This window comes from Anastrepha ludens, chromosome 6, assembly GCF_028408465.1.
Source record: "Anastrepha ludens isolate Willacy chromosome 6, idAnaLude1.1, whole genome shotgun sequence".
Taxonomy (NCBI): Eukaryota; Metazoa; Arthropoda; class Insecta; order Diptera; family Tephritidae; genus Anastrepha; species Anastrepha ludens.
The window spans coordinates 59,302,743-59,446,921 of record NC_071502.1 but is presented as its reverse complement, the minus strand read 5'-3'; the positions used below and the strand labels follow the sequence as shown (position 1 = coordinate 59,446,921).

Below are 144,179 nucleotides of genomic sequence, written 5' to 3'. Positions count from 1 at the left end.
AATTAGAAGCAAAGTAATTGGGTGAAGCAGCTAAATGTGTATGTGTAAGCAGTAAAAGTGTACGAAAAGTGATCTAACTAGAAATTTTAATATCCACTGCCAAACATTTTGAGAAACTGTAGGATTTTCTTTCTACTACCACCACGAAATTATTGCTTATAATGTCTAAATTTGTGGACCTAATTTAAAAATTATTAGACACCAATGTAGTCAATATATCTTTTGATTTAAAGTCAGTCTTTTGATTTTAAAAATTATCGTTAAGAATTAATACGGGCATTTAACGATAAAAATACTTATCTCTTTACAAAAGTCTGCAAAAATTCTCTATAACACACGCTTATTTTATTTAAATACAACCACCAACATTAAAACGTTAAAAAGGCAGTCAACCAAAGGCAAAATTTTTTATAATATTTACTATTTAATTTGGAAAATGTATAAATCGCGTTAGAGAAAAGAGAGTTCTATTGAATGCGGGTTATGATCTTGAGCGTGTTCGTGGGCCGGAGGGCATGCACAAAGAAGGACTCGTGTCGCTGGGTGTAAACAAATGTCGAAGCAATTCAGCTGCAGTGTATCAGAGCACGTCTATGATATCCTAGCAGACGACGACTCTTGGATATATGCATATGAGCCGGGAACAAAACAACAATTAACAGTATGGATGTTCCAAGACGAGCTAATTCCAACCAAAATTGTTTGTGGAAAGAACACCTCAAAACAAATGGTCCTTATTTTTTCGGGAAATCTGGTCATGTCACAACTGAACCACTAAAGAAACCTAAAACAGTCAATTCTGAGTAGTAAACAACCATTTGTGTGACACAAGTTTTCGGAGAATTAAGAAAAACGCACAGCCGATTACGAATCATCCTACACCAAGGCAATGTAAGATCTCACGTATTGGCTCCCACAAGCACTCAAAAGCTCAAATGAATGCGTCAGCGGCCTTACAACCATGATTTGGCACCTAATTATTTCTCTTTGTGCCTGAACATCAAAAATAAAATGCGAGTTCAACGTTTTGCAACGCCCAAAGAAGCTGTTGAATAGCGCGTTTTGGAGCTATCCAATTCTGAGTGGCAAAAGTGCTATGAAAGCGTTCAAGCGAATGCAAAAGAGTATTGATTTCCAAAGAGAATATTTTGAAAAACAATAAAGTATTTTTCATTACTATTTTGTTGTGTTTACATATTTGGGCGCAAATTATGAAAGGCGAACCTCGTGAATGTAGTCGAAAACTCAAAATTTACTTTGGCAAAATTGTTTCATTATGATTTGGTCTCTAACTATTGATTCCAAAATAAGTAACCAAACATTAGCTTAATTTTTTTATATCACATATAACGTTTTTTTTTTATTTTTTTATTTTATTGTATTTATTTTTTTCTTTGTGAATGCTCAGCTTGAAGGTGCTGCATCAAATGGCTAACATAAAATGTATATAGAATGCACAATGACCACTTACTATAAGTCGTTAACGATGATCGCCTTTAACTAATGGACTGTGAAGTATTGTGGGCAATAATGAATTGACTTTTATGTATCAACACAATAAATAGAATGCGATCATGTAAAAGGAAAAATAGGACAATGATGAAAATGGCTTCCATTTTCCACATTTATGTGGTGAGAAAAGCTTTACAAGTATTTGTAGCAGTATGCCGACTTATCTAATATTTTTTCAATTCGAAAAAAGTGGTAGACGTAAGAAATATTCAGAATTTTTTTCTTCAATAGCTTTATTGAACAAACCAGTCGCTTACATGTGAATAAATAATAAAGAACGTTAACTTGCATGTAATCAATAAGAATTGTTTGTTGTATCTAGAAGGAAGTAGGGACGAATCAGATTATACGAAGGTTGCCTTTTATATTTTGCGCCTATTAATGAAAATACAGTAAAATAATAATAAAAATGGCTTTAAGTTTCTATACTTTTACATTCGGTTGAAGCAATTTTGAAAGCACTTTTGCCATGCAGAAGTGGATACCACCAAAACGAATTGTTTAAAAGCTTCAACAGTTTCTTCAGGCGTTCATTTTGATGAATTTTATTTTTGATGTTCGAGAACAACAAGAAAACAGAGGTGTAAGTTGGATGACCCATTTATTCGATCTTTTGAGTGCTCAAAAACTTTTGAGTGCTTGTGTAAACCGTTACGTTAGAGCTCGTATTGCCTTGGTGAAGGATGACTTGTCTTCGGCGGTTAGTGTTTAGTTAGTGTTAATTGTCCGAAAACTTTTGTCAACCAAATGGTTGTTTATCACTCAGAATTGACTGCTTTATGTTTCTCTAGTGGTACAGTTGCGAAATGACCAGTCGTTCCCACGACAGTCGGTTCTACGTTACCGGAAACACCCGGATTTATATCCGGCCAAGGACTGTCACTTCAGCAGCATCCCCCATATATGTATAGGGAATGATTATGCTGCTACAACAACAACAACAACCATTTGATTTGAGCTGCTTCTTTCGCAAACAACTTTTGTTGGATTAAGGACGCCTTGGAACACCCTTGTCTATTGTTATTTTGTTTCCGGCGCATACACATAGAACCAAGGTTCGTCCCCCGCGTGCTTTGAACTACCGCGGCAGAATTGCTTCAATATTTCATTACACCACTTGACTCGAGTCCTTTTTAAGGCAATTGTCAAATTATGCAGCAACTAACGAGAACAAATTTTCTTGACTACCAAATTTTCTTGCAATTTTGAATGTATGCCAGTTTCACTAATGACCAAGGATACCTCTATGGATGTCTCTGTCTCTATATGTCGCATGACGATCGTTTTGGACGGTCTTCAGGAAATTCGTCGTCCACGGATAGGAACTGGTTGTACGAAAAAAGTCGAAGTAAGTTCATTAAAGCTCTCCTGTCGAATAAATCATCGCACGAAAATTTTATCGAGATCATTTCATCCTTTGGGTAATCTGAAAAAAGAACAAATAAAGCTCGTAAGTGAAAACATTATAAGCAGGCTTATGCCAGAGAACACCTAACTGTAAGAAAACTCAGTAGGCCATTTCTTTAAGGCCGGAGAAGATTTAATTATTTGAAATTGTCACTGAAAATATTTTAGTTTTTAAATGTCGAAGAGCTGAATAAAACGTTTATGAAATAAAGAAAATTCGTAAGGCCATTTCCTTTCAGGTCAGAAGTGGGATATTGACTCCTATTTTTTTGTATGAATGCGCATAAATTCGTGCTTTGTTATGCGCGTTGGCAAGATGCATATATGGCGTAGTGTATAAAATACATGCGACGGTCGTGGGAAAAAAACTATGAGCAGATTAATACGTGCGTGTTAATGTGTGGAAAGCGAGAGTTGAAAGGGAGCAAGGAACAAGCAGATATACAAAAAAACGAGTGGTGCAAGCGTGTACGAATGTACATATTGTGCGGGGAAAATGCCGAAAATAGTGAATTTAAGAGTGGAACAACTTAAAACGCTGCTGCGTGAACGGGAAAAACCTACGACTGGTTCTAAGGCAGAACTAGTCCAGCGGTTATGCGATTTTGAAAACAGTGACGAAATAAATATGGACGAAAGGTGTACAATGCAAGAGCAAATTAACGAGTTGCGGGAAATGATGCAAGGCATCACTACTTTGTTGCAACAACAAAGCCGTGAGCAACGACCAAGTGTAGAACAAACGGCCGCGAGTGTAGAAACTGCAACTACCCCGGTATCAATGGTAGATTCTTCGAGTGCAAGGTGTTCGGTGAAAGAGATTGCTGAAACTTTACCTACCTTTGATCCAACGAATGAACTTTCTTTGCCGGTTGAAAAATTTGTAGAACGTGTTAATCAAGCGCATAGTGCCTATCAGTGGAACGAAAGAAGTTTAATGCTAGCAGTTTTTAGCAAGTTGAAAGGTGTTGCCAAACTATGGTTAGATGCTTCACCAGAGTGTTACTCGAATTGGACAATTTTCGCGGAAAGGTTAATAGAAGAATTCGGTACTAAGCCAAACGAGGCAGAGATACATTACAAAATGAACAGTTCGGTGCGTAAATTTGATGAAAAAGTCATGGAATATTGTTTTCGTATGAGTGCCATTGGGCAGCGATATAATTTGAGTGAATCAGCGATTATAAAATATACGCGGAACGGATTACGAAATCGGGAACTGCAAACGGCAATTGCTCCAATGCGATTTGATTCGATGAGACACTTGCGCGAAACGCTTGACGAGTATGATAAAAATCGTAATAGTACTCCGGGTTTGAAGTTTGAACAAAACAAAAATAGAAACACGAATAATGACGGGAATAAAGGTAGCGCTGAGAATAAAAGTAAAATAAAGTGTTATAATTGTTTTGAAGAAGGTCATATAGCGACCAGATGTTCTAAGCCACTACGAAAAGCGCAGTATGGTGATGGTCAGAAAGTTGACCCGAAGGTTGAGGTTGTGCAGCGTAATAAGAGAAATGCTACAATGACAAACCGTAAAGTCGAGTGCGATGAGGAATTTTGTATTAAACTGGTGTATGTTAAAAATCAAGCAATAAAAGCATTCGTGGACACAGGAAGTGAATGCAGCATGATACGGAAATCATGTGCTGATAAATTCGAAATTGAAACAGAGCCTTGCGTGTTAAAAATAAAGGGCATATGTGGAGGTGCGCGGTATGCAAGTGAGTTGATGAAAACTGAAATAAAAATTGACAGCGTAAAAGTAAATGTAATACTATATATAGTGGATGACGAGTTGTTAACGTCAGATGTATTGCTTGGAAAAGAGATTTTTAATCGGAATATTGTCGCGCACATAAACAGTGGACAATTGAAATTCGAATATCTACCGATCGCGGAAAATCGAGAAACGACGGTATCTGAACGCAAAGTTATAAATGAAAATCAAATAATATGTGGAGAACTTGAAAGTGCGCAGGCGGGAAAGCTATTCAGACTGTTGAACGAGTACAATGATATATTTGCAAATAATATCAGTGAGATAGGACAGACAAATGCATTATCCATGAAAATTAAGTTAGATACTAATGTACCTATTGCACAAAACCCATACCGTATACCAGAGCCGAAGAAAGTGTTGGTTCAACAGATGATTAGAGAGTTATTAGTTAGCGATATAATAGAAACGTCAGAATCTGAATATGCGAGTCCAATTGTACTCGTGAAAAAGAAAAATGGAGAATCGAGATTATGCGTAGATTATCGTAAGGTGAATCAACATACCCGAAAAGAAATTTATCCAATGCCGCATATTGAAGAACAGCTTCACGAAGCAAAACGTTATAAATATTTCACAGTATTAGATATGAATAGTGGGTATTATCAGATACCGATACATCCAGATAGTCGTAGATATACTGCGTTCGTAACCACAGAGGGGTTGTATCAATTTAAACGAATGCCGTTTGGGCTAAAGAATGCCCCAGTAGTCTTCCAACGCTTGATGGCAAAGGTAAAAGAACAAACACAGAATGGAGATATGGTGAACTACATGGATGACATTATGATAGGGGGTTCAACTGTCGATGAAATGTTGGCCAAATTGAGGCGTGTACTTGATGCATTACGGGGGCTTAATTTGACTTTGAATTTGAAGAAATGCGAGTTTGCAAAAGAAACAATTGAATTCTTGGGCCATACATTAACTCCAAGCGGAATTAGTCCAGGTACAGCAAAAACAATAGCTATTACAAATTTTTCAATACCTAAGAATGTAACTGAAGTACGACAATTTCTGGGGTTGAGTGGATACTTTAGAAAGTTTGTGGCAGGGTATGCCATTAAATCAGAGCCACTGCGACGTTTACTTTGTAAGGAACAAAATTTTCGATGGGGCGAAGAACAGCAAAGGGCTTTCGATGAGCTGAGGTTGGCGCTGGTGTCCAAACCGGTGATGACGTCATATAGAATTGAAGCCAGGCATGAGATCCATACCGATGCAAGTTCCATTGGATTAGCTGGCGTGTTATTGCAACTTGAAGAAGACGATTGGAAGCCGGTAGTATATTTTAGTCGATCCACGAGCGAAAATGAGAAAAAGTATCATAGTTACGAGTTGGAGACTCTTGCAGTAGTGGAAACATTAGAGCGGTTTAAATATTATGTCTACGGGAAAGAGGTTACTGTAATAACCGACTGCAATGCAATCAGAACAGCAATGGACAAGAAAGAGCTCATCCCGCGCATAGCGCGCTGGTGGCTCAAAGTGCAAGAGTACGACATAAAAATAGAGCATCGTTCCGGTAAGCGGATGGAACATGTCGACGCGTTGAGTAGGTCCCCAGTAGAAGCATCGCGTGAAGTGGACGAAGCGTCCTTGTGTGTTTTGAAAACAGGTATAGACGAGCAGGACTGGTTATTTAGTATGCAGATACAGGATGTTGATGTCAAGCAAATAGTCGATAAAGAGAAGTCAAAAGATATTAAAACGTTAGATGAATATATACTTGAGAATGGTCGATTGTACAAGAAATATGAAGGTGCGAAATTGTGGGTTGTAACAAAGGCACTTCGATCAAAAGTTCTGTATGATTGTCATAATAATGCAGGTCACTTAGGTGTTGAGAAAACTATCCAGCGACTACTGAGTTATTTATGGTTTCCAAGGATGAGAAATTATGTCAAATCGTACATCAAGTCGTGTGTAGAATGCGCCTATAACAAAGATCGAGGAGGGCGAAGAGAAGGGGAATACCATTTCGACGATATAGAACCAATTCCGTTCAAGACAGTGCACTTAGATCATTTAGGTCCATTCCCTAAAAGTAAACAGAGAAACGAGCATCTGCTGGTCTTAGTTGATGCCTTTACAAAATTCACAGTCATACGAGCGGTCAAGAGTACCAAGACCAAACCTGTACTAGAAATAATAAACGAAGTTAGTAGTTACGTCGGTATGCCAGCACGAATTGAGACAGACAGAGGTACCGCTTTCACTTCGAAAGAATTCACGAAATATTGCAACGACAACTGTATAAAACACATCAAGAATGCTGTGCGTACTCCCAGAGCAAACGGACACGCAGAACGAGCAAACAGAACAATTTTGTCAATGCTGTTGCCAATTACCACCGAAGATAGATGTTGGGACGAAAGGTTACGAGAAATACAGTGGGCAATAAACTCAATGAAAAACAAAACTACTACTAAGACACCTCAAGAGCTACTGTTGGGTTACGCCCCCCGAGATGTCCTACAAAACAAAATATTATTAGCAATACAAGACGAACACTGTGCAGTTAACGATACTGATTTGGAAGAGGTCCGACGTACGGCAGCAGTCAAAATCAACGAGGCAAGACAAAAAGCCAAACTCAAATATGACAATCAGCACAATAAACCAACAGTATACAATGTAGATGATTTGGTGCTCGTCGACAATGAACCAATGAGTACCGGGCATTCACGAAAATTAGAGCCACATTACAAAGGACCATTCATAATCACGGCGTCTCTTGGTAATGATCGGTATGTGGTTGAGGACTTGCCAGGTTCACACAGGAAGCAGAGACATTATTCATCGGTGTACGCATCTGATAAGCTGAAATTGTGGTGTAACCTACCACCATGCGACGATATCGAAACAGACGAAGATGAGACTACAGGAGAATCTACGGAACCTGAGCGGGGTCGCACCAGTATGTCAGGAGAGGCCGAGTGTAAGAAAACTCAGTAGGCCATTTCTTTAAGGCCGGAGAAGATTTAATTATTTGAAATTGTCACTGAAAATATTTTAGTTTTTAAATGTCGAAGAGCTGAATAAAACGTTTATGAAATAAAGAAAATTCGTAAGGCCATTTCCTTTCATAACTGTTTAATAAAAATATCTATTTACAGCTCATCATAGTAGTGTTGCAAAGGCAACCCTCGTATACAGGTGATGTCACTATAAATTTTGACCATAAGAATTAGTATGAATCGTTGGCTCACTTTCAAAGATACTTCCTTTGGTAGCATCCTACTAACTTTCTTTACAAACGATATGAAATGAGAATTTTTTTTTGTCTTATTTCGAATACTTCTTAAGCGAACACAAAGTTGGCATTTTTCTTAAAAAATTTATTAAATACTCTGTTTGAAATTTGTTTTTTAATGTAGTTAAGAAAAGAGAAATTACATTTTTTTTCCTCACCCAGTTTTATATTTATTTATTAAAGAAACTGGACGGCTGCTTTGTTGCCTTCGTTTCGCTAATTCGTTGTTCTACAACACTCCTAGCGATTACTCCCTTCATCCACTATCAGTGTCATTATAAAGCTCATGCAGTTCAACAATCCATTCAGAGTTAGAAAGCATTCATTCATGCTTCTTCCGAGACTGTGCCGAAGGCGCTGAAAACTTTAACAGCACATAATTGATCCAGTGACCTTAATTCTCGTGGATATCATGATTTTTTAAGAGCCTGAGACCAGATTTGTGCGCTGTATAGATGGAGCCTAGGAGTCTACATTGTTATTTAGGTCCTCCCACTTCCAGCATCACCATTCGCAGTGCATGTGCAACTTTGCAACTTCACATATGACGTCTAGCTACTTTATCTCCAAATTCGAAATTATTTCATGACAGCCAACATTGATAGAAACCACTTCTCTACTTATCAGGACAGCCTCGGTCTTGTGATGCGTCAGTTCGAAGCCCGCCATTGCACAGTGGCAGATTTGAAGAAAATAGCGGCATAAACTCAAAAAAAAAATTTTAGCATTGCTATTAAATTAATATTATTTTCACTAAATAAGTGTGTTATCTATTTGAAAATAAAAAAATTTTAATTATTCATGCAGCCCCGGCCTTCTGGCAGCCCTGCAAAAGCAGCTGTTTGTGGCACGTGGCTTTTGTGTTGATTTTGCTCAAAAGCTTGTTTAACTTTTAATGCTCCATAATTCGCTTAATAAAATAGCTAGAGGTATTGCTAAATATGGAAAACATAGTTCAAGGTATGTTGATCATTAGGTTAATGTCAAAGAATTTGTACTTGTGTGTTTTGTCTTTCGTTTCGTTTGTTATTGTTGGTATTGTTTGTAGAAGAAACCTAACCTCAACGTTCTGTGATTTGTGAACTAAATGTTACCTACTTCTCGTTGCTACTTGCAAGTAAGAATGCAATTATTTTCCGTTAAATGTTCTTAAGATGACGCCAATAATTTTGCTTGTGCTTTTTGCGCTTTTTTAAAATATTTGCTGATATTGCAGACAAGGTAGAGTTCAGTCACAAGGAGTTGCTTCAAATTTGGATTGATAATGGGTGCACAAGTAAAGCGCTTTCTGAGTGGGTGTTTGAAAAGATTAATGAAAATCTTAAGGCAGCTAATAAACTTGAAATAAACAAAAAAATTTCGAACTTTGTCGCTTAAATATGCAAGTACATGCCAAAATGCCAAAGAAAAATAGAAAAATTCAAAGAGAAACACCAACAGTTCCTTGATTCAAAAATGACAATACATATTGAAAGAGCTGCTGTGAAAGAGTGTTCCGTTGGTCGTCCACGGCTGACTTACGATGAAGGCAGTAGTCGTTTAAAACGAAAGATAGCTTCAGATATCGCGACTAGTCAAGGGCACAATACAGCAATGCTTTTTCATGCAGCTACCATATGCGCCAAAAAATCAAAATGTAATGAATGTACTGACTGTATTGATTGTTCTTTAAAAGAAAATATTATCAATGTCAAGAGGAAAAGCGATTGCAATCAAAAACCAGTTCAGATGACTGCAGATGAAACATTAGCATTTTTACTTGAAAATTCTTTCTCCAAAAATCAGTATAACGCCATTCGAGCCATAAACCAGAAGCATGGTTGCGACATATTCCCATGCTACGACAACGTTTTTAAAGCTAAATCTGAATGTAGACCCGTCGGAATACAAGCAACAGAAACTTCATCACAAGTTTCGTTACAAAATATGCTGAACCATACTGCAAAAAGAATAATTATTTTTCAAAAAGAAGTTTTTGCTCAATTTGAAAGCATAACCGATGTGAAGTTAATCGTCACCTATGGCTTTGATGGATCGACTGGACACAGTTTATACAAGCAACAATTTGAAGAAAAGGTGCAGGACACGCTTGACCAATCTCTATTTGTCACATCAATAATCCCTATAAAGTTATTAGATTCTTTGGGGAGAGTTCTATGGATGAATTCTAAAACTCAATCAGTGCGATTTTGTAGACCACTGAAAATCGAATTCATTAAGGAGAGCAAAGAACATATTTTAGCAGAAAACAATAGATTGAAGGACGAAATTGAAAACTTGAAACCGTACTTATTCAATAATTGGTCTGGGAGAACTGTCTCTGTTTCGTTTGATCTAAATATGACACTTATCGATGGAAAAGTTTTAAATGCTTTAACAGGAACGAACTCGACCCAATCATGTCCAATATGTGGTGCTACTCCTAAAACCATTTTGATGACAACGGATACAAATGCTGAAGTATTTAAGCCAAAGCCTTTTGCTCTGCAATATGGTGTAAGCCCATTACACGCATGGATAAGGTTTCTTGAATTTGCTCTGCATATTTCGTATCGGAGAGGAATAAATAAGTGGCAAATCAGAGATCCAAATGATAGGGCTTTTATGGCATCTCGAAAAAAAAATATTCAAGAAAAGCTATGGAAACAAATGGGACTACACGTAGATAGACCAAAACAAAACGGAAGCGGCAATACAAATGATGGGAATACTGCTAGAAGGGCTTTTTCAAATGTTCACTTATTCTCATCTATTTTGAACTTTGATGAGGATATTCTTGAATGCTTTGGGACACTTTTGATTGCAATCTCCTGTGAATATGAAATATGTCCACAAAAGTTCCAGAATTTCTGTACGAAAGCTTCAGACTTATACATGGCAAAATATCCTTGGTATCCAATGTCGCCGACGGTTCACAAAATATTGGTTCATGGATCCCAAATTATTGCTGCTTCTTCAGTTCCAGTTGGATGCTTAGGAGAAAATGCTTCGGAGAGCCGAAACAGGTTTTACAAACGGGATAGACTGTCGCCTTCTCGAAAAAACAGTCGCATTAATAATTTAGTAGATGTGTTTCACCGAGCAATTGATTCATCAGATCCCCTACTTTCAAGTAAATATTTTTTGGATAAATACAACAACCACAATTATAAAAAATTGCCGTCAAAAGTACTCGAACTTCTCGCTAAACCCAATGTGAAAACTGACGACGAAAATCTCGCCTTAGTAGATATCGAATATGAATCAGATTCAGATTCGGATTATAAACCCTTAGATGCATATTCATATGAGCTCGAAGCAGAAGAATATTATATAAAAGCGATATTTTAAGTAAAAAATTAAATTTTTTTATATGAGTTATATGGGCGGTATGAGTGGGCGTGGCCTGATACGTTTGAAACTTTTTCCAATTTTCTATATACAAATACAATCACGTGTACCAAATTTCAAGTCCTTACGGACAGTATTTTAATTTATGCCGCTATTTTCTTCAAATCTGCCACTGTGCATTGGGCACAAGATTCCAGAGTTTGAGCAAGTGTGTTAGAGATTGCATTATGTTGGCAATGTGCTTTCGCATAGAGGTATTCATTCCGAATTCGGTATTCTAGAGCTTTCCAAGTATTTTGTTTTTAAAAATTTGTTAAATTCTTTTAGGCTTGTCCGTTGTATGATCCCTCTCGTCGAGCGAGCAGTCAAGATTGCCATATTATTCAAATAGCCAAACAATCGTTCCTCCTAAGGTTCCAAAGCCTCTGAACGGTAACCAACCATACGGAACGGGTTCTTTTTAAAACGATGACGATCCGTTGGGTTCAAGTCTATCAAATCGACATCCATGGGGATTGTCTAGGCGAAGCCTTATGTTAATGTGACTGTGAGCCACAAGACTCAATAAATGCATTCCAAAAAGAGCTCGTCCCGAAGCTCAAATAATGTCATCCAACTCAATGCAATATCAAGACTCATTTCAAGGATCCCCACCGCTCTTGAGGCTATATAAATTTACCAAAAAGTGTTTAGCCGCACCACACGAACTCACCCAGAACCTTACGTAATAGTCATTATATTCTTGCTCTGAATAAAATGGAGTATCATCATATAAGTCGAATCTTTTTCAACAATGCTGTTGAGATGTCACTCAAGGGAATGAATTATGAGACATAAATTATTTTAGACATAATGTAACTCTGCCAGGGGTCTAAGCGTGTCTATGACAAACGTTCCTAGATTAGAGCCTTGCGCTGGCTGAGCTGAATCTCTCAGCCAGTTGCATGTCTTTGCACCTACATATCTAAGTCCAACGAAATTACGCCAAGCTCTATCAACCTGTATACTTATATTGCCTCGCCCAAAGTCTTCGAATTTACCCAAGCAGTCAAACGGGCCTTGATAGCTGCCTCCTTTAAAGCAGCCGCAGCTATGGCGAAAACTTCTTAAAAGAAGATAGTATTACCACCTATGGGGGATGATACTTTCCATCTGTCAGAGGATCCTTGTTTTTGAGCCGTAGCTCATTAGAGACTCGCCCGTCTACACAACAACAAATGGAAACACGTATCAACTATCAGAATGCCACTCTGTGCAGTGAGGGATGATGCAACGAACAAGTCTCTGCAACATTAGAAATATTCATACTTTGTTTGAGCAGAAAATATTCTCAGTATTTTACATATGCTTTTTGAATCAGCGATGAGAATTTGTTAAGCATTTGACTCTCGGTACAAATGTAGACGCCAAGAGAATCGTATTCGTATATGTATTTAATATACCGTGCTTAAATATTTTATAATTCAAATGTGCGATTTTTACACCTTTCGATCCAACCCAAGCTGCTACAAATATTCTTTGCAATAATTTCAACTCTGCAGCTGCAATTCATGACACTCACCAAACGTCACAGCAGCATTAACACCTTTCAGCGGTTTCGAATTACCAACAATCTTTTCGAATGTGTCTGCAAAAAATCACTCCGCGTGCCGGTAATCGAGAATCTCATAAACTGATTGTTACCAGTTTCAGCTATCAGCTGCTTTAGGCAGAGCAACAACACAAGCATGCCACCAGGCGCGCCACGGTGAAACAAAAAAGTTACTCGTGTGCATGTACGCACAAGAAAAGATTCACACCTTCATACACATAAATACAAGCATCCGCTATAGATATATGTACATACATACGTATACATTTTCTGGCTTCCTCACTTGAAAACCATTTTTAAATATTTTTCTATACCACGCTTCTGCCACGCGTGCCACCTCTTCCGCTCAACATTGCCATCTTCCGCCAGAGACCGACCGCGGCTGATAAATTTGATTTTGTGCGCGCCCCGCATTGATAATCGCACTGTTAATGATTTCAATATCTAATGTTTCTTTTGCTCTTCTTGTTTCATTAATGGTATTTTGGCTTTTATTTCTTTTGATTATACTTCCGCTTGGCCTAATCTACCATAACCGTAGCACCGACAAAAAGTCTACTATGTGGGGCTGTGGAAATGAGAGCAGCTGGAGGTGGGGATTATGGAGCCGGTCTTGGATACATCCATTGATGAGCGCTGATGATGCCGCAATTTTACGCTTGAAGAATTATCTTGCTTTTCTAATTAAAAATCAATCAGAAACATACGAGGGCACACCATTTTTCATCTTTTTTATCTTTCTTTCTGATTCAAAGAACATTAATAATTTGCGAGTTAATTGAATTTTGACAAATAACAAAAAGCATATGCACTTTTAATGATTAAAAGTCGCGGGTGATTGTAAAAAAATAAAGAAACATAAATATTGGCCATAGTATTTCGAAAAAATTATTTCAATATTACTAAAAATAAGTAAGGATGGCGCGAAAATGCAAGCCAGTCCGCTGAAATTGTGAATGATGTTTATGTTGTCGATACTGTAACAGTGCAATTTTGGTTTCGTCGATTGCGTTGCATCACCCAGAAGCTAAAGATCGACCATAAAACAATTTTAGGCCATTTGCGCAAAAATAATGGATTTCTTTTTCCCCAAACTGATACATACATTTTGGTAAATTAATTATAAAATTATAAATAATAAAATACTAAGTGTAGGATCTTTCATAACTAGGGGCAGAGTATAACTTTTGTAGAGCCCAGTCCGAAATAATTTTGGCCCTTCACATGATGAGCTGCCACTTTTTGGATTCACTTTAACTTTGCAAAGAAACGACCAAAAAATTATTGTTTGACCGCCGGGAAACCGACGGATTTGACTCCGCACAGAAACATGCAATGGTGAATTTTTTGAAACAGATGAATCCACTATAACAAGTTTGGTGGGACGTTAGCGATGACCACTTTAATAGAGTTCACGTAGCAATCACAGACAGAGAGTTTCGATGGTAATTTTTCTATAAAAAAGTATGAAAGTTTATTTACAGTTTGTACATTTCTAAATAGTTCATCTATGAATTTTTGTAAACTAGGTAGTGTGGCTGGTAATGCTTACGAGTGTGTTTGACCCGGAGGGATCTGAGATGTAGACATTCAAAAATTAGGAGCGCTAATCCAGTACAACTACACGAGGTAGACAACCTCACTTAACTTTTCGTTTTTCTAAAACAAGCACTCCATAAGAATCTCCAAGAGGGATGAATTGGAAAGTCCTATGGATACAGATCGAAGATCAGCGACCGTCACCACCGATGGAAACTGGACAATAAGGTTGATCTACTATAACGAGATATCACTGAACCTGTGCTTATGGTTCCCGTTGTAGCCTATGGCGGACCATTGTAACGTATTCAGGCTGAGTTAATAAAAGAAAGAGAGGCACCTCTCTGGTTCGGTAGTGCCCACTTCTCAACACAGTTGATCGCAAATTAATCTGAGAACCAAGCTTCAGGATCCTACATTGCAATATCACCAAATGGAAAGTAGCTAGACGGGAGAATTAGTTCCTTGAATGAGATGGATGTAAAGTATGTTGCAAATATAGTATAAGTCCAAGGTGACAAGGAATGGAATGGCCATATTATTTGTGATAGCGAATATTCGTGTTGATTTAAACTTCAGTTTAGGCCGGCTTTTATTGTTTTGGCAAAATCGAGAAAGGCTAGGCGACAGAACAGATCTGGACTAGGTTCGACGAAAGAAGTAGAGAGCGTCGAGCAATATCCGTGCCACCACTTCACTCCGGGTGTGCACTTTCATATAAAAAAGTGTCGTCCAATCGATATAGGAAGAAAATGCGCAATATCGTTAGAGAAAAATATTATAAAAAATCTATAGTTATTTAGAGCTACTTCAAACTTGCACTTTATTGTACTAAAAGGGGCTGTAAAATTGCGTACACAGTTTTAATTTTTTTCCATTCGGATTAAAGAGTTTGAAGATATCATGAAAATTTGTCGAAATGTTATCAATCTTTTACAAAGTTTGAAACATGGTTTAATATAGTTTTGGTTTAAAAAATTAACCCAATTTTTACAAAAAAATGTTGATATTAAAACATAAATAATTAAATAGTAAACTCTTGTCAATATGCGTATTCTACAATTTTGCAACGGGGTATGTTTTGTTTTTAATATTTAGTAGACTTTGAGTCAAAACTTTGATTGTGAAAACAATGGACCGAAAACAATATCTACCATAAAATATTATCTAACATATTGTACGAATAGCTGCGCCATTTGCTGATCAAGAACCTGCACTATAGACCAAAGTTTTACTTTAAAACAAATCCGTGAAAAACCCCAAGAAAGCCACGTCACCATATTTCACTTATTTATTGACTTCAAAGCTGCATATAATAGTATTACATGAACCCATTTCGGCGCTGTTATGAACGAATTTGGAATCCCACACAAACTTATTCGCCTAAATTAACACAAGCAAATATTAGAAACGTCGTCAAATTGGAAACTCGCTGTCACCAGAATTCATATCGAGAAATGTCCTCAGACAACGTGATGTTCTTTCATACCTGCTATTTAATCTCGCCCTTAAAAAAGCTATAAGGGAAGCTAGCGTAACCATAGACGGATCTATATTCTTCAAATCGGTACAAATCCAAGCTTATGCAGATGAGTTTGACATTATAGCAACAATCCTTGATGACCTTAAAGAAGCCTTTATAAAAATTTATAAAGTGGCAAGAATAATGGGACTATCACTTAAGAATGGGATTATCACGAAGGCAACGGTGTCATCACCATAAGGACAAGTAGTCCAGAACATGGGCCAAAGCCTTGAAATAGGTATCTAAATAGGTCTCTACTTGCCGGGTACCGATACCATTTTTCGTTACAAAGACACCTAAAATATCGCATTCCTGGAATACCAGCGAAAATATCAATTTATCGTACTCTTAACGTACCAGTGCTTATACACGCTAGTGAAACTTGGACGCTAAACAAGACCGATGAGCACAAATTCCTATGAAAAATATTTGGTGCTGCTTTTGAAAAGGGCATTTGGAGAATATTATTAATTCTCGAGCTTCGAAAACTGTATAACCACCCAGATATTGTCACGAAAACAAAGCTTAACCGTTTACAATGGACTGGTCACATTATAAGGGCAGGCGAAGTATACCCACCGAACAAAATCCTACTGCGGACGTACGAAAGAAATAGAGACAAATGAAGACCTAAACTCCGGTGGTTGGATGAGATAGATCCGGACCCGGAACTATTTGATATATGTTGTTGGAAAACTGTAGCGAGGGAGAAATCGAACTGAAGACAATTGTTACAGCAAGCCAACCCCGGACCAGGTTGTTGAGCTATGATGAGTCAATAGAGATTCATCAAATAAAATAATTAGTCATACGATACTACGTGGGAAATCTGAAGAGGCAAACTTAAAGTCTGCTCACTTAGTATCATAAACGTCTACGAGTGGTGCTCCGTACTTCGTGGAGCAGCAGTAACCTAGACTAACCATAATAGAGCCCCTACATTTTAAAGTGGCGCTATGTCATCCACTATAAAAATTTCTCTGCATAGAACCGTGCCATCGACGCTTAAATTTTCATTGGAAAAACCCACGGACAGAAATAAATCGTAAAACAGACTCTAACGCTACATTTTTTAAAAGAGCGAAAATTGGACTTAAGAGCTTGGTACTACGACGTTTTTCCATAGCATTCTACAAATGTTTTTTATAAGAATTTGCACTTTTCAGAAAATCCATTTTTTCTAATTTTCTTTGATACTAACCTTGTAAATACTGGAGTTGAACTACAGAAACAAGCGCAAGCGCTTAGCGTCAAAAATAAACAAATAAATTTACATATTTGTATCTATGTATGCGCACATGCATTTTGAAAAGTTAATACATCTGTACATAAAGTATCAATGGCCTACTCGTATTACAAACCTCTGCCCTGCCTTGTCAGCTTTGCCTACTCTTAACAACAAAAAGTTGTGTTTTCGAATATTTTTTTTAAACGACCATTAAAGAATTGATTAATTGGAATGTTTTCCTAAAACGGCACAAAACATAGAATATAAATATGCGCACATACACACTAGGGATGTATTTTTTTTAATGTTTATGATCTCGGGCTTTTCAGAGCTAGTCCCGAATTTGCAATATTCGTTATTTTGTAACAACTTAATTCAATAAAATGTCATCAATATTGTTAAAGAAGCCTCCTGTCCTGTATGGCACAGCTGACTATTTTTTTTTATTCTACTAAATGTCAACAATACACAAAAAAAATTTCAGCCGGTATTAAATGAGTTGTTAAAAATTTTTTTTCGACACGTTTCTCAGCATCCCACGCACGTACCCACCGCTACTGGACCAGCTGATGGTTGGTTTCGTCATCTATTGGATGGCGTCTGCCTTCAGTATCAAAATCAGTCGGCATGAAATGATGAGGTCAAAATGACCCCTGGCTCCCGGACTATTACAAAAATTATGTATATTCCGATAGGGTGATTAATTTTGCGCCACATAATATGTATGTATTGCTTATTTGACATTAAAAAGAAGACAAACACAAAACATTCAAGCATATCCATATTTGCTAAAAACTTAAAGTCAGTGTAGCCCCTTCACTATAAAAGAGGATTTTTCTGCCTCCATTTCCTATTCTTAGTAAGAAATTACATCACACCAAAATCACGAAAAATACCGTAATCCCGGGCTCCGGGCATCCGAGACTAGCATACTTGATTCATTTATACCTATGCACGCCTTGACACTTAAAAGGCAAAAAAATTCAGCCGAAACAGAGGCGCCTAACTAAAGAGGCTATTAAATTGCTAAATAGAATTCAATTAACGGAGATTTACATAAAATGTCGGTGAGTAGGTTGAAGGAAAACATTAAAAACACAATAAGAGTGACATTTAAAAACAAAAGGCAACAAAGATATAGCAGCAGCAACACACCATTAACGGCAGAATTAAATTGAAGGTCAAATGGCATTAAAAATTCTATTACGAAAGAAAAAAAAATGTTGTAGTTACGCCCACACAATGCATTTTCAGACGACCCATAAATGAGAAATTTGAGGGCTGAATTACACTCGTAAAAAGGCAGGTAGCCATTAGCACGGCCATTAAAATATATTTACATTTATTATTGAGTGTCAGAAGAAAAAAAAGAAAATGTTTTAACAGAAAAAACCGGTACTTTGCAAGTTAGCAACTTAGTGCAGTTAGCTGTTAGGTGTAAAAGTGAATTAGCAATCATTTTACTTTCAGTTGCCTCATTTTTATTTGCTTTTCGTCTTTTATACTAGTCCATTAGCACTCATTTGCACACATACATGCAAACAATCGAAACAGCCAAAGTGTATAAACATCCGTCCAGCTCACAAGTGTTCCTCTTTCTTGCGCAATGCGGCTTGGAGTCATTTGATGCACTCAATTCCCTTATATCTTTAATTTTTATCTTCCATGTTTTGAATTTCTCGCGTGTATGCGCGTATGTGATCTATCGACAGAGTGTAAAAATCGTTTGAAAGTAACGTCGGCATCAACAAATGAAATGAAATTGGTTGTCTATCAAAGACCCGTCACTGTTTGTTTATTATTCTGGCAGCTAGTGGTAGCGCAAAACATAACAAAAAGGAAAATAAAAATTAAAAAAATACAAAACAAAAAAAGAACAAAGAGTAAAATTAAAACAGGCAAGAATTGTAATAAAACACATTGTTTACTTATTTATTTAATTTTCCTAAGACGCGAGTGACTTGCTGGATATCTATGTGTGGAAGGCTCTAATAAATTTTCTCTCAAAAACCAAAATAGTTCAAAACAAAAATAAGATAAATTTTTATTTTAAAAATAAAATAAAATAAATAAAATTAATGTATTTTTATTTAAGAAGTTTGTTTTTAATTATTTTCACATAAAATAATTTTTTTAATTAAATGTTGATTGTAATACAATTTCTCCAAAAATTAATACAATTAGTGAAATATAAATATAAATATAAATATAAATATAGATATAGATATAAATATAAATATAAATATAAATATAAATATAAATATAAATCTAAATATAAATATAAATATAAATATAAATATAAATATAAATATAAATATAAATATAAATATAAATATAAATATAAATATAAATATAAATATAAATATAAATATAAATATAAATATAAATATAAATATAAATATAAATATAAATATAAATATAAATATAAATATAAATATAAATATAAATATAAATATAAATATAAATATAAATTATAAAAAATAATTAAACATACAAAATTTAAACAATTTTTTTTAACCTTTTTATTCATAATAAAAGCTTATCCTTTATATATGAAATATTTTTGTAGGTTTGTGTAAGGAAAATCTGGATTGTTGTACACTTTTCTCTACAATTAAAAAAAAGTGCATGTAGCACTTAACAGAAGTTAAACTTTCACGGCAGACAGAAAAAGAGGCAGGGACCCGAGAGAGAGACAAAGAGAGAAAGAATAGATATCTAAATAAATTCACAACATTTGCAGAGAATACAAGTAGACAAGATTTGCAAAATACGACCCTTCTGGTCGACCGGTGGAGGTAAACGCCGGACACAAACCGTGTCAACAACGCGCACTACTCCGAGCGTTTATCACCCGCACAAGCGCAGCGATTCCAGGACCACAGCAACGGCACAAATTACCGTAAGGCAATACCAATAAATCCGTCGCCGGAATGTTTAGCACTTTATATATTATACACAAGCACTAGCCAAGAAACCGAAATAAGCACCAAAAAGTAGGCATCAAAAAACATCCCAAACAGTAGGCACCAAGGAAATATAACGCCAAAAAGTAAGCACCAAAAATATATTTCCACCAACAAAAATGCGCCAAAAAGTAGGCAGTGTTATTTCTCACTAGAAATTAGTAACCATAAAGAAAAACTCAGGAAAAATAGCCTAAAGTGTATCTATCTCTCCTCTTCCTCTACGTTATATCTTTTTTCTCCCTCGCGGAACGAAAATGCACAAAACGTTGCATGGCCTTGCAATTTTTCTCTCCATTCTCGCTCGTTCATAGACGCCTAAGAAGTTTCACTTCAAAAAAAAATTATAGCCAAGAACTTTTTTTAACATTTTTGTTCCCAGTATACGCTTTTCCCGACAATTTTCCCTTTTTTTTATTTAAATTACCAAACTCCTTAGCAAACTCATGATTGGGTATTTCTTTCGCAAAAGTTACAAAACAAATTTTGTTAAATATTTGGTTTTAACCTTTTTATTAACAATATACTGCACATGAAAAAAATATACCACCTCATTATTTTTACACGTTTTTACTATTTTAATTATTTTTTTCGATAAAAATATAGCTCATTATATGTAGTACTATATATACAATAATAAAATAGTCATCTAAGTTTCAAACTTTGTACAAGATTTATAAAATTCGAATAAACTTTCATAAAAATTTAAAAATGTTCAATCCGAATTAAAAAAAACAAAAACATTGGGGATGCAATTTTAAAGTAAATTCAATTTTAATATAATAAAGTTGAAGTTTAAAATAGCTAAAAATTCTGGTATAACTTTCGTAACTTTTTTCCTTAATTATGTTCCTCTTTTTTCCATTTCAAACAATGGGAAAAATACGTAACATTTGAGAAAAAAAAACTATAAAAAATCAATGTTATTTTCTAGCAACTTCAAACTTGCACTGGCTATAAAACTGCGTACCTTTTTAATTCTGATTAAAAATTTCGATATTTTGATGGAAATCTGTCAAATTTTCAAAGTTTTGAAATTTCGGTCAAAGAAATCTGTACTGCATGAAAAAGTACCTACTATAAACTAATCTACCTATAATACAAATATTATTTTAAATATTCCAAAGGAGAATTTTACGTAGATCATTTTGGTTTAAAATTTTTATCTCTCAGTTTCTCTTTTTGCGGGTCAAATTGACCCCTTTTAGAGATTCTTTTTACATTTGAGGACTAAAATGTTCTGCGAAAATATTTGTCAAAAAAGTTTAGTGGATGTTGCCGAAGACACGAAAGTCGGAAATATGAGTGTTTATACGTAATGAAAAAAATACTCGCAGTGTTATTAGGAATTGATAGGCAATTTTGATTACCTAACTGTTTTTAATTTTAAATACATCAAGCTTATGGGGTAATTCTATTTTAACCTTCATCTGCTCCTCAAACTAACATACGTTTTCTACTCTCATCGCTTTCTTCGCATACGGCATGTCAAAGTAGTTTCACTATAATAAAAAGTGGAAATTTGAGCAAAAGTTAAACCAAATAGTTAGAACAAATAAGAATGACCATTTTCTTTAGTAGCTTTACGATCCTAAATGAATTTATTACATTGTATCCAATACAGTTATTACATACATTTCCATTGTATACATTTCTACCCTCCAACAAAAGCAAAAAATATTGTATTATTTTTTAATCGAAATATCTTTTAAAACACATCTCACATCTTTTCTACTGTTAGTGAAGGTACTCTTTTTGGCCATTTCGATGCAGATGGTGAAACCTCATGATATGAAACATCAAGCAAAACTACCGATAAAATTCATCTTTTGAAAATAAATTTAGAAAACAGTTAACTGTATTATTCGCAATCACAGTATTAATGAGGAAAAGCCTTGATGAGGAAAGTAAGAACATTCAGCAAAAACAAGAGATTGATGCCTGCCAGACTTCGTTTGTTTTAATATCTTATAACAGGTGATTTTTAAACTATTATCTTTTTAAACAGTTGGTCAGGTCGTCAGCTGTTTAACGCACGTTTCGTGTTTTGTTTTACTGTCAAACATCTTAAGTTTGATCCATAATTTAACCATGAATCGTCGTACAAACGAACAGCGCTTGCAAAGCATCGAATTTTATTATAAAAATGCGTGTTCTGTTAAGAAAGTTTAAAGTCGAAAAATTGTGTTCAGCGACAAAGCTAATTTTTGGATCAATGGGTACGTAAATAAGCAAAATTGTCGATTTTGGAGTGGAGATCAGCCAGAAGAATTGCAAGAGCTACCAATGTATCCAGAAAAGGTCACAGTTTGGTGCGGTGTATGGGCTGGAGGTATCATTGGACCGAACTTCTTCAAAGATGCTGCGAATCGTAACGTAACTGTGAATGGTGAGCGCTACCGTGAAATGATACCCAACTTTTTTTTGCCCAAAATGCAAGAGCTTGACTTGCATGACATGTGGTTTTAGCAAGACGGTGCCACATGCCACACAGCACGCGTAACAAAGGACTTGTTGAGAGGTGAGTTCGGTGAAAATTTCATTTCACGTTCGGGACCTGTCAATTGGCCACCCATATCGTGCGATATAACGCCTTTAGATTATTTTTGTGGGGCTATGTTAAAGCTCATGTCTATTCAGTCTGCAAGCATTTATATGTGAGACACCGGCCGAAAGAGTATGCCAAAATTGGACTAAGCGGATGGACCATTTGAAGCGCAGTCGTGGTCAACATTTGCATGAAATAATCTTCAAACATTAAATTATATGGACTGCACTATCGATTTAAATAAAGATTTCATGCATTTTTCTAAATTGTACGTATGTTTTCTTGAAAAACTTTCTTATAACTCTTAAAAACTCACCCTTTATATAAAGATATTTTGATATTTTGTATTACATAAGTTTTTACATACATATACAATTTCTTCCCGCAGGATAATCAGAAATGTTGCGAACAAGAATTGTTATTTTCCACTAGGGATATGGTCATATCTTTTAAGGCCATATACACAAATTGTAACCTTGTTGAAGGCAACACCAATTTTGAGAGACGCAACATAATCAATTTCAGAATACGTAAAGGGAGGCAAAATTAGTTGAACAGCAAACTTGCTTCTTGTCTCCTTGAAAATAATTAAATCATTCAAACACTAAATGTCGATAAAATTGGCAAATGTTTGCATTAAAGGAGCACTGATAGTATGTCTCTTATTTGTCCTCATAGCTTCCACTATATGTAGAGATATCTTCTGACCGAGAACGTATGAAGAAAAAAAGTCACACTGTGACCTTTTAAGATGCCAATCAGTCGTCACTCAGCCGTCCCTTACTGTTCTATTGCAAACTAGCACCAACTGGTTGAATTTTTTTTATGGGAAACGTGATCTCTAAATACGGTATTTTCATATTGGTTTGTTCAGTAAATTTTAAGCTCAAAATATTTTTCGTTGGACTACGTTCTTGAAGCAGCAGGAGCTGCCGAGTTTGTCGCTTAAATCTTTTGTCACAAATATTTGTATCATCTAAAAATGTTTACGTTTAACTGATATTAGATATATACTTACATATATTTTAAATGCGCTACTGATGGTCGTAAACTATCGTTATAAAGAACTTAATTTATTAATGAAAAATAGTTTTACTTAATGCAGCTTGGGATAAAAAAACGTGTGCACAAAAAGAATGGCGGGAAAAAGGAAGTAGCGGACGCGACAGCTGATCAGCTGGTAATCACTAGTGCTGCTAGTGCAAGTATGTGTATGAGATGAATAGTGGTAGAGTGTTGTCATAATATGTTTTATATTTTATCTGATCGTTGCAGGGAATTTTGGAGACCCTTTAAAGGGGCTACCTTTAAAAACGAGACACACCGCTGGCTGTGGACTTCTCGCACTTGTTGCACGGCAAAGTAATGCCACAATCCTTATTTTAGATTAGAGAATATAATATCCATGCCAGGTATACGAGAATGAGATTTGATATTAATCTCAAACTTCTACCACATTTCTCAAATACAAGGTAGCGTAAAATTAATGACTTATCGGAAGGTTTATAATTTTTAGAAATGGCGTCGTATGTCAGTCATATTTTACATTTGTGAACTGAACAGCTGCAGTACACAAACAGACAAGTAATGGAGCGCACAATAACCAAAATAAGGATTTCCAACACTCAAAGTCCAACAGCTAAAATTCAAGCCTAAGTGGAAGAAAATACTCAAAGTTACCTAGTTTTATAAACAATCATTGCGACCTTTTTTTGTGGAGGCGTAGATTTTTACTACAGCGCTTTTATATTTTATTTTAAGTATGTAAATTCTCGAATAGTTCAAAAAGAATTTGAACCTTGAAGACGAGTTCCGAGTTACAAATAAAATTTTGTCAGGTCCAGGTCCACCCAACTTAACACATTAGACTACCTTCAATATGGAGTTAGAGGTAGAGTTCATTTAAATAAATCAGAATCTATTTATATCTATAATATTTGGCGTTAAATTGAAACTATGACCAAACACTAACGAGACTTCACCTAAAAAATTAGCGTCTGTAAAAGTGCACGCGGGAGATGTAAAAAAAATAGTATCTAATATTCATAAATTTCGACCCTCTTCTGTATATATCAATAAGTTGGAAAGGAGTAGCAATTGAAAATATGTCTTTTAATTTAATTAAACTGAAAAATGAGACTCGATCTTAAGAGACACTTGACCCTGAACATTACAATCACAGCAGTGGAAATATTTATATCACCGAAATTTTTAACTATCTCTACTAAATTACTGAATTTTTATTTACGACAAACCCAGAACTATGTTCATAATAATAAAATAGAAAACAATTCCTACTCAGGTTTCTCATAATTAACCTTGATAAAAAAATTCCTGGAATATATTCAGAAAATGCAAAGTACAAGTATATTTTGGAAGCTGCTATGACGGCTGAAGAGCTATTATATGGCCCAGGAATAGATGACACAGTGTAACATAAGTAATTAAATAATTTGCACAACTCTACATAAATCGATTGCGAAACTTTAAATGTGCTTTTCTCAAAACTGTGATTTTTGAACTGGTGATAACTGCAACTTAAAACTCAAACTCCGTTTGAAAAACAAAAACAACTCGCGATTGATCGAAGGATTTTTTTTTTAATAAATGTCGGTTTTTTTCTCGAAAATCTGAAAAATATTTTCTAAGACCGCCATATTGTTAATTTGGAAAAAAAAGCTTCGACCAGGCAAAAGATTATCTATTAATGAAACTAATTTCTCTTGTCCCATTGATATTAGATGAATCTCTAAGGTCTTGTGATGATCACCGCGAGGCACTAACTTTTACAATTATTAATATATTTTTTTTTTAAATTTTGCTAAAGTCAAGACGAAACATGATGTATTAATGCTATGTTTATATATTTGTAAAATAAATCAATTGAGTAGCAAAGCAAAATTATTGAAAATCATCATTTTTTCGGGCCTCTTACTACCCCTAACCCCATATAGCCCCCAGGTAGTACTTTGAATCAATTGAAACGCACTTATGCCTGCGTTTGAGCCAGCTCTCGAAACATTTCTGGAACTCTTCGATTTTTCCTTACATCCATTCCCTGTAGTGATTTTTTGACACGATCAAACAGAAAAAAATCGCAGGGAGTCATCAAAAATTCACGGATAATGATGGCACTGTATGACAGTGCGCTATCACGGTGTAAAATACATGGTCCTTTTGGTTTTGGTTCTTTGGTCTTGGTTTTGCAATAACTCGCCTGATGTCTGAATTGCGTTTAGTACTGATAAGCCTAGTAATGATGTGTTTGATGAATTCTGAGTTGAATTCAGCCTCCGAAATAATGTATTTGGCGATTTGCATTAAATTTATGCCCTTTGGAACCAATCTTGTAGCAACACGTAGCAAATCCAAATCATTAAGGGGTTAGGTGGGTTTGAAAATTTAAAAAAATCGAATTTTTGTCTCCTTAAATAGTACAGTATGTTTAAAATACTCTCCTAAAATTTTAAGTCGATCCGAGTAAAATTCTAAGAGATAGACCCTTCAGAAGTTCCGCCCATTAGGCCACGTCAGTTGAGCGCTTCGCAGGTGTACTATTTTTTTGTCGTATGTCGAAAAGTTCACTAAAAAATGTGTTTTTTGGTTCAAAACCTGTCAAAAATTCAAATTTTTATTTTTTCACCCCTTCGTACAACAACGAGATTTATCCATGTACTAACGAAATCCGTTTGGTTTTTTGATTTTAGATAAACCAATAATGAGTTATGCTGTCCACGGCTAGAGCTTTTTTTTTTTGAGACGTCAAGGAAGATGAGGTAGCAACGGCTGAGTTTTCGAAATTTTTAAATAAAAATTTCACAAAATACTGTTTATATATGTATCTTAAATATAGTGAATTGTTTAAATAAAATATATGATTTTATATATTAAAAAAAAATAGTCAAAATCTTCTTTTTTTCAACCTCTGAAACCCAACTTACCCCTTAATTGCAATGCCTTGAAGGGATTCATACGCAATGCTCAAGTCCTCTGTCAGCCCTCTGTTGGTTAATTTGCATTTATTGATAATTACAACAATTAGTAAAATTTCATAAACTTTTCAACTCAGTTGAAAAATTCTTTATAAGAATTTAGAAAAAAAACTTGAAAATACAGTGTTATAGCTAATCAAATTTTGGTATAGGAAAATGCAAGTTCGACATGGCTCCATGTTCTCTTTGATTTCTATACATTTTTCCTCTTGATGGTGTTGTATATTTTGTCCATGTAACAAATGCACCTCATTTCGGTAAGGAAAAAAATTATAAAAAATCAGCGGAATTTTTTAGCAACTTCAAACTTGCATTTTATTGTATTAAAATTTGGTAAGTTATAAAACTGCATAAAAAGTTGTTCACGAAATACCAATTAATTGAGATGAACATTTTGCGGAATTTTTTAAATTTTGATATAAAGCCTGAGAATTGACAGTAAGCTAAGTATACTTAAAAAAATAACAAACATTTAAAAGAAAAAAGACAAATAGTAAAAAGTGGTTAAAATATTGATGTGCAATCATTTTGTCGCGGGTTGTATATCTGTGCATTGGACACGTGGTAGCATTTTTGATTATTTATGATTTTGGATTAAAATCGGATGGTTGAAATCGTAATTTTCTTGTTGCCTACAAACGGTATTACATTTTTAACGCCTCTTGAATTCATGAATGTTCGATGTCATTTGTAAAGCATTAGCACGACGAGGTCAGCTGCAGCGCATTTGACAAGCGTTACACCTCGCCAGTAGAAGCTTAGCACGGCTAATCGGATTTGTCAATGGGCATGCCACGATTTACATACATTTACATACATATGAAGTTTTACAAATTTTGTAATTAATCCTATTGTTCATTAACTACTTCCTAGAATTTAGTGTTTAGAGTAGGTAGAGAGAAATATTTCCTAATAACGCGTTAAATAATAAATTCTGATCTTGTGGTATGACAATTAATTGCTGATTTTATTTAATTTTAATATTATTGGCCGTTTAGTGGTTGAGCCGCTTCAAAAAAAATAGTGTTAGAAATAAATGTTATTTATTTTGAAAATATGTTAAAAAGAGATATATTCCTCCAAAAGGTTTTTAAATATTTTAAATCTTCGACTTCTTTACTTTTGTTTTTATTAATTTAATCATTGAATATATCAAAGATACCGCTAAGGTCTCGATATGCACATTAGATTATTATTATATCATTATTAACAATTTTTAATGAATGTTAGAAATTTTAGAAATATTTCAATAAAAATATAAAAGCACATGAATTCATGATTTTTAGGAATATTTGAGAAAAGCTCAAGGTTTGGAAGTTTCGGCATATTTTAAAACTCAATTGACTCATAGCTCACTTTATTCTTTAACTGATGCCTTCAAGTCCAACGAATTACTGTTCAACCTGTAGATGATATATGTTTTCACAATTGACTTCTTTTGTTGAATGAAAATTTCAACAATTGACTTCTTTTGTTGAATGAAAATTTCAACAACGCGTGGCGTGTACTGTTCCATGGTAAAAATCTGCTTAGACTGACGCCTCCAACACGGTATATCATTAAGCGATCTGACGTCTCCGTCAAAAGATACAAGGTTGCCAGATGGGTCCGTGAAATATTGGCAACCCTGTATTTGGCCTTTAGACTTTGTTTGGTTCGACTTTTTTGAGTGATGCCGTAAGATATCGATGCTATGTCAATGTCAAAGAAATCTTATTTTTTGTTATTATTTCGTTTACTTGTTTGATCAAAACTTTGGCGCACAAACCAACAAAAAAATATTAACTTTAGGTTTTGTACTACTGCTATCACCTTGTATGGATTCGTCTTGAATAAAAGGGAACATCCAACTGCTAGACACATAAAACGAAACAAAATAGAGCAACTGTAGGTAAATGTAAACTAAACCTATTTCGGTTGTTTTTTGTTTTTTTTTGCAGGACGGATGCAAAAGAATGCGCAACCTTTATCAAATACCGTAGAGAGATTCCATATAGAGATTCTAAATATGAATTGATTTGCAGCCCTGAGCATGGTAAGAAGTGAGCCGAAAATTAAAACAAAAAACTTAATAACTGCAAGGTTTATTCCATGTTGAAAATTATGGTATAGAGTTATTTGGAGTGAAATATCTTTGTGCTGATCGTCTAATGATCGGTACGAGTTTGGAAATTTGAATGACGTGGAGTCCATAGAACTTTAAGGGTTCTGCGTCTGTTGCACTGGCGACCAAGGGTTTCCGAAATAGCACTCGAAGAAATTGAGCTCCATCTGTTCTGCGCTTTCCTGAAAAAGCCGTTGTGAAATTCCTCTTTACCAGCAGTCAGGGAACACCGATGACCGAGTGGCAGATCTCTGAGACCAATTCAAACGACCCCTTCGTGGAAAGCTCATCAGCAATTTCACTTTCCTCTATGCTCATATTTCCTGGATCACAGATCAGAGAAAATTTACCTGCACACCGAAGAGATTTGATCACCTCCTTACAGGAGTTGACCAGTGTGGCTCTGCACCATGCCGTCGTCAAAGCCTTGATTGCGCCTTCTCTACCGGAAAAAATTATAATACACATTCACTAAGAGTTTTGCATACCTGCAGGATCGTAAAGACTTCTGCCTGAAAAATACTAGCAGTATTCGGGAGTTTTAAGAAACTAGATAAATTGGCTGATTTAGAGAAAACCCCTCCTCTGGTTCCGGATTCTATAAGTATATTGGAGCTGACAGTGAAGACAGATCGCATCGGTACAGATCTTTCCTTCGTTCCAATCCTGGCTATTTGGAAAGATTACCCTGACACAACCCTCAAAAATGCTACCATGTCCTTTGAGAGGTTGCCTCCAAGGTTCACCTCCTTTATCTTCTTTGCACTTTGAGCAGCGATGGAAATAACGGAAAAGTCGATGGGAAGTAGTGCAAAACAATATTCAGGAAAGCACGGGGCAAGTTCTACGTACTCCGTTGATGACAATGCAAGCAGTCCTTTGCACAATCCCCAGTTTAGTTATATTTTAGCCCTTCCGGAAAGCTTCTCATCAGACCAGGCTTCCAACTGTTAAATGCGCAACGACCATATGACCAATTGGGGTCAAGTATCACTCCCAGACACCTAACTTCCGATGAAAGCGGGAGAGCGTGGTTATTTAATCTGGAAAGTCTAAAGTGTGGAGGTTTATGTTTTCTGGAAAATAACAACAGCTCCGTTTTATCAGAGTTCACTCTGAAGCCATAACTGGCAGTCCAGCGGTTGAGTATACCCAACCTTCCCAAAATCTCAACATTATAATATTTTTATTTAAATTAAAAAAAAAGTTATGGTCTTCCAAAAACAATTCACAAAAATGGTACAAATTGTATTTTTTAGGACTTTTTATGTAGAATTACCTATTCGTTATATTTCCATTTTGCCTGCCAGTTTCCTATTCAGCGCAAAAACTACTCAATCGTCTCCCCGACTGTTCTTTTGGGTGAAAACATTTTATATCTCACAGCTCTGTGTCACATCAATTTCTTTAAGAAATTTTCGTTTATTTCTTTGCTTTCTGACCCGGCGCTATTTATATACATACATACATACAAGGATGTGCCTTGTTAGCATTAATAGCATTCACACTGAAGCCCAACTTATTTAAAATTATATTAAATAGCTTTAAAGCTTTTAGTCTATGCTGCTACCAAGTTTTACGCTCACAGCTGGAAGATGCCCATTTTCTAATTACATTAATGATTACCAACAACATTGGGCACTGCTTGAAGCGAGTTAAGGCCAACGGACACACCGTAGAAAAAAAACCACAAATAATTTAATTAGCCTGCAACACACTGTGCATGCGCGCCGTGATAACATTTTCGGGGTTTGCGGACACGACGCGACGACGGAGAACTTTGGACGCCACATGTGGTCAACCACAAAAGTTTCATTTCCTTATGAAACCCAAAAAACCAAAATACAAAAATTCCACAAAAAAGCAAACAGCAAATAAGCTTGCAACACGAAAGAGAACGACAACAACAACAACAGAGTAAACAACATTATTATTAACAGCAACAACCCAAAATTTAACAAAATTCAACATAAAATTTTAGAAGTAAACAAAAACACAAACAACTTCCCTAACTACAAAATGATAACAGCTTACAACCAAATATAATGATGGACGAGAAGATAAAATTTTGTTAAGCGAAAACGCAATAAAAGTTGACGTGGCGTCGTCGCAGATAAGGCGGACTCAACACCAACAGCAGCGAGTAAACCAGAGAGGCAGCAGGCAACAGAAACAGCAACAGTGTGGCATTTGGTCAAAAAAGTATGGCTATCGAAGAAGACCGGCACTCAGCCTCAACTAAACTTTCCTCAACATAGGCAAGGCAATCCCAGGTACACATACACACTCACACGTAACATACATATGAGGCAACGTGAAAATATAATATGTTTGTGGCAGCATAAATACATGCAATATTGTATTAAGTGCAAGTTTATGCATTAGCCTGGCTGCTGCTAGTGGTGTCTGCCAAGCAGTTGGCAGAAGGCGAAAAAAGGCATGCCTACAAGCGCACATACAAGCATACACAGACGCAAGCACATAGCGGGAAAAATTTGATGAGTGTCTAATTTGTGAGATTATGACAGTGGAAGAGCTCGTGCGCTGCGTGACGAGTGCGTGTAGTATGGAAGATAGGATGTACAGACTGACAGTCAGCCAAACAGACAGCCAGTTAGACAGAGCGTCAGGCAGCTGACAAGCGATTTGGCTCCAACTGCTGGCCGTGCGAGTAAAATGAGCGGCTTAAAGACGCGCACGACAACTGAAGAGCTTTTTGGTTATATGCGGACTGTCATAAAACAATTTTTTCCTCCAACTGAAAAACTTATTTGCTGAATTTTTGAATAAAAAAATAAACTTTCTTCACAAAAAATTATTATTACTCACATTTGGTTTTCAAATTTCGCCATCACAATCAACTGTTGAGCAACAAGCAAACAAGCAAGCAGCGGTGGCATGGATATTCACTCGCCCCAAGCGCGACACCAGCTGTCAGCTTGCCATTTCTACCAACAACGACGAGCTCGGGCTGCTGCTGCTGCTGCTGCTGCTATCGACCGAGGGTAATTTGCCATTGCCAAAAGCCTTAAAACTTTATGTTCCTAAATTTTGGTTGTTTCGTGCGTTGGCTTGATTTTTATTATTATTTCTTTTTTTTCGATTCATTTTATATACTTCTGAGCCTTTGCGGCTTTGTTGCTGTTGTGCTGTCTGCGCAAATTGAAATTATACACTACGTCCGAGCAATTTTGTTAAATTTCAGGGTATTTCAATTGACTTTGAGGCTGTTTGCAGCAGTTTAATGTTCAAAGTCATGCACAAACACACATACCTATGTATATTTGGGTATATTTGTGTGTATCCCCAGACACATACAAACGTATATTAAACTTATATAATTATGAGGTTAAAACTGCTGTGTAATGGCATCGCCGTCGTTAGTGGTAGTTACACTACTACTCTTGCACTCACATAAAACCTTTTCAGCAGAAAAATCAAACCGATTTTGTAATTGCTTTCGAGTTTATTTTATGCCAAAAATCTACTTGGATTTTAGACCTACCAGCGCTGGCTCGCAATTTACACACTGATATAGTAAAAAAAAGTTTATTAAAATAGGAAATACAAAATTACTTAAATTTACTTCTTTGATTTTTTAAGGTCGACCGCATCCAGAGCCATTACCCTTAATTTCTTTTTAATCAGATTAATATAAAAATTATATGTATTATAATTAGTAGTTTAAAAAAAACAATTTCTTTTTATTATTGGCTGTACAACTAATTAATTTCGTATTTTTTTGTTAAAAAAACCATTTATTTAAGTATAAAAGTGAAAAAAAGTTTTATTCAAAATATTGTCCATCCGATGCGGCAGCTTTTTCTCATCTTTCAGGCAATTTATGGATTCCATCCCAAAAAAGTTCTTATCTTTTGTGCCAGAAAGGTGATACTGCATCGACCGAAACAAGTGGTAATCAGAAGGAGCTATGTCTGGACTATAGGGTGGGTGAGGTAGAATTTCCCATCCGGCATTTTCCAAATAATTGTTGACCGGTACTGCAACATGCTCACTTCAAACGTATCAATTGTTGCCTGTATAGCTTTCCCGTGATCGTCTGGCCCGATTTTAACAGCTCATAGTACAGCACACCCTACTGATCCCACCAAATACAGAGCATTACCTTCAAACCATGAATATTCGGCTTTGGTGTCGATTTGGCTGGTTGGCCTGGCTTCATATATGATATTTTACGTAATGAATACACTTTTCATCGCCAGTTACAATACGATGCAAAAACGATTTCTTTTTGTGGCGATAAAGCAGCATTTCAGACATGCAAAATCGTCTCTCAACGTCTCTCGGCTTCAATCCGTGTGGCACCTAATTTCCTTGTTTGTGAATGTATGCGGCTGCTTTTAAACGTTTAGAAATGGCTTGTTGAGTGACTTCCAATGTTTTTCAATGTTCTCCTTGAGTTTGACATGGATCTTGATCGAGTAATGACTCCAATTCTTCGTCTTCAAACTTTTGATGGACCTGATCGCTTCTGTGTCAAAATCACCACTTCTAAATCGTGCAAACCACTGCTGACATACTCTAACCTCTGGAGCATACATATTCAGGATAAGCTTCTAAGTAAGTAAACGATGTGCTTCTGTTGCACTTTTCTTTAAATTGAAGAACAAAAGCAAACCTCCCCGCTGTTGTGTTGGAACGTAATTTGACATTTTGACTGTAATAAAAAAAAATTGTGTATTTACTAATATTCACTGTGACATATCAAATTTGCTTGATTTTTTGGCGTGCTTTAACATAGAATAGCTGTTTTTAAAAATATTTTATGAGTTTTGAAATAAAACTTCTACTAATAAAAGGTTGGCGGAACAGCACCAGCAGACGCGCTGTAAAGATCACCGAATGAGGAGCCAACTCGCAGAAGTTCTCAACAGTTAACTGTTAGCACAACCTGGTCAATTTTAAGAAAGAATTTGGACCTAAGAGTACACACAGGGCAGCATAAATCTGTGGACCCGGGTCAGGCATGTTTGGCAAATGGCTCTACTGTCTGCCTTTATATAAATCTACCATTTGTTGCTTGCAGTTTTGTGTCTTTATAGGGATGGTAATCCCTGGGCCACGAGACTAAGGTTTTTTTAATCCCAAAGTCCCCGAGTCGAAAGAAAAAATAGCCATACAATTGTATTCTTAAAATGAGAAAGGGGCACCCAGATATCCTATATTGCGTTACGATGCTTGATTCTGTACACGGCTTGGACACAGGTATATCTTTCAAAATGCACTATATATACACACAAAAATTCGAGCAGTCAGTTAACTCTTCCGAGCTTCCAATCAACGAAGAATACGGAATTTACTCGGTATTTTAAAAATGGATACGCTCAAGGTTGTGAAGCCCCATGTAACGATTTCTATTAGGGATGTACAGGAGTGGAAGCTGTTGGTTGGTTGGTTTAAGTGGTGATTCGTCCAGAAACGAATTAGCGCTTCCGCACTATTTTGTTGCCACATCTTCGTTACCAACTTGTTTACCAGTTATTTACAGCATAACTATATCCAGTCGGCTCAGGAACCTTATTAGGTTGTTGACATCTAAGATAGACAGTTTTCGAGACTCTCGAACAGCGCTTTGCCCAGAGTTAACATTCTGTCCTTCTATAGGGCAGGGCATTCACAGAATAAGTGGAAGATTGTTTCCTTTTTCTCCGGTTGCTTGCAACTGTAACAGTATGTGTTGTGAGGGATGCCCATTTTGGCTGCTTGTTCTCCGACAGACCAAAAACCGGTTATGACTGCCGTTAGTCTCCAGGTGTCCCGTCATTTCATGTTTATCAATGTTGACGATTGCAAAAGGTTGTAGGTGGACTATAACGTTCTGCTAATTTTGAATTTCATCTGGTCTCTCCATCTACCCCTCTTGCCAGTTCATCAGCTTTTTCATTACTTTCAATGCTCCGATGTCCCGGGACCCAGACTAAGGTAACTTTATGGTTTTCATTCAAGGTGGTAAGGCTATTCCTGCTTTGTTCCACCAGTTTAGAGGTTGTTGTCGCCGAATCCAGTGCCTGGATTGCAGCTTGGCTATCCGAAAGAATAGCGATATTGCGTTAAAAGATAAATCTGCGATTAGTAACGTACAAACTTCCCTAATTGCCAGTACTTCAGCATGAAAAACACCGCAGGCTGCAGGAAGCTGTAGACTTGATTCAGTGTTTCCAAAGAGTGGGATGGTAAACAGATATATGGGAGAAAGACCTCAGAATGATAAGAGAAGCTTATACCATATCAAGCACTTAAGCCTAGTAGTCCACTAAAAATCTTTGGAAGTGGCATATGCAGCAATTGTGAAGCGACTAAAAGCGACTAAAGGCACGGAAAAGAGCGACCACTGTTGCCGAATGAGTTGTGCCTGACTACCATTCGGAATTGCACGGAACACCAAGTGATAGAAGAAGTTTTTCCTAATAGCGGTCGATCCTCGGCAGACAATGGTAAACCTGCGAATGTATTTCTGCCATGAGAAAACTCCTCATAAAAATCCATCTGGCGTTCGGAGGCGATATTTTTGTGCACACCAGTAGTCACAAATATTAACAAGATAAGCACTTCCCCAAGTGGTTTAGTGGCAATTTAGGTTGAAAAATGGATCCCTTATGACATCCAAAGCCAAATAATCATGTGATTGTTGGGATCAGAATGGTGCGGAACCCCATTAACTCGTAAAGCTTGACATCTTTTGATGAGGCTGTTGTATCCTCAACAACTGAGAGGATATTTAGAGAAAAGGCAAAGAGAAGAGCCTTAAAAATATATCTAGAGCCACTGGCACACCGCTTAAAAGCTATTGGATGAAGTAAAAGTTCTGAGTGTTTACAACTAGAAGTCTTTAGCTTTGCAAAAATCGATTTAAAAAAGTTACGGGGTAATTTTGTGGAGCCAGTGTTTTGGTAACCGAATGGTCTGGTGTGAGACTACCATTCGGAACTCGGAGTACGTAGGTTCGACTCTCGGTCAAACACCAAAAAAGAAAAAAAAGTTGTTTCCAATAGCGGTCGCCCCTCTGCGGGCAATAACAAACAGCCGAGTGTATTTCTGCAATAACAAATCTCCTCATAAAAAAATATCTGCAGTTTGGTGTCAGCTTGAAACTGTAAGTCCCTCCATTGGTGAAACAACGTCGAGACGCACGCCACAAATAGGAGAAGGAGCTCGGCCAAACATCTAACAGAAGTGTACGCGCCAATAATTTATTTTTTTTAAGCCACTTTTTTGTTTCAGGGGTGAAAAAATAAAATGCGTTACATTCGTCTACACCCTTACAACCTAAGTAAATGAAAAATGGAGCGAATAAAAAAATGTGCTTAAGGTATCAAAAGCAATAGAAAAGTAAGAGTTTTCATTCTATTCTGTTAATATATTCGCCGAAGATGAGCAGAAGAAATCGCGGAGTGAGAGCCGAATGCACACCAGATCTATTGCCCATGAACTTAAAAAAAAATTTTTTTTGTTTAATTATCTTTAAAATCGATTAACTCGAAATATAACCAAGTTACTCAGAAATGGTCAAAATAATAATATTCTCAAGCATTTAGGATGACTTTCCCGATAACCCTTTATATCTAGAAATTACCAGAGATGGCGTAAAGTTCTTTATTTCGATGTACAATGCTTTTCTCTAATGTTTTAGAATTAAATCTCGAATTGATATGAGGCTATAGGTATTTCGCAGCAAAATACCTCATTTTCGATTCACAGAGGATAAGTTTCGCTCTTCTTGAATAGCCGATAAGGCTGCAGCGAGTAAACCATCTTGGAAAAGCATTCGCGTGCCGACGTCACAACTTTTTTTATATCAGCAAATAGTGTTAATGTTCTCTTAACGAATTAGTATCCTCCTCTGTTTTTGAACACACTTGCAAATCGCTTGAATGTCGTGCTAATATCATTTGTATGATGATAGTAATGTTGATGAAGATTTTGACTAATAATGTTAACTATGCATTTTGAACAGGGAAAAACTGTGCTATCAGGCAAAAAACAAAAATGTTTTAACAAATTCATCTTGAAAAATGCTGCAGCAGGGATGCCAAAAGAATTTCAGCAATAAGCAAATGCCACATCTGTTAAGCCACTAAGCGTCGCTCCCCTCCAGTGCAATGACAAATAAAAAGTGTACATATGTATGTGTGTGTACATTTCGTATTCCCCACTCATGACAAATGTGCTTTTTACAAATAGAAATGTATGCACTACAGTTTATGCGTTTATTTCCATACATACCTACATATGTACGTGTATGTTTGAGTGTGTTAGTTGCCATTATTTCCACTCAAATATTTGCACTGCATAGTCCGTAAGCTCTCTATATATCTGTCAACACTGTAACAAAAATTGCAACTTATCTATTTCTGTCTATATTTTTTTGTATTTTTTCTGCAAATACACAGGGTTACTTGTTTTTCCCCCCTACACATAGCCATTGCAATCAACATTCCAACCCTCAACTCAACTTAAAACCACAGACTGCAACATGTTGTGTCACCCCCAAAAGTGGCTGATGATTTTTCATATTGAAGTGAAAATGAAAAATGGTCGCACAAATTTTGCAGATTAGCTGGGCAAAGAGACGAGTAGAGTGTGCGTGTGTACAGTGCAGTGAATCATATTTACTCAGCGCACACAGCCGTATGCACGTGGAGAGTAATGCTCGTGTATGTGTGCGTGTGCATTTGGAACATGAGGAAGTAGTTTTTTGGCGCTTGAAATGTGAATGCACATTGCTGTGCTGTAATTAAGCAAGAGGGTAGATTTAATTGAAGAATCGAGCATGCATTAATTATGATGGCAGTGTGTGTGTAATTAACTGCAAAAATTGGAGAGAATATATGCAACTATGCATGTATGTATGTAAGAATGTACATTTATATGCTACTAGGGGAAATATCGCACTGATAGATGTTCAAGTGTGCGAGTACGTACGATCATAAAAATACCGTAGGGTACGTGTGACCACCCTTATAAGATTTCGCATTTTAAATTAAATTAATTTAAATGGTGTAACATTTTTTAAATGAGTAATGGTTTTGCTTGGCAAAACAAATAAAAATCTGTTAGGACAGTGGACCACAACTACAATTTCTGTTTGTGAGCTTTAATGCGACAAATTGTTAATATAAAAATTATCTGAATGAAACTCACTGCAAGACCACAGATGGAACTCTTTCTTCCGATAGACGCAGATATCACTCAAAGCTATCACTTATGGCTCAACAATAGGAAGGAAAGGTTAAAAGGGCGTAAGTCACTCTGGAGACCGCCGTAAGTAGCAAAAGCAAGGGTTTAGAATAAGGTAATTAAACGTATTTTAATTTTTTTTATTTTAATTTTTTTGTTTTAATTTTTTATAATATTAGTTGGGGGGAAAAGAAATCTGATATTTTCTCGGTAGATGGCTGTAGTGACCGAAATCTCGTCAAACATGGATCACACAATTTAAAACTTATACTCGTTGTCAAAGTGGCATTTCACAATAAAAAAAATCGCCTGCTGTTTTTTGTTTCTTCCATGCAATTGTGAGTTACCGGGTCTTAACAATGGCAGTCAACAAAGAGAAAATATGGTACATTTTACAGTTTTTCTTCGATAAAGAGGAAAATGCTAGCCAGGCCGCTGAAATAGTGAATGGTTTTTATGGTACCGATACTGTAACAGTGCAATTTTGCTTTCATGGATTCCGTTCAGGCATTTTTGATGTCATTTCCTTTTACATTGTCGCTAATGTCGCTAAAATAACAAAATAATCGAAGTTATCGAATCGAAGTTTAACCGCCATGTTAGCCATCGGAGCATCCCTCAGGAGTTGAAACAGTTTTAAATACAGTATTTGCGCAAAAAAAATATTTTTTAACTCAAATCGAATGGATTTATTTTTCCTCCAGTCTAAAGTTTTCAAATAAATCTAAAGATATCTCAATATTGTGTCAAACTTTCATCTCGACCGGAGCTAAATTGACGCAGTATAGCTTCTGTTACTCCAGGCCGAGATTATATAACCGATCGACTAGAGCTCGAAAATTTAGGGTATTTTCAGGATTTTCTTTTACAATAAAAAAATGAAAAACGGTATTTAAATTTGTAGGGTTTTTATTTAACTTCTTTTACATACAAAGTTGAAAAAAAATTTTTTTTTTTAATTTTAATATTTTAACAAATGGCGCTGAAGTTGACCCTTCCGAAAAATTTCACCTGCACGGTATTGTCCATTTTGGCTCTATTTATCTGAAACACCAAAACCAAAAAAATTGATAAAAATTAATCAAATTATTAATAAAAAAAAATTGACAAAATGGCGCGGTTTTGAATTTGACACTCTAAAAATCGGGTTTTCTAATAAAAAAAAAGAAAAACTTCAAATAATAATATGATTATAGAACAGCGATAGCCATTGATGTTATGAACATATTAAAATTTGAAACGATTCGGTTGATTAATTTGTTTTTACAAAACCAGGCTAAAGAAAGTAGTTTTAAGATACGAGTAACTGAGTTTAAAGTTTTGAGAGTGGCTGTGTGGTGAATCTGACTCTACCTGCTAAAACGGCATTATAATCGAAAATACCGGGAACATCCTTCAAAAAATGTACAGTACTTTCGAAATATTAAACAAAAAATCGATTTTTTTTCAATTCTAGACCAAAGCGTTTTTCTGAAATTTTTTAGTTTTGAAACATGGGAGGTCATTACTTAAAACCCGCTCGACCAATTGTTTTGAAATTTTTTACAGTTTTTTTTCACATTTTCACACCACCTGTAACTTTCAGAATTTTTGTTATTTTTTTAACAATTATAAATCTTACAATGACAAATGAACCAATTTTCTCCCGAAAATCTTGCTGGCAAATGCAGCAAAAACTTTAAAAATAAAAAAATCGTCCGGAGTTACTTCGAGGAACATCTCTTTTAACAAATACATTTTGAGCTGTTTACGTTTTTGTGATGATGATTCTATTGCGAGTTTTGATGTACACCACAAGGCAACTTTCTATCGAGGCGCCTCCTATGATCCACTAACTCAATTTTCCAAATTTTGCAATCGAAAATTTATTTCTTAATTCTAATCCCATGTCGATGGATCGTTCGTTGAGAAATCATGAATTTTTTATGAAACTACGGCACGGTGTTTCATACCATTAATTTATGATAAAATATTATTAAAATAAAAAATTTTGAAAAAAATCTCTTCGGAAATGTTTAGTTAAAGCTTAGAAGATACCTTATGTTATAATTTTTCGTTGGCCTTATATAGAAGAAATAAGCGCCGGACGCGAACGACCCATTGGCATGTCATTAACGTGCCAAATGGAACGACATGGGAATAGGGTTAATTTTTTCTTGTTCAAATGTTGTATTAATATTAAAAATTTTTTTAATAAACTAACACTATTTGTATCATCAGAAGATAAATTCTCAAAAATAAGCTCCTTTGCATTTGAAAAAATGAATTTTGTTTTCAGTTTTAGTCTCACAACTATCAATCCGATCGAAAAGTGAAGTATCCACTGTGGGAATTCCATTTCCTTTCATTTCATAAAATTTATGTTAATATGTTATGAACCTCTTTTGTTATTTGACTTAATAACAGCAAATGCAAGTATCTGGAAAATTTGTCCATGAAACAAATTTACTCGATTTCCGGAAGCAGCGAGTAATTTTACAAAGGAAGCGCAAAAAAAATCAAAATTTGTGAACCAGTGTAATCAGCACAAAATCTAAAATGAGATTCTCTTATAAATTAGCTTATTACTAATTGGTTTAAAGATGAAGCCTACGGATAAGAGCATAGAATTCTCCCACTCTGACTACGCCGTTGTGCTAAACCCACTGTACTAAATTTATTAGGTGCTCTAAATTATCGAATTTCAAAAGCGATTCCCTTTTTAGATGTCAAGGTAAGAAAATTCATTACTCTTCCTCTTGATCTCAATTGGGGACTTTGATCGAGCTCAAAGTGGAATTTGTAATTATGTACTTCTGATCGTTATATGTAGGTCAATAAAAAAATGTATCTTAAGTTAGGAGGTGTACACCCTAATATAGGAGGTATCACACGCTCTAATTTTGCCGCCTATGATATATTTATGCTTAACCCTTTTATTCCCATATCGTGTCCAAAAGAAAACGAGATCGTGAAGTTGTTTGGAAGTCTATATAGAAAGTAGAAAAAATACGCCAAGCTTTGACAAATCAGATCATAACTACAAGCTCCATAATTTATCGATCCCAGCGCCATCTAGTGGGTCAAAGTAGACTTGTAAACCCTCATAGGATGTTCTTTGTTATATCTAAAAAGTTCCTTAAAAAACTTATTTTGGGCCTACTAAAGCAAAATTCCTTTCTAAACTACTTTCCGATGATGCGTTAATTTTCAAGTCCAGCTAAGTCTGCGTTCCGTTGCTGTCATACTGGAATATCAACAAGTTTTGACTAATTAATTATGGAAATCTCGCTATGAAATTTTCAGGTATTACTCTGCGAGGTCTCAGATATTAATGAGGGAAGTATGAAAAAATTCTGACGAGGTTGTTTTGCAAAAATTACAAGAAAAAACATTTAATTTTTTTCCAAAACGTTATTTCTTTTAATTACACAGTCCTGCGAGGGTGAGTTTCTAGAATGGCTGTACTTGTTTCTTGTAGTTTTTTATGCGCTGAAAACGAATCTGACCTTCAAAATGCTCCATCACGTCAGGATTTTTGGTAAATGAAGCCTAAAAGGTCAAAAAATGGCCATTTTAGCCATTTTTGATAATTTTTTGTGGGATAGAAAATTTTTTTTTTCAATTTTCGACGAAAAGGTTGCATAGTACAACTCTTTAGCTTTAAAACCCATTTTTTTAAATTATTGTACGATTTTAAAAAAAAAAGTTATGACATTTTGAAATTAACAGTTTCAGTTATGTATACGTTGGGTATAACGTCTATTGGCGTAACTGAAACTGTTAATTTCAAAATGTCAGCGCATAAAAAACTACAAGAAACAAGTACAGCCATTCTAGAAACTGAAAAAAGTTAAATTTCGCAGGCCTGTGTTATAAAAGGTGGTTAAGTTTCAAAGGCCAGTGTTGATTTTGAATAAAATAAAATTTTTTTAGGAAATTATTGTAATTTCTCTTTATTCTGATAATACTGGTATAGCTCAATTACACATGGAACAACATATCGGCCAAGTGGCTGCCACGGCCTCGGCGGCACACCTCCATCCGATGGTCCAAATTTTCGATGACGCTGAGGCATAATTGAGGTTCTATGCCGTTAATGTGCCGGATTATCTCATCCTTTAGCCCTTGAATTGTTGCTGCCTTATCAACGTACACCTTTTCTTTCAAATAACCCCAAAGAAAGAAGCCCAACGGTGTCGTTGACGTTTAAGTGTGGTTCACATTCAACATCGGCCCTTGAAATTTAACCACCCTTTAGTTTATCACAAAAATTAAAAAAAAAATGATTTAATGTTAAGGGGACAGAAACCTCTAAAATTTCGAAAAAAAATTCTTTTTTTTCATAAAATGTTAATATAAAAATATGTCAAAAAATTTTTAGAAAGTAAATTTAAGTATTTCTTATATTATAGATCGTCAACCGTTAAGACTATATTCTTTGCGTTCGAGCGCTGGGAGAGGTATAGTTACGTTGCCGACTTTAGACGCGTTTTCCTAAAAACTATATTTTTCGAATTGGCGTTCACGATAACTCGAAAAGTTATTGACAGATCTCCCTGAAATTTCGCACACATCTTTTTTATGATATTACTTTCTATGTGAATTTACAAGTTTTCGAAAATTTTCCGAAAAAATAATTTTTTCGAAGCAAAATTAGTAGGAAAATTCGCCTCAAAACTCATTTTTTTAAGCATTTTATTCCGCGAATTTTTTTTCATTTTTTTTTTAATTCATATAGAAATAATGGCATTAATAAACAAAAAAATGTTTGGTTCTTTGGTCACGGACTCCGATGCTAAAATGCCCGCCGATTGAGAAACCCCGCTGCGACCTTCATGGAAGAATTGAGTGTACATCCGCCATTTTAAATGATTAAAATAAAAACAATAAAATTTCTATAATTTTAATGTATAAGTAAACTGTATGCCAATTTTAAAAAAATATATTGGCTTCTTCATTTTAAATTACAATATTTTAATGAAAATCAGAGAAAATATGGCCGTTTACAGGTATCTGTCCCCTTAAAAGCCCCGAAGATATTTAATCTTAGAGAACTCAATAAAAACATTTTCAGCATCGAAAAAATTTTAAAAATCTTCTTATAAACTTTTTTTTTAATTACACAAAAACTTATTAAATGTTAAAAATACCGAAGATATTTCACCTTAAACAACTCAATACCAAAATGTTCAGCATCGAATAAATTTTAAAACTAATAATTCCTTCCCCCAATAAAATGCTTTTTCTTATTTCTCGAAAAAGATTACGGCAATGTCTAAACTACAGTAGGTTCTGTTTTTATGCGGCTTTTTTTATGCGGTTTTGAAATAGTGCGGTTTTTTTTTTAAATTACAAAATGCATAAACAAGATTCTAAACCAGCTAAGCAAAAACTCATCACAGATTACATCAGAAATGCTAACCCTACAAGTATGGAACCACCTGCATCACCATCCAGATCAGACGTGTACATTTCCTCAAGTGACGAAAGTGATTTTACGCCAAATCCTAAACGAACGCGCAACATGTGGGTATTGTCTGATTCTATTTCTGACGTAAATTTATTTTTCGATTCTGACGTTTCTTAAATAAAGATATAATTTTCAAAAATACAATATTTTATTTATGCGATTTTATTTAATTATTTCAGATTCATGCATTCTATGGAACGTATCTATAGTTATAATATGGGACTAGTGTCCTTTTTTATGCGATTTTATTACATTATTTCAGATTTATGCGATTTTAGCACTTTTGAAACGTATCTATAGTTTTACTATAGAACTAGTAGCTTTTTTATGCTGTTTTTTTTATGCTGTTTCTTGCGGAACGTATCTACCGCATAAAAACAGAACCTACTGTACTTTGATCACTTGGCATGTAATCGCTCATTTTATTATAGAGTTTTTTTTGAAGTCGATCAACCCATGCCAAACAACTAGCAATGAAATTTTCACACATTTCACCCATTTGTCAATGAATTGACAAGAGATTCAATCTTGAAGATCGATCTAAGCTACACAGCAACTCAATCAAAATATATGTAGGCATTTATGCATGTCTCTATGCAAGTTTTCAAATATACCTACATATGTATGCAGTGATGAGCATGTTTTTATGTATATGTGCATATGTATATACGCACACGTATGTATATATTTAAATATAATGCAAATACATGTAAATATTTCCACAAAAAAGTCTTTGAAAATACGCGAACAAAAGTTCATACATAAATTTGTATTCATAGACAAACATACATACACATGAGTATAGATATGGATCTGTCTACGTACATGCAAATGCACATACGACTATATGGTTCTACGATTTTACAGCTTGTGTGCAGCCAAGCAGAAGATCACTCGATATTCGACGCCTTCAGCATAATTTACATACCAAATACTAAGCCATCCCAAAATGTGCATACAAAGAAAATCTCAAAACAGACAACAAAAAGCCAACAAAAATGAAAAACTAACAACAAAGTTAGCACACCGTACGCATATGTAATGCATTATTGCTATGAAAATAAAACAACATCAAAGGCAAGAACAACAAAAGGAACAACACAACACACTAGCATCTTTATATGGCTGCATTGACCGCGTGTATCTCATAGACGCTTAACGCATTGCCGCTTCTTAAGTTTTTGTACCTAGCGTCCACAAATCATTGATGTATTCACTTAACGATTATTTATATGTAAATGAGAGAGATGATCTTAAGAGAAGGCTAGACTCATGTAAGTGTTGAAAACCTAAACTTTCGAAGTATTAAGAAGAAAATCGTATTTAAAAATTCTAGAACACCAGGTCCTATTAAGGTGTTAAATTAGAGGAGAAATCTCCAAAACGCGTTTCGTTTTTTTTTTTGTTTTTGCTTTAGAGTTGGCCTAATATTTTAAAAAGGTTACATGTATTCAAAGGTTTAATTTGAAAAAACTATTAATTACTCTATTCTATTCTAATTTTCGTCAGAGACCCTCGCAATACAATGCTTACTGCACTGAACATTTTCAAACCCTTTTTTTCAAAACTACATATAATATGTTATCACGTCTTCTGGAACTTATACCCCATGAACTGAAAGTATCTCCTTCAAAATATGACCCGTCTGAAACAGCACACATGTACCAACGTTTAACCCAGTCCGCCATGCACCCCTGGTAGGCCGACGAAGAGATGGCCTTCAGCTCCTTCGTCACATTTTCTGTGATCTCCTCTATCGACTGAATGCTCCTTCCACGATGTGGTAACTTCAACTTGGGAAGCAAATAGAAGTCGCACGGGGCCATATCAGGTGAGTACGGAACTGGCACGATGGTTTTTACTTAGTGTTTGCTCAAATAATCTACATAGCACAATTTGGGCAAAATCCAAAAATTTTTTGCCCACATTTCCGGCCGACCAGGCAGACACTAATGATCCGATGACGCTAAAAAGTGACAGATGTGTGTCTTACAGTCCTATCAACATAAGAAAAAAATATGGACCGGTTCCCACGTGCGCGGTTCGTTTAAATTAAGCATTCCCGGTACTTTCTGATCATGGGGCAATTCGATCAAGACAGTGCTGATGTTTTAACTGTTTCACAATTACATTCTGCAAGGACTTTTTTGATAGAAGCATTGTTTTTTTCGATGTATATTTTTTAATAAAAAAATTTCCAACAATTTTTTCGAAATTTTCAACTATTCCTTTTTATTGCTTGATTGGTTTAAGTTCTGATTCATCCTGAATCCAACTAGCGCTTCCGCACCATGTTTTGCCACATCCTACATACTGAAATTTTTTTTTTTTTTTTCGAACGTAGTTTTGAACATTTTAAACTTTTTTATAGTTGTCATTTTTGCAGAAGTTATAATTTTATGTTTCAAAAACTTATAAACATATAAGTACACATTGCATCCTATCCTTCGATAGATATCCTATGGATGGCTATTCACATTTACATTGGAAACAAATTTTTGTTCGCCCTAAAACTTGCGATACATTACCCATTTTTTATATAAAATCTTCGAACGATTTGATTTTTTAATTGTCAATTTTGCCAAAAATTATTTCTAAACACAATCCTCCAAATGAAAAAAAAATCCTTCACCGTTAATTAAAAATTTCAGTTGAAGTTTGTCCGCAACCTTCACAAAAAAAAACATAATTCGTTTTAGAAAAGCTGTGGAACAGCCATTTTCGTTTATATCTTTTTTTATATATTTGACAAAAAAAATTATAACTTATAGTGTCTATGACATACATATAAGCACCCTGCGACAGTAAAAGTTAGACAAGAAAAATTGCATATGCAGGAGAAACTACAATTTTTTTTCAAGGGTTCCCGGAAAAAAAATTGTGGCTAATTAATGACATTATGTTCAAGTAATTTCTGATGCATTTAGTTATATGACATGATTTTCAAAAATATTCTATTTAAAAGGTTGTTTATAAAAAAAAATTGTTTTGCATTTTTTCTTTTGAAAAAAATTACTTTTTTTAAGTGTTAGTCCCACTGTTTCATCTTTTTTCTGTGTTTAGTTAAAGGGTATGCCGATCAATAAAAATCATCAATAAATTTTGAACCAAGAACTGACACTTAAAAATGGCTGCTTAAGAGGACCCGGTGGTCTAGAGCACGAAAATTTCACCTATTTTCTCGATTTTTTTTTTTGCCATTAAAAATTAAAAAAAAAAACGATATCTAAACTTTTTATGCTTATTACTGCATCTATTCAGCATACCAACAAACTTTTTATTTATTTTAAGAACAATATTTATTATTATAAAAATGCCGCTGAAGATGACTCTCTTGAAAAATTGTACCCGGACGGCGTAGGTGATTTCGAGACTTCTACTCATCTGAAACACAAAACTCAAGAAGGTTCTGAATCAGAAAGGGTGCAATTATGATCGGAACTAGAACAAATCGAAAAAATTAAAAATTAATTGACAAATTGGCGCGCTTTTGAAAAAAAATTCGTAAAATCGGGTATTTTTCACTAGTTTTTAGTGTAAAAAATAGAAAATTATTTAAATAAAATTATGATTCTACATACTTCCAACGATAGCCATACATGTTGTGAACAACATATTCAAACTTCAAGTGATTCGGTCGAGTATTTTCTTTTTCATCCCCGCCGGGCCGAAAAAAGTCGTTTCAGGATAAATGAGTTAAAAGTTTGAGGCATAGATATTAATGGGGTGTAGAAGCTATAATATTGGGAATTTCTACATAAAAATTTCTCAGTATATTCTTAAGATACTATACTTTCGAAATATCAAAACAATTGATTTTTTTAAATTTTTAGACCACCGGATCCCCTTAATAAAGTCTAGAGTTTACGATTTTTCGCTAAGTGTTTTCTACTCCATATCAGAAAATAAATATAAAAAAATGTATGTGGACACTATTCTGTATTTAGTTATGTTAAAAATCAGTATATCCTTTTAGTGATTCAAAATGGTATAGTACCTAAATAAAGCATAATCAATACATGCAATGAAAAATCCATATTTGACTCGTCGAAAAGTAGACACATTTTTTTTCATATCATATCATAGAATGAGCATAAATATTTAAAACTATTTTTAGAAAACTTAGTCTTTTGCATTTTTAGACTGCTTTAAAAAATATAATTGGTAAAAAAATTAATAAATGAGCTTTACTATATAAAATAAATAATTTTGCGTGCATATGAAATATTTTCTGGATAACAAAGAAAGTTGATTTTTGTCACAGGGTGTAAATTTTATGACAAAAATCGAATCGTTTGCGAAATTTTGATTTATTGATGAATGTCCCACATAAAAGAGTTCCTAAAATATTCTTCTTCTTCCCATCTTTACAGTGGCTTAACAACTTAATATATCAGTTTTGCCCAAATAACTTAACTCTGCTAAATACACTTCACTGCAACATGCGTTGGGTGTAGAAAGTTAGACATTTCTATGCCTGTTTTGTTTTCCATTTTCTGTTGCCGCTCAGCTGCAGTTTGTTGTTATTGATTCTTCGTTTGAAGGTTTTTTCTGTATTTTTAAACTGCTTCAATGCATTGCTCTGTTGCTTAAAGTAGCTGTTGTTGTAATCGCTTATGAATTTTGCTTGGCTTCATGCAACTACAACAATAAAAACATGACAGTGATACGCACGTTTGCATAGCAATCAATGCATTCGAAACATAAACATGTTGTTGTTTTGTTTTTTCCTCTTCCTAATTTTTTTATTGTTTTTGTAGTTTCTCAGTTGTTTGTTTTATCACCAACAGCAATCACATTTTGTTAGTTTTCTAATCCCTCTGAGCTTTTACATTCGCTTCTGTCGCTTTGTTTTCATTGGCGTTTTCTTCTCTCCATTTTCAAGTTGGGTTTCCTCGATTTTTTTAACTTTGCCCCATTTTCCTTCGTTCAAAGATTTTCTATTTGTTATGCTATTGAAAATATTATTTCCTCTTTGCTTGCAAGTGTGCGTGCGGAAATTGAGAGTGAGAGAGAAGCGAACGTCCGTCGAAACGATAAAAGCATTTTAAGTTAAATTGTAGAAGTAAAGGCATTCTACTAAGTGAAAATTGATTTGGAATAGTTATAGCTTTTCTGAATTGGCTTAGAGCTATGCAGCATAATCTTAAGTAGCGCTTGAGCTGGGAAAAGGACGGAGTTGTTAGATTGCAAATTGATCACAAATTTCGGTATTGCCCTAAAGTGCAGAAAGCAGTTATGCAGCTACCGGACTCTAAATTGGCATAGCTGCTCTGTGGCGAAACGTAAGTCCGGATCCTTTTTAGGCTTCTGCGAAATATAATAATAAAGTGTCAGCTAAGGGCGTTAGATATTCTTTAAGCCGATTGTCTTACTTCACACATTGATAGTTAAAGTACTATAAGAGTACCAGCAGTAACACAATGGGGCGGATAAAGAAATATATTCGGTGTTTTCATAGTAAATTTACGTAACTTATTCACTCACTTCTCGACATCCTACTGTTGTTCAACCAACAAACAGTCTTTTCAACAATACTTAAACTTCGACTGGATGTAGATGGACCACGAAACCCACTTGCCTAACCTGGTATAATTGAAAATAGTACTAGATCTCCCATCAATCTCGGCCTTCCATTAGTACATTAGTTAGTATCAAGGATGATAGGTTACCAGGTTTGGCAATCTGCTTGGTGTTGGTGAAAAACAAAATTGTGCGGACAACTTCGCCTGCCACCGTCACCAGGTATTTTGCCCGCTCATTTCACATGTACTCACATACTTGTTCAATCAGTCGTTACTCAGAGGGCGACGAGACAACATGAGCGAAGACTTGGTTGATTTTCTCGCATATCACCAACACAATTTAGGTTTATTCGTAAACAAAACGCTGTCATGGCCCTGGTGGCGTCAGCCAATCAGCTGATTCTTTCAAATTCGCTGAGAGTTGTCAGCTGTTCCGCTCCCAAACCTCTCACATCTTTGGATATCTGGAAATCGCAGTCATCCATCGAAAAGAAGTAATTTTCCTCTTAGTCACTAATTCGAACACTTTTTTTTCGAATATCTTATCCGGAGCATATTCAGTATATAACATCCTCTGGAAAGCAGAAGCGCATTTAAATAATTCAAATTGGTAACTACGAATATTTGGTGGCAAAACATCTATTAAATCGGAGTAGTCAAGTTATATAGCTAACTAGCGAAATACAAGTAATACCCTTTTATAAAATCCCCTGATTTTGTTAAAGCAGAAGAAAATTCTTAACCAATTGTTATCGACCCATCTTTTCTGCCTTTCCCATCTCACAAGCCGTCACTGTATTTGATTACCAGGCACGTTGCTTTCAAAGAAAACGTCAATAAAGAAACGAAAACAATAACAGCAGGAACTATTATAAGAAAGAGTTGGAAACTAACCAAAAAAATTCTAATAAAATCAAAGGCAAAGACGGCGAGCCTACAGCCAAAATTTACTAAATTGCTTTTACTATGTGTTATATTAAAACACACACCCCCACACATACCTCTATCCCCACACACACCTCCATCCCTACACGCGCTCATGCCAACAAACATGCAAACAATTTTCCATAGCAGCCCAGCCAAGATTGGCAATACGATAGAGAGCATTTTGGTTTCAAATGCGAGAGAGCAAGAGTGTGTGAGTGAGTGAATGAGTAAACTAAAAGTGGTTAAATAAGTAATAAACTTACAAAAACAATGCAAAAGGTGAATGTAAGGAATCACGTAAACAAAACCGAGAGCATAAATAGAACCCACAGCAATAACAGATGAGACAACAACAAATATAAGATGCATTAAATAGTAAACAACAACTGAATGGAGCCAGGCAAAGGAAATGTAGCCATAAAAACGTACATGACGAAATGTGAACGGAGGAGGAACCAAGAGTAGAAGGAGGAGGAGGAGGAGGAGGAGTAGGACATCGAACAGTCATTGAAGAAGGGCAGGACGATTCGGCTGATTCAGGAAGCCCAACAAAGCAATAAGGTAATAACATAACAACAACCCAACAACAGCATAGCAGTCATAAGAACCATAGCATGGCAAAACAATCGGAGAGTAAATGCTCTGCATGTTTATTGCTCCGCCGATGCACGTGTAGAATATGCTGTAAGGTTTTTGTTTAAGTGTGTGTGCTGTTATCTGTGTGCATGACTTTATCGTTCATAGCTGGGTTGCCAAAGAGAGAGTATTTGAGTTGGTATGACGCCCAAAGCTGAAAAATATTTTTTAATATATCCCCTATGCCAAATGGGAAATATTTAGACTTAATAAGGTCTCTTGCCCTTCTTTATTGACTTAAAATGTCTATTTGAGAACAAAATTTAAAAGAATCACACTGCTATCTTTGATGTCTCAAACACTTTAAATTCTAAGGACTAAACTTTACAATTTTTATCCTTTATTTCACTTCATCAATTTCTGTCTGGCCAATTTACCAATACATTTATAGAACTCCTACAGTTATATCAAATTCATATACTCAAACACGTATTCACACTCAAAGTATTTCCTTAACACAAAAGGTCACAAATATTGAATTCTGTATACAAACTTGTATATGAAAAAAGTGTTAAATAAAGAAAATTTCACATTTCTTTGAATATGAAAAATCTATTAAAACATTAGGTTTCAAAATAAAACCAGACAAAATAGCTGTGAATATAGCAAATAAGAAGGTAATACAACTTACTACCACTAATGGTTTCAGTGTCTAATCCGAGTTTTTAACCCGCAGGAATGTTTGCAAGTAGGGCAGAATTGGGAGAGGACTGAAATTTCTTCCCATACTTGTCTGAAAAAATTCTTTAAAATACTTTTTCTTCATTAACCGTCAACATGTGTAGTAAGAAAGTCAGACGCAAAAGGCTTGCGGCAAAATAATACTTGTGCTATGTCTGTTTCTGACTGCGAAGCATGGGTTATGACCACCAACATTAAGAACCACCTCCCACGGTGGCGACTACACCCTTTTTGGGTGTACGTCCTATTTGTGGTGTGCGTCGTGATGTTGTTCCACAAATGGAGGGACCTATAGTTTCGAGCCGGCTCCGAACGGCAGATATTTTTGAGCTTTCTCATGGCAGAAATACACTCGGAGGTTTACCATTGCCTGCTGAGGGGCGACCGCTATTAGAAAAAACTTTTGTTTTAATTTTGATCTTTCACCAAGAATCGAACCTACACGCTCTCTCTGAATTCCGAATGGTAGTCACGCACCAACCCATTCGGCTACGGTGGCCGAAAGATACTGAGGATAATATTTGGACCAATAAAGAAAGCTGATGGGACTTATAGAATAAGATATAACAACGAAATCGAACAACTGATAACGGGTCAAAACATCGTACGCTTTGCTAAGGCGCAGAGGTTACGATGGTTTGGGCATCTACTCAGAATGGACGACAACAGGATAACGAAAATTACCTTCAACTCTTATATGATGGGTAGTAGAAAACGCGGAAGACTCCAGAGAATATGTATTGATGCTATCTAAGAAGACCTACAATGTAAAAATACTAGAAGGTTTTGTCTTTTATATAGTCTACAAAAAAAAAAAATACAAACTATACAAATTTGAGGAAATGGAAATAAACGGGAATAAGAACTCACGCTTTTGGATCAAACAAAATTTCGGAGAGGAAATATTAAAATTTGTGTATTACTTTCCAAAAGCTAGTTTTATAAAAAGCACAAAACAGACTTATTTTATTTTATTGGGGTAAAAATGTCGTTCTCGAATGAAGAAACTGGCTTCAAATAATTTGAAAATATTCAAAACACAAACAATATATTATTCGGTATACAACATATGCACGTATTCCATGAAAGAAAATGACCACACAATGAGAGAAAGTTGCTAATGACAAAAGAAAATACTGCTTTTAATTTTCACTTACCTATAGGACTTCTTAAAAATTATGTATCACTTAGCACACCATTCAGATATTTATTGTCCTTGTTTAGCCACGGACGGTGTATATGGACTAAGAAATGTTACACAAGAGCGTCTACTATGTTACACAAGAGCGTCTACTCCTAAATGTATGCCTTAATTTTGTATCTGCCTTATCAGTTCACTAAATATTATTAAAAATGAGTAGAAATTTCACGTCAGAACCTTTTATAAAACTGATGCAAAACCAACCTTGACACACTGAATTAAATTTAACTTCAGCAACCAATTTGGCAACTCTACTCTGAACGCTATCACAGATATATTTTTGTAGGTTGTTTTATTGGAATGTAGGCGAAGATGATATTGATTGCTGCAGCAGGGCAGCGGCAGAAGAATGCATTTGTTGATGGCCTAGCAGAATGCTATAGGGACGGTAAATTTTGGTGGTTGCTGGTTTTCATACCTAAAGCGCTCTCACAAACACACACAAGCATGGATGGCAAGCACGCAAGTTAGCGACCAAACAGCAAACAAACAGATACACATTTGTTATTTCACAAACACACACATACTCTCATGAGAGCACGAGAGTGTGGTGAAGAGCTGCATTATGGTTATAGCTAAACGTGCGACGACGTAAACAAAAATTTGAATTTTTCAAATCAGTTTTTGGCGGCACTCCAAACGGTATAGACCGGTCCATTCCCCAAAAAGTGTGTACGTGCGTAAGTGTATGTAAGTGAATGTGTGTGTATGCGGATAAAGTACTCGTAATGTAAACACGGGGCACTTAACGTTATTAAAGGGGGAAAAGTGGAATATTGAAAGTGAAGCACTACGAAATAACACTGATGCATAGATACTAGACTCCAGTCAGAAAAGGATATGCACATACAGATGGATTTGTATAGGTGTATGTGACTCACAGATGATGTTTGTATGCGGCAAATCATAGTTGCGGTTGTCAAGGATACTCGCTCGTATTGTGTTGAAAGTGAAATTTATTGTATTAAAAAAATAATGCAAAAACAAAATTTACAAGCAATTAAAAAAAATGTGCCAAACTTTAATTTTAGTTAAACTAATAATAAATATTTAAATACAAAATGCAGTCCGAGTAGAATCATTACATCAAAAAAAATTCCCTACTTCAAATGTATGTAAGTTTGTGTACATTTCCGCATTTGAAGCAATCATTAAACACAAAAACCCAGAAATTGCAACTAATCTCCGCTGCAATAAAATAAAAAACAACAAAAGCAATAGCAAAATCTGATATTATTATCATCATGGATGCCAGCAGCAATGCCACCCCCATAAATCAAATCACTTCCACTGCCAACGCCAACGCTAATGCTAATAGCAATAGCAACAGCAACAACATTTCAAACGCCTCGGTTTTCTTCGAGAACGGCACAATCATGGGTGCCGTCTATGAGCACAACACAAGCTACAACAGCAACAGCAGTAACAGTAACAACAACAGCATCAGTAGTCATAGGAATTGTAGCTATTACCAAGAGCCGCAGTTTGCCAGCATACCGGAGATTGTAATCAACGGCAGCTACAACAGCCACCAGAATCTCCACCACCACCAGCAGTACCAACAAATTGAGGTCCACGTGGCCGATTCAACCAGCAATTGCGATGATTCTGCCATTGAAAGCACTGCACTGCTCTCCTCCACAGACAACAACTTGGCAACAATGAATGGCATTGAAGATATGGGTACGGTTGCATCGTCCGATACGGGGCCTCACGATGAATTCGAGCAGTTCATGTTAAATCGCAGCACCTCCGATAGCAACATACTAGAGTCGAGTATTTATAGTGAACTCCAATTTCCGCCCTCAATCGGTAGTCTGAGCATCGCTAGTGGCAGAGGCAGCGTAGGTGGTTGCATGGGCACTTCAATGGCGCAACAATACCAATTGGCCACCGCACGCGCCCACATGCAATTGCCACAATTACCGGCAACAAGCATAGCAAATATCACCGCCGCCGCCACCATCAACGCAACTGCCACAACAGCAAACGTAGCCGAACTGGCCGATCTACTGAATACGAGCACCTGTTCGCGTGAGTCGTCGTCGCGTGCTAACAAACGTTCGCGTACGCGCAAGTCGCACAAATCGAGCAGCAAGGCGAAGTGGAATGCCAATGTGGTGTCCGCCAATACTGCACAGGCAGCTAACACAGCCGCAGTAGCAGCTGCTGCCTATCCACCTCAATATACAGCCATATTTCTGGATCACGGCAATGTAACGGCGGCAGCCAATGCAATGGGACAGATTGCGGCAGCCGGTTCGCCATTCTTGAATGCACCGATTGTGGATGCTGCAACGGCAGCGGCCTATCTGCAACAGCAGCCATATCAGCTGATAACTACGGCGACGGCCCCTTACGCGCACCTCGGCAGACATTTGCACCACAGGTGGGTGAAAGAAACTGTGTATATTTTAATCCTCGTATATTATAAATAGGTATGTAAGCTATATATGTATGTGTAAGTAATCGTGTGTAAGCAGCCAATGCTTAATTACAATGGATCTTTGATAAAAAAGTATGGCGACACAGAGGAAGTTCGCCAATATTTAACTTTTGGAAGTTGATTGCCGAGTGCGCTTGCTGCAAAATTAAAGGAGGTTGAAGGACACACTTGTACGCATGTGTAATAGTTAGTCGTTTTTCTCTCTACACACCGCAGACGAAGGGATTAGTGTGTGATTAACGTTAGATAGGGACCACTTTCAAAACCCATTATGGAAATGAAATACCAAAAACTCGGCACGCAACCCACAAATCAAAGGAGGAGCTCGGCCAAACTCCTTATTAAGGGTGTAAGCGCAAATTATTATTATTACTATATGCTCTATTTAGTCCCAGTTCGAGGACAACATTAAATTGCACACGGTAAAGACAAAGAACGGTCAAATACATCAAATCCCATCGCGACTTAAAAAGTGGAAGGATGGAGTGCAAGTTAGTAAAATCCTGCTAAGTTACTGCTTTTGAGATGCGCTTGATTAACAAAATTGTAAGAGGTAACCTCAGAGGGAACACTTCTAAGCGATGTGTAAGTTTGATCAGTTAATATTATATTTCATTTAAAAGATCTTAAAGCGGAGCTGGGCAAAAAGAGATTTCTGTCAGAAAAGGCAAGATGAGTTTAAAGGTCATTCAGCACACTGTGGGTACTGAACATACCGGTACATGTAAAGTCTCAAAGCTTCAAAGCGGCACTAAGCATCATTTAGAGTCCTTGCTGACTACTTGGTAGACCTTAAGGGGTGATCATCTCAGCATATTCTTCTCAAGTCCACTGCTGTTGCTAGGCTAAATTAGGTGATTTTATGAAGATTTCCATGAATCTGGTCCGCGTCTAGGTCAATGTTTTCAAAAGTAAATATTTTTTGAGCTTACCTTGTTAGAGTTACACAATGATAAAAGTTAGGTTATTTTAGAGAATTGCCACTCTGCATGAGAATGTAGGTAGGTCTTGAGACCCATTGTGATACCACTTGTTTGAACTCAAATTTGTTCCTATAATTTCCAATGTACTAACACCTATTCGTCTATCTGATAAACCATGAAATATTGCAGATTCGAAGTCTGCCAGATATGCAAACAAGTAAGACTTTAGAGAGCGATGTAACACTCTAGCAAGAGCGGAATAGTGACAGAGAAAGTGTTCATCCCTTTCCACTTTAGATAAAATCGCCAGCAACAGTGATAAAGTCTCTCTTTTAAACTCTTCAGTACTCTATCGCTGCAGCTACGCAAAAAGTCATGTAAAGGGAAGTGTATCCTCTTTGCAGACAAAGCCTACTATTAGGAATTTGAACCGATCACTGAACCAATGTATGTAGAGACAAACTAGTTGATCGAACGAAATAGTTTTATTTTTCTTTTCTCTCCTCCCCTTGTTGAAGTATCATAATAAGCACAATTTTCTCATTATTTCGCTCGTCTAGTACACGGCTGTAATTCTGTATCGGCTTATGAAATGAAATATCGAAGATGCAGGCTACTCGGCTCTTTAACCAAACTCATTATACAGCAACTAGTGCGTCATCTTACTACTAAGAGTCCTCGAGCAGCTAGACTCAATTCACTTTTGGTTAATAGGTGGTAGAGCAACTGGGCGATATCTTTTCGTTAATCTGCTTATGCACAATTCCCAGGTTTACGTGGCATTATCTTAACCTATCCTAATAAGCCATAAGCGCTTATTCCTGAGTTCTGCCTGCTAGTCTGCTTGACTCACAACCTTTTAATCAGCTTCACCGATAGTAGAAGAGCCACACCCCCCTTCAGCAAGCATATCTCGTTAACTCATCGCTCACTCCTTCACAATCGAACCAACACATTCTCTAATCGAAATATTCTCATCTGGAGAAATTACGTCGCCTCAAGGTTCGAGTAAGATACCGTAGCTTATTTGGTCACACCATTTCGACCCTTTGATTATTCTAGTATTCTTCGTTATTGTGCCGTGTAATAAGTCCATTAGTTGGTACATTATGTATTACCCTAGGGTTCAATACCTCTGGACTGGGCAATCGCTTATTAAATGATTTACGGTTTCCTCGCTATCATTCAGAGAGCAGCGGCGACAGGTTATGCTGTAGTGTTGCCCGATTTCTGCTGTATGCTTTCCTATCAGACTATCGCGAGTGATTAGTACCACTAATTCTAAGCACAAGAAGCCCTTTTGTGGTATTCTGCACATTTGAACATTTGATAATTTTTTTTTCTAGCGAGTTCATGAAAATTTTCTTAGATTTCGCCTTGGATTTGTCAGAGAGCACATGACAATGCCATCGGTGCGGATTCCACAAGAAAGGTACTTGCCTAGGACAATTCGTCAGCTCTTTGACTTCTGCTGATGTTTCTGTGTCTAGGAACTGAAACAGGCAACAGATATTGCAATTTACAGTGCAGTTTAGCAGACTCTAAGTTTAATTTCAATTTGAACCCGCTTGGTGGGTGGGCTGTTGCTGTTCTAGTTGTGTTAGTTACTATATTTCTTACGGCTCTGCAGGTCTCGTATATACTTAGTATTTTCTTTTAGAAGATGGTCAAGTAGTTTCCCGACCATAGTGATTGAGCGACACCAGGTTTCTCGGATTATACCTGTGACCAATACCTGGCAGACCATCTTAGACCTGTCAGTGTAAGGAGATATGACTTCTTTATCGACTACTTCGCCTTTCCATCATTCTCTTCTAAATGGAAAACGTGCTTGAAAGTATATGTTGAAGCTTACGGCAGCTGAAATGTAGGTACTTATATATCTAGTCAATAGCCTGATTTGTTAATTGTATACTATTCTTGATTGACGCATGCCCGAAAGACTTCGCTCGCAATAATTCCAACACTCTGAGTCGAACTGCTAAACATGTTGGCATACCTTTCAGATATCAATGAGTGATGCCATGTCAAGTGATCCAAATAGTTTAGATATTGTTGACGATCAAAAAAGAAAAAAATAACAAAAAAGTTTAATTTAATTTCAAAAACCATTTTTCAAAGCAATAAGAAAAAACAAGAAAAGTGCTAAAAAAACTGTGTATCTGCACTTTTTTTCACTTTAAAAATATCTATAGCAAAATTTGCGGCATTGAATATATCTCAATATATCTCTACCTTGCATGGTCTACTGAACTCAGTCTCAGCTATTACTCGTATAGAAAAAATAATAAAAAAATATGAGCATGGGATTTTTTCCAAAAATAGCAAAAAAATATTTTTCCTGAAACATTTTGAACAACAACATTTTTTGAAGTACATTTTGTCTTAAAAATTAAATTTTTTTTTTTTTAATATTAAAAAGAACCGAAAATATTTCACTTTAAAAAACTCTATACCAACTCTTTCAACATTGAATACACCTCAAACTTGCAGCGATAACTGATCATAGTCTGAGCTGTTAAAAACAAGTTTTTTAAATCGTAGGATGGGATTTTCTCTAATAATGACAAACAACCATTTTTTCCCCAAAAAGCTTGAAAAACAATTTTTTTAAGTATATTTTATCTAAAAAATTAAAAAAATAAATGTCTACATGTTTAAAAGAATCGAAAATAGTTTACTTTAAAACTTCTATACCTAAATTAGCAAAATTGAGTAAATCTCAAAATGATTAATTTTGTTTTCAATTTTTTATCAAGCCCATCATTAAACCAATTTTCAGAAAAATAAACAATAAACAAAACAGAAAATACTGAATGACTTCATATGAAATCGCTCCAAATTTCAGAGCAACATTTTGAGGTGCAGACGGATGTGGTGTTAACGCACTTGCCACCCCACCTTCCTGCTCTTTCCAAATTTCATCATTTGTTGATATGAAACTGTTTCTTTATAGGCAGATTTTTATGTTTTAAAACTCGTTACTGACATTTCCTATTTTTGATAAGCGGCTGTTACAGCCGAGCGTGGCTATACGTGACTATTCGGTTGATTGAGCCTTGAAGCCCACGATGAACGTGAAGTATGAAATTATACAACAGTTTTTCTTCCTAATAGTCCCTCGAAAGGCAATTGCAGTCCACCGTGCGCATTTCTGCCATGAGAAAGGTTTCTTATACTATATAAAAGCCATTTGGCATGCGAAGTTGGCATAAAACTGTGGTCCTCTATTTTTGGAACAACATTAAGCTGCATTCCACAAATTAGAGGAGACGCTCAGGCATAGCAAAGGAATTGTGCGTTAATTGTATATGTGTATATGTGTTTAAATGAAAATATGCGATTCGTCCCTCCTTCTGCTGCTTCTACTCCTCCGCCCTACATACATTTTATTGTTCCTTTATTATGTAAGATCAGGCCATCACGCACGAAGCTCACAAATCAGTATAAACGTTCGTCAACATAATTTGAGTAATCAAACGGAATGCATACGAACATACATATGCATGTATTTCCTATTTGTCTTGCAGTCAAATGAAAATTTATCGCTTTGAGTGTATTGATATTTACAAACACGACGAGCATCAACAAATTTCCATCATTTTTATTCCTGTCACAATCGTGACATAGCCACTGCCAATGTACGCTAAGTGTGATCATTGTTGCTGCAGAGCTATTTTGGCGCTAACACAAAGGACGATGTCCTTGTAACATGCGGTTTTTTATTGCATGTAGTAATATGCTCCTCCGCAGTTCTTTGGTTTTTTTTTGTTTCTTTTTTGTTTATTTCTGACACAACTTTTTCAATACATTCCCATTCATTACAACTACTTGCCATTTTCATGTGTACTATTTTTTTGATTCTGTTTATACGCGTATTGTTTCTTGCTACTTGCTACGCCAAAAGTCCACTCGCTCCGCAACGATTCGAAGTTAAAGTGGCTCCTAAATCAAAGTCAGTCATCCAAAATGTCGAAAACCACCCCAGAATCAGCAGACGAAATACGTGTAACAAATGAAACAAAAGGCGAACCAGCAAAACAAACGGACACCAGCCAGCACAACTGAGCATACACAAACACACACGCACCCACCCATACACATGCACGCTTATGCATATGAAAAATATAATGAAAGAAAAAACGCAAACGGAAAAAATCAGAAATATTGTTTGGAGCGGGAAATGAAATCAAGCATCTCTCGAAAAAGTTTCAGTTTGACAGGCGCATTTAAAATTGTAATTGGCATGCTCCATCACGATGCGGGATGTATGGACAGGCGAAGAGACGCACGGATGGGCAGGCGAAAGAACGGACAAGCGGATGAATATCTGAATGGCTGCTTGACTTTTTGGCTGTATGTGTAGATGAATGGATGGATGGATGGATGGATGGATGGCTGCATGCCAGCGGATAGGTGTGTGTGTATTTGCGGTTGGACGTGCAGACAGACGCACGAGACAGACAAATACAAAAAACAAAAAAAAAAACCAAACGAAAAAACAGTTTAAGTTTCCTAAGTATGTACATACGTTGCTTTATATGTGTATATGCATGTGTATATGTATGCGTGTACAACACTTGGGGGCAGCGAAGGAATGGGGCGAACGTGCTAGTGAAAAAAGTAGCGTAAAGCGCGTTGTGGCAAAGCTTCAGGCAACAGTAACAGATGAGGCAAACTTTTAAGGTTGTTTCATATTTACCCCTCCCCCCGCCTGGTAGTCTTCCTTTGCTGCGCGCTGCTGCGCGCTGCTGTGCCATGTTTTGTATTGTATTTTGTCATTTTCGCTCTTCTGCTCCACATTTGTACCTACATACATATGTATGTATGTATATGCAGCTTGTGCGCTTGCCCAAAAATCTTGTCAGGCTAACGCATGCAACATATTGTGTCATGCCGTCGCAGCAATGTGCCGCACGCAGCAAACAAACAGTAGCACTGTGCCACAAACAAGTGAGGCAGCCAAAAGCACCACAGGGGCGTGCAAGGAGGTTACTTTGCATACAAACGTGCATGCATATGTACACATGTATGTGTGCACGCATTCTCCGTATTGTATAATTGTTGTTGACTGCCGCTTACCGCACTCATTGTCTCCGCGGGCCGCCGCAATCTGTGCTGCCACGCACTTGAGGCCACTTCTCAATAGTGCTGGCTGCCTCTTAATACGCTTTTGTGGCATATTACTCGTAAGCTGGAGTATACGCGAGCGGGAGCGCGCGCGCGCCCACTGGAAACGGCGCATTTATAGCGCTTCAGTGTCGACAATTTCATTTCATTATTATTTGTTCCCTTTTATATTTTGTATTGTTACTATTATTTTATAGTTTTTTCTCATTTTTTTATTTTACTTTTACGCTGAGAAACTTTGCGCTTGCCATGTCATTGTCAGCAGTGGCAGGCGCATAGGCAAACGGACAGACAGACATAAACCTCTGTGCTATTACGTATAAGTATGCTTACATGCATATACGCACATTGATGTCGCATTATAAGGCGACGACGGCAGATTCATAGACTACAAAATTATTTATGCAAGTGTGCGTGTGTGTGTGTGGGTAACAGCGCCTGGCAGGCGAAGCCAATAGAAATTCCACAAATGTTGCTATATAATATTTTTGTGGTACACTAGCGCTAACTATTGTGTAGTTTTTTCCTTTTGTATTTTGTTATTCTTTCCCAGCTACTTAGATGTTATTTCTATTCTATTTACTTGCTACTGTGCGCAAACGAAGACACTTTTTTCCTCATTTCTCATACATATCTGCATACTTATTTTTTTCGCTTGCTTTTATTTCCTCTACTTAATTTTTATCTCTTCCTGCCGTCAGCTATCACACATTTGCGTGTCGCAGCCGCCAAAAAGTTTTGAAGTAGCTCCCTTTTAATATTTGACATAGACAATGTTGCAGCAACTCGGTACTCTTTTGAATATACGCACGTACATACAAATATTTTGGCCTGCATATATGTATGTATGTATGTGTGCATCCCACAATGGGTGGCACATAAATCTACTTCACACCGCCAGTCGTAATAGTTAGGGCAAAAAGATGAAGTCAGCAGTGGCAGCTGCAGCTGCTGCAGTCAGCAGTCAGCAGTCAGCAGTCAGCAGTCCGCAGTCCCCAGTAGCCTCTGCAATGCGAATTGTGAATTAGAGCGTACACAATAATAACAAAAAACACGATTAATTACTTTAATGATATGTACGTTGATAATTGTATGGTACTTAGTGTCGTTGTGCTGCCAACTAAGTGTTGTAATTGACCCAATTACGTGTCAGTGCCAATGTGTGGGTGGTAATTTGCCATGAAATTGGATAGCTCTTTTCCCACACAGCTAATTTGTATTAAATCTGAATCTGCAAGTCCTTAAAATAATATTTAAAAACAAAACAAATCTATGCTTGAAATCTCTGTGTATACAAATATTCTTCCCACAAAAATTTGGACAGCAGCCTACAGGGACTGAACGGCTTAGGCATATATAAATACATAAATATTCGTATATCTACTTATATAGGTATACAGAAGTTTACGAAACTTCACGAATTGTTTAGAAAACATTAACTTGGTATTTTTTTATAAAATAATCCAATAAAATTTTCATTAGCTACAAAAACCTCCTCGATCAGGGTCCGAAAACGATTGCTGGTCCAAAGTAAATGCTCCTTATTCATTTTGACCATAACGGCATTAATTGCAGCCTTCAGAGAAGAAACAGTGTTATGAGGAAGCTTATTGTTTTCACGCTCAACTACGCGCCATACGCAGTAATCTATGGGGTTAAGGTCTGGCCGAGTTAGACGGCCATCGGTCGGTGCTATGTGGTCATGGAAATTCTCAGCCATCCCGTCTTGTGTCGCATTGCTGTGTGTGAAAAAAGATCTATAGGCTTACTGAAAGAGCCATGACCTGTCACCGCGTACACTGTCAATCCAGAGTTTCACTAATGTCTCTAGAACCTCGATATATGCAGCAGAATTCATCGGAAATTCTTAAATAAAGAAGTGTTGTGGCATAACACATAATTTATTGCTCACAACACCTAAAACCATAACATGGGTTGGAAACTTGGAACATAGCCATCATCTGTTATTTCGGCGATTGTTTTTTTGTTCTTGGTGAACATTTTTTTTTTCGTCAGACAAAACCCCATAAATCTCAGGCGCTTAGAGTATTTAATTTTTTTTAGAAAGCGTTTTGATCGGATAACTCGCTGTTCTCGTGGTTGCTTCGACATAAACTGTCTTCTGCGCATAACGTAGGATTCAAGCCGGAGATCTTCATGAACAACTCGACGGATAAGACTTTCAGAAACATTAAACTCCTTAGCAAAGGGCCCTTATTAATTTTATTTATTACTTGTTGCATAAATTCTACAGATCGGACAGTATCAGAACGTTCCTCGTGTTTTTGCGTGTTGCAACAGATTCTGCATTGCCGCCTGATGCTTGCAATTCACAGTTAAACTTATGAACGAATCATCGACGTACTCAAGAAAATTAGAGATTTTAAAATCGGTATGATGCGACAATAACTGCATATATCTTCATTTCTTGAGTTAAGCTGCAGTCCTTCATGTCTTATCTGAGAAAGAGCAAAGAGAAAAATAATAGTTTCTGAATGTATGATTGGCGCTTACAAACTTTTTGGGTGTTTGGCCGAGCTCTTCCTCCTGTCCTGCATTCGTTATATAGAGAAAATGCGTAACAGTGTCAGGGGAAAAAATTATAAAAAATACTATAAGTTATAAAAATGCATAAATGTAAATATTGAGCTATTTGAAACTTGCACTTTATTATAATAAAGTTTAATACGCTACGAAACTGCATACCAAAACTTTTTCAAAAACTCGAATTAATTAGCGTTGAGTTGTGATGAAAAGCTTTGGAGAATTTTTCTAATTTTTGTATAAACTTTACAAATGGTTTTTATATGATTTTTGTTAGACAATAAACCATGTTTTTATGCACAAAAAATAACGAACATTCAAAAAGCCAAAAAAATGATAAAAATTAGTGAAAATTTTGATGTGCTATCCTTTGGTGCGGACTGAAGACCTCGACATTGAAATTTAATAACTGCAGTAAGTGGCGTTAACCTTGGCGTACTTTTAAAATCCCTGCTCCGATCAGCTGCACACAGGTTTTTTTTTTTTTTGTTTTTGTCGGGACAACTAGCAAGTGCAGCACTCAGACATTAATTAAGTCCATTGTACTACACTTCCATTCCCTTTTAATTTGCTTTAAATCTACCCAACATGCGAAGAAACCTGAATAGATGTTGTGGTGCCAAGGAGCCAAGACGGTCGCTTCTTAACACATCAGTGCCAAAGACCTCATCCCTGATTCAAGCGAAGGCGAGGCAGACGCGCAGGAAGGGGTCCGCCGTCTCATCCTCCACATCCTTTACAAGCTGGGCAGAGTACACTGTCTGAGATGCCCAATCTTGGATAAAAAGCATCAAGGGGTGGTAAACAAATTTGAGCATATAATACCGGGCCTGAAGTAGTCGGAAAAGCTCCGGTGCAACAGATGGCCACAGTGCGTTGTAGTCTCGATAAGGTCCTCCTGACTCCAACGAGAGAGAGTCGACGCATCCAGACCACTGATGCATAGGTGATAACAGATCTTACCATAGTCGTGTAGATCCATATGACCTTGTTAGGAGAAAGACCCCACATTTTCCCAAAGACACCTTTGCCCTGCCAGAAAGCTGTCAGTGCTTTGGATGTCTTTGTTTCAACGTGTGATTTCCAAAGGATCTTACTATCGAGGATTACTTCAAGATATTTAATTTCCTTGGATAGCTGGATTGTGACTTCTTTTAGCTTTGGCAGGACGAGTCCATCAAGCTTCCTCCTTCTGGTGAAGAGGACAATACCAGTCTTGGTGGGATTTGCCGATAGCCCATTCGCACAGCAAACATACTGATGGAATTGAAACTATTTTTCTCATACATCTTGCTTTACTAGTACATACACATGCCCACTTATTATTACTGACCTGACTGCCCAAATGATATGGAGGTAATAAGGTATCAAGCCTGGTAGTACCTAGAAAAAGTACTTAGAAGCCAATTCTTTCTGTTTGTGAGCGCACAGATGAGAACTGAAAAAGAGAGAAATGGCCTCGGTTTGTGATATTGAAAGAATAGACTTTAAAGAAAAGTGACCAAGGAGTACACTGATTTTTATTTTGATATTTATAAAATCGTCGCAAATTTAGTTACATATATGTACAAAAAAGGTACAAGTAAAAGCTCTCTTAATTTTACTAATTAATTATTTAAAACTATATGAATCCTGGTAGAAGCCCAACTGATCATTTTTTTTGCCTTTTTCACTTTTTATAAGTGCATCGAATTTGTTCATTAAAATTTCTCTGATCTCATTTGTAAATTAAATTTCATATGAACAAAAAAAGTATTCGCATATATTTTTTACATTTCAACATTAACAATAGTGTTTTTTTTTTTTTGTTTTGCAACAAAGTACATAATCAGAATTGACATCTTAAAACCACAGACCGCCTAAACCACAATTGCGCTCATTCACCCAGGAGTACATAAATTATGCATTGCCCACTTCACATTGCTTGTCAATCAGAGAATAACAAAAGGAATTTAATTTGCGTAAATAAGTAGAAATTAAAATCAAAAAACCGCTAGTGTTAAAAAATTTAACGCCGCAGTAGACCTACATACATACATATGTATGTGGACTAAATTTCGTAAAATTGAAGAAAAAAACGTTTATTTTTTTAGTACAGAATTTTTTTGTTTTTTTTAACCGTTCGAAAATTATTAAAAAGAACAGCATAGTTATATAGAATAGTTGAATTATCTAAAGCCACCAAAAACAATTGAAATAAATTAAAACTCTAACAGGGAAATTCTCAATGCAATTAAAATGTAATTTGCAATTTGTTGCCAATTTCACGCTAAACTGTTTCTAATGAGAAAAAAATACAAAATAAATCGAATATCAAATCAAGCATGAGAATTTGTTAAAAGTGAAAAAACCAAAACCATATTAACTCATTAAAAGTGTGAAACTCAAAAAGAAATATAGAAAAAGCCTCAAATAACAAAAAAACTGTATATATTTTAAAGTATATTAAATAAAATAATTTTTTGTATGCAAAAACATTTGCATGGAATAAATCAAATTAGTTTCAAAAAATTTATTTCTTTTTAATTTGATTATATTTTTACTTTGAGCAATAAAAAATGTCTATGCTAACTTAAATAAGGCAGCCAAAAATGTTTTTTATGTAAAATAAAAAAAGCTTGATTGACAGCAATGTATGCAGTAAAAAAATTTTGATAGATTTAGAGATAACTAGCTTTACATACATACCACGAGAGATTTTTTTTTCGCACAGAAAGACTACCATATATAAGTAATGCTGCGACTACAACATGCATGAGTAGACTACATTTGTAGAATAAAGTTATAGTCGAGCACATTTCAGCCCTTTTCTACAGTCAATCAAAGTTTTCAGGTAACACTTAGAGACATCAAAGATACGAACTTGATCAAAAAGTTCCTGGAGCAATCGCCAGGTGACGCTCGCCATTGCTTGATATTTGTAAAGGTTACACCGTCTTGAATAAATCTATCACTGAAGTGTTTTCGATTTTTTACAGTTTTAAAAATGCATTTGAATTTTTATCACTTCAAAATGAAGAAATCGTGAGTCCATCAAGACTAGCGTCAACCACGAAAACTAATTAAAACATCAATAAAGTAAAAGAAACGTTGATCAATAACCGCAAATTAAACATAAGAGAACTGGTAGAGGATTTGAGCATTGGTTATAGGTCCGTTCAGGACTTTTAAATTAATAATTTGCGCCGTGTTGCTGCAAAGTTGGTCCCAAAGGACCTTAATTTCATGTAAACTGCAAAAAGGTGACCACGTTTTTATCGCCAAAAACACGATTTCCTAAGCAGAATCTGACACAACACTCATCAAATGCATCATCACTAGAGGCGAGATGTGAATACGTGAATTTATGAGTTCAACATGCATCCAAACATCAGGCAAGGAAGTGGAGAACTTCGAACGAACCAAGACCAAAAAAATTACGACGTTTTGAGTCAAAAAAGAAAGCGGTGATCAGGGTTTTTATGGATTACAACCGTATTATAGACCACGAATTTAAGTCACAGTTAATATTACTTGGGTGCTATGCGACGTTTATGTGAAGCAATTTGCCGAAAAAGAAAGAGCCTGTGGGAAAAAAACTCGTGGGCTTTGCACCATAATAACGCATCGTCGCACAGTGTCATCATTAACCGTGCAATTTTGACCACGAACGAAACGGATACCACCCAACAGCTATCGAATTCACCTGTTCCAGCTCCCTGCGATTTTTTTCTGTTTGGTCGAGTCAAAAAACCACTGCGGGGAACGCATTTTAAGAGCCGAAAGGAAGTAAAGAAAAAAACGAAAACGGCTTTGATGTCCGTACCGAAAACGGAGTTTCAGAATTGTTTCAAGAGCTGGATCAAACGATGTCTTAAGCTCGTTGCAGCTAATGGGGAGTACTTTCAATAAACTTGTGTTTTGAATTCTTTGAATATATTCTGGGAACTTTTTGATCAAGCTGGTATTGTGAAGCTGATTAAGACAACTGATGATCAGTAAACTCACAAAAGCGACCTTAGACACTTTTTGCGGCATATTCATTACCTTTTGTTACTACACTTGAAGACGACAATCACTCCAAACTGGTCGCGCCTAGCCTATGATTTTTTTTTGCCAGTTTAAAAAAAAGCTCAAACATTCTTGATTTCATTGACTAAATATTTAATAAAATTAGTTTGTGTGTGAAATATTCAGATTCACACACACAAAAATGTTGAAAAGTAACAAAGCATATAGTATTGTAATTAAATTAGTTTCTGCTTGATTAGAATTTTCACAATTTTCACATTTTGGATACGGTTTTCACTAAACACATACATACAAACATAGACGTATTACATACAACATAAGTAGGTACAACCGAAACAGTAAACTGGTTTACAAATTCTCTGATAACCACACAAATTTGCATTTGTACTGTGAATTTAATTACGCAGAAAAATAAATTTACATAACTGAAAACATATACGCACGCATTTGCTCGCACGCACGATAAAATATCTTTTTGGTGTAGTTAGACAATCATTGAAATTAGGTAAAGTACTCGACTACACAAAAACAATTACTATTGAAGTTTGAACCAAACATAATGACAACAAAAATAAAATAAAAAAACAGTTAACAAATGCATTCCTGCATAAAAATAAAAAGGCGCACTTGGACTAGATTACTAAATTCGGGTATTGTAATAACATTGACGATAAAGAAGGTAAAAATAAATGAGAATAGGGATAAAAAAGTGCGAAATCAATACAGTTACGACCATAGTCGCTTCATGCTGATGCTCCAAGTCCCCCAGCCGACTAAAATCCACCTGCTATGTATGTACGTAGGCGAATCTTAGTAATGAAAGGCCAGTCTCGCAAAATCGGCTGATAATTTAAAACACAAAATTCTTAAAAAAATTATATTCATATAGTTTTTCCTAACCCCTAAGATACTATCTTTAGTAGTTTAAGGTATACGTTTTCGGGTGATCGAGTTCACTTGTCTCCCAACTCAAATCAGTTTTTTGTTTGCACTGAAAGCTTAAAATTGTATAAGTGGTCGAAATGTACAATGAAGGGCATAAGGCCTAACTTCAAGCACTTATTACCTTCTCAAACCAATACATGTAGTACTTATGTAGTATCATGAAAACTTTTACGATCTCGAGTAATCTTAGGTGTTACGACTCAAAACCTCTTAGCGCAAACCGCCTAATAATGTCGAAAGTAAAGACATGTCTTCTGAGTTGCTGCGTGCCTAACATTCGCAATTGCCCAAGTTAGAATCTCCGGGCATGAAACACCAAATCAGAATCAGTTTTTTCTAACCGCGGTCGTCCCTTCATAGACAATGACAAACCTCCGAGTGTATTTTTGCCATAAAAAATCATCTGCTATTCGAAGTCGGTTCAAAATTGTAGAACCCTTCATTCAATTGGGGAAGACATCAAAACGAACACCACAAATGGAACGAAGAGCTGGGACACCCAATAAAGGGTGTAAGCGCCAATTGTACATATATTGTATATAACAGAAATCTATAACTGAAGTTCAAATGGAAAAAGCTTATATTTTTTCTTCCACTTCTTCCTTTTCTTATTCTTCCGTTTCTTATTATTGTTATCATTATTATTCTTTATTGGTAGAGTAATGGTCCACGCTGTTTGCGCCTAATTCAGCAAAGCGCACAGGTCGTTTTTTACTCGAGCTATAAAAGTCACCTAAAGTAAATCTAATTCTTTCTCGACTGGTACTTTTCAACACAGCGGTTGTGTCTACCTACTCTTTTTCCACTACCAATCTGCATCATATACTTCCAGGACTGACGCATTTGGATATGTATGTACATTCGTACATTTATAATAGGACTATGAATAAGTTCGTGCGGTTTTACAACAGATGGTGTAACTTGATTATTATTCCATCGATCCACATTTCCAAACATTCATTGGAGAGCTACTGTCGTAAGGCACAAACGTCAGTATAAGTTTTTTATTTGAAGCGTAAACAACAATATTTTTACCACACTTGAAAATGTCGAATTTCGTGCCAAATAATGTGTTTTTGCGGGGAATTCTTCTTCATTATTTTAATATGAAGAAAAAAGCAGCCGAAAGTCATCGTATCTTGGTGGAAGTTTATGGTGAGCATGCTCTATCTGAGCGAACGTGCCAGAAGTGGTTTGCACGCTTTAAAAGTGGTGATTTTGGCTTGGAAGACGAAGAACGCGAGGGTGCGCCGCCAAAGTTCATGGATACCGAATTGGAGGAATTGCTCGATCAAGATCCGGCTCAAACGCAAGAAGAGGTTGCAAAAACTTTGGGAGTTGATCAATCAACCATTTCCAAACGTTTAAAAGCCATGGGAATGATCCGAAAGGTAGGCCATTGGGTGCCGTATGAATTGAAGCCAAGAGACGTTGAACGCCGTTTTATGGCATGCGAACAACTGCTTCAACGGCACAAAAGAAAGGGTTTTTTGCATCGAATTGTGACTGGCGATGAAAAGTGGGTCCATTACGACAATCCAAAACGTCGGGCAACGTATGGATACCCTGGCCATGCTTCAACATCGACGTCGGCGCAGAATATTCATGGCCTGAAGGTTATGCTGTGTATCTGGTGGGACCAGCTGGGTGTTGTGTATTATGAGCTACTGAAACCGAATGAAACGATTACGGGGGATGTCTACCGACGACAATTGATGCGTTTGAGCCGAGCACTGCGAGAAAAACGGCCGCAATACGCCGATAGACACGACAAAGTTATTTTGCAACATGACAATGCTCGGCCACATGTTGCACAAGTGGTCAAAACATACTTAGAAACGTTCAAATGGGATGTCCTACCCCACCCGCCGTATAGTCCAGACCTTGCGCCATCCGATTACTATCTCTTCCGATCGATGCAACATGGCCTGGCTGACCAGCACTTCCGTAATTACGATGAAGTCAAAAAATGGATCGATTCGTGGATTGCGGCAAAACCGACCGAATTTTTCACAAAGGGAATCCGTGAATTGCCAGAAAGATGGGAAAAAGTAGTAGTAAGCGATGGACAATATTTTGAATATTAAATTTGTAACCATTTTACGTCAATAAAGTTTCAAATTTCGAAAAAAAACCGCACGAACTTATTCATATTCCTATTATCTTATCCACAGAGTCGCTGAAATTTTATCTCCTACATTATGTTAAATTATATAATATATAACGGAAAACTCATACAGCTCAGCGCATTAGCTAATCAATCCAGTGTTTGAAAAACTGCCAGCGTAATAGCAACAGCACTAAAAAATCTGCTATTGCTGTGCTGCGAAAGTAATTCACATTTGTACAGCTAACCCGCAGCACATGTAAGTTTCATTTTGTAGATCTGTTTCCTCAAATGCAAAATTTCAAACAATTCAGTCACAACGCAGTTTCAAATATTCAGTTCAAAAGTCTAAGCGAAAGCAAAGAGACAGTTGAAATTCGCAAAGATTCTTTCGTGCTGTGAAACATTTCCAAACGCTGATTCCATCTCTGCGCTATTAAAAGATGCTAATGAAAACCCTTGCACAATCTACAGATTCTTCTTGTCGTCATAGTACAGGAATCTGCATGCGTATACTGAAGTACTTTGGCGTGTGCTTTTTATTCATCGAGAGAAGATCCTAGTCGTCCATTGCTTGCTTAGTTCAAAGTAGGACTTGTTAGCGGTGGAAAAAAATTCACCACCTGGAAGTATACAACTTTTTCATATACTAGTGAACTGTAAATGATTGCATGGCGTTTATGTTGCATATTCCCGGGCGCGTGCCATTTTTTTAAACTGGTTAATATCAGTTTAATTATTAATAATACTATTCAAAAATTTCTCGTATTATTTTGTGCGTATTTTTATTTCTTTATATATTTTTATTAATAATTTTTATATATAATTTTTTTTTTGATTTAGTGTAATATTTTATATATTTTGCAAATTCCATATTCGTTAATCAGCATGCTAATTAATGATTATTTTGCCAAAAATTCTTTTGATAAAAGAATGTATATGTATGTAAGCCTGTATGTGTATGAACTCAGCTCAAACGCACATATTAGTAAAAATTTATATTAATTAAAAATACGCCATATATTAATACGATTTTTAGTATTTGCAAATTAGAATTTAATAAAATTGATATGCAATAAACCAAAAGCAAAGCATATGTATTGCGTCCATAAATATAAACCAAATTATCTATGGATGTATGTATTTATGTGTTCATGATTGTAGGAGTGCACGCAGAACATTGCAATATGTCACATTATGTCACCGGCATATCTACATATACATAGAAGATATATAATATTTACGTATACAAGTATATGCACGCAAATACATTGAAACACTTGCATGCACGTATACGAGTGCATACCCTGCGGGAACAAATACTATGCAGTTGTGCACTAGAATGCCACTAGTTCACTTTTCAACCAGTTCATGCTCTATCTTTTTTCCACACTAGCAAGTAGTATTTTTAACATGGCGATATCCTGTCGTGTGACTTCTTTAACCTGATGTTGGAGAGCATCGTACGAGCCGCAGAACTTAATCGCTCAGGCACAATATTTTATAAGAGCGTACAATTGTTTTCGTATGCCGATGATATCGATATCATCGGCCTTAACAACCGCGCTGTTAGTTCTGCCTTCTAAAACTGGATAAAGAGGCAAAGCGAATGGGTTTGGTGGTGAACGAGGACAAAACGAAGTACCTCCTGTCTTCAAACAAACAGTCGGCGCACTCGCGTATCGGCACCCACGTCACTGTAGACAGTTATAATTTCAAGGTTGTAAAAGACTTCGTCTATTTAGGAACCAGCATTAACTCCGATAACAATGTCAGCCTTGAAATCCAACGTAGAATCTCTCTTGCCAACAAGTGCTACTTTGGGCTAAGTAAGCAACTGAGCAGTAAAGTCCTCTCTCGACGAACAAAACTAACACTCTACAAGACTCTCATCATGCCCGTCCTGACGTATGGCGCAGAAGCTTGGACGATGACAACATCCGATGAAGCGACGCTTGGAGTGTTCGAGAGAAAGATTCTGCGTAAGATTTTTGGACCTTTGCACGTTGGGAACGGCGAATATCGCAGACGATGGAACGATGAGCTGTATGAGCTTTACGACGACATAGACATAGCGCAGCGAATAAAGATCCAGCGGCTTCGTTGGCTGGGTCATGTCGTCCGAATGGATACAAACGCTCCGGCTTTGAAAGTATTCGATGCGGTACCAGCTGGTGGTAGCAGAGGAAGAGGAAGACCTCCTCTGCGTTGGAAAGATCAGGTGGAGAAGGACTTGGCTTCACTTGGTGTGTCCAATTGGCGCCGGTTAGCACGAGAAAGAAACGACTGGCGCGCTTTGTTAAGCTCGGCCAAAATCGCGTAAGCGGTTATCGCGCCAATTAAGAAGAAGAAGATATCCTACGAGATAGGAATTGTTCCACCGTACAGCGGCATAAGACCAGTTCATACTAGCCCAAAAAAATTGTAATCGATAATAAATGTTTTCATATGACCCTGACGAAAGTTCAAAATCGTAACACAACGAATTATTTCATCCTAAACTTTCAACTTCTATTTTTTGAAGAATTCCTGGATCTAGAGTTACTTTTTTTTTACTTTTGTTAACCATGTAAGTTGTGCTATTCCCACGGCTTATTCCAATCTCGTATTTTTAAGGCACCATGCGAGAGATTTTAAGCAGCCTTATATTAGAAAATCGCTCTTTAAATCTCTAGTTCCATCCGAAATGAAAGATGCTTCTATTATCTGTAATCCATCTTATATCCCTCGCTCTGATAGAATTGAGCGGGTATTATGTAGTTTCACTCTTTCCCTCAATCAACCGCTTCATTTTGCTGATCCCGATCCATCTTATAGTAGTATGGTTTTCCGCCACCACCTTTTTATTATTAATTAAACTTCTGTAGAACTCAGGGAAAAGCAATGGTCGATTAGCCCTTCCGTAGATTCCTGCCGAACAAATTTTTCTGTAATTATTTTTTGCTCTGCTCGCGCCAACACTACCGAAGTAAAGGGCCTTTCAAGATACGAATCTAGATGTCGTTTTAAAATAAAACATATAAAAACGTAGATTCTTTCAGGTTTCACTATTTATATTAAAAATACGACTCTTATCCATTATACGTGAAAAATTACATCATATAAATGTTCACCTAGCAAGTCTACCAGTAAATTCTGCCAAAGAGTTGATTATTTAAAGTCTAATTGTTGAGATATTGAGTTATCGATTCTGAAAGTTGTTCAGCAACGCCTTGCGCCACAGCAGCCTATTTTTATCATCGACAGAACCAGAACCAATTTCTTGAAACTTTTTTACCAACCTTTGAATTGTCGACTCATCCGGATGATTATTTGTACAAAAACAAATCACGATTTTTGCGATATGTCGTTCTTAAAGATCGACCATTTTCATAATAAGCTTCAATAATGAATGCGTTGTTCTAAAGTGTAAAATTAGTCATCTGTCCAATTGGCAAATGTCAAAAGTGACATAAAGACAAGCTACCGCCAGGAATTATTCACTACTGACAGATTAGACTCACTTTTGAGGGACCCTTCATAATAATTATTTTGTTTGACGTTTCGAAGCTTAACCTGAGCTAGTGTAGCAATATTATAAATTCGTTCTTCTAATCTTACTGGATTTTTAATGAGAGCGAGGCTACATATAAAGGAAAAATAAAAATCCTGCAAATATTAATTATAGGTATGTTGCTTTTCCTTAACGAACTTGGATGTAGAAGTTTTCATTCATAAGAATGTACTTAAATAAGGTGGCGCAAAATTAATCACGCTCACAGAAAATTTTATTTGCAGATCGTACGTCAAGCATACTAAACAGCAGCAATAAACTTATACAAACAAACAAGCAATGGAGCGCGTCAAGGTCAAAATAAAGATTTCCATCACTCAAAACCATTTTTTTTTTTTTTTTTTTATTTATTAAAAAGCTTATTTAAAACTAACTTGGATAATTAATTTTGCGCCACGTGATACATAATCCTCAAGTCATTGCGGTGTTCTAGTGCGTCCATAGACGAGTCTTAAATTTCAACACCAAAAAAGGTTAAGTTCGGTTAAACTGGTTGGTTTGCAATCACGCATACACCGGTTCGGTCCATAGCGATACCAGATGGAATTCATTTGTTATGTGTTTTGAAATAGTCCACCTGCGTAGTGCTTGTTTCCATTGTAAATTTAAAGAAGCATTTCCCACATATTGCTGAGATATCTTCCACAACTTTGGTGCTCCAAGATATTTTAAGCGTGTTTTGAATAACGCGGGATATCCGTAAAGGAGATGCTCTACAGTTTCCGTTGAGCCCTGCTCGCTACATTTCCTGCATTACGAGCTTTCCGAGATTCCTATCTTATAAGCATATCCTGCTCTGGGCTATGTTCCATCAGCACGCCTATCATAGTTTTACAATCTCTTCGTGTTAATGATAGCATAAATCGAGTACGATTGTGATCGTCATGTTTACCCATGATCTTAGCACTCCTGCAAGCGTGGACTAGCTCTCCCATATTGTCCTGAATTTTCTGATCATGTTTTCGTTTAGCTTGCTGTATAATATTCATATGAACTGTGCTATTTGGTTGAAAAAATCCGAGAATAGAGAGACGCCCACCAGACCACCGGTATTATTCTACATATGTAGTTAATGACGAGCTCGCATGATTCCTTCTATTACATATCAGTATTTGAACTAGAAAGTTTGTATACTAGGATGGATTTTCCCTGCTAGGTACAGAAAAACATACATATGTCCATACACACATGAACATACATACACACATACATATTCATATTCACTTTACGGTTCTGCTCACTTGAGTGTAGACAAATTCAAATATACAAATGAAATTTAAATTGCTTTTGTCAGCTGAAGTGTGTAAAATCACTTTAACATTGATAACAAGCAGCAACAAAAAACACGACAATGCACGACCAGCAACGGCAAATCAATTTGATGGACACTTGCATTAGAGTGTGGCGGTCATTTAAACAAATTCTTGCACATGTGTGTGTATGTGTGTTTCTACTTGAGCATGCAGGCAGTAGTGCTGCAACAATAACTACAAACAAGAGCAACAGCAGCTTATAACCCACAAATACACCTAAGCGCCATACAATCTTGATTAACGCAAAATTATTGTATTTGTAGAGAAGGGAAATTTGTATTTGCTTGTTTGCTTCCACTGGACATTGGAAAATTAAACGATAGTGTACATATATGCGTGTTGGAGATAATAGAAGCAAGGCGGCAAACAGATCATTTGAATGCGGTATTTTCATATGTATAACTCTATTACATACACAAGTACGTGCTTATCTATGTATGTGTGTATGTAAACTTCTATGTACCGTAAAATATGGCAACAGCTTGAGTGACCCGGAAAACTAAAATAATCAAACAAATAGAAATTCACATACTTCTGTGTATATTATATGTATCTATATGTATGTATGTATGTATGTGAGTGTACGCTCATACAATGGTAGCAAATTTGAGTGCAGCCTTTGTCACTTATGCACTTAAGAGCATTCACTAACTAAGAGGCAGATGATTCAGATTTATATGCTAATTGACAGCTGAAAGCCGCTTAAGCTGTTTACATGGTTGCTTTAAATTTTGCATTAGGGCTTATGCATTGCCGTATACGCATACATACGAGCATTTAAATACATATGTATGCACATATATACGCCTTTCTTTAAACATAAGTGTATGAAGTGTCAACTCAAGAACCTGCATAAAGAACAAGCGAAAATTCTGTCAAGCCTCCAGCAACTCAATAAATGGTCTACAACTGTGCTACAGCTATAGCAAACTTACCACTGTTACTAGCAGATAACTATGTATGTATGTAGATACCTGCTGCACACAAACATGCTTACATATCCATGCATGTATGTTTGTGTATCGGTGTATCAGCACTGCAGCTACAAGTGCATACGAGTACAAGGCAAATAGGTGACATTGTCTTGCCAGCACTCAGGCGGCTTGTCTTTGTTAAGCAAACAAGCGCTTGATTTACAAGCATACTTGTAGGCAATCGAACAGCTATAGCAACATATGCAGCAAGAAGAACAAGAACAAGAGCACCATCAAAGATAACATGGAGTGCAGCATTGACACAAGCGTTCCAAGTAACACTTCCATATGCAAGTGCACATTTAAACATGTGCATGTGTGTGTGTGTGTGTGTGATTTTGTGTGGCTAAGACAAATATTTATGCCAAAGATTCATAGCACACATACACTGCTTACTCCATTTGTTTCGAACGCACAATGTACATAGCTCTTCGTCTTCTTCCAAGCAAAAGCTGTTAATTACATTACCACAGTTACAAATTCATCAAATAAAAAGTACAAACATACAAACAAGAATTGAAAATGTGGCAGACAATTGGCCGAAGCTAAGTATAAATATCATTGCCACTAATTGCTTCGGCAAACAAATAGCCGCATACACATCGATATACTACCAAAAAACACAAAAGAAAAACAAGCAAACCAAGTGCTCATCAGAGCAGCATCAGCAGCAGCTCCATTTCAACTGACCGTCTCTGACTCTGACAGGCTAGTCAGCCTGTGTTTGCTTCAGTCATTAGCGCTGCACAAATACCATTATTAAGTTTTACTTGCATTCAGTCCCCCCCGTAAAAACAAAGTCTCCACAATCTTCACAACCACAGCAGCAGCAGCAGCTGCTCGCTCGACTGGGCCCTAAAAGCGCTGCATATTTAAAGGCAGCTAAGCTCGCACGCACACAGACTATTCTAAATAGAAGAAGAACAAAGTACTTGAAATGCATTGGACGCGTCAAATTAATTTGATACTCGGAAGAATCTAAAACAACAACCAAATTTTCACTAAATATAGTATACTGTTGCCTTCTTGCTACACATACAAGTACCTACACTTCCTCATACTTTCATGGTTGGTAATATTATTTTTGTTATTGTTGTTAGGTTGCCTTAGGCACGCAACAATGGCACTTATGTACATTTTGTGAATTTATTTATTTGACAATTTTCTAATGAACGCGCAACGGTGCACAAAATTCCCGTAAAGTGTGAGAGATATGAGTTTTGTGTCCGTAAACGCAAAGGAATACCACAAAACAAAAAAATTAAAAGCAAACTCTGAATGAGAAGCACAAATAGAGAAGAATGTAATGCAGGCATATTGAAAAAATGTATACCCAACAAACATTTGAACAAACATTTTCGGCTATAAAGGGACAAAAATATGGTATTTTATTGGAATTCCAAAAGTTATTAAAAGGAGGTGAGGTTTATAGGTTGGTCGTACTAGAAGCGAGCACATTTTGATTTGAACGGTTCCATGTGAAGTAATCCTACTACGGTTATTTTGGACATTATGGTTATAGTGAGTTTTTCTGAAAATTAGCTTATCTTTAGCCTTGAAAGAGATGAGAGTAAGCCGAAAAAACAAAAATGAATAATTGGCTTAGTCAATATTGAAAATTTTTTAAAGTGAAATATGTGCATATATTTGGTTCTTTGTAACATATTTTAATTTTCATTTTTAAGTTTGAAAGATAAAATAGGTAGGTAGGTAGATGAAACGGTTGAAGTACCGCTCTGGCACTCCTCAAGTAGCACCGTTTTGATACCATTATGACACCTCCACCAGGCAAATATGTATCTACAGCCAGACAGAGCTGTTAATTTAATGGAGAAGATTGATGGGACTTAGGCTGGCACACTATCCCACACTGTTTCGAAGAAAGGAGCACCCAGTGACTTTAATCCTCTACCGCCCAACCCGGACATTTACCGAGAATGTGCTCAGCATCTGCAATGGGGATTAAATGGTAAACATAGCTTTTCTGCGTGTGTGCCAATCGTCCAATGGCCGGTAAATACAGCTAACAGTTTGGAAATCGAAGGGCGTGGAGTCCTCAGGACTTTCAGAGTCCTGAGTAAAATATACTTATTTTTCTCCTTAAAATATGAAATACATTTTTTATTTTTTTGTCATATTTGAAAAACGACCCCTCAAATTGTTTTGTAATTTATTCATTAAAGGCTGAAAATAACCCTGAAAGTGGGATTCCCATAACTTTTCGACTTGCATTCAAAAACATACAACCAATGAGTGAAAAATCAGCACAAAATACTACTCTAGCGAAGCGTTGCCGTACGTACTCGTATATTACGTAGATACACAGCATTTTTCACTTAGCCAAATCCGATTTTGTTTTTCAGAAAAAAAGGAGACACCTGTAGAGTATCGCACTCTCTTTGAACTCAATAAAAAAAGAGCATAAAACTTACGGAGGCTCTCAAAAGTGAATATGCGGCTTATTAGAAGAATAGCTACTAGCGGGGACTATACAGTGGAACAGGCATTTTAAAACCATTCCAAAACGTGGCAGTCAAATCTTGAAAGGAATACTTCACAACCTGATCACAATTTTATTTAAAGTGTGTTGTGGTTAAAATGTTACCTTCGTTAACATAAATCATTCACGTGAAATATTATTTATAAAGTGATTTCCACTTTATAATTCAGAATTTTAAGAATTCTTGTCTTCATAGATCTATAAGAGAATTTAGTGAATATTCAGCAACCTAACTTCTAACTGAATGGATATTTTTGATCCTTTTCAAAAGAAGCTTCATGAAAATCCCACAAATGACCAGTTAGAGGGTTACACTTTTTTTAGCAGGAAATTTAACTAAGTCCCTCCAAAACGCGCCTCACAGGAATTTCTCTTTGAGCTATAGAAATCATATTTGCGTAAAAATTATAGTTGAAAAGCTTGAAATTTTGATGAAAGTTGTTTGAACTTTTACAAGAAACATATTAAAAAAACTTATAAAAATTAAAAAAGTTATTAAAACTGGTCAAAATATTATATTATGATCATTATATTGACTTATTGTCAAGATGCCCAATGGAGCCCAGTTGTCCGTAGTGAGATCAAAAATTGGTCACATAATTTGGGTAAGATCCATGAAGGAACATGAAGGCACAATGAATCGAAGACGACACGCGCTTTCGTTGGACAATCTTATTTAATTTCATCTCAGGTTCCATCATAGGGTTCCAACTCGGTTCAAATCACCCTTATTATCCAAACTTGGCTCGCTCAGATTCTTTGGTTTCTCAATTTGAAGAAATGGGTGGCGTGAAAAAAGAGTTTATTCAAGCGAGGAGGTGATTGTAGAAACGAACGACTATTTTTCAGATTTAAACAAATTATATTATTCGAAAGGGATCAGCAAACTGAAGCAGCGTTGGGCGAAGAGTATGAGCCTAAGTGCAGACTAAGTCAAAAAATAAAAAAGGTATACCCAAACAATTAAGTGTAGTAGTTTTTGTTTTTTCACGGATTTTTCAAACGACCCTTGTTGGCTATACAGATATAAAAGAAATTTAGAAGGAACATAGCCTCTAACACACCCCGTATGCAAAGGTCCTGCGCTTCTTAGAACGGATTTCACTTTGATGGATATAACTTCTTCGCAGATCTGCAGGATCGCTATGAAATAAGGGATTTTTCTTGGCAGCAGTTCTTTTAATCTATTTTAGTCATCCATCTCTTTATAAAAAAGAGGTTCTGCAAGAGGTATAGTAGAGTGAATCGAATATGATTCTTCTTTAAACTGCGGTGAGATTTAATAAACAGCTTTGTAATATCGGGAGATCGTTGTGTAGAATAAATAGACAAAACCGTCGCAAAAAAAATTGTCAAAAATCAACGCGATTTTTGAACTATTTACGACTTCTACTTTATTCACCTTTATACACCGAAATTCAATGGGCTATAAAACTGCATACTCGAAACTTTTGTAAAAATTCTGATTATCAAAAATTTGAATTTTGATGAAATTTTCTTTAATTCTTTTTTAATTTGCACAAAGTTTGAAACTTGGATTTGTATAGTTTGTGTAGGATAATGTGTTATATTAAAAATAAAATATTAAAATTAAATGAGAAACAAATACACTGTCCAAACTGTCCTGTGCATAGTAATTTAATGTAGTGTAGGCGGTTTCCATATTTAAGCTAATAGTAAGTAAATACGTTTAAAATCAACATATTTAATAGTCGTAGTGCCCAAGTGTCTGCGTTATTTTGTTTTTGAATGTAAACGCAGTAGTTTTCGCATTTACCCTTAATCTTTCAAATGCGTTAAAAAAATTGTAAAGCTTTGGTTAAAAAATTCAAGATAGGTGCTTCAAATCACTTTGTCCTAATCCTAAATATACTCGTATATACCATAAGTTGTACTTTATGGAGCACTTAAAGATATTTTCAAAGATATTATTTCTACAAAAAAGTAAACTTATTTATCTGTACTAATGAAAAATATGCTCAGTTAGTACCAAATATAACCTCAAGTCATTTTTCAAAACGCTTACTGGCTTACACATTTTTAGTTAAAGAAGTGCATACTTATCCTCATACATTTGTGTGTACCTGTTTGTGTAAACACTCTCTATGCCATAAAAAAAGTGTCCATACGTCCGGTATTTTTCGATTGTTCGCCTGTGAGTGCCAGCTTAAGTGACACTTACTGCTGCCTCCTACTGCTTGCTTCCACACATCTTTAAATGTTTTGTCCATTTTTAGGTGTATTTCTTCAATACATTTTCAAAATTTTCTTTTTATTCTTATATTTATTCTATTCTTATGCTGCGCTACGCTTTAGTCCACTTTATCAAAAACACTAAAAAAACAAAAACTGAAAAAGTTAAATCCTCCTCACACGGTAAGGCACTTGATTGGCCTGCGCCAGCAATGAACTTACCGATCGCCGACAACAATAGCAAATCTGAAAGGTATCTATCTAAAAAATTAAAAAAATATATACTCGTACTTTCATAACAAAAGGTAAAAAATCAGTTGGTGTCCACTTACAATTTGTAGCCGCCACTCGCCAGCGCCCGTGGTCTGTTGGCTTGCCACGTCTGCCAGCACTTCCAACCACCCGCCACCGTTCAGGCAGTGTGTATATGGATGTATGTATAGGTATTAAGGTTTTATGCGTTGCTATCACAATTACTATTGCTATAGGTTTCTGTTTCTTTTTTTTTTCATTTTTCCAATGGTGCTTTACCGCATTGCTCGCTCGCCCGTTGATTCTATTTTGTCTCTCCCTCGACTGGTTGGTTGGTTGTTGTGCTGCATGAACTTTGGTTATCTGACACCGCAAAGGAAGTCCATCAATATCATTTTTCATGCATGTCTTGCGGTTCTGTGCGGTTCTTGCGGTCATTCATGCTGCTGCTGCCAGCCTTTCCTCCTCCGCCTTCTCGTTGCTGCTCTTTTTCTCCCCGATACTTTTCATTGCGTTTGTTCTTAACTAAGTACATTGCTGTTATTGCTTTTATTACCTTTTGGCTTGTACATTGTGGTTGTTGGATTTTTATTTTTTGTACTTTTTTGCATTTTTCTCTAGCCGAGTTTTTAGGTATTGACATGGCTCGTAGATACATTAACTAGCATTCTCTTGTGGTTGCGAATTCTTTTTAACTTTTTCGTTTTTTTCTTTTAGTTTTGTTTCGCTGCACTTTTTGTTTGCAATTTAGTTTAAGACTTTTTGCTATTTGCTGTCAAAATGGATTATTTTAAGTTGTCTGCTTTCAGTTTAAATCTTTTTCACTAAAATCGCTTGTACGCAATAACACAAAAAAGCGACTACTCAAATAGCTGGCGGCAATGTGTGTTGAGTGTGCGATGCGGGTGCATGGGGGTGGGCGATTGCACTAATGAATCACTAAGTGGCATTTGACCACAAAAAGCTTAGGATTTTTATATTGGGATGACGTTGGTTTATTTCCAGCCATTTAGTTAAAGTGTAAAACATTTTTTGCTGAACAAATTTTTTCGATTTTCTAAACAGAGGAAGTGGGCACACAAAATATTCCATGGTAAATGCTCTTCATATATGCATGGAATTACCCTCAAACATAAACTCCCGCACATAATTCCCCCTGAGATTATCTGTAGCAAAAAATTAAGGTTCATGTGCAATACGCAATAAATCTAATAGAAGTTTCGAAGGGGAATTGCGAGAAGATGCCAAAAGCTTAACGACAATTTTAGTGAGCTCTATTCTAAGGGGAATAGCCGTACTGATAAGAAAAAAGGTAAAGAGAAACACACCGATTATTAGGATTTAACGAGAAAAGTGTATTTGAGGTTTATTTTCAGTTTTTGTAAAGCAATCAATGCCAGAAATACTAAAAGATGGGGGAACACCTAATTCCTCTTTAAAGTGTTGGGCCACTGTAGCTGCGGGAAAAATGAGCATATTTTATGAATTTTTTCAGCAGAACAATGAAGTAAACCAAATTTCTAGAAAGGATTATTTATTGTGCATATCATAAATTGTACTTTTATTTTTAAATAATCTAGGGTAAAATAATATAAGGAAAATAGCGTTTGCACGGGTTTTCTTCAACAAAGTACGCGCACGTGGTCCAACTGAACTTGTAATTTTAAATTTAAGATTCTACTTGTGAATAGCAGTTAAAGTGGGTCGGATTTTTTTGATATTTCGACTTTCGCAAAAGCGACATTATGAAGCAAGTTCGGGATTTGAGGCAAAAGAATTTGATTGTATATCCTAAAAAGTCAAAATATAAGGAAATAAATATGCAGCATATAAAAATAGTTTGCTGGTTAGGTTACGTTAAGGAGGATGTTCCACAAGAAGGATCGAAGGTACATACAGGAGCATTTACTGTTGTTTCATATTAATACTTTTTTATATTAAGTGAAAACTTTGCCCGCCCGTTTTCCGATAGATGCATGCAATGGAAAGCGCTAGTCGGAGTGGGCAGGGCTTAGATAGCACGCAAAAAGCTCGGAGATCTGTAGGCGAGGAATGTGAATCTCGATATACCGGTATTTTTTTAGTGCCGAAAATTTCGGGATTATTTTGCCAACAATTTTGGGATTTTCAAAATTTGGATTTTCGTAGCATACAAAATAGAGCGAGGAAAATCTTTGTTTTTTTTATAGCAAAAAGGCAATATATGGAAAACACTGCGTTCATAGCATTTTTGTGGTTGCCACTATTATTCTGTGCACAGGGAAAAATAAATCTATTATTTTTGTGCAAATGGTTTAAAACTGTTTTATGTTCGACCTTTAGCTTCTGAGCGATTACTTCGATTATTTCTGTGATTTTGTCAACATTTTCTTTAATATCAAAAATGCCTGAACGGAAACGACAAAACCAAAATTGCTCGTAATTACCTGTTACAATCGGCCTCTTCTTTTCGGGAATTGAGCTGCCTTAAATTACATGCGTTTAAGGCAGTGCGTTAGACCAGTCTAATGAGGTATGACCATGCTCGCTGGCAGCGAATCTTGCTCGATAACTTTTTTGTTCCTTTCGCATGTAAATTTTTCGTTAAGTCAATCGAGCATAGAGACACCATTCACAATTTCAACGGCTTAGCTTCCATTTTGGCCTTTATCAAAGGAAAACCGTAAAATGTGCGGAATTTTCTTTTTGTTGACTTCCATTGTTAACACCCTGTGACTCACAGCTGAATGGAACAAACAAAAAACAGCAAAAACTTTTTTTTAATGTGAAATGTCACCTTGTCAACAAGCATAAACTTTTAGTTGTTTTACGAGATATCAATCGCTACAGCCATCTACCAATAAAATAATGGATTTCAGCTAATATTATAAAATACTCTATTTGAAATTTACGTACTTTTGCGTCTTCTGCCGTTTCTAATTTTCATAGTTAACAAGAAAACAAAAATTCATATTTGAATGCAAATTTATAAACTTTAATTTCTCCGCTGACATTGGAATATAATGGATTTGGGCCAGAGTTGGATCTTACTAAAACTCAGTACTAAGTTGACTATGGTAGTAAAGCAAGTACCCCCATTTCCCATTCTAAATATTTATTCCCAGTTTAACTTAACCTGGGCTTAGTGCGCGGGACTACGCTTATGCGCCAATGATTTCAGCGCAGTTTAATCTCAGCGAACGTCTCTCCAGATGTATTGCAAACTACTTAAATGACTTTCTTATTTGGTGACAAAAACAAAAATTATGCCAATACAAAATATTTATACATACCTATATTTATAAAAAAATGCTGCAATACTTAGAGTAAGAAACTTTGTGAAACTTACAAGAAGTTATTGCCATCGTCAAGCGCTCTGCAAATTTTCAAGAATCCATTGCTTTTGGCTTACAAAAGTAACCAATATTTGCAGTTTACTCTTTCAGCAAAATTTCGCATTCCTTTTGCTCTTTTTTATAATTATTTTTTTTTTTTAACAATCTCTTCCAACAAATTATGCACTACGCGCGCTTGCACATAAATATACATATGTACATATTTTCTTCATTTTTCTTTTCGTTTGTTTTTGGGTTAAAGAACACAAGTGTTTTGCAAATTTTTATCAATGAACTCACTCACCCACCCCTCTTCACGTCATTAACCGTATAAAAGTAAGCCTTCGAATTGTATTTTTTCACTTCTTTTTTACATCTTTCCTTTTTTGTGTTCCGTACGAATGTGCTCACCCACATTCTTGAATGAGCTGCACTGATTAAGATTATTAAAACTCAACTCCTTGCACAGTGCACACTTATTTATTTACTCTTGCAAAAACATGCGAAGTACTAAGTGAGTTTTTTGTGTGGAGTATCGCATTTCCAATAAAAATTGTGAATTTTTTCGCATTTAATTTTATTTTTTTTCTGGTTCGGTTGCGCTGCCAGTTAAGTCACTTCAAGCACGGAAATCCCCCACATCTACTCGGGTTCAAAGAATTTTCATCTTCAATGAGCACAGCCAGGAGTTCGCAACTTGCAATTTGAGATTTTTTCGTTCTGCTGCCGCTCACCGCTCACTGCTCACCGTTGAGTAGTTAAGAAGTTGCTGCATTACGCAGGAGACTAAACGATGGAGAGTCGGTCGGTGATGAATTACGATAACGGCGAAAGGGGTACGTACATACGTACACAAGTTACTTAATGCCGGCAACCCTCGACAGATTTTATTGTACGAAAATCTCTTTGCCTGCGTATTTGTGTGTGCACACAGAAAACTAAATAAACTTATTGTAAAGTTATCACCAAAAAAATATAATAAACCGAAAAAATGTTGGTTGATGGGAATAACGGCGAGCATCCACAAGCACAAGCTGACACACACACACCCCCACTCACACACACATGCATAATGACATACAATTATTTGCCATAATCATTATCAACATGAACATCAACATAATTTTATTTAACCCCATTTTTCCAGCTGTGGGTCGACTACTGGCGCTGATGGTAGTGATGCTAACGATGGTGGTGTGTTTCCCAGTGCATCAGGGAGGGCATCTAATAAATTTGCTATTTTAATATTTCACATTATTTTATGGTAATTTTCGGGTGGCAACAAAAAATGGGTGTTACTAGTTATATCCGGTCGTTGGTCTGTGTCGTCGTTGTTGGTTTTGTGTCAACAACATCATCAGCAACCACAGCTGTGTTGCTAGCAGCCATGAGCTGAGTTAGGACTGAGTGGAGTGAAATGGAGTGAAGTGGAGTGGTGTGGAGTGTCGCAGCAGCTGGCACACTAAATCTAGCTCACCGCTCATCTACCTATACCCCAAAATTGCCACTCACCTTTTCCTTACATTGAGTCAACTCGCCAGCCCTTGCAACTCGCCAACATTTCAAATTGAATTTTAATGCTACAAAAAAGTGTACGCTTTATCATTTTTCATGCAGCTCTGGCGAAATGCGGGTCAAATTGGGAAAGCACAGCCAACGTTGGCAACCGCAATCAACAGCAGCGGCTATAACAACAATAAGCGTAGCGCAGCAGCGGCAGCGCAAAAAACGCTGGCGACAAAAATGAAAATTGGTTTTATTAATGCAACAAACGGATGTTGCATGCGTCAGTTGACACTTTTCGCTGCCAACGCAGCCCCCATCTTTCACTATGCCGGGTGATAAAACAAAAATATGCATACTTATTCATTTGTATACCGAATGTGTTGCCGTGAAGGGTGATATCCGGTTTTTCGTTGCTTTTTATTTTCGTTTTTATTTTGTATCTGTCACTTCAGCAAAAACCCTTATCAGTATTCGTTTTGTAATATTTTTGTTTCTTATTTTAATATTCTTTGATATTTTTTTGTTTTGTGGAGGTTTTTCGGATATTGCATGCGGTTTACCAATTTTGTTTTTTGCATTTAACCCAAACAAATGATAACAGCGCAAATGTATTCGTTATTTTGCAATTCAAATTTATCACCAGCACCAACAAACACAAAAATTGATAAACAAAATATTCAAAAAACAAAAAAAACTGAAATAAACAAAATGAAATGCTAAATTCAGCTCCACCTAACCATTTCGCAATTCTAATTTTGATAAATGATTTTTGCGGTTAAATGTTTGTAGCATGCAGCAATCAAACGAGATATTCATTAGCAAGCACTCACTTTCGCACTCACACTTTCACGCACACACACACACACACATAATATGAATGCAGAAACACCAAAACATCAAGCCGAAATAAATTAATTGGTTGCCACTATACATACCAATAAATGTAATTTTTCGGTTACTCACAAATAAATATTTTAACAAACTTCCTCCCATACATCCTGCCACTTCCGTCTATTCACCCGCTTTGTGTTGCTCTACCATTAGCTGTCCCTAATGCGTTTAAACATTAATTATCGCCTTTTCAGTTCGGTTCCGTCCTGCTGATGCAGTGTGCGCTCACAACAAAAATTCAAAATCATAACCAATCTACATGCCACTGAGTTGGCAGTGATTGGCATAACAGCAGCGCATTACAAAAACTTTCTAAAAAACATTAATAATAATAAGTAACGGCATCAGCTGCCACGGTTGTCTGAGCTGGCAGTAGCCATGGAGGACAAGGCCGCATATTCTTAATATCATACAGTTCATACAACGTCGTACTGCGAACACCCGAACACCCGAAATCTTGAGCAGACAGACATGCCGCAATAGTTTATGGCTTCAAATTATGTGCCTACAACTTAAGCCTGATTGCCAAGTGATTTGATAAATTTGTAGATTATGAGAACATGAGATTAGTCCTATCAAAAGGGGAATAACTCAATTCTATCCGAGCTCGATATACCAAGTACTAGGGTTGTCAATCTGGGAAACCCGACATTTTCGGGGATTGTAATTTCTTACGGCGGCCGCCGTAGCCGAATAGGTTGGTGCGTGATTACCATTCGGAACTCACAGAGAGAACGTTGGTCGAATCTCGGTGAAACACCAAAATTAAGAAGAATATTTTTCTAATAGCGGTCGCCTCTCTGCAGGCAATGGTAACCTCCGAATGTATTTCTGCCATGAAAAAGCTCAAAAATATCTACCGTTCGGAGTCGGCTTAAAACTGTAGCTTCCTCCATTTGTAGAACAACAGCAAGGCGCACGCCACACATAGGAGATGTTAACGCCAATTATATATAGCAAAATTGCAACATTGAAAAGCACTTTGTGTTAACACCACTTTTGTGGTAGAAATCAGCGGAATCAGGGATTTTTTAGTTTAATATTCAACTCTTCAAATGGCTGAAATACCAATATTCGTGTAGTATCAAATAGTATTAGAATGTGAGCGAACAGCAACACTTCAGCTACGAATTCAAATCGCAAAATTAAGTTGTATCCTTATCATTTCAAACCCAAACCCATTAGGCCGGTTTCGTCACGCACAATATGGAGGCAGTTGATTCCTCCTGTGTTTTTAGGTTTTTTTGCATCGAGCTTTTTTCGACATACCTTAAGTTACTTTAACAGATGCGTACACACTTAAGTAATTTTAAGTGCGTATAAATTGGTATCCTTTGCATTGCTGCTAATGGAATAATTTTCACTTTAACAAAAAAAGTATATTTAACATGCATTTATTTATTATTTATTGCATGGTAGGCGAGCTTCTCAAACAAAATGCTGCAAAATAATAAGTAACTAAATCCCGGGGATAATCGCGAAATCTAGGGATTGTAATAACGACATCCCGAAAATCCCATCCCGGGATCGTAAAAATCGAAATAACTTGCGTTCCTAGTAACATCCCAGTAATTAGTAAACAAATATTTTTACTGAATTTTATTTCAGTAATCAGTTGCAATATCAGTAGAAAATTATGTTTACTGAATTTTTACTGCTACTGAAAAGTGTGATCTCTACTAAGTACATATAATGGACATTTTAGAAATTCAAAAACTTCTAGTTAACGAAATAAGGCTGTTACAGTTCAAGAAATTAATTACTTAAATTCCAGCGATAGGTTGGATCAGCTTAGGTGATCAATAGTACTTGTAATCACATTTTTATTAAAAAAAAAAATAGCTGCTATTTATATACAAGGTGTCGCCACTAAATAATGCGTATTTATTTTCCCTTCATACATATTTACTTGTTTTCCATATACTATACATTGTGATTTGATACGACCGCATATTTTGTCTTATAAATAAAATAGAACAAAATTTATATAATTTATAGATTTTTTTATTTATCATACAATAGTTTATTAGTCTATGACATTTATGTCTGGAACACGATGCCCTCTAGCAACACAGAATGCAAAAATCAAAATTTTCCATGACTTTTAAGCATAGTTCGGGCGATGTATCTTTTATAACGCATGTGATTTCCTTCTTCAGCTCTGCAATTGTCTCAGGCTTATTGGCATCGACTGTACTTTTCGCGTAGTCTCATACCAAACAGTGACTCGTTGTGGGTGCATAGTGATTTCTTGAGTGGCATAGTCATTTCTTAATATGTTGTGAACATCAAGAAAATGTTTAAAAAGTAATTACATATCACAAATATTTGCTGCCAAAGATCTACATCAAACTTAAGCCACCCTATCCTTACAATGCTTCATGCGAACCTTCTGGTATTAGAAGTCTTATTTTCTTAGCTCCTTCAAGACGCATGCCACCTTCTCTCTAACAACTACAATAAACTCAAGTATTGTTTATTTTAGTGTAGACTTCGACTTAGAAAACAGCTAGAAGTCGTATGGAGTAAGATCCGGCAAAACATAAGACTGGTATATCGTACTCAGAAGCTACACTTGACTAGGAAATTCTTGGAAAACATTGCAAAATAAGTTAGCGCATTGCCTTGGTAGAGACCCAACGAAGATGTAAATTTTTTGCTTTGAATTTTGGTCTTGTCCTTCGAGCTTTGATAGTCTACACATATGTATGTAAATAAAACATCGCGTTTCGTTATATATATTTTTTTTCTTTCTAATAAGTTAAGCGTACTTCCAATGGCACTAAATTTGGCAGTAGCAACAAATTTTGTCAGTACAAACACGCTTCGAATGCTACGGCTATACTTATTTGTTTCCAGGAGCTAGAGTTCTCATCAACAAGGTTCACATTTAAGTCCAGGCTTGAATCGTTTTGGTATCAAAATGATTTTCACAAAGTGAAAACTTAAGTCGTGGAAACTGGTAAAAGTCATATGGAGCCAAGTTAAATGAATATAGAGCTTGTCTAATGATATTAGCGTTATTTTTAATCAGGGAGATGCACTATTTGGCCTATGGCAAACAATATGCGCTCTAAAATACTACAGTAAACTCACATAACACTCTTCATTTAGTGTTTAGCATGGCGAAACGAACCTGAAGTGAACCACACAACTCAAGTCAAAGAAAGCGGTCAGCAAACCCTTGATTTTGGATGGGCTTTTCCGTGAATTTTTTGGCGATTTTGTCTGTTGTGAAAAAAGCGTCATTCCGATTATTGTTAGTTCTCGTCGCCAGTCATTATGCCTTGCAAAATATTTTGTCACAAAGCAAGAATTTTAAAATGTAATGTCGTGTTTGCAAAGAATTCAGCACTCTTGGCTCAAGCCATACTTAACCTCATTTATTCCCAAAACCTCGTGCATAAAGCTCTGCCCGAATTTAGGAGCGAGACTCTAATATCGTTTGTTGTCTCTCTGATGTTCACCCGACGACCTGTAAGTACAACTTTCGTGACTTTGTCAATGTTTTCATCAATCACAGAAATGGATGCATGACCGGAGTGAAGCAAATTTAGTCTAGAAGCAAAGATATCTCATGCGCAGTCTGCCCTACTTCAATCCGTTTTCTTATATAGTATAGTATATTTAACTTTACTGACTGCATGAGGTCTTCGGGTTACTTATAAAACCGATATATCGGCATAATAAAAGTGACGAAAGGCACGGCACCTCATCCAAAGCATGAAATGTTTCATGGAGAGTCTATGCACACAAGAACTTTAATGTCCTTTCAATTGAAACAAACGAGCAATAAAGGATTCATAAGACATTTTTTGGTGACAAACTCCATGCAAATACTCTCTTGACTGAAAACGCTCTTAACTATTCTGTAAGAACAGATAAGATATTTGGTTATCATAGAAAAGGCGAAACAGATGTGCACTATGTCCAAAAATATCATACATTCCTGACCTCTAAGTGGAGCAAGTTCGAGACTGATTTGTTAAAACACTAGGAATGGTCATAGTTAAATCAAGTAATGAATAGGAAGTTTTTAATAAAAAAAGCAATCTCAGTAAAGAACCGCTGCTTGAAACACAGACAATGCATGCTTTGGAGGCTTTTCCGATGCCGAGATGCTTGAGGTAAACTAAGTGACTAAATAAATATATGAGTTAATACCTTTTGATTTGTTGAGCCATTATACCTTCGCAACTATGAAAATATATACCCATTCAATAGCAGCCGGGGAGAATATCACCAAATAACTCAGCAAAAAAAAAAACCAGAATGAAACCAGCAGCCGCTTTCGACCAGCTGTCACAGGCATACAAAAGTTTGATAGAAATTTTCCGACATCCAGCACAAAATGCAATCTGTAAACAAATAAAAGTTGAGAAGAAAAGAAGAAAAACGGAAAAATGAAGTAGCAGCAAATAAATTATAAAGGCACTTTAATCAGCTTAAAGGGACTTACAATTAACCAAAAAGCAGTAGCAATGATAATACGTGCATATACTTCTATAAATGTGTGTGGTCAGCGGATGGAAAGGTAAGAGAGCAAGGAAGAGATGCTGCAGAGACAAAAGAAAAAACTACGGGCAAACATTTTTACCAACTTAAATGAATAGTAAATTATAATTTATTATACTTAAGATCGCACGCACAAAGGCAATGAAAGCGCGCTGGCATTTAATGAGGAGCTGTGAGGTGCATAAATGCCAATGTATACTTGTGTAGGTATAAGTACATATGTACATACATAGACATGTCTATGATGGGATGTGATGTGTATGGTAAAGCGCTTTTTGTGACACTAGAAAATGGTTTGTGTGTTGGTGCGTAACAGCAGCTAAATCTAATTAGAAGCAAAAGCCTAAAAAGTTTCACGCTGCTACCTTTATAACCTTTTTCTATATATTAAATATATTTGTGTATATGTATACATATGTGTGTAAGCATATTTTCACTTATGTAGGTATATATGTGCATGCATGCGTACTTAGGATGCTTAGATTTGTGTTCGTTAGTTATGCGGGCGAAATGCGCTTAGTTGGAGATTTTTCACACATACCTTCATACCTAGGTGCATATGTATGCACATACATACGTACACATGCGTTTTTCATATATTTTTCAAATTACTCATACCTCGGTGGCAGCTTTCACAGTCATAAAATTCACATTAACTTGAAAGCTGGTGGGAAAATATATATTTTCGTTATCATACTTTCATACTCTTCCTATTCTACATATACATACTTGCATGGGCATACATATCTATGTTGGTATATGCCTAAGTGCAATACATTTTTACGTAGATAAATGCACAGGAAGTGAAGTGCACATACTTTTACATAAGGATGGTGCATTTTTCCGATTTTTACGATCCCGAGATTTTCGGGATCTCGTAATTACAATCCCGAACACTCGGGACTAGTCCCGGGATTAAGATATCAATTACTGTGCAAAAACATAACTCCAAAAAATTGCATTAATATTATTTGCTGAATAGGTTTTAATTATACTATACTTTTTCAATTAACCCTGCTTAGTAGGGCGGGTCGATTTAAAAATCGCTCATTGCTCTGTGAAAATCGTATTCTAGGGATCAAAGTAAGAAACTTTGCCGAAGGAACCATACCTCTAAAACGAATTCTGATGTCCCCCAATTTGGGTCGAACGAAAAATCCCACTTTGTATGACCGACCCCCACTAACTTTGGACGGCCGATCCACCCCTGGAACTCCCTTGGGGGGTTCCCCATACAATCATTTCAAAATATCACCATTTTTGGCCTTTACATGAGAAAAGAAATTAAAAAGTTCGACCCAATTTGGGGGACATCAGAATTCGTTTTAGAGGTATCATATATTTTTTAATCACGTACAATTTAGGCAAAGTAAGCGGAAAGTTAAAATAAAAAATCAAGTAGGTTAGCATAACAAAGACATACCTACATATCGGGTGTTTTTTAAGAGCTTGACAATTTAAAATGATAATAAGTTGACATAAATATTGTTGGAATGAATTTTTTTACTATAATATTGTACAATACAATATATAAATAGTTTCATGACATTTATTTTTTGAATGTGATATTCGTCACATGACCGCCGCGGCTGCGCGGTTTATTCGATCGGACCATTTTTTTAATATTATACATTTTCCAATAGATCTGAATAATAAATCTAAATGAGCCCATCAGCAAAACGGCGATCAGCCACACAAATGGTGGTAATTTGGCTTCAATCCCTGCACGAGCTGTATAGGCACATAAGTCAAGATCTTTACGTAAAATTTTTCACATATCGAAGGACAAAGACCAACAATTTGAGAACGACGACAAATCGAAATTTCGGCGTCTTCTTCAACACTTCGCTCTACGATCTTCGCGAACAGATTTTTTTGTTCAATATAAATATGTGCATATCTTTACATTGCTTTTTTATATATTATTAAAAAGAAATCGAAAACAAAAACGTTCCAATATCCATATTTGATAAAATGTTAAAATCAATGTAGCTTTTTTTGCTATAAAAGGGGATTTTTCTGTCTTCATATCATATCGGTCGATAGAAGTTACCAATCCCAAATATTCCGAGATTGTCAGAAAATAATCCCGAGATCGGGCCTTAAATAATACCGAAATTGGCATACCTAATGCATATACGAGTATACTCATGCTTAGATATATTAGTATACGTGGAGTTTATAGCAAGCTTAGTTAGGTGAGTCGGTTTATGAGTGACGGTGAGTAGTTTACTGACTTTTGCTAAGTCTTCATTAACGTCATCGTAGTAATAATCAGCGGGTTCACGTAAGTCCTCATTATCAACACCACATTTTATACAAGCCCTGACACATGCGACAACTATGTATAGGTGCATGTGTGTGTAGTTTTACGTAAGAATGTATGTAAGTGGACATTACTGTCACGAAAAATTACTGTTAATTTAGTAGCCGTTGTTTAAGTCACAAACTCATATCAGTCATTAGAGTCGGCTATTTCAAAGACTGTTAACTGTTAAGTTTTGTTGTATGAAGAATATTTTAACTTAAAAATATGTTAGGAAATACAGCAGACACATGAAAATGTAGCACATGAAACGGCTAATTTTTATACTACACTTTCACTATGTGAGAGCATAACTCTCCTAACAAAAAAAACTTGGTGATATCTTTTCAACGCAATTATGAATTTTCTTATACTCTAAGACTTCTGGCAAAAAACTAAATTAGTTTCCAAAAATGTCTTTTCCAAAAAATTACCTCAAAAGTGTTTAATCTTAAAAGATCTGCATAAAAATATTTAAACCTTTATCAATGGAATGAAAATCATGAGATTTTGTATGCTATTTTTGACGATTTCGCAAGATAGATTTAACGGAAGATTTAAAAACGCAGCCCAATCCTCGCTGCAAAGATATATACTCACCCTTTTAATTTCGTGAAAAATTAACTACTTGTCGTCGCAAATTTTTTTCTCAAATATCAACACACCTTTGCTCTGCTCCCCTGGCAATTTTTTTAATATTTTTATGCACATCTTTTAATGCTAAACTTTTCTATCATCTGAGGTATTTTTCTGGAAAATTATTTGAAATATACAATATAATATATTGAAAAAATAATTTGGAAAACTAATTTTATTTATAAAAAAACTTGATTTTGTAAGGTGTTTTCAAATTTGTCCATCTGCCGTAAATCTTAATATTTTTCCGCAATATTTTGTCACAATCCTTAGTATACTCGTATAATAATTTATAATTTGGGTGCATAAGCCGCAACTTTTTTTAGTGAGGCACTGCAACATGCACATATATAAAAATATACTTTATTACCACCTACGTTCTTTATTAGATTTCTTGACCAGTTTGTGGTGCGCGTCTTGGTGTTGTTCTAAAAATGCAGCCATCTACAGTTTCACGTCCGAACGAAAATGGAGGCGGTTTGATAAAAAGCCTTTTTCTGGCAGATTACCACTCATAATTTTACCATTACCTGTCTTGAGGCGAACGCTATTAGATACAACTTATTCCATCATTTAATGTCTTATGTATCCAGTGGGAATCGAACTCGCGATCTAGCGTATCGCAGTTAGGCACAAAAACCCACTTATATTTGTGTATTGAAATGAGCTCAGAGACTCTAGGATAAAAGCTCATTTAAAATTTGCAGACCCACACTGTATCAAAAAAATATTTCATAAGCTTTTTGAGAATTACAAACACGCGTAAGAAAAGAGTGATACAAAAAAGGCGGCTCGCACACAAGGTATTTTAAATAATTTTTTTTTCACCCAAAAACGCCTATGTGGAAAATATTCTGCAAAATTGTTTATAATTTGTATTATTATATACCCTCCGCCATTATATATTTGAAGCCGTCTATTAATGTTTTTGCCATTTTACCGCAACTCAAAACACGTGCATAAAGCAAAAATTCTAGAGCCACATTCTTGTGAAATTTTCGTCTTGATTATCATAGTCGATCAGGCACAGCCTGAATATTACTTCTATAAAGCAATAATTGAGTTTTCTGTTTTATTGCTGAACCGGCATTGAATTCACAAAATAAAAATAAGAAAAACTTAAATTGTAATGAATCTGACCGCAGATTGACTACATTCTTGGCGAATCGTAGAAAAAAAAGAAGCTTTGTCTGTGGAGCTTTCAAAAAATTCAAATCAATTTAACAATTTTGTTGTCTATATATATAAATTGTATACCATCGAAGAAGATCAATCACTTAAATTCTCTGAAAACTTCTACTTTATGTTACTAACTTCGTATGCAAATAAATGCGTGCAAGCCCTTTCATTTCAACTTATGTTATTTGACAGCATTCACTTCCCGACCTACCCATTTACATTGGTATTAGTGCTGCTGCGTTGCTGTTGCAATTACAGTGAGTGCCGGCAGCAGCCATTTACATGCTCTTATGCCATATATACATACATACATAAATATATACTTATATGCATACATACATATATATATACATACGTACTAGCTTAATAACTAACTAACTAACTAAGTAAGTAAGTAATTCAGCAGCAATGTATGCAGTATATGGAACTTTTTATTATTCAAATCGCTACTAGTATCTATGATTTGAGTGAAGTCTCTCATGCGCATAGTTTTTAATCTTCAACTGCCAACAGTGGCATGCGTGCATAACGCACACATCTTCCTACACAGGCACATGGCGACCCAGTAAACAAAAGTTGGTTGTTTTGACTCAAAATTTTGTCATTGGAATGCTTAGCAATCTCTTATCAGAGTTGTAGTGAGGCTCTTTCGAAACGATTTCGGAAGCTTGCTTTGGAAAATGGAAAAAAAACTTCAAGTAAAATTTATTTGGTCCCATATCGAGTGGCTCAATGGAACACACTTGAAATGGAAATCTTTCAAAAATATATATCGGAAATTTTACCTAGCGAACGTCTAAGAATTATAATATTGTATGCCCAACTAAGTATGAATTTCACCCAGCAGAGGTCACCACACGAAAATTATCAATACAGAGTAGATATAGGATATAGCCCAGAGTAAGATATAAGACAATGAAAGAGACTTGAGGCTTGTAGCAAAGAACAATTTTTGCCTTTCGCACATATATTTCTACATGGAAAGCTTACATATAGGAGCTCACAATTGATAACAAATACCATCTTTTGACAACTTCAAAGGAACCTTTTGCGATGCTCAATCACAATCGTTAACAAAACATGAATTCATCAAAATGCACCAATGACCAAACAACAGTTGAGACGAAGGACTTCTTATGGGAAATCTAAACCAAAAAAGCGCAAAAGAGGTCTCCCGGCCAAAAAAAGTGATGCCGCTCGGTGTCTTTGACATCGAACTGCTTGTAAAGGTAAAGCGATCACTAGTTAAAAATCTGATCCTCAGCGTGCCATGGCAGGCTTCAAAATTATAAAGAAAAATAGGAAGTACATCCACAATAAGTTAGAACGTAAGGATCAGGGCCACACCTGACTTAATTAGCTAAAATAAATGGTTTCTTCGGAATACATTTTTGTGCTCGCCATAAGCATTTTTCATCACACCTGACGCATGAGTCCCATTTGACGATGATTCCTTCAAAACGATTTCGATGAAGAATAAGCATCGTAAGATTTGGAAGTTATCGAAGTGCTCAGCATGGGTGTTTCATAGTTTCATATTCAACAAAATGAAATAAACAAAAAAACTTTTCCTAGAGCCCTAGACTATTCTAGTCTTTAAAACTTTGATTTCAAAGTTTTTACAATAGTCATTATAAAGAGTTTATGAGATTTGAAATGAAAAAAAAAAAAACATTGATTGAAAAGTGATATGTACCCTATCCCGATCTCTTAAAATCGGTAGTTGCGCAATAGAAATTTTAGGACGATATAAAATTTCAATTAGCGTTATATAGTTTAAATCCTAAATGAAAGAATTCATATCAGAGTCTATATACTTCTTCTTCTTGATGTCCTCGCTAACCGCTTAAGTAATTTTGGTCAAGTTTAACAAAGTCGTTTCTTTCTCCATTCGGACGACATGACCCGGCCAACGAAGCCGCTGGATCTTTATTCGCTGCACTATGTCTATGTCGTCGTCAAGCTCATGCAGCTCATTGTTCGATCGCCTGAGATACTCGCCGTCGCTAACGTGCAAAGGTCCAAACATTTTCCGTAGAACCTTTCTCTCAAACACTCCAAACACTCAGTTGAGGCGCCCGGATGTTGCCATCGTCCAAGCATCTGCGCCATACGATAGGACGGGCATGATGAAAGCCCCAGAGTGAGTTTCGTTCGTCGAGAGAGAACTTTACAACTCAATTGCCTACTTATGGTATGAATGATATAAATGCGGTAGGACAAAATTGTTTACGAAAAGGAGGCAAAGATGCATTCAAAAAATTTGTAAAGACTTCTTATCTACCCCTTAAAGGGAAGCAGACAAAGTGCAAACCTAAGAATGTTGGGAAAATTTTCAAGAGAAATATATGTAAGTATACTGAAGCCTGCCTAATATTAAATAAGCTGGTCGAAAGCGCAATGAGAAGTTGTGTAGAGGGGTTTCCAAAGTGTTGAAATGGAATAAAACAAACTGTCTGTAAGGTATTAACGATATTTTAGATTTTTTTTGTTATAAAAAGTCCATGTATGTCATTCTGTATGAAATATATGTCGCTGTCGACAACGGCCTATTTCTATTGGAAAATCCATCATTAATTGAGGTAAATTTTGAGCCTTCAAACAACAACCAATCAACAATCAATTAAAACTAAAAAAATTTTATACGAAAATTCAATTGAGGCTTTAGAAATCTATAAATGTGCTAATTAATGCTGTCTTCATCATGTATTTTTCGCGGCAATATTGTTATGAACTGAAAATTTACTTCTTTTCGCATTTAGTCACATTTGTCTAATGGGTAAATAGCGCCCACATTCACACTCACTTTTTTCTATGCATGCATTCATATGTATATTTTTCTACACACTTACCTTAATAAAGAGCAGTTGCTTGCTGAAAGGCTTAGATACATACATACGGCACTTGTTATTGTTATGGGAGTAGTTGCTATTATACTTTTATTTATTACCCGCTGTGGGCATTATTCTACTTTTTGCTTTACATTTTTATATTTCATTTAAATGTTGTTTTTATTTATGTATTTTATTTTTGTTTTTTAAATTTTGTTCACAGCTTTTGTACCACATTGATTCTTTTAATTTTAAAAATTAAATTTCCATATTTAATATTTTGAATTGTTTTTACATACGAAGGCATTTTTTGCAGTTCTTATAGAGTCACAACAGTCTCAGTCGTAAATGTCTCAAAAAAATTTGTTCTCAATGAAATCAGTTTATTCCTTAATCAACCGCTCTCTATGTAAGCTGCCAGCTGATCCGCTAGGTGGTTCTGCAGTCGCGATATTGACAAGATCCGTATTCGTGGCCCGATTTGGTTCATATTCAGAATGTAAATTGGTTGCATAATAAAAAATACTTTAAATGATGAATGCGGAAAAAGTATATCCGGAACACATTCGAACATCGTTACCGGCGTTTTAGTGTTGATATAACGGCTGGGAGTTTCTAATACGTTATGTCACTTGCCCTCGAATCATCAAACCCAATAAACCATAACTATAATTGTACATACATTTGAGCTACAGACGGAAAAAGATTACGAACATTACTCTCAGTAAATTTTTTTTATAAACAATTTTGGCTTTCAACTTAAATTTATATTTTTTTCCTCTGCAATCTATAAATAGAACAGATTGTTGGTATTATAAACTACGTGAGTTAGTTCTTGACTTAAATTTATTTAGATTAAATTTTTGTTAGTTGGAGAATTAACTCCTAAATAGTTTCGAATAAAAAAGTAACGGAATGACAGATGTGAATGCGAGTGCCGCCGAATAGTACACGTCTTGGTTTTAGCAAAAACTATGAGCAACGCATTATGAGATGGCGCACTGTTGCCAAATTTCCGCGTAGCAAAAAGTTAAGGGGATAAAATTATTTAAAATGAAAAATCAATATATTTTTTCAAAATTGGCATACAGTTTATTTATACATTAAAATAATATTAAAAAAAATTTTTTTTTAATCATATAAAATGACGGATGTACACTCAATTCTTCCAGGAAGGTCGCAACGGGGCTTCTCAATCGGCGGGCATTGTAGCATCAACGTCAGTGACCTGAATGCAAAAAACCAAAAATTTGTTTGTTTAATTATGTCTTAATTTTTATATGAATTAAACAACAATTAAAAAAAAAATGAAAGGAATAAAGTGCTTAAAAAATGACTTTTTGTGGCGAATTTTCCTACTATTTTTGCTTCGAAAAAATATTCGAAATGTAAATTCATATTGAAAGTAACATCATAAGAAAGATGTGTGCAAAATTTCAGTCGTTGGTCAATAACTTTTCGAGTTATCGTGTACGCCAATTCGACAAATATAGTTTTGAGAAAAACGCGTCTAAAGTCGGCAACGTAACTATACCTCTCTCGCTCGAACGCAAAGAATAGAGTAGTCACGGTTGACGACCTATAATATAAGAAATACTTAAATTTACGTTCTAAATTTTTTTTTCTTAAAGGATTATATTAACATTTTATGAAAAAAAATTTTTTTTTTTTTGAAATTTTATAGGCATCTGCCCCCTTAAGTAAACGGATCACTACACTGAAAAGTAATAACCAGATTTTAAGAGGAAACTTTTTATGAATACCTTTAATAGATCCGTCAATGTGACACGGGAAAATGCTTCCAAACAGTTAAGCCCGCGATATTTAACATAACAAATTCCAATTATTCTCTCAAAAACAAAAATCTAAAGGTCAGTTAATAAGGAGGCTGTAATTGGTTTCTATCGGCATCACCATGCGTTTAAGAGTTAATTTTTTTCATGAAAATTTTCAATTATGTTTTATTTATCGCTCGTCTAACTTTACTTCACTTTCCTTATTTTTTTTATTTACTATGATTGGTTACTCTCAGCACCACCAGGTGTTAAAGAGAAACGGTTTTAAATTTTTTTTCAAAAAGTGTTCAAACATGCTTTATTATCACTCGCCTAACTTTATTTGAGTGGCTCAGTGCTATCCTTGCCTAAGCCTCAATTTAGTCATTTCCTAATAATTAGTGACAAAGTTAATAGGTAATTAAAAATTAAACAGCCTTTTTAAGGAAGGTTTGAATCATTTAATTAGATGTCAGCCTTGTCTCATTCAAAAATTAGGGATGTGCAACTTTAGCACGGATAGTTTGGAGTATTTCTAAGTAGTGTCGCATAATAACTCCATATATGAAATTTTGAGGGTTAGGCAAGGATGGCATTGAGCCACTCATTTTATCTTTCATACATTTTTTTTTATTTACCATGGTCAGTTCCTGAGTATGCTCAAGCATTTAAGGGTCAAGTTTGACATCCTTTTACTTTTAAGTGTTCAAATATTTATCACTCTTCTAACTTTAATTGGTTTTTCACACAATTTTTAAAATCCCGTGGGTGTGTGGCGTTTCAGGGTTAAACTTTTAAAAATCGCTTAAAAAAGTGTTCAAATATGTTTTATTTATCGCTCGTCTAACTTTATTTCACTTTTCACACATTTTTTATTTACTTTGATACTGTGATTGGTTGCTCCCAGCACCACCAAGGGTTTAAGAGATAGGTTTATTTATCACCCATCTAACTTTACTTTTCTATTCATACATCTTTTTTATTTACCTTGGTGGGTTCGTAGCTGTGCACACAGAAGTTTAAGGGTTAAGCTTTTCAAACCTTTTTAAAAAAGTGTTCAAATATGTTCTTTTATCACTCTTCTAACTTTACTTGGCTTTGCATACAATGTTTTCCCGTGGGTGTGCGACGTTTTAGGGTTAAATTTTTAAAAATCGTATAAAAAAGTGTTCAAATATGTTTTATTTATCACCCGTTGAACCTTATTTCACTTTTCGTATTTTTTTTTTTTACTTATTCGGTTTCGGTCGGCACCACTGGGCATTTAAGGGTTACGATGTTGACATTTTTCGATGTAAGTGTTGAAATAGGGTTTATTTATCTTCTAACTCTACTCTTCTATCTTAACTTTACTGACATTATTTAAATATATATTTTTCTTTAAATCTAATTTTAACTCTCGTTTTTTTTACTAATTTTGCTGCTTGTAATGTTTTCATCCATATTTAGATTTCATTAAACGCTGGTCCCGACAATTATTATTTTTTAATTTATACATGCATGTGTATAAGTATCTAAATAGGTACACACATATAATATAAGCCAAGATGTATGTATGTGTATTAAGTACTTTCATTTTATTTATAAGCTGCTCGTTTTATTTACTAACGCCATTCATATTCGCAGTTCCAAATTTGCCATTTTTTTTTAATTTTTTTTGTTTTTACTTTCTGTTTGTAAAAAAATTCATTCAGTGTAATTAACCCTTTTCATTTTTCACCCTTCTCTATCATTCTACCAATTTTTCTTTGCTTTTAATTAAATTTTTCTTTAAGACTGCTCTTAACATTTCCTTATTTTCCATTTCATTTTACACACATATGTCTCCCATTCACATTTCTTTTTTCTTTAAAGTCCACTCATTTTTCACATTTCTGATTTTTACTGCACTTTTTGCCACTTGCCATTTGCCTTTTTGTTCACTCTCACCTCAGCTCCCTTACCCGCGCCATTCATGCATTCAAACACTTTTACACATTTCCGCGTTTCTATTCCATTCGACCGAGTTCCTTTTCTATGCCATTTTTTGCTCTCCATTCACACGAACACTACAAACAAAATTTCATTAGAGACTTACACGCGCTTAATTACTGTTGAGATTTCTCACGCACTGTCGGACTGCAAATGGGTTGAATGGGATAGCTGGATGGCTAGATGGCTGGCTTGCTGGCTATGAACGTGCTATTTTGCCTATGGCCACTGCTGTTGCTTTTGACCTCAGCTTAACTTCGCTAAATCTCTGCCAAGCTTCCGGGCATTAAACACAACGTTAAAAGCGTCTAATGTCAAAAAAAAATTATATGCAGAGTAGCATTAAAATTAAATATTTCACCAGAAAAGTACGAAAAAGGGTGAGTGCTGATGATGGTAAGTAATATAGCTGGGCAGTAAATCAAGAGTCAGGCTAAGTAACCTTTGAAGCCAATGAAGTTGAAATCTTGAAGTTTTGTTTTTGCCTCGCAGCGATAAACGAGATGGGCGGCGGAAAAAGTCAACCACACTGGGTATATTTTCTTCATTCCCTTCTCCATCTCATTATTTCATCATCAATTACGAGTACTTGCATAGTTAATTCTGGCGCTGGTGGCGGCATTTTTCAAACACCACTTTACTCGCATGTGTGGCAAAGTGTGGAGACAAATGCGACACGTTAAATGTGCGTGTTTCCTGTTGGAAAGCAAAGGCAAGAAAAAAAAAACACAAAAACAAAGCCAAAACGATCTTCTGCATTTCATACATTTTATATATTTTGTCGTCTTACCCTGCGTGTCGATCGCACTATTTTCTAGACACTTTCCAATTCAGCTTCAAATCACCTCAAACGCCTTTAATTTAACTAATTTAAATACCACTAATGTGCGTCTTTACGAAAAGGTACTCGTATACATTGGCATGCACAGCTGTTGCATGCCTCATACTCGTACATATTTCACACCTCAGAAGCGGCACGCAATTGCATTTTGCCTTTAATGTTTCCTTTTTTAGCCACAGGAAATCACCTTACTATCCAAATATAACTGCTATTGTCCGCTCGCCTTGTTCGCCACAAATGTTACGCTTGCGCATGCGTGTCAGTGCTTTGCGGCTTATATCAATGAGCTGCGTGAGTCGTCCATATTTTTTCGATTTCTTATTTGATTCTATTGATTTTTTTCATTTGATTTCGATTTGATTCAAATATGGAAAATTCGTTTCATGGCTGTGCCGCAACAGGTGTGCATTTATACACATTTAAGCCATAAAATCGATATTGGAAAAAAGGGAATTGTTATAAGAGATTGTGTTATCGCAAATGCCTAACATTAACAACTACTACTATGGAATTTCTAACAAAATATTTGGCATACAGGACTTGTTAATACAATAAGTTTTGACCATTTTTTTTATACAATTAGAAAAAATTTCAAGAAAATATAGTTCATTCTTCTATAAAAACCATATACAACCAATTTCCAAACTTTGCGCAAATAAAAAAAAGAATTCCTATAATTTTCATCAAAATTTCAAACTTTTTAATCAGAATTTGTAGCCTTAAAGCTTTCTAAAAGCTATTTCTGAGAAATTTTAAGTCTTTCTTGGTAGTTTTTGTTGTTGTAGCAGCATAAACATTTCCCATACATACACGAAGAATGTTGTTGAAATGACAGTCCTTGGCCGGATATAAATCCGTGTCGTTCCGGTTACGTATAATCGACTGTCGTGGGAACGTCTTTCTTTTTAGGCATTCTTTGTGCTTAGTATTTATTTAAGAAGTATATTAATTGAATTTTTTCGAATTTTGTAGAGTGGCAACTAAAATATTTTACTGCTTTTCGACAGAAAAACTATCAAAGCTATTTGGGAGAAATTTTAGAAATTAAAAATTAAATTTAATACATAAATTTGCAAATTAAATTTAATACATAGTTTGTTCCAAGAGGCTTTGCTCATAGAAAAGCAAAACAAAAATAAAAACAAGTTCCTGAAAAATGTTAAAGCTCCCACCTTGTGAAGTCCATCATACAGTGATATCAGATCTTTGAAATAGATAAAATTGTAAAACTCATAAGGTTTTTAGTTCAAGCTGCAACCTAAAAACTCAAGAATTTGCTTCGACGTCATTAAGAACTTAATATTTTAAGTATTGCATTTAATTTTGCTACCTTGGCTGCCTGGTCATCTCCGAAGTCGGCTCTGAACTAAATTTTGAGTATAGGATTAGCAAAGCTATTTCAAAACATTATTACATCTTAACTATTACACTATTACATCCTCGCGCCTTTGTGTCAAAATAACAGAATCCGCTTTCATGCCAAATTGCGCATATTTAACACAAATGTCAAATCTGCCCTCAAATATGGTTGCATCAAACGAAAAGTAACCGCGGCAATCACGAGACGCCTGCAAAGATTTTTCAACCGCCCCCTCACCGTATTTTTCGATTTTTTCGGGGCCTACAATAACCAACTCGGAACTGCTCAAAAAAGGTAACCAGCTCGACGCGACTACGGAAATTCGAAAAAGTAAGTGGCAGTGGACAGGACATACGCTTAGAAAAAGTGTGATTACAATGTTCCAACAAGCTGACCGAGGATTGGGTAGTTTATGTACCACCTGGTGACGCTCAACAGAAGAAATGAACTCTCTTGGTCTTACATGAAACGAACTGGAATATGTAGCTCAAAACCGTATTTGATGATCCAGAGGCGTAGTTGACGTCCTATGCTCCAATAAGAGTTATAGGAAAAATATATATGTTTTACGTAAAGTTACTGTGTGTGCTAGTATACGAAAAATTGAAAATTGAGTGTCGAATAAGAAATCTGAAAATCTCTAACGAAATCTTAAAAGCACATTTGATGAACTTCCAATAATTCCAAGTATTATCTGCAACTGCATGATTTTCTTACAAAATTTTGCTTCCCTTGCATAAACTCTAAGATAGCAGATATTCAAATGCAATTTTTATGTACCTGCATGTAGCTGGCAACAATTGCACGTAGGTTCGAATCTGCATAAAAGACAAAAATGAAGAAAACGTTTTTTCTAATAGCGGTTGCCCCTCGGCAGGCAATGGCAAACCTCGGAGTATTTCTGCCATTAAAAAGCTTTTCATAAAAAACCATTTGCCGTTCGGAAATAAAACAAATGGCATTCGTCTTCATTTGTGGAACAATACAAGAACGCACACTACAAATAGGAGGAGGAGCTCTTCCAGGTGGCCAAGTTGTTGCTGAATTCATTTCTTAATATTATCACATAATAGTCATTACTTTCAATCATTTTGTAAGTAACTAGTTGAAATAAAATATTTTTATGAGAATTCCTTCTACAACCACCTTGGTATATGATTTTAAGATCACGATCATAACAAGATAAGATAAAAGATAAGATTTTGAGAGAAGCTTAAGAGCTTGAGCTCGAAGCATTTTACGTAAATCAATGGACGAAAGCTTGCCTATGCTCAACTGAGGCTCAATATTGCGAACAGAAAATTATAGTGTCTCAGAAAAATACACAAAAGCTGATGCAATTGGGATACATGAAATATCGCATTTAGATTTGTTGGTCGGATAACTTAGAATTCTCTATTAAATTACCCTTAAAGATTACTTAGGAAACCAAAACTCTGGTCTGATGCTTTTTTAATTTTTATTTAATTTTTTTCTTTTTTCAAATACAAAAAAAATTTACTATCCAAAAAAATACATGCATACGTACGTAGCTATTTAAACACATTTTCGTATTATTTAAAGTCGAAAATGCATGCAATAAGCTAAAAGCTTTTCCCTGCGTAACAATATAATCCAACATTAAAAAGCATTTAATTATTGAAAACGCCAGTCATAAAGCCATCAGCTGAAGCTAATATAGAAAAAAATCCATATATTGCGTAATACAAGCGAAATGAGCTTAAAATAAAAATATGCAATAAAGCGCGGGGAAAAAATTTAAAACATTGTTAAAGCGATAAATGGTTGTATGTATGTTTGCAACAACAAAGCGTAAACTCCAGATGCTCATGGAAAGAAATGTATGTATGCAGTAAAAAATACTTAAATTGTAATTACAAAAAAATAAATGTATCTTGCAACATGCCAGAACTACCATGTGGCAAGGGATGGCAAATTATATAGAAAAAAGAATCGGTACCATCCTAAAAAATGCAAACAAAATTAAAATAAATTAAAAAAAATAAAAAAATAATGTATACTTAAAAGTAAAGAAGAAAATGGAAAAATTTCCATGGAATAAGTGCGCCTTTTTAGTATTTTTGTGTGCAGGGACTGGTCACTTGCTGCTCAGAAAACGCCTGAAGCCCGATTACGCGTATATTGCCTAGTCAAGATGCATACGAATACTCGTAAAAGCACAGTGATGTTGCCATTAGTCCAGCTAAGCATTATAGCAGCTATTACGAAAGGTAAGAAAATTTCAATTAATGGTCAGCCAGCAAATGACAGGTCATCTACCAAAGAAGCTGTATACACATCAATACTTTGTTATGTACAGCCGCACAGGGTGGTGCAAATATTGGTATCTATTTGAATCGTATTTTGTCACACACAGCTTACTCTCCATTGTTTGGCGATCAGTATCCCACTTTCACCGAGGGCAATGGGGTATTTTGCGCGAGGCAGGCAAATATTGCAACAAACTGCGCGCGTTTTGAAAATAAAGTCTTGAACGAGATGGCTTTCCATCTCACATCTGTGATCGAACTGAAAGTCATTGCATATAAAACGAATGACTCTTTGGTGCGGATTTTTCAATTTAAATTTATTTTCAAAAACGCTACTGAAAAGGCACTTTTGGTTGCAGAACATTAATTACCGCCTTTTTAGGGCTGGAAATGAAGAATCTGAATTTGGATCATCTTTAATGCTGCACTACATATATTATACGGCCCATAAAACAATCGATCCCATGCGCCCTCATTCGGTATTCGTGTCAATAGCCATTGTTGACCAACCACAGTTGACTGCCATGTATTTTAAGAGTGCCATTTTTTGCTGTTAATATCTGTAGCTCCATCGTAAGCCCATTAGTTTCTCTCTGCAATAGAGTTCTTTACCTAATATCTCTTCAATAAGTAGATGGACAAACTTTATATTATAATGCTTTTCAATACCTTTTAATTAAATAAATATTAAAATTCTTTTTAATTAAAACGTTATTATGTAGGCATAGTTTGCGTGGTACTCACATCCTAATACGTAATTCATTTGTACAGTCATTTACAATTTTCGCATTGATTGTTATTTAGCTACGCCATACACAAATAATTTTAATTAAAGCTTTATTCATTCTTTTGAAAACATGTTGTTTATACCAATCTCCTAAACCCTAATTCAATTGATTTGTTAATTTAAACTTTTTCTTTAAACAAGATGACTAAATGTTTAAAAATGTTATTGGCTTAAAGCTATATTTACCTTTATATTGAAATATCTATGTAGTTATATATATACATTTTCAATGAATATAATTTTGTAAGCAGTTTCTTAATTTCCAAACCAATATGTTGCAACCTCAGTCAAAAATATTTTTTTATTAAATTTAATGTAAACTTTCCTCATTTTGTATTCATGTTTTAGTATTCAAATGAAGTGTGTCATAAATTTCTAGTTCTTAAATTAAAATCATGTGGCAACACCTGCCAAAAATATGTTTTATCACTTTCGTTTGGTATCCACATTTCAGTAATGAAATGTAATGTGACATCAATTACTTTTTTTCAATTAAAATCATGTGGCAACACCAGCGAAAAATATTTGTTTATTCAATTTCGTTTAATCTTTATTCATTTGATATCCATACTGTAGCATTCAAAAGATATATGCCATAAATTACTATTTCTTCAATTAAAACCACGTGGCAACACTAAATAAAAATATTATTTATTATTAAATTTTGTTGAAGCTCATTTCATTTCGTATCCACATTTTAGTATTAAGATGAAATTAATCATAAATTAATAGGTCTATTTATAAGTTCGTGCGGTTTTACAACAGATGGCGTAACTTGATTATTATTCCATCGATCCACATTTCCAAACATTCATTGGAGAGCTACTGTCGTAAGGCACAAACGTCAGTATAAGTTTTTTATTTGAAGCGTAAACAACAATATTTTTACCACACTTGAAAATGTCGAATTTCGTGCCAAATAATGTGTTTTTGCGGGGAATTCTTCTTCATTATTTTAATATGAAGAAAAAAGCAGCCGAAAGTCATCGTATCTTGGTGGAAGTTTATGGTGAGCATGCTCTATCTGAGCGAACGTGCCAGAAGTGGTTTGCACGCTTTAAAAGTGGTGATTTTGGCTTGGAAGACGAAGAACGCGAGGGTGCGCCGCCAAAGTTCATGGATACCGAATTGGAGGAATTGCTCGATCAAGATCCGGCTCAAACGCAAGAAGAGGTTGCAAAAACTTTGGGAGTTGATCAATCAACCATTTCCAAACGTTTAAAAGCCATGGGAATGATCCGAAAGGTAGGCCATTGGGTGCCGTATGAATTGAAGCCAAGAGACGTTGAACGCCGTTTTATGGCATGTGAACAACTGCTTCAACGGCACAAAAGAAAGGGTTTTTTGCATCGAATTGTCACTGGCGATGAAAAGTGGGTCCATTACGACAATCCAAAACGTCGGGCAACGTATGGATACCCTGGCCATGCTTCAACATCGACGTCGGCGCAGAATATTCATGGCCTGAAGGTTATGCTGTGTATCTGGTGGGACCAGCTGGGTGTTGTGTATTATGAGCTACTGAAACCGAATGAAACGATTACGGGGGATGTCTACCGACGACAATTGATGCGTTTGAGCCGAGCACTGCGAGAAAAACGGCCGCAATACGCCGATAGACACGACAAAGTTATTTTGCAACATGACAATGCTCGGCCACATGTTGCACAAGTGGTCAAAACATACTTAGAAACGCTCAAATGGGATGTCCTACCCCTCCCGCCGTATAGTCCAGACCTTGCGCCATCCGATTACTATCTCTTCCGATCGATGCAACATGGCCTGGCTGACCAGCACTTCCGTAATTACGATGAAGTCAAAAAATGGATCGATTCGTGGATTGCGGCAAAACCGACCGAATTTTTCACAAAGGGAATCCGTGAATTGCCAGAAAGATGGGAAAAAGTAGTAGTAAGCGATGGACAATATTTTGAATATTAAATTTGTAACCATTTTACGTCAATAAAGTTTGAAATTTCGAAAAAAAACCGCACGAACTTATTCATAGTCCTATTATTATTTTTGCAATTAAAATTATATGGCAGTACCATATAAAATTATTTTTATGTTAAATTCTGTTTAAGCTACTTTCATTTGGCACTCATATATAGTCATTTTTTGGAGTAGTTTTTCTAGAGAATACTTGCTTTGATACCCAGGCTTTAATACCCATATCTGTATTTTAATAAATTACTTTTTTTTTAATACAAGTAGGTGGCAACAAAATAAATGCAGCACAAAAACCATCTACTACAGGGTTTCCAACGATGTAAAAACGTAAAAATCGGAGTAGCAGTTTTTAACTGATGCTTTTTCGAAGAAATTTTCCACGTTTTTATATATGTACATATATATATATATACATACTCGTATATGTAGGATAATCCGACAACAAAACCTTGGATAATCGCGTCATTGCGAAGTCAGTCAAATAGTAAAAATATATTATATAAACAATTTTATTATTTGTTCAAACAAAGCTGTGATAAACCAAAAGCCATTGGGTTTTTTCTTCCAATTGCTTCATTTGTAAAAAACATATTTATATTTCTACCACCCTGTATATAATATAACATATATAGTGGTTATAGTACCCAAATGCCTGCAAGGATAGTAGTGGACGAGTTGTTTGCTTACTCTCCCCCTCTTCTTTTTTGTGTCTGCTGTAAATGATAAATTCGAAATTGATGACTTTTTCACACCCAGTCATAATTTAGTGCCATTTTATGAGACAAATTGTAGGCAATTCAGTTACACATTCGCCGCGGGCTCATAAAAAAATGCCACATAGCACCTTTGGGCAGCATTTCATTAGAAGTTGTCCACATTTTTGTACTGCAGCGATAAATAAAAAGAAGAAAGGCAAAGCTGCAGATGTTGGCATTAAACAGAAAACAAAAAAATTGATGACTTAAAAAAATCTTTTAAATCATTTGTCTCTACTTTTGAGTTATTAAAAGCGTATACGAAATTTCTTGCGCATGTATGTATGTATTGTATGTCTAAGCATTCATCGCTATCAACAAAAGTACATACCACGTTGCATTGTGCTTTACCCCCTTTTTGGCTTTTCATGCATCATCGCATAACTGACTCTGCCCTTTTTATTTTTGTATTCTCGCGTGTTCATTGTTTATGGCTAGAAAATTTCTGTTTGGATGCCGCTCAATGCGCGCTTTCATCAAATGTTTCTTTACTACTTCAAATGCTGTTTTGCAGCGACTGATTTTTTTTTTTCACTGATAGTAAAAAGTAGTAAAAATTGTTTTTTATTACTCAAGACATTTTTATAGAACTTCTGTGCATAAATAAAAGTGCATGTGCGTATGTAAGAGTATACATACAGTGCATATGCGCGGACCCATTAATTGACTTTATTGTGTAAGCTCTTATAGCAAACGGCTTGCAAGCCTCAAAGCGTTTCGAATGCATAAATTTGCTTTTGTTCAAAGTTGTTAATCGCTTTAAGCGTTTCTTAATGCCTTCTATTTTTTTTATTATACTTTTACACTTTTTTTACTATTAATCAGCAGTCGAGCAATTAAACCATCATTGAGTTATCAATTTATAAACGTTTCAACACTTTCGGCTGCTGCTGTTTCGATAGTTGATTGAAACGTTCGAACTTAGAAAGTCAAAGTATTGCAAAACGCTCGTAATTGTAGATCGAATGGGAGGTCAGAAGCTCTAATTGTGTGTATTTGGAATTTCAATCAACTTTTATGTACTACATTCGAGTAAGTAAATATGGTGGTTCTAATATTGTTCAATAAAGGAAAAACAAAAAAATTAATTATACAACTCAATTGCACTCTTTTAAAGCATCTTAGTTTAATGTTCATTTGTATTGACATTAATGATGCACGTCTCGGTATTTTTTAGATCCCAAAAACTCCCCGATCGCTAATTTTTTTAAATATCAAACTGAAAGAAATAAAAAAAAATTATTACAAAATCGAAATTTTTATTACAAAATTTTATATCTAAAGGGGTTTCAATTTTCAACAGACTAATTATGTAATATGGTCTTAATCGATTTATATTGTAAATATATATATTTACCTACATATATAATTGGCGCGTACACCCTTTTTGGGTGTTTGGCCGAGCTCCTCCTCCTATTTGTAGCGTACTTCTTGATGTTGCTCCACAGTTTTAAGCCGATTTCGAACGGCAGATATTTTTTATGAGGAGCTTTTTCATGGAGGTTTGCCATTGCCTGCCGAGGGGCGACCGCATTAGTATTTTCAAATAAATCAACACTTACGTTCGTACTTTTGTTGTTTAAAATGTTTGCAAACCAGCTTAAAAAAATTATTTTAGTGTTTTATTTATCACTTTCAAAAGTATTTATTTCCTAGTTGCATTGCAAAAGTACTTTCATTTTGCATTGTGATGGAAGCGTTTCTAAATCGCAGTGCAATTAAAACAAATTTTACTTTACGATTTGTCTGCATTAATAAATATAGAGTAGAATGGGGTAAGATAGGTATGGGGGCACAATAGGTAGGTGGAGTTTTCGTCGCACTGTTTTTGCAGAGGTCATCCGTCTTATGTGAATTGAATACGTGGTGAGGAACAACGTTCGCAACTGTCATTTCGCCCGTCTCCATTGATTAGTTATCCTAGTTCTGGCGTCGTTCAGTTTTTTGTGAGCTTTTCTCCGACATAGCATTTTTTTTATTCTACGGTGCAGTGCATTTAATGTATGTAAATATTTGTCAGGTGAGTTTTATTTTACGTAGAAAATAATGCTGAACACGAATAATGAGATAGTTTTTTGATATTTTTGTTTTTAAAAAAAATATCGACACCAACATAAAACATGTGCTTGGGGGCACTATAGGTCAGCCGTCTGGGGGCATTATAGGTCACTACTTTTAATTGAATAAAATAAATTTTAATTGTTTTTGCAGCAAAATGGTGCGTAATTATGTGCGAAAAACGCCGAAACGAAGTGAAGAAGACGTAAAAAACGCAATCGCGGCAGTCCGAGATGGCGCTAGTGTTCGATCAGCCTCTAAACAATTTAAAATTCCGTTCGAAACATTACGTGCTCGCGTGATGAATTAAAGAAAAATTCTTAACTTTTATAACATGTGCAGTGTTCATACTCTATAAGTAAAAGTTAAAACATTAATTTCCAAGCCATGTACATTGTTCTTTTCTCCTCACCTATCGTGCCCCCCGATTTTGAAAATATCGAAAAAAAGTACTTTTGTCTTATTGAATGCAGCTTCCAAAATATTTAGCCAAACATAAGTCATTATAACCAAAATGTTAGCAGATAAATAACCTTTCAAAACCTTGCTTATTTTTCAAAATCAATGCAAAAATACCGTAGCAAGAGCTCTCCAAACAAAAATGGCCTATCTTACCCCATTCTACTCTAATATGTGATTTTTAAAACCAGTTTATTCTTAGAGATTTAACAGTGTTATTTAATGGTATGTTTGCATGTTTTCAGTTATTGAATCATACTAAAAGTTACATATGTCCCAAGGTAAATCCCGAAAGTAGTCCCGAAATTCTGGAATTACTTTAAAAATATATCACGCAATCAAGATTTCCCGCTAGTATTGGCATCCCTAATTGATAACCATTGGCTTCTAACATTTTGATAAAACAAAAGGAACAAAAAGAGCATTTAATAGCCCAGTTAACAAATATTCCCGATATAATTATTTCATACTAAGGACTTGTGTGAAAACATTTTTCTTATCAGTTTGAGCTTTAAAGCTAACTTGGTGCCCTAATTTTTTAATAAATAAATTTTCACTAATTTGTTGCTTTAAGAAAAATAAGTAAAACAGTAAGTAGTAGTAAATAAATTAGTAAAAAAAATCATCTGAGCTTTGCTCAAACTCTCAGAAAGTATAGGGTTTTTTAATAATAAAATAACACATTTTGATATTCAATGAAAAATGTTATTTTTTAATATAAATGATCGGATGTTTATTTCATTATAAAGAGGAAGGTATGACGTTAATAGTAGAAAATAACATTAGGGAAACGACCACCACGACCACGCTTACAGGACAATATCCTTTTCATGAATTTTTCCATAACCGAATTGCAAAGTGGCAGCCCTATGTCCTCGATAGCCTCACGAATTCCATCTTTGAGGTCTTGAATCGACCCTGAGCTGTTGGCGTAGACCTTCTCTTTCACGTGGCCCCATAGAAAAAGTCACAAGGTTATAAATCACAAGATCTCGGGGGCCAATTGTGATCACCTTTTTGAGAGATAACACGGTCCGGACGCTTTTCCCCTAAAAGATCAATGGTTTCGTTGCTGGTGTGGCACGTAGCGCAGTTTTGTTGAAAATAAACCTTGTTCAGATCAATACATTCAATTCCGGGCATAAAAAATTGTTAATCATCTCTCGATAGCGATAGATAACGCCTGCTATTGGAGAACCCTTTACATTTCCGAAAGGGAGCTTTCACGAAAATTGACGAAGCTTATTATTATTTTTTACTATGAATTTTTATTGTTATAACAGCATAAAACATTGCTGGGTTCGTTGGAAATTACAGTTTACTTAGGAACCACAGACATTTTTCAGTAGCCTCTGTCTCTGACACTGGCAGAGGAAGGTATGCTTTTTATGAAAAATGTGAACATTTTTCTAAGAGCCAGTTTCTCACTTCCTTTTAAAAAATAATAACTTCGCCCGAGTGTTCCATACCAGTATTATTTTCTTCGGTAAAAACGTAATCTCCCATTTTGATCACTCCTTTAATACTGGCTTTGCTATTTTCTATCATTAGTCGTCATTCGAAAGCTCTCTGTGAAATTTTGAATACATTTGGAAATCTTTCATTTGTATGAGCTTACATTTGAAAAGAAAATATTATGTTTTCAGGTTTCAAGTACAATGTAAATTCCAAAAATTTTGCTAATCACAAAAGTAACAAAATTTTCCCATCTGCTTGGAGCAAGATGCACGCATTCATCAATGAAAGCTTCAAAATAGCTTTTGACTTATATGCGATTTTAGTTATAATATAATTTTGCGCTTCTGGTTTGATGAAGCTTTTATAGCAGCTTTAAGCGGCTATTTATGGCTGATTACTCAAAATTGATAGGATACGTGAAATGGATTAACTGTAATTCAATTCCATTAGGTGCTAACCTGCAGTCAAGGAGTCACAAAACTTTAAAAAGAGAAAGAAATTACAACAGTTCCCTATTTTTAATTTTATTTCACCCAGAAGAAATATCGCATTTTTTATGACACGAAGTGAACAAGAAAAATAACGTGGCATATAATTTCAATTTATTTTCAACGCCATAAAGAATGTGGAGCCATAAAACAATATTAGCTCTACTAAACGCAATAAAATAACAAATAGGTATGCATGTATGTGTGTATGTACGCGTGCGTGTGCTGTTCATGTGTGCACTTAATTATCGTGCCAGCATAAAATTGAATTTACAAAGCAATCAATTAATCCTCTTACAGATCGGTAGCTGGATAAATGTGCTTGCAAGGTCTATAGTCTTGTTAGTGTGTATGTGAGTGAGAGAGTATTTATGTGATGCATTGACCTTAACATATGGCAATTTAATGACTTCAGAACATAGGTATGTAGGGGAAAAGCAATAGGTATGGAAAGCACAAGAAATACCAACACCAACAACATTAATACATTTTTCCATGCAAAGATTGGAGCAGCTTTAATTTGACAACACTTATATGCGGCAGCTAATTAATTTTGAAGAAGCGAACTAAAGAGAGAAAATAAAGAAAAGTTGGAAAAAATCTAAACTCAGCAGTCATGCCGCACAGCCGAGTTCAATCATTTGTCAGACGCATAATAACAACTTATTGTTTTTCAGCAAGTGAAAAGGCACAAAAACAACTACAGCCACAATTGCATAAGAACAGCGGCTGTCAAAACAAACATGCGTGTGTGAGTGTAAATGTTTGTGCAATGTCTGATAGGCATAGGATCAACGCATCGATGCCGCAAGCTTAGTGTGCAGAGTAGCATCTCGAGCCAACAAAATAACAAAGTAACACGAAAAAAAAATAAAAAAAATGTCCGTACTTTGATGTCTGATTTTTATTTTTGTTTGTGGTTTAAGCGAGGTGTTGCTGCTTAAGCCTATCGGACAGCTGTAACCAAACCAAAAATAAAAAATAAAGGAAAAAACTTAAACAAAAATGAGGCAGTCGACGCCTTGAGTGCGGCGCAAATCTATTGCGTGCTTGAATTATACGCTGAGATGAAATTCGTAGCAACGCCTCATATTTTTAGTGACACCCTCGAAGCACACGAACAACTGCTGCCAACAACTTAGTGAGTAATCTTAAGTTGCTTGCGACGCTGACAACGAAAGTTACTACAATGCGCCGCTGATAAATATGTGAGTGTGCATGTTGTGTTGTACATGGAAGCATACATTCGGGCGTTTTGGGGCGTCACCAACACTGCTAGCCGGTGTTGGCTAATTTATGAAGCACTCGCCTCTAGTTGTAGGCATTTTATATCAGTTTGGTTATTTATTAAAAAACGCTCCCAGCAGCCGCAAGTAGCCGCGTTGAAGTGTGATTGTCTGTATGTTTGCCTGCCTACCTGCCTGCCTGCCCGTAAAGTATATTTATATGTATTGTATGTATGTATGTAGGTGCATACGTGTGCTGTTTTGAAGTTCCCAAAAAAAAAGTTGTGTGTGATTTTCTTTTTTCCGTTTTGTGTTTTTGTGTGAAGTGTGACTGACAACAACTCGGCAAAGCAAACTATGCTCTGCTGTTCACTGCCTAGCAGAAATTACAAAATAATACTGAACACAAAAAAATAAACAAATTAAATATAGAATGGAACGATTCCAAATGCAATGCAGTGCACGACAATCAAATCAAATGCTCGTTTATTGAAAAATATATGAGCTCATACATATGTACATATGGGCATGCAGAACACGTTCGAGCACCCATGCTGGCCCTGTAGGGAAAAGAGTTCATTTTACGTGAACTCTTAAACTATGCAAAAATTCGCTTGTAGCAAGCATTAACCAGGATGAAGTCCAAGGCATATCAATGAACAACTTATAATTGGGGTTTTCAAAGTTGTGTCGTACTGTTCTGTGTCGTAAACTTTAAAGGTTTAAAAATTGGGTTTACAGGGTTCGCAAGGTACTGTGCAAGTCATATTTTTGAATAATCAGTTACGAAATAGTTAATGGCCGTTTCAAGTTCTCTAAATACTTATTTAACCGTTAAAAACTTTACGACTTAGGGCAATACGCCACCTTGGAAACCACCTAATGGTATCTAAGAATCCTACAAACTACGAGTAAAAATAAGGGTCAATTCTAGGCGAATATATTCAAGTTGAAGGCAGTGGTACAAAATTAAAACTTACATGCAGGTATTTTGATTTTACTTTTTGATTTCAGGTCGTAACAGGTTTTCCCACGAATAGAGGGATCTACAGTTTTATGCCGACTCCGAATGAACAATGGTTTTTTACGAGGAGCTTTTACATGGTAGAAATACACTCGGAGGTATGCCATTGCATGTTGAGGGACGACCGCTGTTAGAAAAAACTTTTTCTATCATTTGGTGTTTCATGCCCGAGGACTCGAACCTGCGCACTTCCGCATGGTAGGCACGCAGCGGCCAGCGAAACAAAAGCGGGAAATATTATATATGAAAATAATGGGTATAATTTATACAATGTACAGCAGAAACGAGAACAAATATGTATGTTGTTTACCTTACCTTCCTCCCTCTCCTACTATATCTCTCTGTCGCTATATCTTAATCCCTATTTCTATCTCATTGAGTCGAACTTTAAAAGATGGATACCCATGAGCGGTTATCCCATAGTATTTCAAGCAGAAATCGATAGCATAGAAATCTGTGACAGAGAATGCCCTCGAAGAGGCACAATTGCACATTCCCATGTTTTAAACTGTCAGCTAGTCTTAAGCACACTGCAGTCTCACATACTAAAATCCAAACCCGTTGAAGAATGCTTCACTGGCCTCAACACCCTGGGAACAATGAACACCTTTTATTGGGCTGTGAGTCAGGACTTAATGGTTATGATGTCAACGAACAGGTGAACTCCCTAACGAAATAAAGCGCTAATTCAAATTTCCTTGGATCAGAACCCTTTTGTAGGCTATTGTGAGCTATTTAAAAGACTGTGAATACAGGGAATTCACACGACACTGAATGGAGAGTCCATAACAGCAGCCAGCAGTTTATCCTTCTCTCCAGAAGAGCATCAAGTAGGCTCATAAACCTGCATATAAGGGGGCTTACCACGGTACGCTCAATATATCTCTGGCCTAACGCCTGTTTTCCCTTTGGATCTAACCAGTCAAAGCAGCACGCTTCCTGGGCCAACTGTCAGATGAGTTGAGAGATGCTACAAAAACAACAAAAACAGTGCTTCAGAACTCTCACGGGAAATGACATGGGGCACTATAGCCTTCGTTAGCACTTCACTTCATCAGCAGCCGCAAATTTTAACCTGGCGATCAAGCACAATAGACCACATTGGAGGCCTCAGTGCAATATGCTGTGATAATAAAAATAACGACAAAAGTCTCTAACTCACTCTCTTTATCGATTTCTTTATCTTCCTCTCTATGTCCCTACCTCTCTCTCCCTCTCGCTCTCTGTCATATATGGGATCCAAACCACTGCTCTCTGTTATACACGTCAGTTAAAATCCTTGATAAGGAAAATATTTTTTTGACTTTTTTTCAAATCAGTTGTGTAGTTTGTTGAAAATTCAGCATTTTTTCCTACAGGGTACAAAATCAAATCAAACGTGAGGAAACGAAATCACACGGCATGGCGTGACGACGAATTGTAGGAAAAAGCATTGTGGCAATAAAATGTGTTTCTAACAACTGCATTTAATCATCACGCATGAGCAGCGCAACAACTGCAATAACAGCAAATCAAAAACTAGTACGAAAATATAATCGAAAATGACAACAGCAATATCTTACGCGGCTGTTAATTTTTGTTTTAATTTATTTTTTATTTGATGTTTTGTTTATTGCATATTCGAGTTTTCTAGATATGTCCATATGTAATACAATTTGTTGTTATTGCGCATGTTTCATTTATATTTTAATAAATATTCCATATACATATCCATGTAAAGTTTCTGACACTTGTGTTATATTTCAATTTATTTAGGCTCAAGTTTAGGAATTTTATTTTTGTTTTTATAGTTTTTTTTGTTTTTAGGTGTGTTGGTATTTTATTTGCTGCAACAGAGTCTCAATTTTGTTTTTGTTCTTATTCCAATTTAAAAATGTTTAAAAAAATCATTTTTTATTTGGTTTCTGCTCACTCCAACTATGCTGCTCAATAGAATGGGGATATTGAAATTGAAGCTATGCTATTTGATGTTTTCATTCTACAACCCTATTTAAAAGGCAATTTAAAATTGAAAGGAAAAAATGCATTGAATGATTTTGAATTGCAGTATAGCCACATTCGTAAAATATTCCATTCATTTCATTGATTCTAAAAGTATTTCAAAGGTAAATAAAATTAAAATCTATTGAAGATCCCTATTTGTAAATTGGTTTTTCATTTTTGAAGAATTTTTTTAAAGATAAAAAAAGTATATTAATTGAGTTTTTAGGGAAATACCTTTTGAGGTATTGTAATATACATATTTATTATATTATTATATTAGGTCAGTAATGTATCTAAAAACATGTTCAATAATACATACTCTACCAAACAAAAATTCTTATTATTTTTTTTTTCCTCACCTACCAACCGCAGCCACAGTGCGGATGACTCTGAGTGGGTTCGAAATATCGACAAGCAAATGAAAGCAATAATTTAATTGTTGCTTTACTGTTAAAACGGTCTTGAGCTCACAAAATAAATATATTTGGAGGCCACTAAAACAGTTTAAGGGTAATTTTCTCAATATCTTAATCGGAAGTTGGCTGCAAAAGTGTTTTCACAATCTGCGATTAGCACAAAATCGCCCTTAAACCTCTAATTAAGTGTATCGAATGATGAGCTGCCGTTTATGTGCTAACCAAAACAAAAACTGCCACCTGACAGCTGTGAAAATATACCAAAATATTATTTATTGTAATTTTTTGCGTACATTTTTATAATCATGGAGCAAATCATAGGATTGTCCACTATTTCAGTTTTAGTACAAGTCGTTTTATAAGAAAACGGCAAATTAATATATAAGTAAGTTAGAAGAAGCTGGCTGGAGTTCAGAATATGGAGGCGCCATCACTTATGCCATATTAAAGGACTTAAAAGAATTGAAAAGCTTTTTCTTCAATTCACTCTCAGAGCCGATTCCTTCCTATGCTGCAAGATATGCCATAATAAATTTTAAGTCGGTACAAAATGGCAAAAGTATTCTTTCACTCTGCTTTATCTTTGATATCATCAGTGGTGTAATTGTCTGTCTCTTTCTTTTATTTTATTTTTTATAATTCTTACATTCCACAAAAATCCTGCAGAGTGATGATTTATTCTTTCTGGAATTTAATGAATTTAATAAAAATTAAAATTTTTTATCTTCTAAACAAACTTTGAAATAGTCACTGAATGAATTATATGGATAAGTATGAACCCGTTAAGGTTTTTTTGTTGTAGTCTGTAAGAAATCATGCATTTCTAGTTTTACTAATAATAATAATAAGTGCAGAGATACATATTTTGGTAGTCTGCCAGCTATTAAATTAAGACCTTAGAAGAAGAATCTCCAATATCTTTTCATTACTTTTCGCAGAGATTTCTCAATATTTTTATTGAGATCAAGCAATTTTTCTATATTTTCTGGGGATAACCCACTCTGTCTCACTCATGCTCTACCTTTATCTCACTCTTTCTTTCTCCACCTCCACGTTTGTATATTTCTTTCTAGTTCCCTCCCTCTCTCTCTCTCTCTCTCTCTCTCTCTCTCTCTCTCTCTCTCTCTCTCTCTCCCGCTCTCTTTAAAATTGTAGAATTGCAAAACTTCAACTGGTTCTTCAATTAAGTGGATAATTACAAAATGCATCAAGATGCTAAGTATTTCAATAATTTTTAACCTATAGATCAACCAAAGAGGTTTAGAAAACTTATGACCCTCCCTAAAGATAAACTGATAGTACTCACGGGCATTCCCACAAGCCATTGCAGATTGCGCGGTCATATGCATAGTATTGGGGTATGGTCCACTGACTCGTGTTGTTTCTGCGACCAACCTCCGGAGACTCCAATACACCTTCGCCTTGAGTGTAACGCTATAGCTCACAGAAAAAGTTGAGATATCCCGGTCATTTGCTGCAAGAAGAAAGGGATATAAGTTAGCACCAATTAAGCTATAAGCAATACTCGTAATGCAATTGCGACATGACCCAGACGCTGAATAAGCAAACCCAATAATGTTGGGAATAACATCCGGCATCCGCCGATTTAAGCCAACAGCCAAATACACTGACACCTCGATCAGCAAAATTAGCTTAAACAATAAATATTACAATAGCCAAATATACTAACACCTTGATCAGCAAAATTAGTTTAAGCAATAAACATCCGGCATGCGCCGATGTAAATCAGTTGTCAAAAATGCTGACAAAAGTAAAAATAAGTTATATTAAGGAGAGATTTAGTAATTAAGTTTTGAGTTGTAAGTTGGAATTTATAGAATAAAGGTCTTTGGACCAATAAAAATTTATTTTTTTCCATCGTCCAATTTTCCGGACGATAATTTATACTCGCAGCCTAACCCAGCTATATCTTAAGTTTAATAAGAGAACTGCGTCTAGATGAGTTATTGTGATAAGTAGAGAGCACAAAACACCATGAGGTCAAAGTGCAAACCTTAAACTGAATCTAAACGAATGGTGAATGAAGCGACAAACGCATGATAATGCTGGTTTACTGAAATATTTATTTGAGTTTCAAAGCTTTTATATAGCTCAGCTACTGCCTGTATGCCTTAGAAATTAGGTGCTAACTTAATGCGGCTATTAATCACGCCAGCTTCACATAGACATGACATGAGCAGAAGTTAAGCTTGCGGATATGTGCTGTGTGGGCGAAAAGGCACATATTTCGACTCACAAATATTATATTTGCATATCTTGTGGCAACTACAGGTGCTAACCGAGATTAATAATATGTAGAAAAGTTGTAAATTTATTTTCTACTACATGTAAAGCACATGAAGATCATAGAAGAGGTCGGCCGACAATGGCAAAGTTTGAAACAATTTCTGCCCTGAAATTTATTCTCATAAAAATTTGTTACCGTACAAAACGGTGTAAAAGCTCAGCAAAAATCTTTCAACTTTACCTTACCTGTATAACTATTATAAACACAAATTTGAAGACATAGGTGCATTGAATTCATTTTATGAGAATTTATATTAAAACACTTAAGTACCAAATCACCGGCATTTTCTTCTCCAACGCATTAAAATGTCTTCTCCGTTTAATTCTAATTTTTTCTCACACCAACTCTTGTACCTACAAAATTTCATCTCAAAAGCAAAATCAGAATTACTGTTTTCTTTGCTCCTTCACAGAAAGGATATAAATCTCACAATAGACGCGCTGACCAATCTAAGAGACAAGCAAATTCTAATACATTAAATGCATTTTTTGTAAGATTTTAGAAACTCAACGGCCAGAAAAAAGAATATCGAACACATAAGAAGGCAGAAAGCAGCTGCCCATTTATTCCGCATAAATTATATTCAAATAAGTGGCAGACAGGTAGACATATTGCGCACTTACACATATGCAAGCATACATATATATGTATATAAGGCACACACATTTAACGTGTTAGGTTGTTATTTGAGCATCATTGGTATTTGGGCAGGTGTTGCACGTCAATAGGATGTGTGTATGTATAAATAGGAATGAGAAAATTAAGCACAAAAAATAAGGATCATAATTTGATGTACAAAGAGGCATTGCATGAGGGCCACCAGCAGGGCAGATCCTTTGCTGACACTGAGCGTTAAAGCTGCAGCAGTGACAAGCAGACAAAGGTGAATGTCGGCAGAGTCCTGTGACCCCGATACGACATACATATACACAAATACACATTAGGATGGCCCCAAAACCGAAATGTTTTACTTGATGTTCCGAATTAAACCTTTTCTATGGCCAAACAAAATTAGTTAAATATTTTTTTAAATTTTTTTATTTAATTTTTGCCCATGTAATCCATATCATCGTGCGGCAAAAATCAACTTCTTTTTGTTATCCGGAAAAACGTTCATATACACGTTGAACTATAGATTTCACATAGTAATGCTGCATACTCCGTTTTTTATTTACTGATCAGATTAATTTTTTCAAGGACTTTAAAATTTTAAAGGTCTAAATCTTTAATAAATAGTTTTAAGTACAATACTTTTTCTCATTCTATGGCATTATAACGAATATCAAACGAAGAAGGATATATGCAGCCATTAAGAAACAATTTATTTTACTTATTTCCTTCGTTTCTCTTGAAAAAAAAAATACTGAACTGCGTAAAAAAAATAGCTGAAATTTCCTCCCATGAAAGAAAGCATAAAAAATCTATATTTGTCCTGGCGAAAAGTATAGAGCAATGTTTTTTTTAATAGCTGCATATTTTCTCTTTCGTTTGGTATCCATACCAATATCAAAAAGTTAGTATAAAATACAATTTTTTTGAAAATTGTATTCTTTGAAGCATTAAGGTTCCTAAAACAAAAATTCATGGGATATTGGAAAGCTGAGTATGCAGCATTTTTAAATAAAATCTCTAGTTGCACTTGCATATACATTTTTTTTTGTCGCACGGTGTGTTATTTAGTCTTTTCGTTTAATTTTATTTCACAAATGTCCAAAAAATTACAAAAAAAAAAATGAAATTTTATTTAAAAAAATAAAAAATTAAATAATTTTATTTAAAAAAAATTAAAATTAAATAATTTTATTAAAAAAAATAAAAATTAAATAGTTTTATTATTGGAACTCTGAGCGGTCCCCAGTTTTATTTAATTTTTAATAGTTTTTTTAAATTTAATTTTGGGACTCCTCAGAGTCCCAATAAAAATAATTCAGTTTCCTTAAACATATGAATATTCGAAAATAAAAAAAATATTGATTAAAAACTTTGTTTAAGCATACTTCTACCATATGACCATTTGACCATTTGACATTTGTGAAGGGAAATTAAGAAAATTAAATAATACCCATTTGTAAATATTTTTCATAAAAAAGTGCATTCTCCCATGAGAATTTAATGGTAGTTTTCAAAGCGTTCGCACCTGTAAATTAAATAAAAAATTTAAAAAATATATAAAAAAAATTATGTATTTAAGGGTAGCATCAAGAAAAAATATAACTTTTTTGTACCATCTTAATAATACACTCATGCAAACAAATAAAGGCACCGAGAATTGGAGAAAACTATACGCTTCACTGCTGGGCACTTTCCTTATTGTTTGCGTGCGTGACTGTGTACATTTAGGAGAGTGTGCGTGCACACATTAATTCCAGCAAAGATTTCCTACTTTTCTTTCCAATCGTCTAATGACTTTGTGTGACGCACATTTCTACCTGCCCAACAGTCAGCGGCGACGGCTGTCAATTGTATGCAACATGCAAGATGCTGCTCAACAAAAGACTGCTGATAATGGTGGTAGTTGGGGATTTTTCTTTCAATTTCTTGCTTTATTCTTTTTCATGTCATTTTCCTACTTTTTATTTTTTATATTTTTGCTAGGCACTGCATGTGGTGCGAGGAAGCGAATATTCAGCTGCATTGCAGATAGAGCACAAACACAAAAACTCCACTTTATTTATATTTTATTTATCACCAACCATTCAAACCCAACCCGCTGTCAACTATAAACTGTTTTTCCAAACAATAACTTATGTATACATACATATATACCCATATTGATAAAAAAAAAAAATAACATTCAAGCTGCCATAAATAATAATTTTTACCTTTCATCTCTTCCCTTACAGACGCTTCCTTGACACACCCACCGCTGTTGTGGACAACCCGGCTGGCGTCGCTGGTGCAGCGACTAGTGGTGCGGGCTCACCCGCCAACACTGCAATAGCCTGTGGAGCAGCCACCGCCATGAGTTCCACCTTCCGTAAATGCTTCTCACGCCCGGTTGTACCCTTTATTATCGGCATGTTCGCGCTTGGTGGCGCTGCGTGTACGCTGGGTGGCGTTGTGTTGGGCGCGACGGGTCTCATCGAACACACCACACAATATTTAAGCGCCTCGCTGTTGATGATCGGCATTGGCTTGTCACTACTCATTGTGGCCGGCATTATTTGGCGTTTGAGTTCGCCCGGTGATGCGGACGAGTGTCCCTGCTATCGACTGATGGAGACCTGCCGCAATTGTAACAGTCCCTATTGTAATAATCGCATACTGCCCGGTGGTTATCTTTATCCAGAGTTCCAGCATCGACCGCCACCGCCATCGTATTTGACGTCATTGCATGAGTGTGCGGCTATTGGGTGAGTGTTGCATAAATGAAATTTCATTTCGATTTAATGAAATTTTAACGCCTTCAATTGTGCTTCGATTTTGCAGTTTAATCAATGGTGCTGTCTACAGTGGGCTACGCATGAATACGCCACCGCCTTTATATCGCTCAACGAACTCTTTAAGGTAGGTAAAATGATGAATTGCTGAATTATGAAGTGAAACAGTAACGATTACAAATTTTTAAGGCAGGAATTAGTCTAAGCGATTTTGGTGGAAATTTCATGAATTAGAAATTGAAGAAATTTTCATTTTATTAGACATAACTACAATCATAATTTTGTTGAAATAAGTCACAATGGTTCCAAAAAGAAGCGCAATCGTGGGTCTACAAGAATCCCTAAAATGATAGGAAACGCTTATATTGACCACCTACTACTGCCGAGAGTACCGAAAGTATCTCTGAATTGAAAAAAGTCGAATAGCAATCGTTAACAATTTCGAGACCTCATACAACACTAGGGCCTTCCATACGCATATGATACGAAGCTCGGTCAAACAAAATCCGAGCTTGGAGTTTTTTCAAAAATGATTAAATGATGATTAAAATTAAAATAAAAAATAAACTTTTTTCCCCAACAATTTTTTTTAAATTTGTTTTGACCTAAAAAATAAAATAAAAACCTAAGCGGATTGTGTTTTTCAAACACTTAAAAAAAAATTTTGAATAAAAAATACAATTATTTTTTTTGAAAATATTTTTTTTTAATTTTGCATTAAAAATATCTAAGTGGGAGGAGTATTTTTCAAGCATGACCAAAAAGTTTTAGCCCAGTTTTTTTCCAAAATAGTTTTTTCGGAGCATTTATTTTATCGTAAAATCTAAAAAAAGTTTGACCCTAGAGTATTTTTCACAAATTATAAAAAGTTTTGAACAAAGTATATTTCCTAAAAATAGTTTTTTAAAAAGCTTTTTTTGTCGTAAAAAACTAAAAGTAAGCTGACTGCAACGTGTTTTTCAAATATTGCGAACAAGTTTTGAACAAAAACATAATTTTTTTCAAGCACTTTTTTTGTTTTTTGATAATAATTAAATTTTGAGCGGTGAGTGATTTTTTAAAAATGACAATCAACTTTGAACAAAATAATATAATATTTTTCTCAACATTTTTTTTACTTTATCATAAAAATTATGAAATAAATTGTTTAAATGTTATAAAGAATTGGAGATATTTTAGTTTGAAAAACCTAAAAATTGCCAATATTGAATAAATATTCAAACTAAATTAAATTTTTTTAAATGAATTAATTTTTTTTTCCAAATTTTTCCGTTATTGGGTTTTTGGCCGAGCTCCTCCTCATATTGTTGCGCGTCTTGATGTTTTTGATGGAGGGATTTACAGCTTTAAACCGACTTAGAACGGCAGATGGTTTTTTTATGAAGAGCTTTTCCATGCCAGAAATACATTCGGAGGTTTGCCATTGCCTGCCGAGGAGCCTCGCGATTAGAAAAAACTTTTTCTCTCTTTTGGGTTTCCTGCCCGGGCTTTCGAACCTGGACACCATCAAACCAACCCATTCATCTATGGCCGCCTCCAGTTTACTTCTTATTAATCTTAAGGGGACAGATACATATCCCTGATTTACATAAAAATTTTTAAAATAAAGAAGTCAATATATTTTTTTCAAAATTGGCATACAGTTTATTTATACATTAAAATAATATAATTGTTTTTTTATTTTAATCATTTAAAATGGCGGATGTACACTCAATTCTTCCAGGAAGGTCGCAGCGGGGCTTCTCAATCGGCGGGCATTGTAGCATCGGTGTCCGGGACCTGAATACAAAGAACCAAATAATTTTTTGTTTATTATTGCCATAATTTCTATATGAATTAAACCAAAATGGAAAAAAATGAATTTGTGGGCGAATTTTCCTACTATTTTTGCTTCGAAAAAATTATTATTTCGAAAAATTTTCGAAATTGTAAATTCACATAGAAAGTAATATCATAAAAAAGAGTGTGCAAAATTTCAGGGAGATCGGTCAATAACTTTTCGAGTTATCGTGTACGTCAATTCGAAAAATATAGTTTTGAGAAAAACGCGTCTAAAGTCGGCAACGAAACTATACCTCCCCAGCGCTCAAACGCAAAGAATAGAGTCGTCACGGTTGACAATCTAAAATATAAGAAATACTTAAATTTACGTTCTAAACATTTTTTGACACATTCTTAAAGGATTATATTAACATTTTACGAAAAAAAATATTTCTTTTCAAAATTTACAGGTATCTGTCCCCTTAAGCCTACATTAAACCAATTTTGAGAAGAATTAACGACAATGTCCAAAATACTTAGATCAGTTGACATGAAATCGCTTGCACTTGTAAGATTCCTCTTCTAATTTTTTTGATTCATTTATAAATAAAATATTATACTCTCTCTCGATTCAAAAGCGTTCATAAGACTTTTTTCTTTTATACTCTTCGTTCTCTTAACTTGTCTGAGCCACTTTTGTCTTAGGAATCATAGTGCCGATTAATTAGTTTAATAACATTAACAGACTTGTCCGTTTTGTTCATGTTTGAACTGGTTTCCAAAAAGATTTATTGCACTTTTCCTTTTCTGTGAAAAATTTTAATGTTCCATGCAAAAAATTTATAATTTAGAAATTTTTCGTATTGGCTTTACTCAAACAGTCTACTGTGTAAATGCTCTAATAAACAGAACTCTATCTGAATTCAACTTTTTCTGAATTTTTTTGGATTTAGATTTAACTTATACCTACTAATCTGTACCACAATTAGAATTAAAAAAAATTGTTTTTTAAATTAAATATGAATAAGTAAAAAACTAAATAGATATTTACTATATTAATATTTCAGACCAACAATAAAATGATTTAAGTTCCCTAACCATAAAAATTAATTTAATTTATCTAACAAATCTCTCTTTATTCTTTTTGCAGCGTTTTCGTGCCCGGTTCGAATAGCAACACACAAACTCTCACCACCAATACACCCACAACCACCTTCACACCCACCACAGTCATGCCCAACAACAATCAACCGCCACAAACGGGGCCACCCCCCAATCAAATGCCACCTGTCGCGCCACCCAACTCAGCGACAGTAGACGAGCTGCTGCCCGAGCAAACTGCGCTCATTGAAAATTTACAAACACAAACACAACAAGCGCTGCAACCGTTGACCAAAGAGATCAATTATCTGGAATTGGACTAAGCAAAAAGGGATCCAATCGAATCGTTGTTAATATCAAATATTTAGCCTAAGCATGTGACAAAGTGAATTACTAACTAATTAAGCACTAGCGAAAGTCAGTAGCTAACCAAAAACAAAAACAGCGTTCTGTTGAATACAACTAAATACACGCATACTCGTACATGCATGCACGCAATACACCAGCAAGGTGTTCATGGCGCATTGAAAAGGTTTGGTAGGCTGCGTCCTGTGGTGATGGCTCCTGCCAGACGACTGATTTATTGTTTAGTTTTAGAATGCGTGTGTGTTTTTAGTATTTAAGATTTAGCTGTTAGTAAAAATATGCGTAAAAACTGGGGAAGAATTTATATCTAAGCTGCTATAAAGCGAACTGAAATTAGAATTCTGACTAAGAAGTTTCTTACATATACACACATCTAAACATATACATAAAAGCCTAAATAGATGCATAACAATTTTAACCAATTTAGCGTACTACGGAATACTCATACATACAAACGAATATAAATATACATGTACATGTATGTATGTAGGTAGATGTTTTACATACACAAATGCATATATGTATGTATAAATGCGTAGCTATTAAAATTAGAATACATAAAATGCATTATTGGGAAATTTTTTGATGAATTTCATTTCCTACAAATTGATATACATACATTTAAGTACGAAAACGCATTTACATACTCGTATATCGTTTACAAAATATGCACATAGAATAGATAAGTATGTTCACACATGCATATGTAAATTTATATGAAAATATTTTAAATGTAAATAATTGCAAATAGTTACAAAAATGTTAATACATACACACATACATATATAGCACATAACGTTACAATACACATTTAGTGCTAAAAATTGATATGCAATTCTATTGCATACGCTTTACATATACATACACACATACATGCATACATTTATAGTGTAAATATATGAGTGTGAGTTTTTACATACATACATAGACGTTAACACAAATGGAATATGTTTCTATTGTAACCTACTCGTGAATGTTGTTTTTAGTATTTTTCTATGCCAAATTTTTAATAAATATAGAAATATTATTAAAATATATACAAGTGGAGATGAATTATTATATTTTGAAAAAGATTTTGAATTTTGATGAATAGAAAAATCTACAAGGCATTGCAAATAACTTTCCGTCGACAATCACGATAGTCTACCTCCAACTGTACTCAACGCTCCAACTGCTGCCACGGTTAGGAACGCCTTTGCTTTGGTACTGGTGTGGGTGCGAGTATCTTTGGGATGGGCTTTAAAATATCGATACCCATGGACCCCAGAAATCCATGGCAGGGCTGATATTCAAAAATTTGCCCTTGAAACAGCAATTGAATTTGATATATCCACAGAAGAATTTAAAGCATCGTCATACTGGTTGGACAACTTCCTTAAACGATATGAATTGTCTCTCATAGAGATCATCAACATTGTTTAAACTGGAAGACAATGAAGATGTTAAGCGTGCACTTGCGTTTAAGCTTTTTGTTGGTGTCATCGATTTTTTGAAATACCAAGTCTCCGATATTATTGCTATGGATGAGACCACGGTATTCCTAGGGCAAGGTGCTCAAACGACAGATTACCACAAGGTTTCTTCACTTCAAGTTACGTTCCTTCTACACCTGATACCTCTATTTCGGCGATTCGTCTAGATGACAAGAAAGTAACGCCATTTTTAATCACTAAAGGTAAAAAATACCAGATTCAACGTGTTTCAGGAATTTATGTCACTGAAAGTGAAAAAGTCTCGTGCACCCAAGCAGTTATAAAAAAGTGGTTTGATTTTATGCTTGGGATTCAGCCACTACTCACCGCGCTAAAGGCATGAAAACTCTCTTGCTGAGAGAAAGATTGATCAAAAAATGATTCCGGTAGGAATGCCTGGTTACCTCCAGACATTTGGCATTGCAATAAAGAAGCCTTTCAAGGAGCATTTGCGGATAGAAATTAATGAATATATTGAAAACAGAATGGTGAGAAATCATCCACTTAATTTTGTAAAACCAGGCTTACAAGAGTTGTGAATTGGTTAAAAAATGCATTGGACCAAATAACTGATGTTTCCAATGTACTACGAACAGGCCACTCAGACAAGAAGTATTCATTTAGCGATAGCTATATCGCAAGATATGAAAAATTTGGGCCAATGATTCAACAGGAAATGGATTTAGAAGAAAATCAGAATATAATTCCCAATTTTATTTATGACGATGTTCCAGAAGAAGCTGGCATGATTTTAATTGAATAAATTGAAATTTCAGTATTCTGTATAAAATAAATGTTAAATAAAGTAAAGAAACTAAGACTAGTAAAAAAAGAACCTGCCGTTTTTGTGAAATGGTTGATGAAACTAAAGAGGAAATTCTCTGCGAATGTGCAACTCCCGCAAAGCAAAAACTCGTACATCTATGTGGTATGAACAAAAGTGATATGGAACAAAAAGGCCGAGGAGGTACACAAATTCATCATAAGCCGCATACTTTTGGCTTGCGGTCGAGCACAATAGACCACTTCAGAGGTCTCAGTGCATTATGGCCCTATATTAATAACAATAATACATCTTCCTTGACCTCCGTTACTTCATTATAATAAGTTCTATCGGGGTTGCCTCTTTTTTTTTGGAAGCAGTCACTCTCGGACAACAACATAAAACTGTTCAGTCACTGTTTGTCCAGCAGGAACATATTGAACATTCAATTAGCATTGCGTTTAGTTGCACCTTAGATTTACCATAGGCATGAACGCTGTCTCTGTACTCCCTGTAAATGTTCATTTGTTTACGTAACACCTTTACTTTCGAAAAGCACTCATGAAGCACAAGCCAAATTAGCGATCGACTGGAACTAAAGAAAGGTCCGTTCTTTAAAGACATATCCGAGTTTGCCCAAGTTATAACTAAATTTTTGTAACTCAATTGACACACCTCGTATTTTGGAGCGATAAAAGTAACCTTGTACTTTTTGGATTCGTAAATCGACGGCAATATATGTATATACGTAAAGGGTTTTCCAATAAGACAGGACCATATTATTTTCATGAAATTTTCCATAACCGAATTGCAAAGTGGCTGCCCTATGTCCTCGATAGCCTCACGAATTCTATCATTGAGGTCTTGAATCGATCCTGGGCTGTTGGCGTAGACCTTCTCTTTCACGTGGCCCCAAAGAAAAAAGTCGCAAGGCCAATTGTGATCACCTCTTCGAGACATAAACATTTCCCGTAAAAGATCAGTGGTTTCGTTGCTTGTGTGGCACGTAGCGCTGTCTTGTTGAAAATAAACGTTGTCCAGATCAATACCATCTAAAAAATCGTTAATCATCTCTCGATAGCGATAGATGACACCTGTTATTGGAAAACCTTTTATAAGGAAGACTCAAAACACGGCGCCGCAATGTAGCTGATATGCAGGTGGCACAAAATTAATCATCGAATTTTATTTTTGACTAACTTTTATTTTAAGGTATGTAAGCTCCCCACGCGAAAGGAATTGACAATAAAATACAATTGCACTTAACACTGACGGGTCCAAGATGGATTGCGACGTCGGCGTCCGTGTATATTCGAAAGACTTCCAAACTTCCAAGTCTTTTCGCCTGGGGAATTGGAATAATATTTTTTAAGCAGAAGTTCTCGGGATAAGGAAAGAAACCATACACAACAACTATGGGAAGTATGTATTCTTTCAAATCGCCAGACAATGCAAAGCAGAACTTAATGTTTTAGCGCGCACGACAAACAAAGAGAAAGCTGATGAGCTGGCAATACAGGGGGCATCCTACAAGTATAATATAATGAATCCGAAGCGGTATAGAATAGCCCGGTCCCAAGATATGCGCAAAAGGGAGATATTCTCGCTATCGAAGCAGGGCGTTAACAGATGGACAAACACGAATATCTACAAAAAAAACTAAACAAACATGGCCCAATTTCAACAAATTTAGAACTGACGATTTGTTATGAAAGCCACGCGCAGACATATTCAGAATTACCTCAACAATAACCGGTCACTAGCCTTCGGGGGACCTTGCCAGGAAGTTGGGGTGACCGTACAACGGTAGATGTCTGGCTCGATGTGTAACTTGAAAGAAATTACAGAAAAGAATACGACATGGGCAGATTCATAGTCAAATCAAGATGACTAATGAAAAGCAGTGGTTCTGCAAGTGGTTTACCAAAATGGTATCTTTTAACTTTTTTATCTGCTATCCACCGCCAAACTCTCATCACTCATTGTTTGGTGTGGAAGTATAGCATAGAAGGATTTTGCGGCAAAGTAATTGAAATATACGGTTGGTAACAGAGTAGACGATAAAATAATGAACTGTTTGATAGTCATAGACATATGATAAAGATCCAACGACGCAGCTGGGTAAAACATATCGTACGATCTCTCGAATATTGCTCATTAACACGAAGAAGAAAATGTGTCGGGCATGTCCATCGTCTGCATTTCTTAAAATATTTATTTGCTGTAAAAAAGGCAAGTCGGGAAATCTACGGTACCCGCATTCAAGTTAGATATGCAATTTGAAAGTCTACCCTTTATTTTTCGTTGTAGTGCCATCTATGGTGCCTTAAGAAAAGTCCTGCTCAAAGTAAAGAATATCGCAACGGAGAAAAGAAACCGTTTATCAGGGAAATATTTAGAGAAACTTCGTTTTTGTAGCTTATGCTAAGTATATTTTCAGAAATATGAGTTGCAACAAAAAATATTTAGAAAGTCTTAGCGTACTTTTTTGCAATATTTTCTGATATCAGAAAAAATATCAATATTCTGGAATCCAAGCTGCATTAAATTCTTAACATCGCAAGCGTGTAGGATCGAGATCATCAAAAACTCAAATCAAAATGGAAAAAAAATGTATTTTTAATTAAGTAAATTTTATTATTAGTAAAGGGTGTTTCAAAAGGGGTGCCTATATGTTGTTTTAAAATAAAACATGTAAAAATTTTGATTCCTTCAGATTTCACTACTTTTATTCAAAATACAGCTCTTAACAATTATATGTCAAAAATGATATCATTTAAATGTCCAGCATGCACGCATCTATGGGTAAAATCCGCCAAACAGGCGATTCAGGAATACTCCATTGTTGAGAAAGGCGAGATATAGATTTTGAAGGTTTTTCAGCAACAACAATTAGCTGAATAGAACGTCCAGTTTTTGGTTTGCCGGTCCTTTTTCTATACTCGACAGAACCAGAACCAGTTTATGGACATTTTTTTACCAAGCTTTGAATTGTCGACTTCTCCGTATGACACACCCGCCATATTCTCTAGATATTGCGCCATCCGATTATCACCTGTTCCGATCGATGGCACTGGCGACTGGTCTAGCTGACCAGCAGTTCCAATCATATGAAGGCATCAAAAAATGGCTTGATCCGTGGATAGCCTCAAAAGATGAGTAGTTTTACCGCGACGGTATACGAGATCTACCAGAAAGCTGGGAAAAAGTAGTAGCCAGCGATGGGCAATACTTTCAATGATTCACTTATAACCATTTTTTCAGAATAAAGTTGTATTTTCATCAAAAAAACAGCGGGAACTTAGTTGCGCATCTAATATAAAATATTTATATATAATATATTGAATTCGGCGGCCGCCGTAGCCGAATGGGTAGGTGCGTGATTACCATTCGGAATTCACAGAGAGGTCGTTGGTTCGAATCTCGGTGAAAGCAAAATTAATAAAAACATTTTTCTAATAGCGGTCGCCCCTCGGCAGGCAATGGCAAACCTCCGAGTGTATTTCTGCCATGAAAAAGCTCCTCATAAAAATATCTGCCGTTCGGAGTCGGCTTGAAACTGTAGGTCCCTCCATTTGTGGAACAACATCAACACGCACATCACAAATAGGAGGAGGAGCTCGGCCAAACACCTAACAGAAGTGTACGCGCCAATTATTTATTTATTTTTTTATATTGAATTCGATCTTACTTCGTTATGCATGAAACGTGGCGTAAAACTCACGCTCGAGATGTGACCAGAATCGACTTCAAGCGAAGCAAATGCAGTTACAATTGAAGCAGCTACTTGGAAATAACGTCACAATGAAAAACCATAACTACACCTTCCTGATAATCGACACGGAAGCAATCCGTGAAAAAATGTTACACAAACAATACCGTGAAATCGTGCAGACACAGCTAATGATTGGTTTTCATTTTATTAAAATTGAGTAAATAAATAAATGATTTGCTTTTTTATTAATGATTCAATTTATTTTGAAGAAAAATGCATACAAATAATTATGTGTAAATTCGAAGATGCTCAGGATTTGAAAAAATATAACGATTAGAAACTTCAGTAGGTCACTAGTTGAACGATTAATCAAGAAAATAAATTAAATACAGGATAATTACTATACTAAAATCCCAGACGTACGAATAGCATTTTAGCCATGGCAATTTCGCCACTACTGTAAATTTGTTAACACTACGTTCATGCCTGGTTTGTGTCTTGGCTATGCCTTCATATTTATTTATACATCGGTGAAGTCACACACACAAAGCCATACAATAAAAATTCAAATGACCGAAAACACAGCTATATTGAGTATAAATAAAAATAAAACAATAATACAGATATTACAAATGAATGACTCAATTAAAATGTGTAAAAAGGCGTTAAATTTAAGGACACGCAAGCCGCCTGAAATTACTCCCTTAGCTTCTTTATAGTAAATTAAATTCACGCACAGTCTATCCCATGTCTGCCAAATATAATATTCGAAATTTCGTAAACATAGTCAAAATTGTTGTACCTCAAAGTGTTACCGCGAATAAGCCTCCCCCAAACAGCTGTTTTCCGGTCAGAGCTATGCATAAATATGTATGTTTCCGAGTATATGTACAAATATGTGTTCTTTAAATATTTGGACTGTAAATGTGAGAAATAATAAAAAAGTACGCCCCTTCAATTGAAAATGCCGTCGCACAAAAGCCGACGACGATTGAATTAAGACGGCAGGCCGTTTGCAAGAAGACCTGCGGAAAGGAGTGCATTAAATATTCATAAAAATTATTAACAAACGAACACTCAGACAACAAGGACAAGTATTTATTTACACACATATACACATATAGGTATGCACGCGCATGAGTATGAGTGGGTAATTGCTACTATGCAATTATAATACGTCGACGGCTGAGGTGAAGACAGAATAAAATCAGCAAACGGCGAATTCTTTCAAACAGTCCTTTTTAAAGATCGGGCACGCACATTTCAATATAGACTTTTTTTTAGTGAGAGCAAAAATTATTTAAAAAACTTTTTTTCGCGATATACTTAATAGTTTCGAGAGAATGTACAAGAAAATCCTTATCGGTTCGGCTGTTGCGCTTGTGTTGGGCATTTTCGTTGGATTTGTGGGGTTTCCAAAATTGTTGAAGAAAATGATAAAGGGGGTATGTATTTAAAAGAGTTGCGTAAAATATATACCTACATACAGTTTCGCGCGCAAAATATTTGACATAAATTTAAATTAACTAAAATACTGGAACTAGTTACAGCAATGGTATGAAAATAGTATTGAAAGTGAAGTGAAATGAAATTTGTAATTAGGACTTCTAGGGAACCCGGTAGTCTAGCAACCTTGGTTTTAAGATATTTTAATTTTCTGTGTTTTTTCTTTCGTTATGAAAGTAAAAAAAAAATTTACACCGATATTTATACTTTGTCGGTGTGTAATAATGCTTAAAATAAATACAATCACTTTTATAACAAACAAACAAAAAAAATTAGTTGAAAAAAATGGCGCTGAAGGTGAGCTCGTCAAAAAATTGTATCCTTGCTGCGGGTGAGATTTTCACTCTTCACTTATCTGGAAAATAGAAATCAGAAAAATAATTAATCTAAAGTGTCATAAATGCCAATTATGTACAGATATATGAGTGTAGCTATCATTACATATATATATATATATACATAATTATAATATTCGCTTGCACCCTTTTTGGGTGTTTGGCCGAGCTCCTCCTCCTATTTGTGGTGTGCGTCTTAATGTTGTTCCACAAATAGAGGGACCTACAGTTTCAAGCCGACTCCGAACGGAAAATATTTTTTTTATAAGGAGCTTTTTCATGGCAGAAATACACTCGGAGGTTTGCCATTACTTGCCGAGGGGCGACCGCTATTAGAAAAAACTTTTTCTTAAATTTTGTTCTTTCACCACATTCGAACCGACGTTCTCTCTGTGAATTGCGAATGAATTGCGAAATAATATATAATAAATGAAATTAAGTAAGTTTTTGTGGGAACTGATTACTGCATTTACTTAAAAGTGAGGGCCCCACGAGCGGGTAATAAAAATAAAATTTATTCCTAAAAAAAATTTTAGTTCTTAATTACTCAATCATTCTTGGCCCATGCTGAAAATTTGTTGCCATTTGCTTAAACAAATATCGATTATAATTGAAAAGAGAGTAAAGTGGTTCTGTTACTTTTCAAGTATTGAATTTCGCAAAATTTAGTTTCATGCAATTTAATTTCGAGAAGTATCGCTAATCAGAATAGTTATTGATTAATAAATACGAGCATATTCTGAAAAATATTTCACTATTGGGAGAAAATTATATGAGCTCTTCACGAACAACACTAGCTTACAGTTAAAACCTCTAACAACTGGACCATCTAATTCCTTTGTAATTCGATCGTTAAGTCCGAAACCCCATATAATTTTATTTCTAGCATATATTTTTCGGGGTATCGTCAAAAAACAGTTTTATATTACTGAAAAAAGTCAGATTATAAAAATTTCTAATATCTGGAGAATCTGTTAACCAATTAAAACAAGTGGTATATCAAATTAAATATTATATAATAAAATTGCACATTTTTCATTTCGCATAAAATTAAACTTTTTCAAGATATTTAAAAAAGTTAAAAAATTGTTTGCAAAAATATGAAAATTTCGATTTATGTCTATTGTAGGAGATTTATAAGCACACAATTCTCGAAAAATTGTTTTTACTCATTTCTTAAACCTAAACCATTTCTTAAACCTAAAAATTAATGATATGCGTGAACTAAATGCTCTGATAAATATAAAAAATATTCGCATGAAAATAGAAATACCCACTTCTGCATTGATCACACCCACGTAAAGCTTAACATAGAACACAGTGGTAAAAGTCGTTTTAAATAGAAGTCTACCAGAGAAAACAAGTGGAGCGAAACTACCTTATTTGGTTTGATGGCAGCTTGAAAATTAATATGGAAATTTTTCATCATTAATCGGTCATCTTTGTGGTTATAGAAAGAAAAGTAATTCCGAAGTTCTGGACGCCCAATTGAGGTCACTACTCAAGAAATTATCTATAAAAGCCACGCGATAATATAGGGTTCTGCATATCGACCAGTTATTTCAGTTTTGCCTAAATATTTATACGATATGCGCATGAACAAGCTTTCGAAAATTTGGATGATAAGATCGATTGATCGCACTTTACAACAGAAGCAATCGTTTGCCATTTGAAGGGAGACTTTTCGGGTTTTTCCTATGTTTCGTAAATGCAGACAAAACATAGATTCAGCACAACGTAACCAAGACCAACCAAGGAACTGAGAAGATAATAAACCTCTCGTGGTTAATCAAAGCCGAAGGAGATTTGGTTGAATCTGTAGCCTGACTAGGTACGTGCCGCATTTTTCCGGGATGCACACGATGCCAATTACTTCGATTACATTGAAAAGCGTAGAAGAATCTTCGTCTAAGTTGATATTATACAAAGCAGTTGAATCGATTCAATGCCGATTTGAGGCAAAAACGACCGCATTAACAAGAAAAAAATATTGTCTTCCCCGAATAAAACTCACCAAAGCTCAAGTCCGCAGCAACAATAAAAACAATAATTAAATTAATTCACGAAGTGCCCATTTGTCCAGCATATCATCAAGATTTAGCCCTCTGTTACTACTTCCTATTCCCAAATATGAAGAAAGCACTCAACGGTAAGAGGCTTGAGTCAAATGAGGAGAGGACCCAGAGCGTCAAAACAGTAGACAAATTTGTATGTTTCCTAATAAAGCCGTAAATTTCTGTTTTTGGCATTCCATTGTGCAGCATTGAATGCAAGAATTTAACTATCTGTGGACTACAACTACAATGCGTTAAATAAATATACCACAGGGTATGAAAATATAATTCATACTTCAACAAAACTTCCGTAACTGAAAGTTTTCAACTTTGTTCAAAATTAAAAAATATTCTTAAAAATTTCAAATTTATTAATCAATATTTTCAGAAAATTTCCATGTATGCAGTTTTATAGCCCATTCAGTTTTGGCATAACAAAATGGAAATTTCGTTGGTCGCTGAAAAGTCGCGATGACACTTTTTTTTTTGAAATTTTAATGACAATTTATTGCATTTTCTAAAATTGCGTATACAGTTTACAAAAACGTTTTGTTAGAGTATAAACTATATTTTCAAAAAAAAAAATATTAAAATTAAATAGCAAACCTAGTCAATAAGTCCTTTTGCCGTAGTTATTTAACGAAGTATACAAATGTCATAAAAACTTGTACGCGTGATGATAAAGATGATTAATTGCTATCGCACAGATCATTGGACGCATTTCGTTTTTTTTTATCCGAAAGGGGAATCTTACATAGATACCGTCAATATAGACAGCTTGCACGATTCATACTGATCGCTAAAGATGCACCTCATTCGGGGCCACGCGCAGTTAATATTTCTACTAAACTAGACTTGCGAAACAGTACACCTATGCGGTACCGCCGTTTAAGCATTGCATCGCAAGGCAAAGCTAGCCAGTATGGCTCTTCATTTATATGTCTGTCTCCGTCTACCCTTCGGTACTGCTTTGTCTTCTTTGTTTGCTGCGTTCCCATTCCTTTTTCCGCAGTTCCTGTAACGCATTTGCGGACCATTCTCTCATTTTGGTCCACACCAACTTCGATTGCAGCATGTGACTTTCGCGGGGTTAATCTTTCTTTTATGATTTCTTGATATGCGTATCTCGGGCAGGAGAAGCACGTTCTCACTACCGTTGCCGCAGAACGAGCAGTCTGTTGCGTCCTCGTGGCCGAGTCTTTGCAGATACTCTCTATAGCATCCATGTCCCGTCAGGAACTGTGTCAGGTAGTAATCTGTGTCCCCAAGTCCTCTCTCAACCCAAGCCTGCACGCTTCTGATAAGTTTATGCGTCCCCCTCCCTTTTGTCGCTAGCCATTTTGCCCCTCAATTATGCTCCCCCGTCTTTCTTTCTTACGCTCTTCCGTCGTTAGTCGCCTGTTTAGGCTTTTGGCTTTGTCGTAGACTCTACCCAGTTCAGAGGTCATTATATCTGGTGGCATGATACCCAATATGACATATACTGCTTCAAACGACAATGTCTTGAAAGCACAGGGCACTTAGTCTAGAAACTATTTCCGCCTTCTTCACGTATGGGACGCATAGTGCCATAGTGTGCATGTACAACTGTAAAAAACAAATGTATATGTGAATATATTTTAACATAAATAAGTAACTAATCTATAAAAGTTCTTCAAATAAATTCCAAATTCCAATTTGCCAATTCCCCCTTGTGTGAATTGCTTTCCTTTTTTAAAATATGCTGATTAACTGCATATACTTTTCTCTTAAATAAAACAACACTTAAAATACTAATAAAAATTTTAATCAATATTTTTTTGCTCCAAAAGCAATTAAATTTAAAGCCCGGCAGTGAGCCTCGTCAAATGTGGGAAAAATTTCCAATTGCACTTAACTTCTCAATTTACGTATTCAATGTGACAAATCCTGATGAGGTACAAAATGGCGGAAAACCACATGTGCAGGAGGTCGGACCCTTTGTGTTTGAGTAAGTAACAGTAATTTGCTTGCCATTTCACATACACACAAGCACCCTGAATGACACTTAAGTAAATGCTTTAAAGAGAATGGAAGGACAAATACGATTTGGAGGATTTTGAGGATGAGGACGCGGTTGCCTACAACATGCGAAATACTTTCATTTTTAGACCAGATATGGGACTCAGCGGTGAGGAATTAATCGTAATGCCTCACCCACTAATACAAGTAAAGATTAATAGGTGGTTTTTCATATTTTTGTATTCATAAAAAACGTTTTTCCTTTAAGATTATGGCCATCGCCGTGAAGCGTGATAAAGCAGTCATGATCAATATGATAGCCGAGGGCATTGAGGCGCTCTTCAAGCCCACTACGCCTTTTGTGCGCGCACCCTTCATGGACATCTTCTTCAGGGGTATCGATGTGGACTGTTCAGTGGATCATTTCGCAGCTACAGCAATTTGTCTCAACTTTCATACTGGTGCGGTGAAAGGAGCGGTCAAAGTGAATGATACACATTTCAAATTTTCACTAATGGGAGGGGTGAGCTTCCATAGTTTAAATGTCCACTAGCAAGCGGTAAAAATACCCACACATTTTATTATGTCTTTATTTAAATCAAAAGGCCAATCACACTGACGCCGGTCGCTACAAAGTCGCCAGAGGAGTCAAGGTTAGTCGCGATATAGGGCGCGTGCTGGAATTTGATGACGCTGACGAGTTGAATGTGTGGGATGGTGATAATTGTAATCGTTTTCATGGCACTGACACAACAATTTTTGCACCCCTAATGAAACCCGAGGAAGGTTTGTGGTCTTTTGCTGCTGATCTATGCCGTTCTTTGGGTGCGGAATTCGAGAAGAAGACAAGCTATGCAGGCATACCGGCGTATTATTACACAATCGATTTGGGAGATCCAAAGGTAACTAAAAAGTCGAGTGCATTATGGAACATCCATCTGTAGTACTATCAATTCGCTCTCCATTTCAGAATGAACCAGAGAATCAGTGTTTTTGCAGAAACTACCCAGATGACTGCCCGCCTAAAGGAACTATGGACCTAACGCCATGCAATGAGGCGCCCATGATTGTCTCACTGCCACATTTCTTTAGAGCCGATCCGCAGTTGGTAGCAGATGTGGATGGTTTGAACCCGGAAGAGGAAAAACACGGGGTTTTTATAATTTTCGAAAGCGTAAATATTGAAAAGAAACTTAACAGAATGCAAAATTCTCATTACAAAGCTATTTACGGTAGGAATTTCAAAAAAATTTCAAACATTTGAAAGTTAAAACTCAGCGTGACAAAATGTTGTGTTGGAAAATCTTTAAATTGATTCACTGAGCACCCTAAAGTATGAAGCAGTGCGGCAGTGAAGTACTTGAATTCATATAACTTCGCTACTGCAATAGGATTCTGAAATCTGCCTCACTAACAGTTTACCTCTAAAATCGGCAAATGAAAAAAGTGCGCCTAAAATAGTTATCATATACTTTTCCTTACCACTATTGGTCCATACCCCTACAATTTCTTCTCATGCATATATACCCCGTTGCAAAATTATTAGCACTACTATTTTTTTTTTATAATTATAAAATTCATACTAAACAAAATATCAAACTTTATACAACATTTTTCAAAATTTCATAAAAATTTTCCAATAGAGTTTTTCTCTAGTTTTATGTAGCAGTTTTATCGTCCAGTAAGTTTTGATATAACGCAAGTCTCAAACTTCGTACAAAATTTTTAAAAATTTCATCAAAACTTTCAAATTTATAACAAGAATGCAGTTTGCAGTGCGTTGTGTAATCAACATTTCATCAATACATTGGGATGACCCAAAAAAACTGTGTTTTCTTGATATTATCTCCGTGACCAAAAGAATGGGTGTCTAATTTTCTAATTTTTATTTAATTTTCATTTATTTCAATAACAGGCGGCGTAAATTTAATCATCCAGTATTGTTTTTGAATAACTTTTTACTAAATAAAAAATGAGTTTAAGTGATGGAAGTCTTTATTTCGACCTTTACGTACTCCATTATGAGTTCGTTGGTATACTGCCGGTGTCTAGTTCACAAGTGTCAAATATGTTTAACGTACGACGCCATGTGCAAAAATTAGAAATCTTCCGATAGGGTGATTAATTTAGCGCCACCTTGTATTCACCCGTGCCGCCAACACTGTGAACATTACCATTGAATGCCCATAGGAAAAATTCACTTTTGCGTAAATTTGGTATAAAAGTTTATAGATCAATAAAATTTAATCTACTCCTTTAATTCGCTTCACAAATATTCAGAAAATGTTACCATATGCTTTAAAAACAAAAATATATAACCTATTTTTGATAAGCCTCCAGAAAACATCCCGAAATTGAAAAAAAAATTAAAATTAAAAAACCAAAAATAAATATTTAAAATTTAAATTTATCATTCGTTCATTCAAACTCAATTTCGTGTGCCATAAATAAAAAAAAATACATAAATATTTATAAAGGGTGGTTAAATTTCAAAGGCCGATGTTGAATGTGAACCACATCTAAACGTCAACGACACCGTTGGACTTCTTTCTTTGGGGTTATTTGAAAGGTATATGTCGATAAGCCAACAACAATTCAAGAGCTAAAGGATGAGATAATTCGGCGCATTAACGGCATAGAACCTCGATTATGCCTCAGCGTCATCGAAAATTTAGACCATCGGATGGAGGTGTGCCGCCGAGCTCGCGACGGCCATTTGGCCGATATTTTGTTCCATGCGTAATTGAGCCATACCAATATTATCATAATAAAAATAAATGACAATAATTTCCTAAAAAAATTGTATTTTATTCAAAACCAACACCGGCCCTTGAAACTTAACCTCCCTTTATTTTTTAATTTTTGTACGGCTTCGGATCATCCTAATGTGCACATACATATGTATATTGTTTTATTCATCCACTACAGATATCTGGCACTCCCTTATCTGCCGCTAAACGTTTACAATTCAGTCTCTCCGTCATGCCCGTGCCAGAGGTTGAGGTTATGAAGAATTTGCGCACTCTCACCATGCCACTATTTTGGGTCGAAGAGGCGGCGAGCTTGGATAAAACATGGACCGATATGTTAAAGAAAAAAGTTTTCCTGTGAGTATGGCTTAGATGGAATTGAGTTTTTTCTCAACTAAAATACTTATATTTCCACAGAGTGATTAAAATCAACAACGTCTTTAAATGGTTGTCCACGGTTTTCGGAGCACTGGGCTTACTATTCAGCCTCTATATGCTTTACACTAACAGACAAATTTCGTTGACAAATGTTGCACCAACTATCGATACTAATACTATCGATAAACATTAACGCAATTTACAAATTAGTGAAATGCACACAAATTATTGAGTGGAAAAAGGCAGGACTTGAAATAAGATATCAGTGAATGTGTTAACGTGCTGTAATAATGTATGTAGTAGTAGTGGTAAATATGTAAAAACCTACTTAGTACATAGAGAGTAGCATTAAATGTGAAACAGTGACGACTTTCGCAAAGCAATCACCAGTTGTTTCGCTTCTCATGGTAATGTCGTGGTAATTACTATTTAGGTGTTGCAACAATAATTCGCTGTACTTATTGTACTGTTAATTGGATGAAATAGAATAGAAGAATGAAATAGAATTTATATACATATTATTGCCCTATTACCCTACATTTATTTATAGTATTCCGTCTATCGAAATTACTAGGAGGATTTCTAATCGTTCAGGAGGTGAAGTTGAAGGAATACATATCTACAGAGTGAATAAGTGCCACTTTCAATTCAATAGCAATTGTTGTTGGAACTGCCAAGCAATTTCTGGCAAAAGTCTCAATTAACGCAATGATTACCATATTTCTTAAATCGCTTGCAGCTGACTCTATGAATTACTTCGCAGGTACAAATTCCCGTAAATTAGTTTATAATTGCATCATTCAATGTTGGGCAAATCTACTTAGCTCTTCGGTCATAAAAACTGAGTTTTTATTTTTTTATTTAAATTATGTTAGGTTAAGTTAAACTGGTTGACTTACAGTCACGCATAGCCCAGTTTGGTCAGTAGCAGTAAGAGTTCATTAGGTATGCGTTTTGAAATAGTCCACCTGCATGCCGCCTGTTTTTTTGCAAATTTAAGGATGCATTTCCCACCTACTG

General features: G+C 35.6%; 2 protein-coding genes across 2 annotated transcripts; both read left to right on the top strand.

The window, feature by feature from the left end:
* Positions 1-53,035: 53,035 nt before the first annotated feature.
* Positions 53,036-129,202, top strand: LOC128867529 (homeobox protein 5-like). The gene is made up of 4 exons (XM_054108809.1): positions 53,036-54,790; positions 124,442-124,951; positions 125,028-125,105; positions 127,890-129,202. The coding sequence occupies exons 1-4, from the start codon at positions 53,646-53,648 to the stop codon at positions 128,161-128,163; spliced, it is 2,007 nt and encodes a 668-aa protein (XP_053964784.1). The 5' UTR covers positions 53,036-53,645; the 3' UTR covers positions 128,164-129,202.
* A 6,233-nt stretch (positions 129,203-135,435) lies between these two features.
* Positions 135,436-143,792, top strand: LOC128866581 (sensory neuron membrane protein 1-like). Its single transcript, XM_054107422.1, has 8 exons — positions 135,436-135,601; positions 139,863-140,020; positions 140,097-140,238; positions 140,300-140,554; positions 140,637-140,933; positions 141,002-141,205; positions 142,960-143,138; positions 143,199-143,792. Exons 1-8 carry the CDS (start codon positions 135,500-135,502, stop codon positions 143,350-143,352), a joined length of 1,491 nt encoding a protein of 496 aa, XP_053963397.1. The 5' UTR covers positions 135,436-135,499; the 3' UTR covers positions 143,353-143,792.
* Positions 143,793-144,179: the final 387 nt, after the last annotated feature.

Coding starts and splice junctions, on each gene's coding strand:
- LOC128866581 (XM_054107422.1), top strand. CDS start 135,500: ATGTACAAGAAAATCCTTATCGGTTCGGCTGTTGCGCTTGTGTTGGGC. Junction 140,021..140,096: donor GTCGGACCCTTTGTGTTTGA/GTAAGTAACAGT, acceptor AATGCTTTAAAG/AGAATGGAAGGACAAATACG. Junction 140,239..140,299: donor TGCCTCACCCACTAATACAA/GTAAAGATTAAT, acceptor TTTTCCTTTAAG/ATTATGGCCATCGCCGTGAA.
- LOC128867529 (XM_054108809.1), top strand. CDS start 53,646: ATGGATGCCAGCAGCAATGCCACCCCCATAAATCAAATCACTTCCACT. Junction 54,791..124,441: donor GGCAGACATTTGCACCACAG/GTGGGTGAAAGA, acceptor CTTCCCTTACAG/ACGCTTCCTTGACACACCCA. Junction 125,106..127,889: donor CGCTCAACGAACTCTTTAAG/GTAGGTAAAATG, acceptor TTCTTTTTGCAG/CGTTTTCGTGCCCGGTTCGA.